The sequence below is a fragment of the Mus musculus genome, chromosome 7, assembly GCF_000001635.26.
Source record: "Mus musculus strain C57BL/6J chromosome 7, GRCm38.p6 C57BL/6J".
NCBI classification, from domain to species: domain Eukaryota; kingdom Metazoa; phylum Chordata; class Mammalia; order Rodentia; family Muridae; genus Mus; species Mus musculus.
In genome coordinates this window covers 114,740,855-114,885,033 of record NC_000073.6, presented here as the reverse complement: position 1 = coordinate 114,885,033, position 144,179 = coordinate 114,740,855, and the positions used below count along the sequence as shown (strand labels likewise).

Here is a 144,179-nt window from a genome sequence, read left to right as displayed (position 1 = left end):
AAAGGGATATACATTATAGACTTGTAAGACAGCCTGAGCCAGAAATGAGTATGATATTGCAGGGCAGGTTTCTAGCAACTTACTGGGAAAATCAGCAAATTCTCTGCCATGTTATGCTGTGTGGACCCTGTCTTCCAACAATCACATGCTAAAGCACACGCTGAAGCAAGCTTGAGAAAACAAATCTACAAGATTTCCTGCTAGGATAAAGGGGAAGGGCGTGGCTGCTGGGGGGGGGCACAACTGGTACTTCTCTGAGGACCAAGGTGGACATAAGAGAACTATCACAAAGAAGGTGGAAATATCCCTACAATTTACGCGCACACACCCCCCCACACACACACACACAGAGGAAACAGACATGGTGAGGGTCCTGAAATGGATACTCGTTCTTGTTATGTAGACACTCTTCACTCCATCATCACCTAGGTAACTAAAAAAGTGTAGGATCAGTTGCTTGGCAACAATGTCTACATCTTTACTCCTCTCCACACCCATGTGCCATGGACATCAGTCAAACTCGCTTTTTTTCTAGATGCCACTATGGCTTTCAAGCACACATCTCTCCTGTAGCCCCCAGCCTGGAACCAAGACAAGGAGACATTTTACCATACTGAGAAATCTGTACCTCTGCCTGGTGCTGTGGAAGAAGAGCATCAGAGACAAAGCGCTCAGTCCAGCCACCAGGGTCTTGGAGTCTAGGCCCAGCTCCATGCTGAACCAGCTGCTCTGGGTCTTGGGCTGGTTTCCTGACTCCCCTGAGTTTATTTTCCTTCACCAGCCAGATAAAGATTTTCCACAAACTTCTACAATACAGATTTTCTTTAATCTGAAAACTGGACGCTTGTAAAGCTTTCTGAGTCCACACACCAAGTTATCTCTGGGTCCATGGATGGGATGAGTCCTCTGAAGTATTCGAATGCAAGAGGGGAGACTGACCAGCAGAGCTGGCATCAAATAGACCCCGGAGTTCTCCAAAGTCGGGCTGAGACTTTGGCACCAGGAAACCCAGAGAGACAAATCTCTTCAGGAATGAAGGAGGTGAGAAGTCCTTATGGATTCTGGAGAGGGCTTGTGTGCCTGCCCTTAACCATGGTCCAGCCGTTTGTAGCTCGGAATCTTTCCCAGCAGTTCTTTCTCTCAGAGAAGGAAATTGGCAACCCAGGGAAATGAGTAGCTCTCAGCTTGGACTTGATTAGGGACCAATTTGGGCCTGTTAGCCAAGCTTCCAGCATCAGCTCAGCCAATCAGTGGCCCAGCCTGGCTGCTCTCTTCCAAGCTGGACACTTTTCTTCTAGCAGAACAGTCCTTTTTGCTCCTGAGGCAAAAGACCAGGGTAACTGTGGCCCATTAAAAGAGATGAGGAGAGATGTAATTCACTCAGTAAGATAATGGAATAGGCAGAGCTTCACCTTCAGCTTTAATTGAAAAAACAAAACCCCTCAACAAACAGTCTTGTGTCTTGTGTATAATAAGTATAGGAGTGTATAAACTCGCCCCAGCTATTGGGCTCTGATGACTATTAAAGTTCATGTCTGGCAGAGGCATTTTGGCCTCATTGGCCAAGTTACTCTGCCTCTGCCAAACCAAACAGCCTGGCAACCAGAAGTGAAGCCTGAGGGACAGAGCTCACGCTGTCCATTTCTCCAGTGTGCTGCGGGCTCCTTTCTCGGGGCTATCCGTGGATCAACACTGGCACCCAAAGATTTGCCATTTTGTTCCTTCCTTTGCTCTCTAAGATACTGGCCTGGCAAGAAGACCTGAGTTCAAGTTCCCAGAACACACATTAAAAATTCAGGCCTGACTGTGTACACCTGTAATCCCAATACTGTGGGGCCGAGAAAAGCAAACCTTGGGAATTTTCTGACCAGCCAACCAAGCTGAAGTGGTGAGCTTCAGGTTCAGTGAGAGATCCTGTCTTAAAACACTAAGGTACTGAGCAATGAGGGAAACAAGGATCTCTTCTCTGGCCTCCATGTGCATGTCTGTGCATGTCTATGAAAGCCTGTGCACACACATGGACATACAACACATATACACATTGAACTAATTTAAAAAATAAAGAGTAAGTAAAGAAGAAACTAGCTCCGACACTCACTTCCTTCTAGAAGTCCTCTTCCCCAGGATGACAAGGGCAGATCCTCCCGTAGGCACTGCCTCTTCTTAAGGCTGAGTTCTCAGGTGTGTTACTACCACCTGAAGCTCCTTCCTCTCTTCTCTGCTTCCCATTTTCAGTTTGTTTTCCATCTCATCTCTTGGCTGGGGTGAAGGTGCTTTCTCTGCCCAAGTAGCAGTAGCCTTTTCTCGTTCCCTGGTGCCAAGCACTCAGTAAGAGTGTGAGTCTAACTTCATTCTTCTGTGCATCATCAGGCTCTGTAACCCCTGAGTACTTACTTACAGAACTCCAGGTCAACCCAGCATACAGACGCTTGCACATCAGAGTTTATTGCAACACTATGCAAGGCGCTAAATTATGGCAGCCACCTAGGTGCCCAACAACTGAGAAGTGCATATGAAAAAGGAAAATTGTTATGCACTCACAAAGGAGCCCTTTTCAGACATGAGAGAAAAGCAACAATATAGTTCACAAGACAACAGCTACAACTGGAGACAATAATATTCAGTGAATTAAGTCAACCTCGAAAGGACTAATACGTGCTTTCTCTTGTTTATTGGCCATTTGTATTCATCTTTTGAGAGCTGTCCATTTCATGTCAGCTGACTCTAACACATCTTCCCCAGGCTGATTCCCTGCCCCTCTCCTCCTTCATGTCCCATGCCCTAAATCTTTCTGCTTTTCCACCATTATGGTTTGGTTACTGGTACACCTATTTGGATACCTCCTCCAATCACGGCTCAGACTGAGTACTGCAAGAGAAGGAACCACGTTTTCTCCCTGTGCTTTCCTCCTGCAGGGCGTGTGGAATGCATTAGGGGCAATGATGTCCTAGAAACTCCTAAACGCACACTTCACAGAACTGTAACTGAGCCACGCTGCCCTGGAACAAGGTAGTTCCAGCTCACTGAGGAGGGGTGGGGTTCCTGTGACATTTTGGAAAGGGCCTTAGCCTTCTCTGCTTTTTACTATGAGCCTCAAGTCAGTCTTGTAAATGAAGCAACTTCAAAAGTGTGAGCTGATGGGAAGGAGAAAAACAATCTTGGTTTCCACCCACATTTTCATTATTATTAATTCTCCATGTTTTCAGGCCCTATCTTCTCCCTCGGAGCTTGTATTGACCACAATGAAATTGATCTCAAATTTGTCTTGCCGAACTACTGTCAGGAGGTATGCATGTAAAAAGATGAGATAGGAATTGGGCTGAGACTTTAGAAACATAACAGAAAGTAATGTCCTCAAGCTATATATAGTGTAACTATAACCAGATATGGGATTTTTCTAGAACATTCTCCTTTGTATATAGTCAAGACAAGTGATACATTTAAGCTTGAAGATAAAGCTAATGGGAGGAAAAAGTAATGCTATGTCCACACAAGCAGAGCCACCTATTCACAGCTTTAAACGACACCGTCCTAAGGATAAGAAGAGTCTTCCATGTAGCATGGAAGCAGGTGTCCATTTATCTTCCAGCAGATTAACTGACAGACAGGGAAAAAGGGGGAATCAGTTCCTGTGTTTAGAAAGTCCATCATCTACTGAGAGCATAAAACCAGTAGGACTATAATTACCTTATAAACCCAAGTGCAAAGCCAACCAACTGTAATGCACCCTAGGACCTGATTGAATCCGATTTCCATAAACTCTCAAGATCTCTATTTAGCCTAAGATTCCCAGCCAGTGACGCATGTGCTGCAATCAATATCTAAAACAATAAAATCTCCCCTAACCGGAAAAGAACTCAAAGAAGCCCCTTGGGGTCTTGGTTAAAAGGTCTGGCTTATGTAATAAACACTTGCTGCTTTAACTGGGCACCTAAGAATACGGAGAGAAAGATCAGGTAAGCTGTAACCCTGGTAGTTACCAAGAGAATTCAGGTCAGCAGAAATCCCAGAATTGGAAGGAGCTATAGTCTTAGAAATTTCCAAAGTATGTTCTTTCAAATATTTCTGGATATTGTACCTAGACATCATTACTTTGTAAATGTCTTTACAGTAAAACTTTTAGTATGTTGTTTTCAGTGTGAGTCTCAGAAGAGGGATCAGCCTGGTGTCTTAGCTGTTTCTCATTTATTTGAGGAGAACCATTTATCTTTTCTACCAAACACCACTCGGCTCACACTCTGTAGAACAAACACCATTAGAGATTTAGGTGATGGGGTTACTATGAACTTTCTAAAGAGCTGACTGCTCTGTTGTGAGAGTACCAGCATCTGGAACAGAAGCTGGAAGATAAGGTACTCTGAGCATAAATGTTATGGGTGGAACTGAGACAGCTCTCCTGAGCTCTCTTCATAGCCTTTGACCTATACAGACATCCTGCAACTGAGGGACAGGGAGCTTAATGTTACCAGGATCCAATTAGAGTTCAGCTCAGAGGACAGGCATTTCCCTGATCAACTCAGATAGCCCATGTCTGCATCTCAAGAGTTGAATAGACTATGCTTCTTCAAGGACAGTCACATTATCTTACAATGGCAAAAATCTGTGGGTCCGATCTAATAATTCAAGGTGGCTAACAAGCTCCTAACTACCCCATTGTCACCATTCCATGGTATAGCAATTTCATCTGAGAGCAGCTAGTGTTTCAAGCTGCTCCTATTTTACACACTGTTTTGGCAGGTGTGCTTATACCAATTTATATCTCCAAATAGTCTCCATGAACAAAATCCTGTAACATTGTGCTGTTCCTGGACATACCCTATTAAAGTGCCTCAAAATTATAGAAATTATTTTATCGTCTACATTAATTTCCTCTTGAAACATCGAAATATATCAACTCAAAATTAAGCATCAGAATTCTGCAGTTGCATCTAAATGTGTTAATAATCACAGGTAAACAAACTCAAGGCTGAAATTGTCCACAAAGAATAGAGGGCAGCTTGCTGGAGGCTCACAAACACAATGCAGTATAATTATAAGCTGAGACACTTAACCTCGAGAACACACGGAAAATTTACAAAGATCAATTGCTCATAAAAAAAAGAAGAAAAAGAAATAAAGAAAAAAGTTGCTAATCAAATGAGAGAGTTATCTAGTAAATGGTTAGAAAATTGATGGGAATTCCTTTGATAACACCATTTTGATTTGATTAGTTGTACTATTTTTATATCTTTAGTAAACAGAGTTTGATTAAACCACTGAGCTCTTTTACTGCAGAAATATTACAAACTCATTAGTGGCTAAGAAAAAAGTATAGAAGGAAGATTCAAAACTCATTTTTAAAATCTCGCCTCCTTGTTTCTGCTTGTCTTGTAGCAGTCATTAAAGTAAGCTTCCCTATCAGTGCAGCTGGGGGATTTAAGTAACGCAGGTTGCTGGAGACTCCTGAGGGACTGAGGGACCAGTGGGGTTGGTCTCTTTGACAGCCTCTCCTTTTGGCTGTGAGATGGCTGATACCTGGGAAATCACACACACACACACACACACACACACACACACACACACACACACACACACAAAAAAAAACACTGCACCAGTTCTGAGTCTCCTACTTAAAGAATTTAAGAATGGACTCGAATGGAATCTTGAGTATGCTTTTATTAGAATTTTTAAAAAAACAAATCCCAGGGTGGGCAAGCTGCTATTTTGGCAGCTTCCCAGAGGAGAATGGAGAAGAAATGGGGAAAGACCATACCATTTGAGTTATAGATGTAAAGTCTGTCACCTAGATAGAAAAGGGGGTCATAGGAAAAGTAAGGAAACGCAAATGCTTCAGAGGAAGCATACTCATGTCTGGCCAGCACCCAAAAGAAAGAGACAGGGAAAAGGAAACTTTGCATCTGACTCCAAAAGGTAGTAGGTATAACTCAGCTGAACTTCAACAGCTGCTTGGCTTGTAAGGACCTCACTGGGGAGGAGAGAGTTCTGGAAAGTCACAGTTAGTATTTCACTAGAGGAATAATTATTTGTCCTATTTCTTTAGCATGGCTTAAGGTGAAACAGTTCCTTTACGGGTGGTCCCTAGGCCAGGCAATGGACCCAGTACACCTGGAATGTTAGCTTTTCACTCAGGTCAGAGATTCTATTCTCCTGACTAGACGCGAATGGGCCTTGATTGCGGCTCTCACAAGATGACCATTTGTCCTGTCTTCTCCCTGTAGCTGCCAGTGTCTGAAATGCCTCTTCTTACAAGGACACTCATCATGCTGAATTAGATTTCAAGATCTGTCTCCAATTGCACTCATATTCTATAGTATAATGGTGGGAAATTCAACATGGGAATTGGGGGATGAGGACATAACTGGATGCTAAATCTCTGCCTCCATTTTGAAAGAGTGTTGCTTCCTTAACATAATTACTCTGAAACATTCACAGGATGCAGGTCTGTCACCAACGTCAAATCACTAGTGAGCCTGCTGACTTTCAGCTCCTAAGATTTCTCCATCTCTCACATAGAGATTCTCAGAGCAGCTTTCTCTCTGACCTCTGCTGACATCTAGCAGCCTGTGTGATCTTCCACAGAATAGTCTTACAGCTGCCTCTTGCTTAAAATACCTACTGCTTATTTAAGTATCCACAAGTTCTAAAATGTTGTCAGTTATACTTATGTGGATTTAATGAAAGGAAAGAATCAAAATATGCAAGTATGCACTTGCAAGAAGTTCTATTATAACATCATTTACAAAAGAGAAGACAAAATCACCTATATCCAACATTACCTCAATACAGGATGGGTGAACAGCCATGTGTTAAAAAAGCCACAGAAAGGCTAAGGCCAGGGGATATTTATTACAATGAAAAAGAAAAGAGTCTTGTATATATATTTGATTTCTTTTTTAAGAAAAATGTATAATATTTTGTTTATAAATTATTTTTAAGTGTGTGTGTGTGTGTGTGTGTGTGTGTGTGAAGGTACCTTTGGGAGTCAGGAGAAGAAGTCAGATCTCCTGGAACTAGAGTTACAGGCTGTTGTGAGAATCCTCACTTGGGTGCTGGGAACTAAAGTCTGGTCCCAAGAGCAGCAAGTGTTGTTAACTGCTGGGCTGTCTCTCCAGCCCTCTTCATTTTTAAGGTCTGAAAACCCCACAAAGTAAAACCTTGCACATCTCTCCATTATCTGCAACCCTCGCTCCTTACCCTCTCCCCATAGTGTAAGCTTAGACTCCTTACACATTTAATACTTATTACTCCTGTTTGTGAAAGACATTCTTATGTGGCCATAGGTGTAAAATACATATGTCACAAATCATAAAGAAATTCACTTAAAAACAATTGCTTGATATACATATAATTTTACTATCAATTAAAGATGGCAATAAATCCATATCCTAATGAGATGGGTGTGCTTTGTTTATTTTATAGAGAGATTAAGCCAGGGCTTAATATTTGATATCACAAAATTTAGATCATTTCTAATGCTTTTTAAGGGTGTTAGATATTTTGATCTTATAATCAATGCTAAGGACACTTCTGTGCAGAAATGTGTGGTTCAAAATGGCCAAAGGGTGGTGAGTTCCATTCAAAATCACCAGAAATTCTGCCCAAATCCCAAGCCAAAGCCCCCTGAATGACATTTTTAAAAAATGAAATTCAAATCAGCAATTCAATCAGCACCTTTAAAATTAAAGCAGTTAAATATAATGCAGCCACAATGCATACTAATTTAATAATTATATTCTAAGGAATAATGGCAGAAAAATATTAAAAGACTTTGTTTTCTGCATTTAGACCATTATGGTTTTACTAGAAAACTTTGTATGTAGAGTGAAGGCTTCTCAGTGTATAAAATGCATGAGTCTCAAGTCTGAGCTGAGGTGTTTGGGGCAGCTCTCATTGACATTGGATGCTGTGACAACCAGCTCAGTGCTAAGTGTATATGCTGTGTTCTTAGACCCAAGGCACAACATTACACAGGCGATCACTGTTAGAAACACCTTGGATTCGTTACACATTTGATTTTGAATTAACGTTTGGTCATTGAGCATTCAGAGACCTTTTGCTATTGCCAAATATTTTTAACACTTGCATTCAAGTGTGTGACAGCCCCATATGAGACATAGCCCACAGTATAAGGACCTGGGATCTAAGCTGCCATCATCTACCTCCTGGGCTAACGAGATGTCACTAAGTGCATGTTTAATTCAACTGGCATGTTGTAGCAAAACTTCCTACTAAAGAATAAATGAGTATTCTGGAGAAAGCAACTTATCCCCCTGCCTGCTGCTTACAGATTACAGGGCAGCATCAGCCCATGGACTACGTACTATGCATTATTACATAGCAGAGTATTTTTTCATTGATTCAGATAATGTATTCAGTACATAATGCTGTGTCTCCTAATTGAAGTGTATGATTCGGTAGCATCTAATATATAAAACTCTTGTCTAGACACTGCATGCAGGTACCTATTTTTCCATACCCGTAAGGCTCCTCTCGTCCTTCATGTCAGAGATAAGTATTATCTTGACTTCATCACTACAGATTAGTTTCCCTGTTCTTGAACTAAAAATAAGTGAAACAGTCCATGTATGCTATCATATGCAAGGTTAAGCATGCAATAGTCATCATACGGTTCCCCCTGCCCCATGCACACACCACTTCGTTTTTTCTCATGGCTCCTAACTTTACATGTAGTCCCTCCACAATTCTATCTTTGCATTCTGATCTTTCACCTATGAGTGTGTCAAGCACTCCTCAGCAACTACTTCAGCAGCTCTATGCTTACCTTCTTCAGGCACCCAACTCCAGGTTGCCCTTTAGTCTTTTTTTCCCCATTTTTTATTAGGTATTTAGCTCATTTACATTTCCAATGCTATACCAAAAGTCCCCCATACGATTCAATCCTCCTTCCTTAACTCAATTTTTTCCTGACAACCCCTACCCTTGCCTAAGGCTAGACCAATTTGTCCATTCTTGTCTCCAGTTATTCTTTCTGCTGAGACTGTTTCGCTTGAGATCAGGAGTCACACATGCTCCCCCCCCCCCCTGCCCCAGTGCTGACCACTACACCTTCCATAGGAACTCAACTCTTTCTTCAACAAAGGAATACCAAGAACAGTATCCTGCTTAGTGCCTGGCCCACCTTAGGCTATAGGCATGGTATTCTCTTCCCTTTCCCATGGCATCATGAAGTGTGAATACTGCACAGTGTGTTCTCTGCCCAAGCCATGCCCACATTGTAGAGAAGGCCCAGAAGTCATATCAGTCTACACAGTGACTCTTGAAATGTATGTGCTAGAAATGAGGGTTGCTCCCACACTGCTTCACAATGGACTGTGACATGTGTTTCTTTACAGCACTTCCAGGAAGGACTCCCGTGGAGACCATTAAAGAAAGTGTGAACAAAGATGAGGAGAAGGGGGAAATAAGGATCAGGAAAAGAAAAAAGAAAAAAATGTAAACACTGACTATCTCAGGGCGGTGAGACGCTCGCTGTAAGACCGTCTTTCTGGACTTTAATTTCTAAATTCTCTATATGTAATATGCTTTGTGTTCATGATAATACAGTGTTAACTCTAAGAAAAAGTTAGTTCTGCATGGTCTGCAATGACACATGAGGAATTAATTGAAATGCATTCTATCATCGATGGACAGGGCAGTTCCCACAGCCTAGGCCATGGAGCCTTTCCCTAGACAGCCTGAGGAGAAGCGAAAGGAACACAAATGAAAATAACCATAGGTCATTCCACTTCCCAGACCATGGCCTAACCAGAAAGCATGTGCCCAAATAATCATGAGATCCCCCCACTGCCTGGCAAAGCTCTGACCAGGCAGAACCTCAGAAACTTGATAGGTCCCAGAGACGAAAGTTCCAAATCCCTGCAAAGAGTTGAGAGCTGTTGGCCTGGCCACTGCTCTGGGTGGTCTTGTTGCCCACTTGCACTCCCCTCCTTAAGTACACCGATCTTCTTGTCACCCATTTCCATCCTTTGTCACCTCCATGCAGCAGCTTCCTGTCTCAACAGTTACCCTTGAAACTGGCTCCCACACCTGTGGGACACCTCTGATCTGAGTTGCTCACTAGGGTCTGCATCAGGACCATGCCCTCCCTGCCCCTGAACACTTTACATCCACTGATGATATGATTCAGTGACAATAAAGGGGCTTAAGGGCAGAGGCGTTCTAATCAGAGTGCCCTGTTCAAAGTCAGCTCTAACCCTAGCTGTGTGATGTTGACCTAACCCTTGGACATATCTGTACCTATGCTCACTACTCTGCAAGGTGGTGATATTGCGCAACCATTGCCACCTCAGAGGCCAGCAAGGAGGATCAAGGTCTCACCTGAGGATGAGGAGGCCTCTCTGCTTTGTTTTTATGAACAAAAAGTAAGGAGCTTCTAAAACTCCCTCATTGGCTGACTTTGAGATTATAGTTAAAAAAAAAAAAAAAAAAAAAAAAAAAAACTCCCTCAGATCTTGGTCCCCCACCACCCCACCTAGGAATTGTTCATTAATTTTTCGTTCTAAAGACAGCAGAACAATTTGCATCTTTTTTTCCCAGAGAAATTCCAGAGGGACAGTGAGAGACAAAGTGAGAGAGGGGCAGAGAAAGAACAGTGGCAGAGAAAAGAGAGAGAGAGAGAGAGAGAGAGAGAGTGGGGACACACAACAGATTGGAGCTGCCAGGCTGGCAGCAGGAACGAAGCCTCGGAAAACATGCTCACTTGCCAGCTGGGTTTCGCCAGCGAGGTTGGTTTTTTGAGTGGTTTTTTTTTTTTTTTTTTTTAATTTTCTTTTTCATTTGTGTTCACACTTCCCCCTCTTGTGGCTCATAAGAAAATCACAGGTACTGTTTTGCTCTCAAAACTTAGGGATGCGCCTGGCTAAATGGAGCTAAGCAAAGGTAACTAGGTCAAACTCTACTTGAATTACAGAATAGAGGTGGCGGGGGGGGGGGGGGACCAGGCTATGTTATATACATGACCCAGCCCCCAGATCTTTCTCCAAATGTCATGTGAGCAGAGGGAACCTCTAAGTCTCATCTTCAAAATGAAAGAACAGCTCCAAGAGACTCAAAAAGCCACAACCTCCAAGGAAGACCCCCCAAGAGGCTTAAAGAGCTACTGCGATAGAGTCATTTAGGGACAAGCCAGCAGAGAGACAGATGATATGTACAAGCAATACCCAAAAGAGAACTGATCCTTTATTGCTATACTTAAACCATGCTGAAGCCAGCTTATACCAGTTGGTTACACTGTCATGGATACCCAAAGTGCCCTTTCTTCAAAGGGTTGAATAAATGTTACTTTTCATCATGCCTTCTGGCATGTCTTCCCCAAGCCCTTACCTCTAGAGGATATATGCTGTCCTTTCCCTCTCTGACATCCCTTATCTCGTTTCCTAAAGCAGCCCCAGCCTGCTCTGCTTTCTGTTTGCAATTATGTTTGCTGTGGCCCCACCCTCCCCTAGGGATGAAAGGGAAAAATCTGGGCTTCCTGCAACTCCAGGGATCCAGCCCCCTGTAAGGAATGTGTGCAGTAGCATTTCATAAGTGTGAGTCATCCACACATACAGCTCGATCCCATAACAGACAGAAGAGGAGAGGTTGTGTCTAAAGCCAGGGCAATCTCATAAATAAATAAATAAATAAATAAATAAATAAATAAATACCATCTTTCCCTGAGCACTCTGCAATGGCAGGCATCTATGCTAAATCATAGCCCACCTGTACTTCAGTGATCCCTGCAATTTATCTTTAAATGTTTCAAAATGAGGACTGATGGACATAGGAAGGAAGGGAGGAAGGGAGGAAGGAAGAAAGGAAGGAAGGAAGGCAGGAAGGAAGGAAGGAAGGAAGGAAGGAAGGAAGGAAGGAAGGAAAGGAGGGAGGGAGGGAGGGAGGGAGGGAGGGAGGGAGGGAGGGAGGGAGGGAGGAGGAAGGAAGGAAGGAAGGAAGGAAGGAAGGAAGGAAGGAAGGAAGGAAGGAAGGAAGGAAGGAAGGAAGGAGAGAAAAAGGAAAGGAAGGAGAGAAAAAGGAAAGGAAGGAAAGAAAAAGGAAAGGAAGGGAAGAAAAAGGAAGGAAGCAAGGAAGGAGGAAGAAGGGAAAAACAAGAGAAGTTTGGGAAGATGAAAAACAGGAAGGAGAGGGAGGAAGAAGGAGAGGAGGCCTAATGGACAGTAACAATTCAGCTGCAGGATCCATGGCTATCCATACCCACTGGACTTTTCTTTATATCTTTATCAGTTTTTCACTATTTCAAAGACAAAAAAGTTAAGATAAATCCAAAATCAGCTGTATTTAAGACAGCTTACAACAAAAATACAAGTCCAAATGAGCTTTTCATTCCAGAGCACAAGTGGGCTTTAGGGCTTCTAAACAAAACATAAGTGAGTATACGTTCTGTGAGTGCGTGTTTTTCTAGGAAGATAATAGTTACAGCTTTTATCAAAACATTGCAGATTTGTAAGTCCTGTATCCTCCGAAGTGTTAAAAATAGCGACTCACAGAGAGACAAAAGACTTGCTATTAGGGAGTCAACAGTTGTAGAAGGATAGATTGAACCAGTCAAATGTCAGAGACAAGAAATGGCTTGGAAAGGATTCAGCCTCGACATTTCCCACCCCATCCGCATAGGAAAGGCAAGCCTAAAGAGAGCTCGGTGAGATTGACTTCAGCAATGTAACATATCACTGATTCCTAAATAACTAGGACCGCAGTGATTTTCTTATGTCATGGGGCCTCCCTGTCTCCTGCAAAAGCCGTTCTGAAAACCATTTCCAGACAACAATGGCCATCTTGTCAGCTCTCGTAGACAAGGGCATGCATCTTTATTTGAAACCAGATGAACGCATTCTCACAGGGCTGATTGCAGAGGAAGCTTTGTAGGGCAGGTTTGAGGCGCATCACGGGACCACAGATATTCTCAGCTGTAAGATAGAGGGAGCGGGCCACTAACTAAGATTGATGGACAGTGCCAGCCCTGGCAGAGCAAACACAATGCTGGGATGGCCAAGTGGGGGAAGAAAATTAGTTTGCAAGATTAGAACATATTAACACAAGTCAGACAACTGTCATGTCACAGCTCCTCACCGTAATGCTGATTGGCAGGCAAGCATTTCTGATTCTGATGGTCATGGAGGCGAAGCGTCTGCAATCTGTCTCGCATGACATTCCACTAGCTGGCAAGTAACCGCTGATAGAGAAGTCAGCTTTTCTTAGAAATCTGTCCCCTTGAGTCTTGTTTGTCAGAACCCCAGGCCAAAGGTACTTGGTGAGGTGGGACAAAGCAGAGTAGATATCCTAGCTATCAACAGCATCAGCTGCCAAAAATAAGGAGGCTTTCTGAACTTTGTTCAATAAGTGCTATCGGACAACTCATAGACCTGGTACTGGGCTGGTAAGGGCAGAAAGATACAAGAGACAAGGCCCCAGCCCCAAGGAGGGTCTTACATCACCAGAGAACCCTGACCTACATATATGGTCAAGTTCAGTAATGAAGCAAAGCAGGCCAGTGTTAGTAGTGGACCCATGATTGAACCTCATCTGGTTAACTCCAATAAATGCCACCATCTTGTCTCCATCACTCCTCTCTGAACTCCAGATAAACATATTTATTGTCATTAATATTAAGCTAGAGAAGTTGGAAAGCAGTCATGATGCGCTGAGACCCAAGTTCTAAGTGGCACTATGTGGTTGCTTTGTACTGTATATTTTCAAAAAAGGTCTTTTATTTGTATTTTGTTTGGATTTCTTTTACAAGACAGTGGGGTTTTTTTTTTTTGTGCGTGTAGCTCCGACCATGGCCCAGACACATAACCAAAATATAGGTTGGATATGTAACCAAAACAAATACTACACAGTCCCTCTGACCTATACCTGACCATGATGTCATTATGGTTTTGGTTTCATAAACACTACTTCTGAGCTTCAGTGCCTTGAGTTCTTTGGGGCAAGGGCTTACACTTCTCAGCAGCTAATGAAGGACTCTAACTTGGTCTTATATGCGTGGTAGTCTATAACTTTCTTGCCTGAACTATAACACTTTGTTCTTCAAGCGCCTTCATTTCAGTATGAGGCCAACAGTCACACACACTGGCGTTCATCCTTTGATCTAGAATGCACACACATCATTATATAAACACTTACCAAGACTGCCCAGTGCCTCTATAGTTCCTTGGCTTAAACCAATCAGAAGACATTGCTGAACTTCAAGGGCATTAAAAACTGAAAAGAAAAGGGCTAGAAGGTGAGAAAATGCCTGTGTCACTGCGTAGTCTCACAATGCATGGAGTTTGACTAAAAGAGCCTTGTTAGAATGTGTGTTATATGTGCCTCTCTCAGACACCAGCCTTCCCTCTTCCAGAATTTTCCCTCAGAAATAACCATCATTCTGATGGTTAAGACACAATCTCTTCTTGACCTAATCATGTTAGCCATGGGCTGTTACTCTAGACACTGTGTTACTCAGTATTGGAAGTTCCTATTAATGGAAAAAAATCACACTGCATGCATATTATGACTTTACTTTTTTTGTTCAGCATTATTAAAATTTATTCATTTTTCTGCACAATTGCAATGCATTTTTCAGTGTTTTCATAAATTTCTACTGAAGGTCTACAGTGATGAACTATGTGCCCACACCTACTGATAAACAACTATAATACCCTACCTACTACTAAATGAATGACTATATTGATCACACTCAGTTGGGTGAAGGACTACAGTGGCCATGAAAGGCTACAATACGCACACCATTGTATGGACACTGGATTGTGCTCAGGTTTGAACAACACAGAGCTATTATGTGCTGTTTACATTCTTGTTTATGTCTCATAATGAACTTGAGCAAAACTTTCTCTACAGAACGTCAGTAGAAACAGAATATGTGAGGTGTAAGTTGGCACAATGGGCAAAGACACTGGTAAATGTGTGGATATTAGCAAATTTTTATTATACAAAATAGCAATCTCTAATAGATTATAAAACAAGCAAGAATATGGATTGAAAACAGTAATGATTCTCTAGTAAGAAGTGAGTGAAGATATATTCTAGGGGTCCTGTAATTTTCAGAAAGGTGGCAAATTTATTGTTTAATTTCAGGGCTCTATTAGTTAACCATACATCATATGTTTCTAGAGTAATTACAAAATAGAAATAACTAAGATAAAAGTACAAGGCAAAAATACTCAAGTAGAAAACAGGCAAGAACTAAGAGAAAATAAGAAAAGACAAGACACTCAAAATTACAAAATAAGATAAGGGATGGCTACAATATACACGTAAATCAACTGGGTCCATTTAAAGACAAATATCATCAAATTATGTATGTGTGTATTAATTAAAGTGTCTTATCCTGACCCCCACATTCCCCTCCCCATACCCTCTTCCTCTGCCTCCTTTGACTATTTTATTTCCCCTTCTAAGTGAGATTCAACCATCCTCATTTGGGTCTTCCTTCTTATATAGCTTCTTTGGGTTGTGGAGTGTGTCATGGGTAGTCTGTACTTTGTGGTCAATAACCACTTATCAGTGAGTACATACCGTGCATGACCTTTTGGGTCTGAATTACTTCACTCAGGATAATATTTTCTAGCTTCATCCACTTGCCTGCAAGACTTTGTCTTTGTTTTTAGTAGCTGACTAGTATTCCATTGTGTAAATGTACCATATTTTCTGTCTCCATTCTTCCATCGAGGGACATCTGGATTGTTTGCAGCTTCTGGATATTACAAATAAAGCTGCTATGAACATAGTGGAGCACTTGTGTCTGTGGTGTGGTGGAGCATCTCTTGGGTATATGCCCAGGAGAGGTATAGCTGGGTCTTCAGGTAGAACTATTTCCAGTTTTCTGAGAAACTGCCAGATTGATTTCCAGAGAGGTTGTACAAGTTTGAAATCCCATGAGCAATAGAGGAGTATTCGCCTTTCTCCACATTGTCATCAGCACATGCTGTCATGTTTTTTATCTTAGCCATCCTGATGGGTGTGAGGTAGAATCTCAGGGTCATTTTGGTTTGCATTTCTCTGATGGCTAAGGATGTTGAACATTTCTTTAAGTGCTTCTTGGCCATTTGAGATTCCTCTGTTTAGTTCCGTAGCCCAATTTTTAATTGCAGTATTTGGTTTGAAGGACTCTAACTTCTTGAATTCTGTATATATTTTGGATATTAGCCCTCTGTCTGATGTAGGGTTAATGAAGTTATTTTCCCAATCTGTAGGCTGCCATTTTGTCCTATTGTCAATGTCCTTTGCCTTACAGAAGCTTTTCAGTTTCATGAGGTCCCATTTGTTGATTATTGATCTTAAAGCCTGAGTCAGTGGTGTTCTGTTTAGGAAATTGTCTCCAATACCAATATGTTCAAGGCTATTTCTCATTTTCTCCTCTATTAGATTTAATGTATACAGTTATATGTTGAGGTCTTTGGTCCACTTAGATTTGAGTTTGTGCAGGGTGATAAATATGGATCTATTTATACTCTTCTGTATACAAACACCCAGTTTGACAAGCCTCATTTATTAAGGATGCTTTCTTTTGTTTCATTGTATGGTTTTGGCTTCTTTGTTAAAAGTGAAGTGTCTATAGGTGTGTGGGTTTTGGGTTGCCACTTATAAAATTTTCTACTGAATATAGTACAAAAAATTTTCTTTTAAAATAAAAAAAAAACACACTACCCCAAAACTATAATAGATGTTAATAGATGTTTAAATTGAAGTTAAAGATAGTAGATTTGTTGTTTAATTGGCCCCTTAATCATGAGAAAAAGAATTGGGCATTAATCTGCAGCTTTAGGCCTAAGCAGTTAGACGGAAGGATTGTTACCAACTAAGATGAAGATGAGCATAAGAACAAGATGGTCCCAGAGTCAGAAAAGCATCTCAATGAAAGGACTTCTATCTCATGAAAATCAACCATTCCTTAAGTTTGTGAAGAATTTCACAATGGAAAAAAAAAAACACCACTGAACATCTAAAGGTCATCATTGTGTGAGACCTCAAGGTTGATTAGCTATCCAAACTCACCGTGATGATTTGTAAAGTGCCGTGAGTCTGGAGAGTCAATAGTTTGCTCCTGAGTAATTAAAGGATAACATGGCTCAAGAGTGCAGAGCAGAATACCACCAAAGGCCGCTCCACGACTGTCCCACGTGGTGAGCAATGTTCCATGGTACTGTGTTCAGCGGTGGAGTGCCTGCTGAGTTTGTCTGAGGCACAGAGTCCAGTCTCCAGTACCATACAAACAAACAAGGAAAAGGCAATATACTCAGTGCCTTCTATACATGATGAGGTCCTCTTAGTTACTAGTAAAGACATTTCTCTAGGATTCTTCAAAAAAATGCAAAAGACATTAGAAATTACAATCAGCTAGAGACAGACAAAAGGCAGCACATCACTGCTAAGAAAGGACAAAAGGCCTACAGAAGAAGGGATATTGAATGTACTGCACGGTGAGTACCTAACAATTAAGAGACCACAGCCATTGTGTAGTAGAGACTACAAATAGTAATAGTGATGTCTCTGAAAGAGGCTCAGAGCCATGATAATCTATAACTGTGACTAATTGAACATTTAATAGGCTAGCTTAATATGTAATAAACAAAGATTTAATCAAAGTACCCAATGCAAAAGGATTATGGAGTATTCTGAATACCTGAGCACCTGGAAGGAGAAACCTGTGTTACCATACTGATGAAATAATGACTGCTAATGATATATACATATATACCTTTGAAGACAAAATTGCCGGCATACTGAGTGGAATATCATTGTTTCACAAGCAGTGACTGTTAATTAATTGGCATATTTTATTATAAGGAATTCAGATTCAAATGAATGCAAAAATGTAAAAATTGCAGATTACCCTGTACTTATCTGTATGAATAGCAAATGTCGCATTTTCTGTATCAATTTGAAGTTAGCATTGTAGATACTTAGGGTAAACCTTACTTTTAAATAGCATTCTAGAAACCGATGTTATCAGAAAGGCTTCCATAGTATATAGGCTACTCTTTATCGTATCAGACCCCATGACCATTTCAAAAGGGCTAGGCTGGGGTTACAGTACTGTCCTGAAAAATCTGAAATTAAAATATAATATGGATCTGCCTTAAGTTACCTGAGCTAATTCACCGGTCCAGGTGGAACAATAAATAGTGTGAGGCTTAAATGATTAATTTCTTGATGTCATAGCAACTCCCATCTCCACAGCACTACCTCTTCTGCATGCTGAAGAGAGAGACACTCCCCCAAGTCACTTTTTAAAATCTGCTATTTTAGAAGCTTTCACTTCTGCCATCTTGATTTTCAGATTCCTGAGCCTAATGATGCTCAACATGAGCAAGTTCATGGTCTGTTCTAGTAAAGGAGCATCTCTCTTAGAAGGAGTAGCCTCATTCCAGCCCTGGATTAGCACCACGAAGATGGCCGCTGTGTGTTGTACTGTGTGTTGAAAGACAATCTAGCAGCCAGAGTTTCCAGATGATATCTGTTTGTTTATATTCAGTGAATGTCTGTCTTCTGACATCACTGGGGTGCCTACTTAGGTTTGGCCAAAACTTAAATAAGGACTGGGGCTGCACACACCTTAAGCACTTGGAAACTCAGGCTATTGACAACCCCTTGCAAATGAAAACTTATTTTTCTCCTAGGGAGTCTCCCTGGGGAAACAAAGTACTCTTAAGGGCAGGCCACATATCCAGCAGTAGATGGCCAACAAAACAGACTCTGTGGCATCTTTAGAGGTTCCTTTTCTCATGCCATGTCTGGGCTTTTCTTTTCCTTTTTAAAATTTTATCTTATTTTTATTTTATTTCTATATTTTTCCTCTTTTTGCCCTACATGTCATATATATATATATATATATATATATATATATATATATATATATATATGAAAGCCATTATATATTCTTTTAATTTTTCTTTTTTATAAGAATAATTATCTATTCACTTTACATCCTGATCACTGTCCTCCCCCCCACCCTCCTCCCACAACCCACACCCTCCACCTGCCCCTGCTCCTTCTCCTCTGAGAGGGTGATTATAGTTTCTTCTCCCTCTAATCCTCCCAGCCCATCCTCCATCCATACACACACACACACACACACACACACACACACACACACACACGTATATATATATATGGCTTTCAGGTTAGTGTTTTTATGGGACTCCTGATCTGTTTTTTTGTTATTGTTGTTTGTTTGTTTGTTTGTGGGGTTCTTCTGTTGTTGTTGTTGGTGGTGGTGGTGGTGGTGTGTGTGTCTTTTCTTGGGCTCTTTCCTTCTACTTGTTTTGTACTATTCCAATCTATTAGTTCTGTTTTATCAAATCATATTGTTTCATATCACATCATACCATATCATATTATATCATGACCCCTTAGATGCCTGCTTGTTTTCTAATGAGAGACAGAAAGGAGGTAGATCTGCATTGTCTCCAACTAAAGCTGGATTATCTTGAACTTCTCCTTTACAGTTTATACATCGAGTTGTCTTAGTTAGGGTTTCTATTGCTGTGATGAGACACCATGACCACAGCAATTCTTATAAAGGAAAACATTTAATTGGGCCTGGCTTACAGTTTCAGAGGTTTACTCCATTATTGTCATGGTGGGATGCATAGTAGACAGACTTGGAGCTGGAGAAGAAGCAGAGAGTTCAGCACTGGATCTGCGGGCAGAAGGAAGTGAACTGGCTTCAGCTCCTGAGACCTCAAAGCCCACCTCCTAGTCATATACCTCCTCGAACAAACCTATATCCTGCAATATGCCACTCCCTGTGGTCCTATTTTTATTCAAACCATTTTTATCCAAATCACCACACTAGCTTAGAACACAGATGAATGCTGCCCTTTGTTCCAATAAAATAATGGGGGAAACGTACCTTTTATCAATGCAAGCACATCCAAGCACAGTCTCATGAATGATACTCAAGTAACATATTCTAAAATGCCATGTTTGTATCACTCAGATATCATTCAGGATTCTCTAGAAGCATAGAAAGATGGAACCATTACTCTCTCTCTCTCTCTCTCTCTCTTTCTCTCTTTCTCTGGTGTGTGTGTGTGTATGTGTGTGTGTGTGTGTGTGTGTGTGTGTGTGTGTGTGTGTGTGTGTATGTGTGTGTGTGTAAATCAATTCATTAAATTGACTCTGACCTGAATCAATCCAACAACAGATGTCAGTAGACTAGAGAGGCTGAGAACCTGGTGATAGCTCAGTCCACAAGGCTGGCTGCCTCAGTACTTCCGAACTCATGCTGAAGCCCTGGAGGATTCTCAGGGAGCTCCTGGGAATAGTTTCCGTCTATGTGGGAAGGCCGGAGAAGCTGGTTCTGATGTGACTGAAGGATAGTGGCAGCAGTGGCAATGACAGTGGGCAGGCAAAGCCATCAGCTCTTCCCTCAAGCTCCATTACATCTGGGATGCCACTGAACAGTGCCATTCACTCTGGGGGAGGGCCTTGCCTTCTTAGGTAAGCATTGCTAAATCCACAGACCTGCTCAGAGGCACACATCCTAGTTGAGTCTAGACCTAAGCAAGTAGACGATCACTATAGTATCATTTCTGTTGTCACACTTACAGTCATAGCTGAGGAAAGACATCAAGAAATATCCCTAATAGTGATACCATATAGATCTTTCCTTGATCCCATCTCATTGAGCATCATATTTGACTGGAACCTCAATGAAGCTTATTTGATGAATTGTCAACATGCAGGTTTTTATCATGTTTGGATATGAATAAGTAAAATCGTGATGTTTCTCTTTTCTTCTAAAGAATTTGCTACATTTCTTTCTTTCTTTCACTTCTTTCTTTCTTCCTTTATTTATTTATGTGTGTATGCATATGTGCACAGGTATGCACTTGTGGTGGTCAGAGGACAACTTTCAGGAGTTGTTTTCCCCTTTCGTTATATGAAACTGAAGTCATCAGGATTGATGGCCAGTGCCTTTTCCTGCTGAGCCATCTCACCGGTCCTTCCTTCTGCTCTTTACATAAATGGCATAGAACTGCCTGTATACAGCCTGTAAGACATCAAACAAAACGTTAAAGTACCATTAATGACACTGAGAAACCATGGTCTCAATAACTTCTTCATCCTATCTTGAGTTAGCATGGAATATGGCGTCCCTTGTTAATTGTATATAGATGTAAGTTTTTTTTTATCTTTTATTGCAAACCAAAATGGCATTTTTCATATCTACTCAGTCCTTTTCAAAAGAGAAAAAAAAGGGAAAGAAAAAGAAAGAAATCCATAAAAATAAAACTAGCTTTTGAGTAATTTATTTTTCTTTCTATATAAAAGTCACTTTGTGACTCAGTTCCTATATTCTTGTTGAATATACTCTACTGCTGACAATGGTGCAAGCCTGAGTTCTCTGTGGGTCTATGGTCCAATGCACACTTACAGAACCTTCTAGCTTAGCAGAACAAAAGTTACTTCAATTCCATTTTCAAAGAATGTCATGTACTTTTAAGTTTCAAGTTGATTTTATAATTGCTGAGATATATTGCTAAAATATAAGGATACAGAATAAAAATAACATACTCCTGAAAAGTCCTGGTCATATCAAAGTCACAATTTTTAATGAATTATAAACAAACATAAAACAGAAAGTGTAGGCAAAACCATGAGTTGATTCTTGGAATTAGCTAATAAATTTGCAAGCTTCTGACAAATTTGAACAGGGAAGACGTTTTTAAAATGCTCAAAAAATACAAATTACTAATGGGTTATAATCCAGATTGAGTAGGATTTAAGAATATTAAATATTAAGTGGTTATTCTGAATTTGTGAATTTTCTGGCAATAACCAATTGAATAATTTATGAAATTCAATTCTACATAAGATGACCCAATCCAATAAATCCTAAGTACTTTGAATTGGTACTTTAAAACAAATCTCCAAAAGAATACGGCATGGACTTATTGATGAGTTTCAGGAATAAAATGTACATAACTTTGATGAAAACTACATCACTTTGATTCCATACCCTAAGTACAGAGGTCTATTGAATTCAAAGAACATACATATAAACTTTTGACTGCATTCGTTCCATGTCATTTAAAAACTGTTGTCTTGTATTTTCTTTCTTTCTACATTTATTTTGTGTGCATATGTATACAGGATGTGTGTGGGTATGGATGTGCATAAGTGTGCATTCATCTGTGTAAATAAAGATGTAGCTGTGCCATGACATCCTTGTGCAGTTCAGGGGACAACTTCAGAACGCTCCACCTTTTTAGCCGGGTCTCTTTGTTGTCAGCAAACTTCCCATGATTCTCTTCTCTCTGTCTCCCTGTAGCCGTGCTGGATTATAGAAGCTCACACTACATGTACAGATTTTGCATATGTTCGTTCTGAGTGTTTGAATTCAGCAACACTTTTCTCCACTGAGCCACCTTCCTGCCCCACATTAGTTTAATCTTAGTTTTCCTAATCCACAGACACTCTTGCTCCTTCCTGCTCAACAACAACCATTCACTCCCACTCATACTCAGAGCCTTGTCATGTTCTCACTTTTCATTCCTTCTTATGTCTCATACTTCCCTTCAAGACTATATTTCTTCTATTTCAAATACACTCTTCATGATTTTCTTCAGCAAGATTGTTTGATATGTCTCCTAGTCATCCTTCAAGTACTATTTTCCCTTACTCTAAAAAATATTTCTCTTGATGGTGGGCAGAAAAATCCTCATACCAAGGACACCCATACTCTAATGCCTGGAATCTATCAATTATATGCCAAAAGGGCATTCATAAGTTATAATTAGGGTTAGTGACCTTTATATTTGGAGACTCTCCTACAGTGTCCAGGTAGAGCCAACCTAATCATAAAGCCATTGAGAACAGAGAACTTTCTCTGTCCCTAGTGAAAGACATGCTACAGGACAGGAAGAAGAGAGTTGAAGAAAATCTGAAAACCCATCAGCATGAAAAGAATTTCTGCTGCTGTGTCTGAGATTCAGAGGCCTAAGTCTAAGAACCAGAGAGAGGCCCCTAGGAAATAAGGGCTGTGCCAAGATGCCAACCAGCAAAGAGAAAAACAAACAAAACAAAACAAAACAAAAAACTATAGCTCCATAGACCAAGGTTGTCCTAAAGACTTCAACGAGTTTGTTAATGGAGTCTTCCCAGTATGGTGAAGTACTCACAACAGTATATAACCCCAGCTCCAGTATATCTGACGCCTTCTGCTGGCCTCCCCGGGGAACCTGTACATATGTGGCAAATGCTTACAAAGACACACACACACACAAAGACACACACACACACACACACACACACTTTTTTTTTTAAGGATCTAAAATTGCATTCTTGTCTTTCTAAGGTAACAATAAATTGCAATGACAACTGGAGCTTTGGGTGGGCATGTATCTAGCCCACCTCAACCAAAGGCATCTGAAAGATCTTAGTCATCTGAACTATCCCAACCTGATTCAGGGCTCCGTGTTTACATCTTTATAAATTCCCCTATGGACCCAAAGAAGCAAGTGGGATTAGATGACTCTAAAGAAACAATTGGTAGTGAACTTGCATCTAGGGGCCAGTGGACCAAGACATAACAGGATTTTCTTTCTTTTTCTTTTTCTTTTTCTTTTTCTTTTTTTTTTTCCTACACAAAGGACAGAGCAATTGCTAAGCCTGGTCCTGAAAACAAGGTCTTTGTTTTGTGTGGTTACCACATGGTCTCGTCCTCTCTCTTTGGAATTTGACAAGCAAATTGGCATTTGTGTTTCTGAGACTGTCATAGAATAGTGATTGTTAATTATACCCTTGATGTCCTGCCTCATTCTGCCATGGATGTATTATGCTAAATGTGTTTAGTGAGCAAAAGATCTTAAATTTGATTTCAAGTTGCCTATCTCAGCATGCCAGTCAGACCCGCCCCAGGTCAGAGAGTTCTTGAGGGGGCTGCCTGGAGTTATTCTGCTCCATAATCCCTGGTTCTAACACAGAGGAGGAAGTATCCAGAGGGTCCAGCAGATGTCAGTATGAAATTTGTGAACCTCTTTGGGTTGCATATTAACATATCAGATTACATCATCCACTGCCCTAGAAAAGATACTGTCTGAGTGTTAGCTTCGGAAACAGTTTGCATGAGACTTTGTCCCTCTAACTGGTAAAAGCTCTGACCTTACATCTCAACCCCAAAGCTGGATAAGAGATGCAGTTTCCATGTTAAAGGAACTTCGGAGAATGAGATGTGTGAATAAAGTGTCTCTCACTAAAAACTAGATCTACTGATGCCCACTGTCTGGCTTCCTCTGTACAGCCCCACTGAGTTGATTCTCAGCACCTTTGGTCTAACCTGGAATACTGTCACTTGACAGCTATAGACAAACACCCATAGCCAGGGTTTTAAGTTATTTGGTGCTTTGTAATTAGCAAGTGACATTGCCACACCAGCCATAGGTATGTCAATATCAATATGCCTTTAGTTTTTTAAATTAATTTTAGGATTCTCTGATATTAAGAAAATGACAAGTGTTATATATTAAGAATATAACAAGTGTCTATATGTCTGCTAATTAGATTTAATAACTAGCACCATTTTACTATGGGTGATGATAGTCTTTTATTTTATTATTAATTAAAATGGTCTAATATACTCCTTCCTAGTCCCAGCCTCCTCTTACCATGGTGTAGATATTACCTTTAAGTTAATGTGTATCGCCCTTGTAATTGTTTTCTGGAACTGACATAATAAAGCACTGTAAGATGGCTATCTTCAGGAACAGGGATGTATCATCCTACATTTCTGGAGGCTAGGCCCTCAAGGCGATGGCAATCCCACAGAAAGAACAACAGTGTCAACTAACCTGGAACTCTGGGAAATCCCAGAGACTGAGCTACCAACCAAAGAGCATATACAGGCTGGTCTGATGCCCTCTGGACATATGTAGCAGAGTCTGCCATGTCTGGCCTCAGCGGGAGAGATCAAACTTAAAATCATGCAGAGACTTGAGTCACCAGTGTTGGGGGAGAAGGGATACAGGGGGCTGCCCTCCAGGGGCAAAGGGGAGAGGGTATGGGGGAGGAACTCTGCAAAGGGGAACAGGGAGTGGGGGCAACATTTGGGATATAAATAAATAAATAAAATTGTAAAAGAATTTGAGATAAAGGTATCTGGCAGGGCTGTGGTGGTTAATATTGTCAACTTAACAGGATCTAAAATCACCTAGGAGACAAGCCTCTGGGATGTATGTGAGTGAGGGATGGTATACATTGGGCTGAGGTGCGAAGACCTACCCTAAATGTCCAGTAGCACCATTCATGGGGGTAGGAGCCTGAAATTGAGCACAAAAGTGAAGTGAACCAAGCACACTCCCTGCTCTCTCCTTCCTGACTCCAGCCACAATGTGACAGGCTATCTCAAACTCTTTGTAGTCATGATGGACTGCACCCTCAAATTGCCAGTCAAAATAAATCCTCCCTTCCTTAAGTTGCTCTTCTCATATAGCTTGCCACATAAGCAAAGACAATCAATAATAAAAGGGCATCCTAAGGAGGCCAGGGCCAGCTTGCAGTTTGCCATCCAAGCTCCTGGTACTTCCTTGGCTGGGTCAGCAAAAGTCCGACAATATGATATCCTTTACAGGTGAGCCTAAACGTCCTCATTCTATAAAGTGCCTATCATATTTGACTAGAGGCCCAGCTAACTGTGACAGGACTTCATATTAATTACTTACAGTTGCAGTGACCTTAAACTCACATTCTAAGGAATTTCATCATACGAATCTCAGGGGGATAAAAGCCAACCCACACCACCATCTGAGTATTATTGCTTTCATATTATAAACTTTTCTAATAACTGTGCTCTAAGATTTAATGCATTTCCAACTTTGGCATAAATAGCATTATACTGTGCCTATTTTTCAAATCCTTCTCTTGTTTTTTTTAACCAAAAATATATTTTGAAGAAATGCTCCTATTTCCAGGACAGTTACAGCATTTCATCATGTGAATTTGTCACCGTCAATCTGTTCTCTCTACTGAAATATAAAATAACTACACAGTTCAAAATGGCACCCAACCAGGAATAGTAAAAGCATGTATCTTTGGCATAGCTCACAGGAGCTCTCTGATTTTGGCCCTTGCTAAGACTGTGTGGCTCTAACCACTTTTCACAACCTTGCAGTGTTTCATACTTATTAAGGATGTTTCAGGCAGCAAGAAGAAAGCTACTTCACAACTGCAAGATACTGTGAAACAAGGAAAAGGTTTTAACAGGTGAATAGGTTTAAGGGTGCTGTTTTGAAAGCGTCTCTTGAATGTTAGCTGAATGCCCCAAGGTAAAGGGATAAACCTTTAGGGAGTGGGTGAAAGACCCATTTCCTTGACCTCTAAGAGGATCTTTAAGGAGGAAATTGATCTCACTCTTTTTTGTTTGTTTCTCCTAAGTAGATAGGTTTATTTTATTTTATTTTTTTGCAGATCACAATTTGTTCATACTGGATTGGTATGTTAACTTTTCCAATGTAGAGGAAACTAGAGTGGAGATTTGGAAGTAACATTTAATAATAGCTTTCTCATGACCCGAAGGATCATTCCACATAGTTGGGAGGCTGTGGCTGCCTGTCTGACCCTCTCTCTTTCTTCACTCACTAAATATAAAAAATGCCTGCCTAGTAAAGGCCCATGCCTCATTTATTTGAATATATTAAGCATCCCTATGTGCATTGCCAGACTGTTCAGTGTCTTTTCACATGGTTTTAAGATGTTAACACTATGAGGGTGTTACTTTTTAACTTTTTATTGATTCTTTGTGAATTTCACACTATTCCAGTCTACAAGGCTTCCAGACCTTCTTAAAGGCGTGCCCCTTGACCTCGCTGCTCATCTGCAGTCTGTGCTGCTCAATGTTTTTTGGTCATGGTGCCCAAGAGCTGGGGAAATGAAGTAAATCTCAATCAGAGAGTCAGAAAATATAGCATGTCTGGGGAGAGTTACATTAATCCACCGCAGAGGTAAGAGGTCCAAGGACTCTGCAAGGTCATCTAAGATATAGATAAAGGAAGGGCATGCTTACAGAGAAATCACAAGGTCTCTGGTCACAGAGCTCCCAGGATAGATGAGCATACAAGGTTTCCTGGGAAGTTATCTCAGACAAAGAGATGTCATTGCCATTACCCAGTACCACCTCTTAGGTGGTGCTGTGACATCCAGGTCTGAGCTCCTGCTTTACTGAACCCTAGCAACTGGGCCTTAGAACATCAGTGCAAATCCCACTCCCTGAAGAGCCCAGGAGAAAGCTCCATGGTACTCCTAGACACTGGATGTTCATGGAAATGCTGGGGAACAAGATAGAAGGCTAAAAGGGATGCTGTAACCGAATCTTTGCCTGATGCTCTGACCATTAAAATAACTTGTCCGTGCCCAGTGTAGGGAACAAGGAAAATCTTGTGTGAATGTGTGGCTTTGACATGGGCATGACCACATCAAGGACCCCAATGCCCTAGATCCATGTGAGTGATGAAGCCTTCCATGAATGAGGCCCAGATGAATGGCAAAACTTCCCTCTGGTCTGTGCGTGAGTGATGAGAATGTGTGCTTTCTTTCCCTGGCGGTTTACAGTCTCAAGATTACTCCCTATAGAGACTGCTTCTAAGGAAATTAGTTAAACCTGCCTCCTTATTCAGCTATAAATAATAACCCTGCCTTCTTAATTATCTATATGCAATGATCCCACCCTCTTGTTCAGCTGTATGCAACAACTCACCTCCCTGTTCAACTGTGTATAATAAACACACTGAGTTTCTTCTCCATCAGAAAGCCAGTATACCCAATCCCAGCATGTCTTAGTACACACGCCTGTCCTTTATCCATGCCCTTGGTGCTGACATATAGGTAGACTCCTGGAGATATGCAAGGACACCCAGCTGAGGAAATGGTTCAGGCAGTAGAGCTAAATCCCCAAAGCCCTGTGAGAAATGACAGGTGTGCAACTGAGCACCAATAATGCTAGTGCTGTAGAGGCAGAGACCGGAGGATCCTGCAGACCTGCTGCCCAGCCAGTCAAGCTGAATTGGTGAAGGATAGTGATAGAGGAAGACAACCAATCTTAGTACCTGGCCTCCATGAACATATGTATATGTGTGTCCTCCACACATATACCAGACATTCAAACAAGAAAACAAATAAAAATAGCTTATTCACATTTTGGAAATCCTCTCAAAAGCCCTTCAAACAAAAGTGTCAAATAGAAATGAAGTTGTAAGTTAGCTGTTTGTGTGATGTGTCCTCCAGACATACCATATAAATGGATCTCCCCAGGTGGACTCTGAAATGCTTCAGAGGAATAGGTAAGTTCATTACTAAGTCTTAGCATGTTAAGATCTAAGGAATAAAAAGTTTCGAACACCCACCCCACTCCCCCACCCCCAGCCACTGAAATTCTCAAGGGATACGTGGATTCAGAGAAAGCCCAGTTGGGAGCAGTGAGTGGAGTTTATGTTCCAGAAGCTGCTCTTTATTCAACCTTCCCTGAAGGCGGATACCTAAAGAATCTCACCCACCAACAAGGCAACTCCCAGCTGTGACCTGTAATCGCCAAGCCTTGCCCTACAGTAAGGAATGTGGTTGTTTTATTTAATGGTGGATTCTGCCTACACTGAGACCTCTCAAGCTAGAAAGGAGAGAGGCCATGATACTGGAAGAAAATGCCAAGCTACTGTTTCCATAAAGGGATGAGAATCTTGTTTCTGCATAATGACAGAATTTAAAAACAAGCACACAGAAATTTATGGATTTTTCTATGGACTTCCAGTTGTACTCTGAAGTTCTCCTTTGAAGGTTTTAAATCAAACGAGTCTCCCCTACCTCTGTAAATATGTGTGTGTGTGTGTGTGTGTGTGTGTGTGTGTGTGTTTGTGTGTATTCACATAAAAAATATCCTCATTTCTGTTTCCATCAATCATGTAGAGCCTCCCAAACTCTGTAAAATATCTGAATAAAAGTCACTATGAGGGAAATAATAAGATTATGAACATAGAAATTTCCACTGTTCCCTACATAGAGATCCTGAGAAAGAAAATTAATATATCTGTTACCAAGGCTTCAGTGCCTTGAAGATAGAATCAATAGTGTGCACCATCCACCTTGACTTGTCTTTGTTCTTTTGACCAAAGTCGGAGTAGAGAGAAGCTATTTAGAGATTTTTCTGGCATTAATCAGGAGTCATCAAGGGTTTCTGCTTTCATTAAGTTATATTCACTCCAATCCCATTATTTCTCTCGGAAATAATTTTCATGCCTACTTCAGTAATTTCAACAAAAATAAAGATTGTAAATAAGTAACTATGTATTAATTAACTTAGAATGTAAACTATTTTCTTAATGAAGATATGTAAATAGATATAGGGATAGGGATAGGTATGGGTATGGGTATGGATAGTTATAGATCCAATTAAGTGTAGGTGTGCCTAGGACAGTGATCATCAGCTTTGGTCCAATCCTGTCTACCATTACTAGTTGGGTGTTCTTGGTAGTTTCTCTGATACTATGTGCTTATTTGTAAAAGGGGGTCAGTGAGCATTCCTGAGAGCTTCTCTAGAATTTAATGATGTAGAGACTGCACAAAGGCTGATGCAGAACTGATGCCAGTCATAGCAGCTGTCATGGGGTTTCTTTTGCTGAGACGAAGCACCATGACCAAAGCAATCTGGGGAGGAAAGGGTTATTTGGTTATACTTCCACATCATAGTCCATCAGTGAAGTCAGGACAGGAACTCAAACAGGCAGGAATCTGGAGGTAGGATGTGATGTAGAAGCCATGGAGGGGTAGCTGCTTACTGACTTGCTCACCATGCCTTGCTCAGCCTGCTTTCTTGTAGAACCTAGGGCCTCCGGCACATAAACGGCACCTCTCATAAAGGGCTGGGCCCTCCTACATGTGAGACCAGGAAACCTGAACAGATGAGAATGGGCTATGTGTATTGAGAACTTGTTCTTAGACACTATTCTAGTCACTTTCCAGTCGTTGAAACATGCAGCTATGGCTACAACTCTATGACTCAGGTAATATTTTCTTACAGATGAGGGAAGCAAAGCACAGAGAGACCTGCATCATGCCCAAAGACACATGTAGAACCAGGATTCAAACTAACAGCATGCAGCTTTAACCCCTCTGCTTTACAGCTGATGAATCCCCTCACACTAGCTCACCACCTCCCAGTCTACATCCGAGATAATCCTCACAATTACTCAAACTTCTTTTCCTTCCCTGAGCCATCAGCAGCCCCTCACGGTGTATCTGCTAAAGGACCGTGGCTCCAGAAAGACCTTTCTGGAAAGTGCTTGTTACTAAGTTCCTGCTCTCTATGTAATTGGCCTCTGAAGTCACATAGACATGGGTTCAATCATAATCAGCATTAACTGGTTTTTCATGTTGCTTCTTAGCATCTCCAAGTATCAATCGCCTCAGCTGACATGAAGGCTATAATTGGATCTGTGGTCACACAGCCTCAAAGCACTAGCAGCATGCAGAAAATGGATGGATCAGGTGCTTTTGTTGTTACTGGAACCCCAACAACTAACAAGAAGAGAAAGGATTTATTTGGCCCCTGGTTTGAGAGTAGAGCGTATCAGGCAGGAAAGGCATGATAGCAGCACTCTCAGGAAGCTGATCACAGTGAGTCAAAGTACAGAGAGATAAATGCTGGCCTGCAGTTTCCCTTCCCCTCCCCTCTTCCTCCTTCTCCCTTCCCCTCCCTCTCATCTGTGCACAGTGCCTGCCTGTTCTTTTTGTTCAGTCTGGAACCCCAGGCCATAGGTTGCTCTGCCAGCATTCAAGATTTGTATTCGCTCCTCAGTTAAACATCTCTGGAAAACATCCTCATAGATACACCCAGAGGTGTGTTTTCTAAGTGATTTTAAAACCATTCAAGTAGACAGAGAAGTTAAAACACCACAGTGGGATTAACATTAATCCAAATCTTTGGGACAAAAAATTAAACAGACCAATTAAGCTAACAGCTGCCTCCTTTCTCTTCTTTTCAGTCTCAGATTAACGTTTCTTTCTGCCTGGAGTCTCTGTTATGACTTCCAGCCTAGGGCTCCCCAGGGGCCCAGAAGTTGATCAACCAAGCTAGTAGTCTATGGCTCAAAGTGAGTTTAAAATTGCTGAGGCTTTGAGGGTCTCACCAGTTAGGGTTCAGTCATGTCATCTTGCCTGAGGGTTGTTGGGGAAAGGGTGTCATTTCTCCACATCCTGTGGTTTTGAACTCTAAAGTCTACCCAGATCCTGACTTCATTCTCTCATTCCTATTTTAAACTTTGTCACTCAAAAGATCACCTTTCTGAATAGCATTGACCTTTAAAGACACATTAAATCTTATTCTGAGTTTTCCATTCAATATCCAACTTCCTTTTTTATTTTACCTCCTTCTTTGAGTTACTAATAAAGCTTCCTTAATGTATAACACCATCTCTCCATACTATGAATGTATGTTGCACAAAGGCATTGCTGCAGGCACAGTAATTATTTTGAGGTTTAATACAGTCAGGACAAAGCATGACAAAGCTATGGGTTCTCTGAGGGCAGGATCTCTCACAAAGTATCTCTCAGTGGAACATGTGCATGATATTTTTTGTATCATGGTACCTTTGAATAGGCTTTGCTTGCTCAGTCATAAAATTCCCTTTCTCACTCAAAACCACAACTGATATTGAAAATTAGACCCATATACCCCCCCCCCAGCTTTCATTATCCAGGCAGAAAGCCAGTAAGACAGAAATGTTCTTTTTCTAACCTGTACACTTATGGCTCTGCTCTATCATAACTGGCAACTGTCTAGGTAGACCCAGAGGGGTAGGGAATGGAGTGAAAGGAGATACATCTTTGATGCTTGATGCTTCATTCTGATTAGAGGAGTTGTCTGGTAAATGAGGGCTGAGTGATTTTGATACAACCAGGTCTGTTCTCCATTGACTTCCATCCTGCTCTCTCCTCAGGGATTTGATTCCTGAATAGTCCATCATCTGGCTCTCAAAGCAGAGGACAAGACAACAGGAGACACCAGTGGGAGGTCAGAATATAAGAAGAGAGAACTCAGAGGCAACTGTTCTGCTGCCTCTCTGCCCGTGAGACTCAGTATCTGTCATTCCCACAGTTGCTCCCTTGACCTAGGGCAACTCGGTTATCTCAGATAACTTTGGTCCCCAAGGTTTCTAAGAGCAGTCTACTGTGGATCCCTGGATGGCTCAACAGTCTCCTGTGGTCCCCTGAACTAATAACTCCCCAAGTAGTCTTTTACTAGACTTCGTTGTTTGAACTGGGTTAAATTCCGTATCCACAACTCTGCCTGATATGACACACAATCACAGTGCTGCGTTGAAGATTTTCAACATCCTATCACTCTTTTTCTTGGATCTCAGTTTTTATGTCTTACTGAGCAACCAGCCTGCCAAGTGAGCAGAACTTTGACCTGCAACCCAGCAAGTCTTCCATCTGTGTGTTTAAGACACAATCACTTTCTCCTGCCAACACAGGCTTCAGTTTCCTCAACAACTAAATGCAAAGTTCAGCCAACCCAGTGGTGCTCCAAGTGGGGGCCACAGTCTCCAGGGGTTCCCAAGATCCTGTTAGGAATTCTCAAAAGTCAAGGCTACTTTCATAACTCTAAGGACTTACTTATTTACCTTGTATTTGCCACTTGATGACGTTACTAATGGGACATAGTCATGGTAGATAACACCGTGCATTCCAGGTTCAAGACCGAGGTACCAATGGCACTCCTATTGAATTCTGCCACACCCTCCAAAGTCTGGGTAAAAATTTCACTCAGGAATAGTCTTAATGCAGTCCCTGGAAATGTTAATTTTATTAAATACTGAGCCTTTGCCCTGTCCTGTTTCAGTTTCTGGTACTCTTATTGACAAAAATGAGAACCAGACTCTAAGTATTTCCACTTTATTCTGAGATATAAAGGGAGTCACCCCCAAGGAGAAGGCAGACACATGGTTGAATTGTGATCTGGACACTTTCCCACTATTTCTACTCAGAAAATTAACTGACAGGCAAACTATGGCTGCTAACACTGAGACATCTGGAAGACATTTTTCGAAAAGAATGAACCAAGTGTGGCTGTTCTAAAAAAGAGAACTGATAATATTTGTTCTAAGTAATATGATTTGTGCTTTCAAGCATGGTAACTTCCCAGTATTTAAAGGCTGTTCTGATGAGACCAGCCATGATATTAAAAAGTCATGTGTTGCTATATGGTGAAAGGTATTAACATCCAAATAACCATCTAATATAATTTAGTGGGATCCATCAAAAGGCTTCTTCCTGGGGCCGAAGAGATGGCTCAGTGGTTAAGAGTCCTTGTTCTTCTGGCACAGAACCTGGATCCAGTACACTTACATGGTGGCTAATAGCCATCTATAACTACAGTTCTGGAACATCTATTCTCCATGGGCACTGCACACACATGGTACACAGACATGCACGGAGGCAAAAGAGCCATACATATAAAATAGATTTTAAAAATCTCTAAAAATAAAAAACCTTTATCCTTAGTGTGCAAGCTTTGGACAGAGACTCAGAGCCATTTACTTGGTGTCTGAGCTCAATTGTCTCAGCCATAAAGACAGGTGTTTTTTTTGTTTGTTTGTTTTGTTTTTGTTTTTTATTCCCTCATCTGTAAAGTGACCTTGCCTGGCTAGAAAAGAACTAAATAAATAATATATGGGTAAATATTAATGTATTCATAAATTAATGTAGAAGTTTCAAAGCCAGTGTTTGGACCTGGTGAATGGCATGCAAGTGTCTCACTACTCACTAGTGTCATTCTAGGGTCTATGGAACAACAGTGGCTCTGGGAATAGAAGTTGTCACAGTCATATTCCAACGTAACTTACAAGCTACTGACCTCAGCCAAGTGATCCAGTAATATGATCACGTATAATAATATATCCACGAACAGTGATGAATGGCCATATGATTGTTGTGTGGAATAAAAGACACGTTAGGTGCTTGGCCCAGGACCTGAAGCATTCTATCAACTCCTTTATATTAGTAGTTGGGTGTTTGAGAAATCTTTCTTGAACTTTATAAAATCATTATCATGGGGCAGGTGATATGGCTCAGAGGATAAGGGAACTTACCACCAAACCTGAGGACCTGAGTTGGAGCCCCGGGATCCACAAGTTATCCTTTCACACACACACACACACACACACACACACACACACACACACACACACACACACCATGTTACAACACAATGATATCATAATTTTCAGGTCTCAAAAATGCAGTGACATTGAAAGGGTAGCTTTTTAAGGAGGTGGGGAGACTTGTTCCTGTGGTGTGAATACTGTCACCATGGTCAGTTTCAATCTGAGTGTGAGGACCCTGGACACAGAGCTGGTAAGAAATTCTCAGTCTCAGGCCACTTAGGTACCACTTCCTCCCCCGCAGCCTCCTGGGAGGACTTGTGCACCGTGTCTCTGTTCAGGACTCTCCTGCGCAGGAGTGGGCTTCCTAGGGCAGAAGTGCGTTTGGGTGTACTCACAAACACATTTTAAACATCCCTATAAAAACAAGACAACTCTCTCTGGGCTTTAAACAGATGGAGAAGTGCCTGCGGCATAAAACCATGAGAGGCAAAAACTGAGTATAAAGACACAATTCAAGCAGAAAATAAAAAATGGACATATTTCCATGATTCCATTTATTAAAGAAAAACATTTTCTTACAGTATATCTTTCAAACTGCAAAATTCAATTTAAATTTCTCAAAAGAGTAAAACTAACTTTTAAAAAATGCTGGGCAGTTAAAATGCCCTGGTTCAAAGTTGGGCTTTTTTGTTTTGTTTTGTCTTGTTTTTTAAACAGGCAAGAATATATGCTGAGAAGAGAGGGAGCAGTATGAAGGGGAGTCACCTGTGACAACCTGTCATGTTAGCCTTGACACAATTCAACTTCTGCACCTAGTCACAGAAGTGGGGGGGTAGGGGTCCCCGAGGACCAGCTACTCACTGATAAAGATTCCCTTTCTATTTCATGTAAAAAATAAATTACATATAAATAAGGAGCTGAAGAGAGCTAGCGTGGTAAGTGCACACAGTGTGCCTTCTCTCTCATGCTCACTACACAAAACTCTCCTCCATATTGCTACACAGTAAGAAGGAATCCACCAGCCGAGGCTGGACCAGCTGCTGGAAGTCAGAGTCCTGAAGGCCTTCCGGGCAGACCCCGGCCAACCGACGCAGGGCAGCCTGGGGAGAGAAGAAAAGAGAAGACACTGTCAGACGGGGGCCCCCCACGTGGGTATCTGTTTCCTTTAGCTGCCCCAAGAGATGCATTTGAGAAATGTGATACACTAACCAAGCAATTGGATCTGATGACCTGACACTTGTCCCATGATACTTTTTTAAATTACTCTGGCAAACTATTTTAAAGATCTGTGTTTAAGGATCTAGTCACATAGTGATGTGTGCAAGTTCAAAATGTGTCCCTCCCAGAGACTGGGACTTCCAGAAGCATCCAGCTCAAGTTGCTGCTCTTAGTGCTGTGGGTATCTTACAGAAACCAGGTTACTCACTCACTCAGACATGCAGCAAGTCCCTCACAGAGCACTGGAAGATGGGAAGAAAAGAGAAAGGAAGTGGAAAACATGGAGTTAAAGTAGATAAGGATGCTGTGACTGAGAAATCCAAGTCAAAAGAGGGAGAGCTGGAGAGGGGTGGAGGCAGGACAAGGAGACAGTTCATCTGATCACCCCACTGAGCACTGGGCTCACTTCTACACATCCTGAGGAGATGTCCCTCCTGTTCTTTCCCAATCAGAAGTATTCATCTATTGTCACCACCCCAGCAAAACCATCCTTGGTTACCCTAACAAAGGAACAATCAGTGTTCCTCTTCCTAGGCACCTTTCCAAGCCTTGTTCTCAAGTCAGTCGTCCTTGGATCTCCTTCTTGGATGCTCAGGTATTAAATGAAGACAGTTGCCTACTGACAGGTACTTTGCTATGGAAAAAAAAATCAATCTGATTGCTAAAGGCAATCTGTGCTATCACTTTCCTCAACACGAGAGATAATAATTGAAATTGTCCTCCCTCCACCTGAAGTCAGCCTTCAGACCTGTGCTTTGAGAGAATGGAAAAAAGAGAGTGGCTAGAAGCAAGGTGGTCTGTTCAAAAGGCCCAAGCTTCCAGAGATTTTCAAGCATCTATTCTATGAGTGATACAGATTATATCAAAAGACAAGCAGGGATACTAAGGTTATGCACTGTGTATTTCCTGCTTTTGTAGCACAGAGGGATCTTGGGAAACATCATCAGATGGGGACTTAGATCTGAGCCTCCAGGGCTGAACAACAGAGTTGTAAAGACGATGTTTGTTTTGGGGTGTGGGTCAAAATAGTGCTGCCAGGCAGAGTTGTACAAAACCTGGAAAGAGCAAGGGGCCTTCAGGGCTAGTACTAGGGCAGAGCCACACTAAGAAGGTCAGTAAGTGAACAGTGGGTGGAGTAACTAGTGGAGAACCATGGAAATTTCCATATGTCTGATAAAAAACATCACGAGTCAAACTCTCATATGAGAACGTACCCAGCATCCACACGGGGGATGGGTTAGATAGGGACCCTCTCAGCATCCACCCATTTGTCCACAAGAACAAGTGTAGTCCCTTTACAGTTGAGAGTTCTTAGATTGAAGACAGCAGTCAAGACATCTATGTACTCTCTCAAGAAGCAGTAAAAATGCCAGTAGTGATAGCAAGAAGCCCTCACAATGGTAGCAGCCTATGTATCCCAAGAGCTCCCTGCGTCCTTAACTTTAGCTTTCAAGCCCTTCAGTCTGGCAGTTGCTGCTGCCCAGAGCACGGAAGATCAGGGAGTTGGGGCCAATGATGATGTGCTTGTCAGCTATGAATGTCTCCTTGTTTTACTTGATAGAAAAATAGACCCAAGAAGGCCTGTGAACGTGGAGAAGCAAGGCTTGCTTTCTTCCTTCCTTCCTTCCTTCCTTTCTTTCTCTTTCTTTCTTTCTTTCTTTCTTTCTTTCTTTCTTTCTTTCTTTCTTTCAACTAATCCCTCTCAAAACAACATCTTCATTGGTTGTCAATGTTGAAACAAACTGGATCTAGCTGATATCTGACATTGCTCTTCAACAGAAAACACAGAAATCTGCAGATCTCATAAAAGATGTTGAAGGTGTCTCCAAATAGTATTTACTACCATGAACAAGCACATTTTAATATGCTATGTGCATAAGTATAGAATAGTTGTTTTAACATAATTGGTGCCCTTTTAAAGCTCTACATTAATTTTCTATGCATTTAAAAATTACTCAGAAGATGGGGCCAATGAATTCAGAGTGGATGGGGGGTTAGAAGGGGTTAATGGGGGTGAGTCTGCTTGAAATACACTATATACACATGTGAAAATGTCAAGAAAGGATTTGTAGAAGAGGTTAAAAATTTTCCCCAGACTTCCAAAGGCACAAAAAGATAAGAGTGTCCAGAAGGTCCAAGAATAAAAGCAGGAAATTTTTTTCCCAACTGTCTCCACAACTATCTCCACAACCTACAAGAGGAAGTGGCACATAAATTCCCTCAGCAAATATTTGCTAGATAAGAGTTATAGCACTTTGATCTACTCAACAACACAGCTCACCAAGGTACAGCGAGGTCAGGCCCACTGATGGCAATACCAGCTGCTTCTACAACTGCACAGTGCCCATGTGGAACTCCCAGAAATGAGCTGAGCTCAGTGAAGAATGGGGCAAGAGGAAGGCTTTGCAATGACTCAGCCTGAAGGAACCCTCCACCCACTGCTTCTCCCATGTGTACATTGAGGGCCAAAGATCTGGCGTTCTCTCCTGAAAGCTGACAGCTTCTCCACAAGCCCAAACTTCGGTCTGTTCTGCCACTCTGCTCAGTGGTTCATCACAGCCCATAGGAAGATAAGTGTGAACAGAGCATGTGCTGCCCATCTGCTAGAGCAGGTTAGCTCAAGGTGAACCCCTAGTACCCAGAAGTGTGATGAGCCTAGGTGGGGTTCAAGGAGGAGATCTTAGCATCTGGTGGAGTAAGCCTCACTACCTGTCATGCCCTCTGTAGTCATGTCCACACCAGAGGGCCTGGCAGAGGTTTCCTCCTGGGAGTAAAAGGAGAAACCTTTCTCATAATTGTTCACGTTGGACAGACAGCTGTCCACTTCCTGGCCCCTGTGTTCTGGGGACTCCATGATATCAACACTACCACCTAGCAGCCCTCCAGCACATGTCTCTGGTTCAATCTGCTGTTGGGAGCCCCTAGAACCTAAAGGGTCACTGGGATTGTGGCGGTTGGATGGATAACAGCTTCTCAATCCTCATTTTGCATATGGGTCTCAACATACTAATAGGAATGAGCATCAATCAGCATTGCCATTTGGATATGAGAAGGAAAAGCATGGGGAGGCATCAAGGCTTATATCCAACTGTGACAGAACCAGCTGCCCTGGCCTTAGTCTACCTTCCTTAAAACCCTGAGGTAAGCTGAAGGCAGGCTGAGAACTCACCAGGCAGGCCACCAGGACAGCATCACTACTGTTCCTCTCAGAGGGGGACCGGCAGAGCTCAATCAGGCGAGACATACCTGTACAAGACACAAGCAGATCACAACTGGGTTAGACAAGCCTGGCCAGGTGGGATGGAGGTGCTGGCCAGCTTCACCCATCGGACATGTTAACGCATCGTACATGCTAGCGCCTGTCTGCAGAGAAGAAGCTGAACCACCTGGAGGAATATTTCCAGGAGACTTTCTACTTCCTGCTCAAGGGCAATAAAAGTACAGTGTTGAAGTCAAGCCCACAAGTGCGAGAGCAACAGCCTGGGCTGATGGTCGCCAAACACTGCAGGCATGTTGCCTGTTTTCTCTGAGCAAGGCCTTTGGAGTACACACTTGCTGATTTACAAGTGCAATGTTTACCATTCAAGCCTGTGCACTGAGGTCTCCAACTGACATCTCCCACCTACATCGCCTCAATTGGCTATGTCAGTGAGAAAATATATCTTAGCTAAAAGTAGAGAAAAAGATAAACCCCGTTAACATTTCCGAGAGGTTTACTGAGAAAATGTTGCCACAAGCCACAAAGAAGATATGTGACCTTGCTAAAACATCCATCAACCCACACAGATACGCAGGGCCTGTTTCTTCTACCAGATGTGCTTTGAGCATCAGTCTCCCGATTCTCACGTGCAGACCATTCTCCTGTCACCATTCAGGGAAGGTATTGTGCACCTGTAGGGCAGTGGTTCTCATCCCTCCTAATGTTGTGACTTTTAATACAGTTCCTTGTGTTGTGGTGACCTCCAACCATAAAATTATTTGTTGCTACTTGGTAACTGTAATTTTGCTGTTGTGTAACATAAATATCTGTCATGTAGAGGTGTCTGATAAGTGATCCACGGTTGAGAACCACTGTTCTAGAGCTTATTATAGGATGGAGGTTCTGGTGATATTCAGGCAAATAGGAGGCTAATAACAATAAATAGAATAAATAGATATTCTGAGCATAAATAAGTGAATGGTGACTAGATAAATAATGGAGTCAATGAATTACTGAGAGGATAAACGTATGAATGCAGAATGAATGAAAACAGTCGATAAAAGAATAAATGGTTAAGCGAAGGAAATACTCAGGTTCTGAGCAACAGGAGCCTGCAGGTGAGCTGCTCTTCTGGCCAACTTTTATCTCTCATTACAATTTAGACCAAGGGCTATGCCCAGGGTTTCTACCCTAGCATCTCCCAGCACACAAAGCATGGGGCTGACCCCAGTTAGTCCTAATACGCTGCCCTCTGACAGCACCATGAGATCACTACTTTCATCCCAAGCTTCCCATTCCACTCCAGCCACAGCCAGCGCCACTCACAGCTGAGCCGAACGGCCTCCTGGGCCACATCTGGGTCTCGGCAGAGGCGGGCCAGGGTCACTGCAGCTTTCTGCTGTACTCTTTCACAGGCTGCCACTTCAGCAGGTGTCCCAGACCTTGGCTTCTCAGACAGCATGCCCATGATGAGCTGGACACCTGGGCAAGAAGCAAGGACAGTTTGGACAGTTTAGTCTTACTCCCAGGGTAGAGCTTCCCTAGTGGAGCTAGCTAGACAGGTGGAGGACTCGAGCAAAGGCTTGGGGTAGGGGAGTCTCAAACAGAGGTGCCAGTTAGATATGGGCACCTCTTTCCTTTCCTACTTCATAGAGATGTGGGATTCTAGGCACCAAGTCACCAACCTGGAAAGAAACATCTAAAAAGACACCCCCACTTTTTAAAACAACATTATTGACTTTATGGTATGTCTCACACTGTTATATGTACAGGAAACAAACAGTCCCCTCAAACATCCCAACAGTCTCATGGACATGACCATGGTAATTCTACTTTAAGGTCCAGAATGAGTAAGCCTCATGTCCAAAGCATGGGGATGCTGTGTGAAACTCAGATAGGGCTGCATCTGAGACAGGTCAAAGGTACTGAATCCTATAGCAGGAGGTGTCCCATAGCAGGAGGGTTTAGGCTGGAGAACCACTACAGCAGTTGCATTCCAGGTGGGAGTGCCAGCCAGAGGCTCTGTTTAGTCACTTAGGGTCCTCCTGTCTCCTCCCCAAGCAAGATCTGTCTCCTGATTGGTCTATAAAGCATATAAAGCGCGCGCGCGTGCGCTTACACACACACACACACATACACCATCAGCCTGCCTTTGCCCACTCTTTCTGTGGGGAACGCCCCTTTCCCTCTTCAAATATCTTCCATTGTACAGGTTTTCAGCGGAAGCCTGTCTTCTGTGTGAGCTGCCCCCACCCCCAGCATCCTAGTCCCAACCAGCTGGCTGAGAACTTCAACTAAACGTGATCTAAAGATAGGTTTACTTCACAGTGTTGCTTCAAGAATTATGTTGTCTGTGAGCTGTTGATTTCCATAATAATCTAGACTTCTGGTTTGTAACATTTACCTGCTGAATTGGCAGTAGTGACCCCACATATATCTCTATATGGCCAGAAGCTTATTGTTGTTGTTTGTTTCTGATTTTGTTTTGTATTATGATAGGGGTGTGCTGGGTATCTCAGGCTCCCTTGGAGCTGACTATGTAGCTGAGGTTGGCCTGGAACTCAAAACCCTCCTACTGAATTCTGAGATTATAAGCACATGCCTACACACCTGTCTTAAATTTACTATTATTAATGAGATTGACCGAATACTTGTCCACTTTGTCCATTTTCATTATGTGCCTGGATCCTGCAGGCATCTATGTTTACCACCTGTGACTTAGTAATGGGTGTTCAAAGTCAGACTATCTAACAGGGTTTCCCCTTCTAGAGACCTGGAGTCTCCTGGCTTCTAGTGGCCTCTGAGTACATCACTATCATTCGGATTCCTCAATTCCTGCCTTCCTCAAACTCTCTGCATGAAATCCTGGGAGGCTCACACTGTTTCCTAAAAGAAAAGGTAAACCTGGTGCAGGGCTCATCCTGGGTATAGACACTCTCCTGACACCACTCTTCATGGCCATCCTCACACACTCCTGTGAGCAAACATTGCTATTCCCACTTTTTAGAGGGAAGAGAGAGAGCCCATACTGTTTGTAGATAACAGAGCCAGGATTTGTGCCCACCAGGTGTGGCTCCAGAGTTAACACTCTGCTACCCTCCATCCTCACTCGGTGACTGTACTGTTTTAGATGGCCTATCTTATACATCAACACTTCAGTCCAGGCAGGCCCTCCTTTTGGTCAGGGAAAGCCTTTAGGAGAAATGTGGGGCTTCATTAAACTCCACGTCCTCAATGTCCAGCACAATGCCAGGCACACAGTAGGTTTCTGCCCCTGTGGACTCACTGAGTTAGTCAACAGTACTTTGTAAGCCACAAAGCACTCTCCAGATGGCAGCTATCCCAAGCTCAAAGGCTCAGGCAAGTGGCAGCCTGCTGTCACTGGCCACTTGAGCCAAGACTCCAAGTGCCTAAGGAGAGTACAAGTGACACCACGCAGCCTCTCCTCTTGGCCTCAGCTGGCTCAGCACAGTTTCTCATTATTAGCTCAATCACATGAAATTAACACAAAATGGTGTGTTTCAATTAGTCTTGGGGACCGGGGAAGTGTATGTTTGTTAAGACAGCAGGGCAGCCTGGGGGAAGGGACTTTCAGGAGAGCAGAGGTACCCAGCCTCCCAGCTCACTCTCTCATTAGTGCCTCTGGCCTCCGACTGCTTGCTAATTGCTCCCTTATTCCTCCATCACAGGAAGCCCTGGCCAGCCTAGCTCTGTTCCCAGCTGCAAGGCAGCCACCTTGTCTTTTGACAGAGACTGCTTACAACAGCCTTCAGGCTGACAAGCCCAGCTCCACCTCCCCTTGACCAGGAACACACAAGGTGGAACAGAGAAGGCCAGTTGGAAGTAAGGTCCTCTGGGAGAGGGGTAGAGGCGGCTGTCCTTCCCTCCCCCTCCCCCTCCCCCTACCTCCTTCCCACACGTTAGCTTTCCATGGAGGCCAAAGGCAATAAGGCAGTTAAATAGCAGTGTTACCCCACTTTGGGACAACCTTACCTCCCTCGCTGCTTTATTGTCCCCAGACCACTATCCCTACCTGGCATTGTCTTCTATGTTTTATATCTCCCACTAGAATTTAAGCCTGTGAAGGCAAATAAGCGTTTCACTTTTGACCAGGTTATACACAAAATTCTCAATCTCTCTCTCTCTCTCTCTCTCTCTCTCTCTCTCTCTCTGTGTGTGTGTGTGTGTGTGTGTGTGTGTATGCTCATACAGACATATAAACATATGTGCACTTATATATGTACACATGGGATTTATACAAGCCCACAGGCATATACCCTGATAATCCATGCAGCGTTCCCAGACATACCGTTCTCCTGAATGATGTCAGAGCCACACTGCTCCAGCACAGACATGTTTGCCAAGATGGTCACAATCTGGAAAACAGAATTGAGAAATTATAAAACAAACACGCATGGTCCCCATGACACTCTCTGTGGGTAGGTTATATGGGGACTGCAGAGCTTCTGTCAGCCTGGATCCTTACTATACATCTGCCTAGCCCTTCCATGGTATTGTCTTCTATTACCTTACATCATGGGCTGCTGCCACCCAGATGTAAGCCCCAGTGATGCCCACTAGTCAGTGGGTGGCTCTAGGGTAATCATCTGGGGTTCCAGTAAAAAGCAGACTCACAACGAATGAAGTTAAGATCCAGTTGTTTGAATTCAGAGACCCTCAGCCTCACCCCTACGATTCTAGACCCCTTTCTCTCTTCTGTTCTGGCTTTGTCTCCTGATTCTTTGATCTTTGATTGGGTTCCCCCATGTCAATTTCCTTTCTTGACAATGACCTTCTACCTGAAATGAATTAAGGCTGAGCTCCAGCCAGAAGGCAAGCTGATGAGAAAGTTCAGTTTAGCTACACTTTAGAAACCTCTAGTCTACCATCCTTACTTACAGATCGCCATTAACCCTCACAGTGACACTGTCATTAATGATAGAACACTAACATTCCATGGACATCCACCCTCAGTTACTGTCTCTTGGGCTATAACACTTTCCAGTCCTTACAGCGGGATAAAAGGGTCGCAGTGAACTCATAGCATACATAAATAAATATTTAAAAACTGGATTAAGGAATTTTCAACAAGAGACCCAAACTGTAAATGGTGCCAAAAATTAGATAGATAGAGAGATAGTCAAGGTTAGGAGTGTGGTGCTATAAGCAGAAATGGCCCCTGACACCGTACCTAAAAGAAACCATACAGTGGCAAATATGCCTGTCTCTGCAGATGCAGCCAGCATGTACTGATGGTGATTGAAATTAATAGGAAGATCTAAAGGATTTCTCCCCAGTGGGAGCCCACTCCCCAGAGAGCTTTTTCATAAGCTGGTAAGATAGTCTAACCAGGAGCCATGCTCTGCCTCTGAGCTGGCAAGTGATAGCCTGCAGAGGACAGCACGGGAGGCTTCAGTCCCGAGGATGGATGGTAGAGCAGCATTTGCCAGGAAAGAGCATTAGATGGATTTTAACTGGTTTAATTTTAGCTTATCACTCTCCTTAATTAAACATCTGAAAGCTCTCTTAAACAGGAAAAAAAGTGTTGTCATGCCAATAGGATATCTATCCCTCGGCCTTCTCAAGACACATGCTGGCTGTGGAGGCCATATCTCTGAGCATCATCCTCTTCCACTCAGACCTGGTCAGGGACTACATGGTTAAGTAAGAATTAGAGAGAGACATTGCGGGAGGGCAGGGAAGCCCCTCAAAAACTTTATTCTGAAGTCATCTGCCATGCCCAGTGTTTTATTAGAGGAGTGGTAGGTATATATTGGAAGTTCTTTTTCTCCCCTCAGAGGAAGAAATTAGAGAGAAGAGATGGGATATAGATGTAGCCCTCAAATGGAAGATTCCCCAAGAGCCATAAAGTACAGTCATAGGAGAGACATGCAGGGCCAAGTCTGTCAGATTACAGTGCATTCCAGTGTCTCTGGGTTGCTGATAACAGCAGAAACAGCCTGTTCCCACCACACAGGGGCTCCCAGGCCCCACCCGTCACTAGACAGGCATTTCCGTATACAGACTCTTGTTTCACCCTTACATTCATGGAGAAAGGAAGGAAGAGACGGAAAGAGGAAAAGAGGAAGGAAAATAAAACCTTTGTCTGCAGCAACGGGTTCATTATATGGCAATCATTAGCTGAGTCACAGGCACCAGGTAGGTCTTTGTGTTGGACTAATTTAGATCCTGTTAATGAAAATTACTTCCTCCTTACAGAGCCTGTACCCCATGTGGTTTTCTGAGGTGCAGATAAAGTAGTCAATTAAACACAATTTGAATAAATGCCAATTATACCCTGCTTGGAGTCTCCCATTTGAAACACACTTGTATGCACTGTGATGGAGAGGGAAAAGAAGCCAATGTTTTCACCTAGCAGTTAGCTTCCCAATTGGAGTTTTAAGGACAACTGGTTCACCTGGCTGGAAGTGACTTAGCAACGCTGTGAGGACATAGAATGCAGGAGCCAGGTTCAAGGTTTCTCTTGGCCCAGGGTTATTCAATTAGTGTAAAATTAAGGCCTGATTTCCTGACACTTCTGTAGTTACCTGATGAACACAGACACTGGCCTCAAGAAACACCTTGGATAAGATGTAGTGTAGGATCAGGTCCTGGCTCCATCTCTTGTTATCCACATGACTCTAGCAATACTACCCAGCCTTCTGTGCTTGGTTAATAAAAGGGTATATATTTCTTATTGCTGCTACAACAGATTGCTGAAATTTTTAGTAGCTTAAAACAAAGCAATTTTATTATCTTGCAAGGCTAGAGGTCTGAGGTCCTCATATGTCTCTGTCCCTCTCTCTCTCTGTTTCTCTCTCTGTGTGTCTCTCTCTCTCTGTTTCTCTCTCTCTGCCTCTCTGCCTCTCTCTCTCTCTCTCTCTCTCTCTCTCTCTCTCTCTCTCTTTCTCTCTCTCTCTCCCTCTCTCTCTCTCTCACACACACACAGAGAGAGAATAAGCCTAAGTTTCTCTCCATGGAAAAACCAAATGAACTGTAATCTGTGTGGCATGGACTTGCCCCACCCCCACCCCTTTCTCTTTCACATGTACACTGTGAGACTGGAGAAATGGTTTAGTGCTGCTATGGCTTTGACTCCAGCATTCAAGTAACAAGTTGAGGAAGCCCCAGGTTAAAGGAGAGACCTTGCCTCAAAAGAAAAAGATGGGAAGCTGTAGAGGATGTCTGACATCCTCTTCTAGACTCTGCGATTAGACATAGATACATGCATCTGCACCCACTTGTCCAGACCCACCCCCACCTCTTTAAATAAATGAACAAATAAACCAATAAATAAATAATCATGTTTTAAAGGATTTGCATTTCTATATATCCTAGAGAACCTTCAATTTGAGGTCTGCATCTTTAATGGAACTTTTCTATCTAACTCTTTCTACTCAGCTCACAAACATTCATTATCCTAAAGCGAGAGAAAAAGAATTTTTCAATAATGAAACCTGAGCCATTTTCTCTGACCCTGTTCCTCTTCCCTCCTCACATAAAATCATGCTATTACTTTAGACCCACCTGGACAACACTCCTTGGTTAAGAGCCTTAATTAATCACTGTGCAAAACCCCTTTTGCTATGTACAGGAAGTTATTCATCGATCTGGGTGATAGGAATGGATATCTCTGTGCAGCATCACTTGGTATACCATGGGAGGTCAACTATAAGTCATAAAACTACCATAAGCATTCAGTGTGTCTTGCCAATCACCCAGAACACTTGTTAAATTAAACAAACATAAGACACTTCTAAGAGGCAAGAACTGAAAGGACCCAGACCTTGAATGATTTGTTAAAGGAGAACTAGCAATGTGACAGTCACATTAAGGGTCTGAACATTGATGTGACCAAGAGGTACTGAGAATGAGAGATCCTCTCCATGGAATAAAAGGTCTCATATTTGGAGGGTTCTATGGTGGTTCAAGTGAGAATAGTCCACATTCCTATATTTGAAAACTTGGTACCAGTTGGTGGAACTGTTTGATAAGGAATAGAATGTGTGGCTTTGATGGAGAAGGTATGTCACTGGGGTGGGCTTTACAGTTTCAAAAGTCCATGCTATTCCCATTCAGGTCTCTACCTCATTCTTGTGGGTTAAGATGGGAGATTTCAGCTACTGCTCCAGCACTATGCCTGCCTGCCTGTCTGCTGCCATGTTCCTTGCCATGAGAGTCATGGACTCCATCCCCCCCAAACTATAAGCCCTGAATAAACTCTTTCTTCTATAAGTTGCCTTGGTCATAGTGATTTATCACAGCTATAGAAAAGTAACTAAAACAGAGCCTTCCTGTCTAGAAAACTAGTGGCTCCTCTGGCACTCTGAAATCAATTTTCATTCAGCTTACAAGGGCCTTAGAAAAACTGAAGTAGATAGCTAATTAACCTAGACCACCAGGGGATCTGCCATGTCACAGTTCAACAATAAATGCTCTGGTTTGGTAGAATGTAGGTTGGCTGAGTCTTCTGATAATAGCACACAGACAAAATGCTCATCTTGCACTCTTTTAGAGCAAGTAGTCAAGAGATACTTGCTCACAGGCAGACGTGAAGACATGGCCCAGGTTGTGTCACATCCCTAGCAGTCTCAGCAGTCACTCTGACCATTCTCTGACTCCACCAACATCCCTCCTCACCTGCTGTGCTGTAGGGTATCCCTAAAGATTACAACATGTAAAGTATGCCCAGAACACGCGGTTAGAGACAGGTACTCTCTGGCCTGACAGACCTTATGACACAGAACACCTGGATGCATCTATTGTTGAGTCATGGGTCCTTCTCTATGTCACCCAAGGATTCAGACACACACAAAAAACCAATATTCAAAAAACTGTAATTGACATTATTTTTAATCAGAAGCTTATCAACAATGTCAAGCATAGCTCTGAAATTCTCTTTCCCCCGTGCCCAGACTCTTTCCTTTTTTGTGATTTATGTGCTCATGTATGCATGCATGTGGAAGCCAGAGATTAATCATTCTCCAGCTGAGTATGTTGAGTGGGCTGGACTGAACCTAGAGCTTGCCAACTGAGCTAGGATGACTAACCAGCGAGTTCCATGGACCCACATGTCTCCTTTCAGCACCAGTACCGGAGGTATTTGTTTCTATGCTCAGCTCTTTTATGGGTTCTAGAGATTTGAATCAGGTTCTCATACTTGGGTAAAGAGCATTTTACCAACTGAAACTTCCCAGCTCCAGCTTATAGTACTTTTCAACTGTATACACACACACTCTCTCTCTCTCTCTCTCTCTCTCTCCCTCTCTCTCTCTCTCTCTCTCTCACACACACACACACACACACACACACACACACATTTACTTTGCATGTGTTCACACACAACCTGATGCTACACATGTCATCCATTACTTCACACCATACAACATTCGTCACTGCATTAGCTGTATTTCTGGGACCTCCCTTCCTGCCCTAAATTAGACATCTCCATCTAGACCCATCTCAATATATTCTATTCCAGTTATCTGCTCCAGTCACTACTCAGTACCCACTTTGGTTCTAAATGCTTTATGAACACCATCCCCATTTAATCAAATAAGGGCCAGAGGAGAGAAGAAATGTTGCTCTCTTCATTATACAGATTTCTTCATTAAGAAATTGGCCCAAGGACATACAGCTAGGAGATGACAGACACAGGATTTGAACTAAAGTGTACCTAGACCCAAGACATGTTGTTTCTACTTATATTTACATACATGGCAGAGATTTATAAACTATGGGGGGTTTTTGAGACACGAGCTGCTATTACAACCCCCAGTAATTGGCATTTCTGATTAATGGAGTCCTGATAAGTGGTGTCAGTACAGAAGTCCCAGAGATGGTACAAAATGTGGTGATTCTAAAATGCCAAGCAACTATGAATTTCTATGGGAAGTGTAGGCAGCACACTGTCTCTTTGAAAGCAATTCACAATAAGGCTCATCATGTTTGTGTTGTAAGTACCCTCCACTTCAGGGGTCAGTGACACTGGTTGTGCAGGGCCTTAGAGGTGTACTTCCCACCCTGTCCTGTCTACAGTTAGATCACTGCACAGCATAGCCTGTGCACAGCACCCTATGGGTGAGAAATCCCAGGGCTTTGGAAACTAATAAGTGAGCAGGGTCTTCTTTTTAGGAATTATAGGCAAGCATTCCACTAACTGAGCTACATCCCCAAGCTAGGATAATTTTCTTGATTCCTGATATCCAGATGTAGCCTGTACTATCTTCTTCTAGATTAGCAGAAGTAGGGTGGAAGACCCCAGACCCACGGCTATGTTTATAGCTGCCCATACCCCAAGAGTGAGCATAGAATGGGCTTTGCCAGTAAGGCTTTGGCTTGACTAATTAAGTGGACTTGGCCTGCCTAGATGATAGAGGAGTCCTCACTGTCCAAACAGAGGTGCGCTAAGTACATAGCCAAGACCAGGAGGCTTTGCACAGCATTGGCGTCACTGGCATGCTCATTACTGGAAGCTTCACTGGGCATTTAATTTCTTAAGTATTTCAGGGGGCGGTGAGCACTTCAGAGCCCAATTCATCTTCTTTGTCTTCATTACAGAGAGCCCTCTGATCACCTTAATCCTCCCTCTGCCACAGCAAAGAGCCATTTGTTTCTTTAATGGGTATGCTCTCACTAGCAAAGTGGCTTCTCAGAGCCAGGGCAGAAGGTGAAGCCATCCTGAGGACAGTGGGAGATGTGCCTGGCTTATACAGGGGGAAAAACTCCTGAATCAGATGCAGGGAAGTGTTCATCTGCCTCCGACTTGCCCACATTCTCACTGTTTCGAGGTGTCCTTCTCCTAAGTGTTGGTAAGACTTCATGGGGGGGAGGGAGCCTTCCAATCCTCATAGTCAGGTTAGGGACTCTGCAGAGTCATGTGACATTCACCCAGGAAGCAACACCCCATTCTCCACACGAGGAGACTGCAGTCTACAGGTTCTCACCAAGTGCTGTATACAGTGGGCCATCCATTCATTTTCCAGCATCCTTGTGACAGAGTCTACACCAACAGTCTACAGTCCCTAGTTTATTTTATCCCTGCCTTGACTCTGAAATTATGTATACACATTTTACAAATGAAGAGAGAATTACCCAAGGTAACATGAGTGTTAACAGCAAGGATCTGCTGAACATGTATCTCCTGTCTCCAAAAGGCTTGTTCTTATGGTCACTACTGGATCTCACTTGACATGATCAGAGTAAGCCTTGGGAATGCACTTGATGGTGAAGGCAGCTGAAATCATGCCACGTAGGAGAGAGGCTCAACAAGTAGAGGCATCTAGCTAAAGAAAGTGTGTGTGTGTGTGTGTGTGTGTGTGTGTGTGTGTGTGTGTGTGTGTGTGTGTTTATGACCAATAAAGAACAAAACCTCTAGTCCTATGCTGCCCATGTCTAACACCTATGACTACAATAGACATTGGGCATCACCTTTCAGAAGCCAATCAATCAGGCAAATAGCTAGGCCTGTGGGAATATGATCTCTACCTGTTCCCACCCTGACTATTCGTACGCTTGTCCAGCTCTAAGAAGTAAACTACAAAATCTGAGCCTTCCTGGTCTCTTACCTGGTCCCGAGTATAAGGGGTGTCCACTCTCTGCTTGTCACCACAGGCTTCCAGGAGGACACGGATTGCATTCAACTGTAGAAGCATCTCACAGGCCATTTTGTCGAAGAAGGTGATATTGGCGAGGGCCGCAGAGGCCAGCAGGAAGACTTCCCCTGACGAGGCCTCTTGGCACAGTTCTGGATAGTGAACAGAAAGAAACAGTTCAAGGCCAAGTGTTTGCACATGATCTCACTCCGTCCCCACAATAGCTCTGGGAGACCATTTGGGTGGGAGTCTTGGAACTATTTTTAGAGATGAACAAATTAGTTACTATAGAGGGAACTATATCATCTACATAGTTAGCAGAGCTGGGATGGGAGCCCTTGTATGTGGCTCCTGCTCACCCAAGGTGTTTATTGAGTGAATCCTAGGTGCCTAGTTATAAGATGGTAGGATGAACCAAACAAGTCACATTCCTTCCCTTGTGATATGTATTCTCTTCTAGCAGACAAGAGAAAGAGAACCTTTGAGAGTTCATATGAATAATTGACAATTTTGATAAACATGAAGAGAAAAGAGACAAATGCTACAGTGAAGAATAAGTGGGGACCCATGGGCCACATAGGAGATGTCTCTAAGAACATGACTGTAAAGCTGAAACCTTAAGAGTGGAAAAGGAGTCAGTCATGAAACTGTCTGGAGGAAGAACATGTTCTAGATTAGAGAAGTAGTATATGCAGAGGCCATGTGGCAGGAAGGGATATATCCTTTCTCTAGTTCCCATCTCTCCAGTTATGTGCCCTAAGATGTTAAGTTTGCATGAAGGAAGAGGCCAGACTTAATGCAGAGACTCTGCCTTCCAGACACCTCTGTATCATCTCCTTTGGGGTCAGATGGCAAAGGTCACCTGGCTTCAGACGATACTACACAAGCTTCTGGGTGCCGACTCTCTCGTCAATCCTAGCAGTAACAACTCAGCACTAAACGAGTGTCCCCGCCTGCCATATGTAATTGTGCTAAGTGCCCATCATCCCGCCATCACCTAACTCAGTGCCTTGGCCTCCACAGAACATGCAATGGATGGCCACCTCAAGAGGCACTGTCCGTGCTTCTGCTTGCCCCAATGGTCCTAACTTCCACGTCTCAGGTCCAACCAGTTAGGATGTGTCAGATTAAGTTCTGTGCCACTTGCAACAAATTTGTCACTTCTACAAAGACAGAAGAAGGAAGGCAACACTCCAGAAAACAGACCAGGAGAGGAAGAAAGGACAGAGACAGAGCTGAGCAAGACACTGCAGTAGGCACTTCTTGGCATCTTCATGGATGTAGCTGTGGAATTCCCCTAAAGTGGGATGGGCAGGAGTGTCAGTTAAACACCTACAGTCTTCCTTGTGCTGTGCCAGTGCATTTGGATCCATCTTTAAAGAAAAGAGGGAGATGTGCAGACATGGAAACTGAATCTCACATGAGCAGCCACAGATATTATTTCTTGAGCATTTACTCTGGCCCATCTGATCTTCACAGTAATCCATTTTTACTGTGACATTATCAATTAAATACCTGATATTGTGACCTGCTGAGATCTTACACCCAGTAAGGAACAGTGATCACAAAACCCTCATTCTTTCTGTACTTCATGATGTCTATTGTTTCAGCTCCTTGACTTATTCCCAGTGATGCCCTCATAGCCATAGGTTTCAGTCCTATTAGGGAGGCAATGTCTACCTCCAAGGTATTGCATTCCCTGTAGAACAGTCCAGATGTGACCATCAAATATCTAGAACTCATGATCCAGGACTAGGATCACAGATGTTAGCCAAGTAACATCCTCATAGTGAATGCTCCCCTCATCCCCTGACCGGGGAAAAAATCATTGAGGGCATCTGACTCTGTCCAAGCTTACGTCTCTATATCCAGGTTTTGGTATGGGACCACTCTACTGCTAGATTTGTCCCCAGGGGCAAAGAGTACCCCTCACCCTCATGCACTTGCCATTGATACTGACACGTTGATTATTAGCACAGCCATCTAAGTGCCTTTTAATTTTGCTGCACATTTATTTGAACTACGGTCCTAGTCACCTGGGATGTGTTAGGAAGATTAAACTGAGGATATCAGTGACTCACTTATAAATGTTTCCAGGGAATGGCAAGAAATTGGAGGGCTATTTCCCACCAAAGAACAGAGCCCTGGCATCCTGCCCAGAAGATATATCCCATCTGCTGACTCTGTGAGTGGGCTGAACAGTGCATCTTCCTGGGGATGGGTTAAATAAGAAGGCCTTTCTTCTCTGGGGATAATTCAGTCTGGGAAAGAAACAGGAACGGGTATCTAACAACAGTGGAAGGTTGTTTGGAGCATGCATGCTTTGGATTGTTTATTATTTGGAAAGTTTCTCCACAGTTTGGCATTTAGTTCTTATATTAAAATATGTCCCTGTCCCTAAAGACATTGCAGATGTAGCTGCTGTGTCACATGTGCATCTGTAGGTGGCAGAGAGGAGTAAGGCTATGTCTACTCTCAGTGTTCTGACCTACAAACATCTGAATGATTAGCAGTCTAATACTCCCGTGGAGATGGGGGGAAGTGAGCTGGAGAAGACCACAAGGGTGGGGAACAAGTGGAGACTAAAAGAACCCCACCTGGGACTGCAGGCCTGGGCAGGATGGTGCCCAAGACTGGTACCATGGGGCCTGGATATGGTGCTAGCCTAAAATGACACCAGTCCAGTGCCATGTAGTTCTGAGGGGAAGACCATGCCCAAAATGACCCCTGTTTGGTGCCATAATGGGCTAGCCGGCCATAGCACTCCTGAGATGACCCAAGACACTCAGAGACCCTGGGTGCCACTAAGAGAAGCAAGAAAGTGGTGGAGAAATGGAAAAGAAAGAGAAACAGAAGGATGTGGGCACAATGAAGAGAGGCAGAACTGGAGACTCGAGGGTAGTGAGGAACAGCCTGATGGAAGTAGCTAGTGAGGCTGCCAGGGACCATGGTTGGGTCCTGGCCTGTGATGCCATTGAGGGGGCACGTCTGCAGCAGCAGGGGGCTGTTAGTACCAAAGGTCAAGCAGAAGTCCGAGCCGTGGTCTGGGCTGCCACCAGAGGATGTACTGATGCCTGAGGGCTGTGCAGAACTGGCCCCGCCCCTCATCTGGGCATCATGGAAGGCCTGACCTAGAGTCATGAGAGCAGGAGAGCTGACCCCATCTCTGTCTAGGATCAGTACACAGGGGAGTGGGCCCCTGCACATAGTGGGAGTTGTGAGTGAGCCAGCGCCCAACACCAGAGGGTATGAACATGTGAAAACTGGCCCTGTCAATCATCTTTCATGCAGTGGCATGGATGAGGGAGAGATACCCTCCTTCCCTACCCCCTTACCACCTGTGACAGGTGGGAGACTGACCCTGGGGTCATGAGATCAGGAGAGTCCTGCCACCCCCCCTCCACCTGCTGCAGCATGCAGGAAACAGGCCCTGCACCTCATCTGGGCAGCACAGTAGATCTGATCCTGATGGCAGGGGTGCAGGTGAGCTAGCCCCAAGAGTGTAAGCATGGGAGAGTTGGCTCTGCCACTTGTCTTCCCTGTGGCAGTATGGGCAAGGGAGAAATGCCTCCCTTCCCCTTACCCCTTAGCAGCTACAGCAGGCAGGAGAGCTGGCTCTGGGGGGTATAAGAGCAGGAGAGGGGCCCTGCACCTTGTCTGATATGCAGTGGCACAGACAAATGACAAACACCCTCTTCCCCACCCTCCTTCCTTGCCACCTATAGCAGGTGGGAGATCTGGCCCTGGGATCATGAGAGTGGGAAATTGGCCCTGTTCCTAACCAACTGCAACATTAAAGAGAGCGGACCCTGTACATAGCACAAGCAGCAGGGTAGAGCTGGCCCTGATTGCAGGGGTTGCTGCTGGGTGATTCCCGAGAGTGGGAGAGCAGGAATGCTCCCATGCTGACCAGCTCAGATACCTCTCAGGCCCAGATCCAGGGCTTTGAATTGGCCCACCCCAACATCTACCCCATCAATGAACTGCTGGTGTTCACAAAAGGTCCAGCCCTACAAATCCAAAACTACAGGATCTCCATGACACAGGTCAACAACAGGATATCCAAGAGGAGACCCAGTGAGGTTCCAGTATTGATAGTGTAGCAGAAGCCAGAGACCTCGTACCAGACGGATGAGTCACTGTACTGAACATTTGCAAGCAAAGAGGTGTGGACAAAAGGGTACACTGTGGGACACACTGATACACTGCAGCTTCCACAACAAGATGTTTTATTCTGTTAGTGGGGAGGTTGCAAGGGTGGAGGGTGGGTACAAGAGGAAGGGGAGATGAGGGGGATTGGGGTGCATGATGTGAAGTTCACAAAGAACTAATAAAATTTGAAAAATAAAACAGAAAATATGTTGGCCTTCCCTACCAGGCAGTAATCAACTGTGGTTCAGCCGTGTCTGTCCGTATTTAGTCTGTGCACGTGCTCATCAACTTAATGCAGGTTGCAGACATCTTTTCCCATCTGTCTCCCTTCAAATCATTTCTTTCCTGCCAGACCCTGGTGGGAGTCTGAGCGTGAGAGCCCCCAGCATGGTGGATCCTAACACTGTTCTCGAGTCTCTCACCTTTTCTGAAACTCCACAGGCTTTGTGGTCACCTGAGCTCCCTTTAGCCAGGGTTCTCTATGGACTGCACTTCTTCTTGACTTTGAATCAATGTATATATTGGCATACCAGTTCCTCTAAACCTGGCCCATGGGAGACTCAGGCCCTGTGACCAGGATGGACCATAAAGTCCACCTAACTGATAATTGCCAAATGCAAAGTTCTTTCTCAACAGTACAAACCTAGAACCAGAAGGCCTCTTTGGAGATGTGGGTTACAATCCCTCAGTGTATATCAGAAGAAAGTTATCAAGTGAGATTTGCAAGAAGCCCTGGTAAAGTGAGTAGTAGAATCTCACATAAGTCTATGCAGGGTTGCTGGCCAGTAGCTGTTTATTGATGGATAGTAGAAAGCCAGAACCCAAGCCTGGCTGTTCCAACTCCTGTCTCAGCATCCTACACTGTGTGTAACTCCAGGCAACAGCAGATATTCCCAGCTCTGGTGAGATGGTCAGTAAAAAGGTATGAATGGAAGTAGAAACTCAGAGCTCACCAGGAAAGTTTCCTGAGCATTGCTATCCTGATAAATCCTAGATTTTGCAGTCTGGCAAAGGAAAGGTGAGAGAAAGAGAATATTCTAGATAGCTGACTATGATTCTCTTGCCAAACTTGCATAGGTCAAATAGGGAGACCAAAGAGAATCAATGTGTTCATGACCCTATGATGCAAAGCCAAAAGGTGGGATTTCCTGCATCTCTTGTGCCAAGCTAGTTCTCTCTGGGAAGTCACTTAGCAAGTTAGTACTGCTACTGTCATTAGGTGCCATGACTGAAATTTTAGGAATAAAGCCTAAATTTGAGTCCCTACTTGTCCCTGATTCCCGGGCTCTGAACTCCCTCTGAAAGGCCATGTGGTCCCTAAGTTTTCAAGCTGGGACTAAAGATATGCTGGCATTTCATTAAGAGGCTCTTGATCACAGGGTGCCCTAAAGCTGCCTGTGACCCATCAATAATGAGCTTTCAGCTAGTTTGGCTATCAGATTGTGAGTTTGAGCAAAGCAGGTGGGAAGGCCCTCCTGGTCCTTCTTGAAGACAATCATGCTTAGGCCCTATCACCTAGGTAACCCACCCAACCCAGGGTAACTCACTGATAAGGGCTGTCACAATCTCCTCCATGTTCTCCAGGAAGCTAGTGAGGTGCTGGGTGAAGGACAGATGTGGGGAGGTAACCTGGGCTACCACGGCTGCAGCCTCAGCTCTAGTGGCCTCCGAGTGGCTCTCATCAGTCAAGATGTCAGCCAAGCACAGGATACCGTCCACCTGCAGATGGAGAGAAAGAAGTTCCTAGTGTGCCTTGAAAGGGAGCATGTCACTGCCTGTGACAGTCATGAGTAAGAACCAAGTCCTCTTACCCTTCTGAGACGAGCTCACACCCCTTGTGGAGTCAGAGAAGAGCCCCTTCCCAAATGACCCAAAGTTGCCTCTGCTTTGAACCCAGGAAAGATAAGTGATCCCCTGTAGGTTTCCTAGATAGACAGCAAGCCAAGTGGCTAGAGGCTGACCTTGGCTAGGCATCACTGCAAACTGCAGTAGAAACAATGGTTTTTCAGTGATCTTCTGACCTTGAGCGTCAAGCCAGGCTCCATCTTTTATGCTGTGTGACTTCACATCCCTGACACTACTCCTTCAGACACCAGCAGGGTGTCAGGAGTTCACCAGATGGTAAAATCAGTTGATGCCTTATCCAGAAGACAAGTTCAGGAAGTGTGGGCTCCCTCCCCACATCTTCACCTTTGACAGCATGCTATGCTCCCTACCTTCCTTCCCCTGCTCTGGTCTTCCACTGGGATTCCTGTAGAAAGAGGACACTGCCTCCACGGAAGCCATGCTCTCCCTGCCCAATCAGAGAGGTTCAGGTCTTGTGGGAAACATATGCCAGAAAAAGGCTTGTTTCCCAGCCCGACCACAGCCAGACCTGCTCTTGACACAGTAACAGGAGAGACACATCTAGAGTACCTATAGTGTGCCAGGTGCCTCACTTAGTAGAATGTATATGTCACTGTATCACTGCGTCGAACATTCCCATGTCACAGAAAGGAAAACTTAGAAAAGATTATTCACCTGCCCTGGATTTTAACTTTCAAACTCATGGATTTGGGACTGGATGAATGGTCTGCTCTTCAACACCTAGATTCTGAAAAGAACTTCCTCCTGAGAGGTCACACCTGAGCTAAAAAACAACCCTCCATCGGGAGTCAGTGGGTGGGCTTTAGAGGAAGGGGGCAGGAACTTGCCACAGTGCACCTGCACTTCCTCCAGAAGCTAAGATGCTAGGCGGCTGAGGGCCAGCACTGGAGGTGAGGTAGAGGCAAGGCATGAATGAGGAGATGCCCTGACTGATATCCACCTCCCCCCCCCCCCCCGCCTGACTCCCACCACCTGCTACTGACTTCAGCCTCCTGCCTCTGCATCCCTACTTCTTGCCACTAGCTCTAGTGGCCCCCAGAGCTTGCCTTTCATTTGATTAATCACCTCCACCTCCAGTCCTGCACCTCCTCTTAAATGGCTCTTGGGATCTGAGAGGTCCATTAGCTGTGAAAGCCATTGGCAATTTCAGACTCAAAGGAGACAAATGTGAAAACAAGAGCCCAGGGAGCAGTCCACAGTAAAACCCACCTGGATGTGCTCAGTAAAAGGAACAAACAGTAGCCTGCCCGCCCCTGGCAGGACTGGACTCAGGCCAGGTATTTTATTAATAGGCCCTTGGAGAGGTCTGTTTTGAGCCCACAGGGCAGCTGCAGGCCTGGAACAGGAAGCAGCTCTATTGCCAACATAAGAAGCCTCTCAACTGACTGGCTCACATCCCCTTTCCTCCTTTGAGCATCAATCAAGAGTGTTGCTAAGAATCTCTGTGGTCTCTAATGGGAAAATATCGCCATCGATCCGGTGCCCTCAAACTTGTCTTGACTGTAGTTACTGCTGCTACCCTGGTCTCTGACTCAGTTGAAACAGCAGTCAGACTCAAACAGGTATGTTGGCCTGATGCACAGCAAATCTGAGCTGGTGGTCCCAGGACCCAGGGAAACCCAAGGTCCAAATATGAACCCCTCTGCCCAGGTCAGAAGTAAGTTCTTAACCTGATAAGTAAAAACCAAGTGCCAAGCCTCGTGCTTCACAAACACTGACCCAGGAGGGGGGTGTGAGACAGTGCCCCTATGGTGGAGGAACTGATTCTCATCACAGATTACAATCATGCAGGGTGATTTCCCAAAGGATGCTCTACTACCTCTGGAAGGTTCCCTTGATTTAACACTCCCACACTCTGGCTCCCATGATCAACTACTTCTGCTATCTTCATCATATTTTAGTACCAAAAGAACATTGTTTCTCCAAGTGGGACTGTGGCTGCATCAAATTAACAGTGGATTTCTTAGAAGAGAACCTCTGAGCTATCCTACCAGATTTATGGACAGGCCAGGAATCTGCTTGGTAAAAGGTCAACAGAACTTTTATACTGCTCCAGCATTAGCAATACACAATGGTGTGATGCTCTGATCCTCTGTGTGCCTGAACCCCTGTTCTGCAAACAGAGGGACCACACCTAGTTTACTTTGAGTTGCCTGATACCTGACATGTACTGGGCTTTCAGGAGATAGGGAACAAATGCCAGAAAGTAACATTGTAGATTAATACAAGTAGAAAGGTGGCATTGTATACAGGGGGAGGCTGAGAGCAAAAGCCCGTCAAGGACAGCATTGGAGCAGAAGCCAGCTCAACATCAGTTCCCCAGATCCTTGACCCCAGGTGATGTGGACCCTGATGCTCTTGTGGTGCCTGGATTTCCCAGAGGACCTGTGGGGCCCTGGATACTGAAATGATGAACTGCCCATTGTCTCGTCTTCTTCTGGTATGCCGAGTATGCTTCAGATTGCCTCTGACTGACTACTAATTATGAAATACAGCATTCCTTCAACACAAATCACGTAATAGATAACACTTATTCTTATATACAATACCTATGTAGCATGCATATCATATATACTCATAGGATATATCATCCATGTAAGAGAATAGAATATAGAAATATATGCGTATTTGTTTACATTTAAATACATTGAATATATAAGTGTGTAAGGGGTAAGATGGGTTAGAAAAGATTCCAATAGTAAAATGGACACCTGTGGGAAGATCTCTGTATGTTGAATATTCACAAATTCTAAATCTTAAAAATGGCATTAAGCTAAGACTTCTTCATCTCATCTCTCTGATCACCTACCACTGAAAAGGCCTCACCCTAGGTTCTGTGCTATTGACGCCCTTGTTTTTATTAGATCTCTGTCTAATAAACTAAGCTATATGGCTTTTATAACAGACATAAATGGTGCTACCATCAACAAAGACACTTTTTCCCTCCCACAGACATCCCTGCGGTTACCAAACTCCTTCCTGTAACTGTGTGTGTCTGTGGCCCATTTCTTTTTGCAGCTGTATGTTATTCCGATGTGTACACCTATTGCAATTCATGCATGCATTTTCCTGACAATGTCACTTGAGAGTCTTTGGTGGGTTTGCGATCCAGGACAGTGCTGTTACAAATATTCTTCTAAATATCTTCTGCAGATATGTGCCAGTTTCCTTGGGAGTCTTAACATTGAAATTAAGGCATAGCATTTGCACATCTCTACTAATACTACTAATTTACTTTGTCACATGGTTGTAGCAAGTTATACTTACAGACATTATAGAAAGATACTTAACATTATATTCTTCTGTAATTTTATAGTATGCTTATAATTTTTAATATTTTGCTGGTTTGAATGAGCAATATCCCCAATAGACACTTGGTCTCTAGTTAGTGGTGCTGTCTAGGGGTAGTTATGGAAATTTCAGGAGATATGGTCTTGCTGGAGAAATTACACCACTGGGGGAAGGCTTTGAAGGTTTATTGTCTTTCCCACTTCCTTCTCTCTCTACGTCCTGTGTGCAGATAAAGCCTGAGCAGCCAGCCTCCTGTCCTGGGCGCCTGCTGCCGTGCTTCCCACAAATATAGACTCTCCCTATAGAACCGTGAGCCAAAATAATTTTTTCTATAAGTTTCTTTAGTCATGGTTTTAATCACAGCAACAAAAAAGTAATTAATAAAGAGGGACCATAAAACCGTTGCATTATAACTTGTGTGAATGAAGACCAATGAAGCCGAGTCTTGTCTGTTGCATTGCTTTAGGTGGTTTGCACAGACTTTGTAAGCTTGGGGAGCCTGTTCATACAGCTTGCTTGTTTTTCTATTTGGTGGCGTTTTTAGGAGCTAACTTTCCTTGTTTCTGATGCTGCTGACCCCCACCCCCAGCCTGCCACACAAATTGGTCACTCCACACACCATCAGCTCCAAAGCTCCAATCCAGCCAGCTCACTACAACCCGTCACCAAGGGTTTCCTATCCTGCGTTATGAGATTTTTAGCCCTCATGCCAATTCCTAGAATATCAGAAAGTACAGACATTGGGGCCAGACCTATTAGTCTGAATCCTGCCTGCCTCTCACAACCTGAACAATTGTCTTACCCCTTTGAGCCTTTGTCCTAAAATTTAGGGTCATAATGCCAGTGCTGATGACTTTCATTTTTCTTATAAGAAGAGAATTTGAAACATCAACTTGAACGGGATACTGCAGTTATTCAATGAGAGACTGCATGGGCAGTGCCTGTCACATGGTGATGCCATCATTCCATCCTCAGCCAATCTGTGGCTTAGCTCTCTCTCCTGATGCCTGGAGGTCCTCTCCTCAATTCTGTGTGACTCAGAGACTCGCCCCCGAGGTCCCTTTCTGTAGTCTCCTCTGAGTGAGAGCTCAGGTCCCTGGGTAATGTGCCAGTCAGCTTTCCTTCATTGTGACAAAGTACTGGAGAAAATCGCCTCACTGGGGGACAAGTTTGTCTGTGCTCCTGGTTTCCGTGGTTTTGTGGCCCTGAAGGCCTCTTTGCTTCAGGCTCGTGGCAGCGCAGTGAATCATGGGAGCATGCTACAGAGGAGGCCTGCTCACCTCAGGGCAGCCAGCTGGAAGAGGAAGAGGAAAGACCAGGGTTCCGGTGTCCTGCTGAAGGGCAACACCAACGTCCTAGCTTCCTTCCATTAATCCTTACCTCCGGCTGGTTCTACTAGCTCCCAGTAGCACCCCGAACTGGCAGAAACAAGAAACAAGCGATGTTGAGAGAGAGGTGGGGGAGAACCCTGAGCGCACAGAGGACTGGTTCACTCTCATTTGCCCTTCCGCAATCCTTACTCCTGCTGCTGAGACCTCTCTCCATTTTGGCTTCCTCTCCCAGGACTCCAGCATGGTTCATTTCAGAAGCTTGTGTCCTCCTAGGCTCATAGCATCTCTCTTCGTTCTCTCTTAGCCCCTTCCCCTTGACAGCTAGTTACCAGCTTCTGCTGCTACTCTGTGCCATACTGGAAACCAGAGTCAAATCCACATGGCCTTGATGTCTTACTCTGGTGACACTCAGAGCTAAATCTTGCCCCTTTTCCTGCAGGATGGACATCTATATTTCCAAACCCCTACTGGATCATTTTATGTTTATTTCCAAAAATAATTGGTATGGATGGTCCATGAGCGCCTCACACCTAATTTACTTAAAGCTGAAGTGTTGTCCTCATTTCACTCTCACCTCCTGTTTCAGACCCAGGTAAGGTCACCTACTTCCCCAGACAGAGGCCATTTCTGTCCTTGCAGCTGCCATACCACTGTGATCTGATCACAGTTGCAGCGTGCATCCTTGGTATGGTCTGTCTAGGTTACATTCATATTGCCCTCAGGGTAAACCCTGCACTGAATTCTCTCCAGGTCCTTGATGCCCAGCAGAGAATTCAACAGACAGACTCCAGTGTAGGAGGAACGATGAGGAAACAGAGAATCAAGGTGATTGGTCCGCCCACACAGGACAGCAGGCTAACTCTGGTCCTTGTTTCTGATCTCCAGGCCTATGCCTCCCTCTATGGAGCCTTTGAGAAAAAATGGGAGGAGCTGGAATAAATGGCCAGGTCAAAGGAGGTCACTCAGCTCAGCTCCTATGAAAGGCTGAGGAGCAGTCCTGCCTGAGGCCAGCTCCTTCAAACACTAGTCCAATTTCAGGACTGTCTCCAGCCCCTAATTGCCCGCTTCCCATTGCTAGCCATAAAGTTGGTGCCAAGAGAGTACTCTAATCAAAGCACTTACACATTCCTAAGGAAATGGCTGCTGAAAGCACTTACAGATAATTAGCTCTTACATGGAGTGGGGTGGGCCTGGTGGGTGGGTGGGTGGGTGCATATGTGAAGCTGAGGTTGGCCTGGGTGGGACCTGGACAGCAGGGACCTGGAGTCTGGACTCCTGGGCAGAGGTTCTCACTGAGGGTAGAAGGAATGTGCAACTCAGGCATCGGGGGCACCCAAGTGTAGGAAACAATGTCAGGTTTATGAGTAACATTCTCCCATTGATTGCCAAAAATTAAAAGGTCAGAGGTGGCCATTATACAATACTGAAGGAACACAGGCTATAGATGAAGGCCCATCATATATCGTTGGTGCTGGTCAGCCATCTTGATTTTGTGTTGGAGCACTTGTTTTGCTTTTGCTTTGTGTTTAGTGTTTAGTTTTCAGTGAATGTCAGAGGTGCTCGCTAGTGGCTTATAATAAAGAATTGTGTAAAAGTGATGAAAACTGGACCATGAGAAAAAGTACCAAGAGTTTCAGAGTCTCTTCCCTCCTTCTCTCCTTGCCTCCCTCCCTCCCTCCCCTTCCTTCTTCTCCTTCCACACTTCTGGCTGAGAACACACCAGCTTCAATCTTAAAAATCTTCCTGCGTAAGCCTCCCAAGAGCTGCAATGCCAGGCATGCACCACCACACCCAGCTCCTAAGACTGCTAACTATCTCCTTCATGATTCTGGCTACCTAGGTATCTAAGACCTACAGGAAAACTCAAAACAAATGAGAATTCCAAGAATAGTTAAGTTCCTCTAGAATATAATCAGTTAAAAAGAAATTTGAATCCTGGTTGGAGAAAAACAAGAAGACAAACAGAAGCCAAGGACAAGGTAGAGTAACATGTGGGTCAGAAGCAGAAAGCAAAATATGAAGCAGGATGGGACAAGGTTTAGGACAAAGCTGTGGCAATGCCTGAGGTCCAAGGCCCCCCTTATAAAATGGTGGACTTATGGCAGAGGTGGACTTATGGCAGAGATGTCAACTCAATACAAATCCACAGAAACTAAACAAGCCTCCAAAAGGTAAGAGCATCCTCCCTCCTCGAAGCCAACATATCCAGGCTCCACTCCACCTCTGCTGTTATTTCAAACACAAGTGGATAAACGCAAATACCAAGTCACAACAGAACATGGACGCGTGGATAGCAGGGGTCATGTGGCCCCTCTGAGGAAAAAACCAATAGGGCAGAGAGAGGAAGATGCACAGGCAAAGAAAGTTGAAAGGGATACCTGCAGTGGAGAGCAATCGTGGCTTGAATCACTTGGGAGTATGACTAGAAAATAAGCTCTGTGTTCGCAGAGAATTTTCCTTAAAGCACATTTCAAATAGATGGGCGGGAGTGGCTGTTCCTTCACCGGTGTTACTAGCCTTGTGCTATATGAAAATGCTACATTTTCAACAAACTTCCATGGAGGCCCAGCTGGGACCTGGGCTGTAGCCAAAGGGCTTAGGTCAGTGATTATAAGATGATAAGTGCCATTGTCTGGGGAAATATTAAAAATTATAATGCTAGTTGGGCATGGTGACTCAGGCCTTTAATCCCAGCACTTGGGAGGCAGAGGGAGGTGGATCTCTAAGTTTGAGATCTACAAAGTGAGTTCTAGAACAGCCAGGGCTACACAAGGAAACCTTATCTCAGTAAATGTATATACATATACATATATATATATATATGTATATATTCAATTTAACCAACTGAATTATTATTTTAATGGCCTATCTTTTTTGAAAAGTTCTTCATGTAAGTCTAATGGACACCTTGGGTTGAATACCAGAGTTCTGGGATGATTGTAGTACAAGAGAGTTGACACAGCCTTCAGATTTTGGAGAGTGCCTGCTTTCTAACTTGACTTCCTCAAGATGCATCATACACAGCAACAAACTAGTCAATGATGCATTAGCCTTCCTTTGAATTTGGCAACAAGACAATGGGATCCATCACCTGCATCTCCATCTAACACTGTGCTCGCCAATGCAGTCACACGAGAAAAGAAATACTGGTTGCAAGGAAGCAAGCCTGCTGTTCTTTATGCTGTTCTTTATGTTCTTTACAGGAGGTTTAGATGTGCAGAAAAATGTGAAACACTCAGCACTCTACTAAAATGTATAAGCAGATTTAGCACAACCACAAAATATCAAGGATATTTTCTGTGTATTAGCAGGATGATTTCCAAAGTGGTCATTTAAAGTACCACTTACATTACCATAAACCATAGCTATGAAAAAAGATTTAAAAGATGTATGAGGGGTCAATCCTTAAAGTCTACACTAAGGAGTAAGGTGCGTTATGTTCATTGATCAGATTGTTTTAATTGTTTGAGATGTCAAACATATAGAAATATAACGAACTCTTAATTAAAGTATTGGCAGGTATTTTGTAGACTCCAACAAGCTGGTTATAAAATGAATATAGAAATCTAAAGATTTGCCAATATCGTCTTAAAGAACAGAGAGTACTTGTACAATTCAATATTGAGGGTTTTTTTTTTTTTTGGACTGGGGTACTCAGTGTTATATTGGTAAAAGGATGGTCCAAAAAGACTAACAGGACAGACTATATCCATCACTTTGTTTACACAAAAGAATCACTTCATGTGAAGAAAGTCTCAATAAGGAATTTTCTAGACCAGATTGGCCTGTGGGACATGTCTGTGGGAATTTGCCTTGATTGGTAGATGATTTAGGATTAACTGTTAACTGCCCATTTTAGGTGGCACCAATCCCTAGGCAGGGTCTTCTGAGCAATATAACAAAGGAGGAAACCAGCTGAGGGCAGGCAAGCAAGGATCCATGCATTCAATACTCTCTTTCCTTGACTGATTATATGATGTCACCAACTGCTTAGAGCTCCTGCCCTGGGACAGCCCAACCCCCAGTGACAGACTGTAATCTAAAATCACCAACTCAAACACTTTCTCCCCTAAGCTGCTTTCTGTCAAGATATTTTATCACAAGAACAGAAACAAAACAAGGACAGTGTCAAACAAAATACAGGAGAATGTCCTGAGCATTCTGGAGAAAGCAAGGATTTCTTAAATAGACAGAAGCAGCACTCACTATAAAAAGGAAGATCAATAAATAGGACCTTAACAAAATCAAGACTTTCTATTTATCAAATGACAACATTAAGAGAAAGATAAAGCAAACCACAGGCTGACAACATTTATTCTCGCCATCTCTATCTGAAAAGGGATTTGTGTCTAGAATACATTTTAAAATTTATAAATCAATAAGTCAAGACAAACGATCCGATGTTTTTAAATGAGAAAACATCTCAGACTGTCGTTTCAAAAAAAAAAAAAAAAACACAAGACAACCAAATGGACAGCAAGGATATGAAACAGTTCTCTGAATCGTTACTCATCAGAGAAACAAACTTCAAAATCATCATAAAAGATGAATTTGTGCCTGAGTAAGTCAGAGGCAGGAGACTGTCTCGTAAATCTACAAACATGTTCATCTGTGCTTCTGAACTGATCTAAGAAGAGGCCCCAGCCCAGCTCTGAAAATTGAACACGCTCATCATCTCCACAGGTCTTTCTGTCCGTCTGTCTCCCTTTCCCCGTAAGCCTCATCTTTTTTCTCACAGCCCTTCCCTCTCTGTGGGCAATCAACAGGCCCGCCATCACTTGCTCTACACGGTCAGTACCAGAATGTCCAAGGAAGGGCACGCTTCTGGTTCAGTTCCATCCCAATCTGCACTGATGCTCACAGATGTTCACAGTCTCCCATTTCCTTTTGCTGCCAGAAGCCCTGTGTCCCCTGCTCCCAGTGACGCTTCTCCACTCAAAAGCCAAAGGGTAGCCCAGCATCACATTGCTGTGTGTGCCAGAAGCATCACCTCCGCCCCCAGTCAATTCCCCTTTGTAATGTCCCCTAAGGTACAGCCTCTCTTCACCACAGAACTAGCATCATCTTCACAGAGAATTTTCCGTGTTTCCTGAGTCCTTTGGAAGAAATGCACACTAAGTAACATTTTATCCACAGACCAGAGTCTTCTCAGCCCTGGTTGCCCCCACACAGAGAAGGAAGGGAGCGTTCCAAAGCAGGGCACCGGGTCAAAAGGCTGCAAGTTCTGCTCCAATGGCTTCTCGGGAAGCATCCGCGCACACCCAGGGGACAGACACACCCAGGGGACAGGTACCAGAGTTCCCAGCCGAGAGAGCTCAGCACCATCTCGTTTTCCTACTTCACATTGTGTCTTACAAAATCCATTCATACTCCACATGCTACCAGAAAACTTACTAAATGCTATTGGGAAACATCCTCTGGTTCCTTAGAGAGCCACTAGCCACGAGAGAACAGGCATCCGTGCTAATGCCAGCGTGGCAGCCTCTACCCAGGAAGCATCCCCAGCCTTGACTGCTTGCTCTTTATCTCATCTGTCTCACACTGGCTATGCATCCTGGACCACCAGTTCCTCTGTCTGCTTGGAGATGCAATGATTCGAGTCTGAAGAGGGAGAGAGAAAGGAGAATCTGGCACAATGCATGAGGCCCTAGAGTGTAATGGGACTTAGCTCATATCCCACAGAAATATATTCAAATATGTTAGCCATTCTTTCCTTGCTGAAGGACCCGCCCCACTCCTCCATCTGCTGCCTTCACTTCACACAGGACCCTGAAACTGCTGGCAGAGGCTATACCTCACGTCAGCCCCATGGCTGGTGGTAGGAGTGTGTGTGTGTTTGTGTGTGTGTGTGTGTGTGTGTGTGTGTGTGTGTGTGTGTGTCTGAGTCTGTGTCTGTGTGTCTGTGTGTGTGTGTCTGTGTGTGTGTCTGTATGTGTGTCTGTGTCTGTGCAAAGAAATGCAAGCCATTTCCTTGGCAAGCCAAAGGGTGACAGCATCTCCAGCCCCCCACCCCCCACGCCAAAGGGTGATGAGTGGCAGGGAGCATGCTCAGTCATGACCTGGGAGACAGGAGTGTTCTGCCCAACAAACATTGCGCAGAGTCAGAGGCCAAGCCTGATGCCTGGGCTGAATCCCCTCTACCCACAGGATGGAAGGAAAGATGACTAGCTGTCCTTTGACCTCCACATGAGCACCGTGGCACGTGTGCATGGTCACTCTATAACACATGATTAATTAATTAACTGTAAAAGATACATAGCTGATCCTTTGGGGAAGCCTCAGGATTAGGGGCTAGGGGTACAGTAGATTGCAAGATCTGTCTGCATCTTTCACCTAGAGGATCATATTCCTGTAAGAAACGTTGGTTGTCTTGAATTTTAACCATTCCCCCTCCCTCCTTGTATGTCTCAGGATATATTTTCTGGTCCTAACTGCTGATGGTGGGGCCCGTAGCCCAGTAGCCACAGCACTTCCAGGAAAATGCTGCCTCGCGGCCTGGCAGGGCTGCCAGTAGAGCTCTTGTCCACCAGGGGCCGCTGTTGCACAGCACATGGTGTCCCACAGAGCCCCAGTGTGAATCACTTAGGTATCCAGACTGCCTTGCAGCTCCAAAGCTTCAAATTCAGGTTGGAACCGATTGGCAGGAAAGCTGCAGCTCCCAGCTGGCACTCTGGTCAGTACTGGCCCACCATGTCAGTGATATCCTAGTAAAAGCAGAGGGAAAGTACACGGGATGGGAATGGGGGTGGGGTGGGGGTTTGATTCCACCCTTTCAAGCCTTAATCCTCTCTGCTCCTACCCAGGAGACAGACTGAAGTTAGACTGTAAGGGAAAGGAATGAGTCACACTCTTCAGAGAAGACTGGGTCAAGGTTTTCCCCTTCTCTGCCATGCTCCAGTCAGAGCTGACTGTGGCTCTGAGACGCTGGGTTCAGTCCCAGCCTGTTCCCAGGGCAGCTGAATTCATTGTCAGTTACAGGGTGGAAGCAAGACTTGAGTCCCAGAGAGGAGAGGGCAGGATCTGGGGGGTCTGTTTTCAGAGTAGCCCGTCTCTTAATCAAGAGCTTCTCCTGAGAAAAGAAGGGTCTGTGGGTCAAATCATCCAGAGGCCCCTCTCCCCACACAGCCTCACGTAACTATCAGGACTGGATCTAGCAAAGTAAGTCGCTGGCTGCCTTGTGCTGGCTGCCTTGTGCTAGGGCCGCACACTGTGGCCACTACTGCTGCTTTTGAATCGTGGAGGGGAGAAGGGATCTAAGTGGACGAGAGAGGACAGAGAGGACAAGCACGGGGCTCCCACTTTGGCCCTGTGCTTCCTGTTGTCTACCTTTGTCAGTCTTACTTGAACTTTTGTAAATCGGAATGGAGGTAGCCACCACTCCCTGCCTCACTTGAATAACAACTGTGAGATTCAAAAGGGCAACAGGATGGGAGAAACTGCTTAATTTCTTTTAAATGTACTATTTCTGACTCATGACCACCGAGCAGAGCACAGTGGGGAGAGACTTCTAGTAAGCAGGCAATGGAGCCCTCCCCACCGCTACCACCACCGAGCCCACTTCCTCCTGCCCAGGGTCTTTGCCTAGACCTCCCTGTCTCTATTTTCCATGCACCCCAGAGCGTGAAAGGTGAGCTGGCGTGTGATGTAAGCCGCAGTTTCCCTTCCCACGTCCACCCACACCTCAGAGACTTTTTCCTTGGACTTGAAATTAAGCTCTTCTGCTCTCCCCTGATCATCCTTAATTTCTTTATCGATTTTCATTAAACTCTCCCTTTGGCTCCAGGACAAAGTAAACTAACTCCTTATTTCCCCACAAAAGGGGGGGGGGTGATTGGGTAGAAACAAAAGAATGTTCTTCGGGAAGTGAGACTTTCTCTTGTCTAAGGCTAAAGGGAAATTTCTAGAACTGTCTTGAGAGCTGGCTAAAGTTGGCTGAGCACTGGGCTTGGAAAGTTCCTAACCTCTTACAGTCGTAGACCTGTGCCTTTCTGTTCTGCAGGTACCCAGCTCCTCATCTGAACCATATGTTCAGTTAGCACTAGTCCTGATCCTTGGTCCCATTCTTTGAGCCAGCAGTACCTGGCCCTTACTTTAGTCACACCTGGAACTCTTCTGTGGCTGTTGCAAAATCCTTGGCCCCCAGTCTCTTTGGGGGACAATGCAGAGTCTCTCTTGACCACCATGTAAGACAAACAAGATAGACATAGGCAGCATATGTCCCATGCACAGATTCCAACTGGAGACTCAGCGTATTGCTACCCTCCACCAGGAGAGGTAACCATTTCATTGCACAGAAGATGCCAAAAGTCAGAGGGAAGTAACTATCTCCTTGGGACTCTTTCTTCCTCCACAAACCATGCAGTTCTTAACAATGCCAGTCTGTGGTGTCAGGAGAGCAGCTCTGATCTGTCAACCTTGGGAGTTGGGAGTGTCTGCTCTCACTCCATTCTGGGATCTGGGTCTCCCAAATGTGGTCCTGAGAACACTACCATCTCTCTGGGCTCCCCTAATTCACTGAGCATGGAGCTCCTTAGAGACACAAAGTACCACAGATCAATGACCAGCCACAGTGTCCTTTGCATCTCCTATGAATGCTTTCCCCTGCACCTCTGTATACCCACTAGAACTAAATCTCCACTGGCTTTTTGGTTCTCTTTCACCAGGAATCCAGGAATTCTAGAAGTAGGGAGCCTCCTTCAAGTCACAAGCCAGCCTCCACTCTAGCTGTACTTTTGGGCTCTCCACACTTGGCCTTTGGAGCAAGCTGCTTGCCTTCTACCCTGAGCCTAACACAGGAGCAGTTAGTAAGACATGACTATCTGCCAAGGACCAGGAAAAGCATGGCTGACTTCTAGAAGTGTACTGATCCTGGTACCAAAACAGAGGGAGCCTATGGCTGAAGTAAACTAGATTTCTACAGGGAAGACTCCACAGGCCTTTCTAGAGAGACCTTCCCTAAACCAACACCTTGAGCCTAGCTCCAAGGGAACAATCCCTTTGTAGTCCCTATTTCAGAAGGGCTACATCACTTCCTCCTATAAACAGTAACCTCCCAGAGTCCAGTCTCTTCCAAAGCCCTTACCAATAATACTGCCCTGCCCACAATCATGAAAACTGTAATTCAGTCCCACTGTGCACTAAGTGCCATGCATACAATAGTCCCATGAGATTTCAGTGTTTTTAAATCAGGAAAATGTCCAAGAGGCTCAGGAAGTTATCCCAAGTAACTTGCAAGTTCTTCAAACTTAATAAGCATAGAGAATCAAGTTTAGATTCAACAGCCTGCCTCTCAACCTCTTCAGGGCTCAGCTGCACTGGAGAGATGGCTTCCCAACAGACACATGATGAAAGGATGAGTCTGAAGAGTGAGTGTTGGATAGTATGAAGGGCCAAGTGAATGGGATTAGAAGTGGGAGACTGACAGCCAGAAGGAAGAGGCAGAGTGTGTGACTTGGAGTGGCTGCCTGAAGGAGACTAGGACTTTATCAACCCTTAGCAATCTGACCTGGAAAAGAGGAATGCCCACCATTTCTTTTCCTTTGGGGGCAGGGGCCAGGGAACCTGGTTTAAGTCACAGGAACTTTTTCAGTGTTCTCATGAAGCAAGCAAGGGCAGGGATGCTGAGTGGCTTTGGAGCCAAGGCTTGAATCCTGCCTCTAATACTTGCTAATGAGGTGATTTTTGACAAATCACAAAGGCTGTGATTCTGACTCCTCATCTAGAAGAAGAAGGTGTTTACAGTGCTCAGCCCATAAGTCACTGGTGTGACATTGAGTGGCATGTATGCACTGGAGTAGCACAGGCCCCAGCACACACTGAGACTCATTGATTAGCATCCTTTTCCCTCATCTTCAGAAAGCAACATGTGATATTCAGCCAACCCAGTCCTGGAAATGATGAGCTAGAGTTCTAGCTTTTTTGAGCAGCATCAGATGGGGACAATGAACTGCCTCCAGCCATTGCAGCTGTAGCTTTCAGCTGTAAGCATGAAAGTGCTGCTATGTTTCCAACTTGGTTTCCTCCTGCTGCCTCCAAAGCTCACAAAAGCCAAGCATCTGACTGCCTTCGAAGGTCTGGTTATCTCAGTCCCGTTACTGACTTCTCTATGCTCCCTACCAAGCCAGAATGAAAGAAGATGAGAAGCAAATCTCATCTGGCCATTTAGTCACTATTTGGGAAAGATTTACAGGAGCCAGGGTGATGGTGGATTACGTAGCCCATAAGCTCAGCTATTCCCTTCATTGAGTTTGTCTGTCTTGTCACCATGCAAGCAAGTGCACACACAACACACTATGCATCCACATTTAGACAGCACACTGGGAAGGAGAGAAATGACATCTGGTTTAATCTTGGGATCTAAGATTTGATTTGAACTCTCCCACAACCTTAGCTGTATGTCCTTAAGCAAGTAGCCTCCCTCCTCTAAGCCCATTTGCTCACTGAGTAGCAGAACCCAGGCATGGACACCATTAACCTCAACCCATTACCTCCAATCTCAGGCTCTCAGCACACCACTAAGTGCAAATGCTTCTAACCAAGTGGGAAGGAAGCACTCTTGCTCTGTGGCCTTACACAAATGGCTTCCCCATTCAGAGATACACCCTTGAGCTCTAAAAGACACAAACTCACTATTCATCCAACACCTCAACCAAGAGCACTTCCTACTCTTCTGCTTGCTCATGGGAATGGATTTGGAAAGAGGCGGTGTCCCTCAGCTCCATATGCAGACCCAGATGCCCAGCCTGGGCAGGGGTTAAGAGTAGCTGGTGTTGAATATATTGCCCCAGATTGGGCTGACACAGAAGCACCTATGCCCCCCAGAGCATCAGATTCTTTCTTTGACCCCACACTTCCTATGATACATTGGTCCAGCAAGCCCTTGGGATGGTTCTCGTTCTCCTACGCAGGCTGTGCAGTCCTTCATGGAATGGAGATCAAGGGCAACACCACCTTGTGAATCCAGAGTGAAAGCCGGTGCCCTCATCTGGCTTACGAAGACACCTGTGATAGTCCTGATTGTCAGTTTGATTGGATAGGCTGGCATCTAGGAAGTTAGTAAAGCATAGGTCTGGGTGTGTCTGTCACGTGGAGTTGATGGGGAAGATCTCAGTGTGGGTAGTGCCATCCCAGGGGTTAAGACTCAGAGGGAATGAAAGCAAAAGCCAAAAGGTCTGTCTGTCTGTCTGTCTGTCTGTCTCTGTTTCTCTATCACCCTCTATCTCTGTGTATGTCTCTCTTTCTTTCCATGGTTACCATAACATAATAAATAATAAAGTAACCAAGCTTATCCATCTCCTCTACCACTGTGAACCACTATGATCCATTGCCTGAGCACAAACCCAGTGTAATGGATCCCATCTATCTTGGGCTGAACTGTGAACCAAAGTAAGTCCTTTCCCTTAAGCTGAAGCTCTCAGGTATTTTGTTACGATGGAAAGCTGACTAATGATGGACCCAGTGGCATTTTGCGCTTGCCACTTTCATCCACCAATGACCTGGATACACTTCCTCTGGCATCCTGCTGTGAAATGACCAGCCATCACAAACTTTCAAACCATTCTCTATCAGCACCTTGTTTGTCTCACACACTGGGCTCTCTTGGTCATTCACCCCACCTAGAAAATGCTTAGTGTCCCCTTCTGTTGCCAGCTATTTGATCATACTGTGAACTATGGGGTTATGTTACTTACTAAAAAAAAAAAAAAAAAAATCCAAACCAGTTTCTAGTTGGGGTGTGGCTCAACCCTTAGCACACACCTTTAATCCACAATGACGGTAAAGCTAGTTTGTAGAGAAAAGAAGCACCAACATTTTAAAGTGATGTCTAATTGAGTGGCAGATAAAGTGACGAATCAGAAAGATTTGTCAGAATAGGATACACCCAACTCTCACAAGATGATAGAGGAAAGGCAAGCTGCTCAAGAGAGCAGTGCAGGCAGAGGGAAAAAAAGGGGGGAGAGAGGGGCAGTTTTGCAGGTACAGTTATAGAGACAGACTGTAGAGAAAGAACAAGCTAGATGCAGGTGAAGAAAGGAGGAGTCATAGAATAATAAGGAGTCAGACATTAGCCTGATTGGCAAAGTTAGTCTGAAACCAAGCAAAGCAAAAAAATCAGAGGCAGAGAGAAGCCAGCTTGAATCAGTCAGCTTGGAGAGGACTTTGAGCCAAAACAGCTGAGTTGAATCAGCCAGCCAGAGACTGGAAAGAGCAAGAAAGGGTGAGCTTATTCAGCAGCAAGTCTCAGAGGTTGAAAACATTCTAGGCCTAGATTAGATTGTGTGGAGGCTGGAAGCTTCCAGGACTAGGCCTAGGTTAGCAGACAGAGGTAACAAGCTTCAGAGATGACAATTACACCCTGTCATTCCTGGTTAGATCTCAGAGTCACATTCCACTTCAGACTTCACAGTCAACATCCCTAATAGTCCCTTCCGAAAAGTGCCTGGTAGAAGCGCATTAGGATAGACCTGCTATAGGAAGAGGACCAGATGGCTACACCAGGCTCCTAACCCAGCTGGCTCAGAGTCAGCTGTCTTTACCTTCTCCAGCTGATGGACACCCTCTTCTACACAGCAGATAGAGGCCAGTGTGCGGAGTGCCTGGGGGTACAAGCACCGGAAGCTGTCCTGCCGGCAGACCTTGAAGAGGGCTACAACCCCACCTTCCTGTGGAGAAGAAAGAATGATCTTACCTCATGATCTTCTCTAGATTGTCTCTGACAATAACAACCGACAGCCCTCATTTGGTAGACATGCTTTGGGTCACTCTTCTCACACATTTAAACAGTGACATCCCATTCCCGATTGTCCAAGTTGAAAGTAGGGTTTGGGGGCCCGCAACAGATGTTTTGGTAGAGTTGAGTATCAAGACCCTTCAGGTCAGCTCTCAGAAGAGCCAGCCTGAAGTCACCAGAACAGGTCCAGTAAACTGATGAAAGCAGATAAAAGGACAGAGTCTGGGATTCAGCACCCATTTCTAATCCATCAACCACGATGCTTCTCCTTGCTCTTTCCCCTGTCGTGGAAGGCAGGTAGAAAAGGAGTTTTATATCAAGTCCATTATTCACCATACAATGGGAAAATGCGCCACTAAGGGCAATACAGGGAAAGCAATTCCCCTACATCCACTTCACCCTTACCCCTGCTTGTAGACGCAAACAGCTGTTTTCAGGACATCCCTGCAGCTCTTGAGCATGGGTCTTTGTCTCTTGTTGGAACTGCTAATGGAATCTTTTTTCTCCCTTCTTGTGGAGACCACCCAGTAGTGCGCATCCCAGAGGAATATGGGCATAAGAAATATTCTGTAATCACGCCGTCCTCCTATGTACAAAGTGAGCACCAAGAGACCATACAGGGGCCATACCACAGTACTCACAGACCAATGTCAATGCTACAACACTACCTTGTGAATCCAGAGCAAAAGTTGGCACCTCTCTCTCTCTCTCTCTCTCTCTCTCTCTCTCTCTCTCTCTCTCTCTCCATTTTCTGAAGACTAGAAGACACTTAGAGGTGGCACTGAGTGAGCAGGGGATCTAAGCTCTCAGTCACTTTTAATTTTCCCATCACTCTTAAGTCTACCTATCCTGGCACCTGTTCCCAGAATTGAGCATAATATTATAGGAAGATGAATTCAGCAAAATACTATGCCCTGTCAGGTTTTTTATAATAGACTTACCATGTACCTGGCTCTGTTTCATATTCTGAGGATATAGCCATTCTGAGGACTGAAAGAAAAATGACTGAGCATCCTCGGGGGAAACAAGGGCCAGTATAGCCCAGCATGGCTGCACTGAAATAACCTTAGATCTCCCTCCCATCCACTCCAAACAGAAGCTCAGGGTCCTTACTTGTTCTAAGAGTTTTGCTTCTGACCACCATAGGGATCAAAATGAAGGGGTCCAATTCAGGGAGGTGGTTATTTACTAAGTCCTGATGTTTAATAACCAGCTAACACTGATTACAAACCTTCCTATCCCTGCTTCTTCCTGGGGTGGTTGCTTTGATGAGGATGAACACCATAGATTCAAAATATAGTAGTTTATTACATGCCAGACACGGTCCTGGTTCCAATCCATACTGAACTCGTGGTTTGGCAGGGAAGGGAGACAGCTCTAAAATCAGGAACAAAGTTGGGCAGAGATGCAATGAAAAGAAGGAATGGGGCAGGGTTCCCAGAGCAGAGCAGGAACCTCTCGATCTGGAAAATGGTTTGTAGAATGATGAAACAGAACCCCTCTAGATTCAAATACATGTTATTATTACAACAAAACTATGCCTAACATGAGAAAAGATAGCCACCCCTCTGATTCCTTGATCTGTAATCCTTTGTCCTGCTTTCTTATTTTCCCATAGGACATGTGTATGTTTCACATAAAGGCCCTGCCTAGACAGTCAATAAAGCACAATCAAGTTATAGAAACATAAACGTAACAGGAGTTTTAAGCTGTTTGCCTCTAGCCTTGCTGGTTATCAAGTCTCCCTCAAGATAGCATACATATAAATAGGTATTTATATTTTGGTGCTTTAACATTTAGTCTTCTAGGTTGTATAGATAAAATTTTATTAGATTTTTCAATTGGCAATTAATATATAAATACATTGGGAGAAGACAATGAGGAAGTAATGGTAAAAAATTCACGGCCGGAGAATTTCATAGACCCAGGGGTTAACCTACTACTACTATTTTGCTGCATAGAAACTATCTCTTAGGCTGCCTTCTAAATGTGTGTCTTCCTAACTAGTGGGAGCTCTTGGTTTTCATCAGAAAAATTTCTTTATATAGTGGACAAAGAAACTCACAACCTGTCAAAGTGCAAAGACTTGGCTTCTGTAGAGAGCTCAGCCTCAGTTGGGATCTACCCTACCCTTTCCCCAAGAATGGAGGGTCCACTGCACTCAGGGCCCACAGCAGCTATGGTTGTCTGCACAAGACCTATGCAAGGTCAAGCTAGTCGAGCTCCCACTCCTGGCTGATGATTGAGGGCGGTGGAGGATGGTTTCCAGGGGAGGGAGAGTCAGTGTTCCTTAAGGGTGTGGTTCCTGAGAGATACTCACTCCAATAGATGGCTCCATACTTAGAAGTATATGGGAGCACAAATAGTTTATTTTCAGAAACATTTAAAGAAAATAAAAGACTTGAAGTTGAGAGGGGGTTGTAGGTGTCTTGGAAAAGCTACGAGAGTAGATATAATCAAAATTATTGTGTTGCATTATGAAATTATCAAAGGATAAGTAAAATTATTGGGGTTTAGGAGGTTTGTTCTTGATTTTTGTTTGTTATGTTGTAGTTTTTCTTTCTTTTTTTCTTCTTTTTTTCTTTCGGACAACATTTAATTGGGGCTGGCTTACAGGTTCAGAGGTTCAGTCCATTATCATCAAGGCAGGAACATGAGCATCCCGGCAGGCATGGTGCAGGAGGAGCTGAGAGTTCTACATCTTCATCTGAAGGCTGCTTACAGAATACTGGCATCTAGGCAGCTAGGATCAGGGTCTTAAAGCCTGCCCACACAGTGACACACATACTAAAACAGGGACACACTTCCAAATAGTGCCACTCCCTGGTCTATGGATCCCAAATATTAAACAAGAAGCTGTAATGTTGACAATGCCTCAGAGACCCCAAGATACTTGAGAATCCAGAGCCATGGGAAACATGCTGAGTAAAGCTGCTATCAAGGTGTGGAACCTGCCAACTAGAGAGAATTGTGCTGCAGTGACAAAGCAGAAAGGACTTCGAGCTCTGCAGAGCCTTTGACCTCAGACATGAGTAGGCAGATCTTAGAGTTGGTGCAGCTTGACTTTGGTCTTGCTTTCGTCCAGTATTTCCTTCCATGTCATCTAGGATTTTGACAATTTTCTTCATTACTGTGGTCTTCCCAATAATAGCCTTTGTGAGCAGTGTGTATAGTCTCGCCATGTTGCAACTTCAGAGCTGGCCTAAGTTCCGTCAGTACTCAGCGGTGAGGTGAAAGCACAACACATCAAATCATTTAAACCTGCTCAAGTGCATGGAACCCGCAATGTCTGTATGTGTGTGTGTGTGTGTGTGTGTGTGTGTGTGTGTGTGTGTGTGTGTGTGTTTTCTTAAGGAACCCAAGACCAAAGCTCAGAAGACTGTGGCAGCCTCGTTTACCTCAGAAGACACTGAGGCCAGCAAATCTCTCTGAGCTCTGAATTTGCATTGGGTCCTCATTATGACTTTTCCCAAGCCTGTGAAAAATGCCCTCCCTGTCATTTTCAGTTAGAGAAAGAAAAAGTCCTAGACCCTGGCTAAGAGGATTCAGGTCTCAGGACCTGGCTCCACATCTGTTTAATTTGGGCTAAAATGCTATGTAACTGTTTCATAGGAAAAAGCAGCCGAGGTGATGTGTATGCAAAGGCCTGGAGCTAGCTCTCTGGACAGTGGCATGACAGTTAGGCTATAGAAGGCTTCCAGATCGGAAGGTGGGCGTATCCCTTCTTGAAAGGTATGTAAAAGTCCAGGGCATGTGAAAGGGGGAAGCAAGGAGGAGAGCTACCAAGGAGTTGAAATGAATTATCTCATGGACAGCCCTAGAGCCCCTGTCCGGGACCTGACAGCAGCACTTATTCTGGGGTAACACTGGGATCGCCTGAGCTAGCAGATCATGCTGTTGGCTTGGGCTTGTTTAATTTTATAGAAAGCTCTGGGCTCTAAGCCCAGATGCATAACAGTATGAATTATTCAGACAGCTTGGCTGAGCTGTTATGATGCTAGCAGAAGCCACTCCAGGGTGCGTAGGCTGTTGATGGAAGGAATCACAGAGGAACTGTGACACAGCAAGGTAGAGTTTTGTGTCCTCTGCTTGGGGGAGGGGATAGGGTCGCCACCATCATCATGAGACAACTGGGCTCATTCATGGGTATCTGGGTCGAGATATACAGAAAGGACAGGCCTCAGATTGCTCAAGAAGAAACATCTTAGACATAGGAGTGGCCCAGAGCTCACAGTGGACTCCAGAAGTGTCAAGATAATGACCATAAGGGACCTGTTATATGGGTTCCGAAGTTAATTCCTTACTGAGTCTCTGAGGCAGGATGTTTTCAGCACTGGACTCCCACATGGGCTTCTACTACTGGAACTAATCCTGCCAACTTCTAAACTGAAAAGATGGAAGGCAGCCCCACATCCCTTCCACACTTCTACCCTTAGCTTGCTTCATCTTAAGAACCAACTGTAAAGTTGAGGTGAAGATTAAGCTCAGAAAACCTGGTCAAAATTCCAATTCTGTATGGACTTCTGAACTCATAACTTCAGACAAGCTCTGACCTTCTGAAAACCTGCTTCTTCCCTTTAAAGATGTGTATTTTGGGGTCTGGGGAGATGGTTCAGTGGGTAAAGCCCTTGGTGCACAACTGTGAGAACCAGTGTTCAGATTCCCAGCACTCAGATAAGTGCCAGGTAGTCTTAGGAACCCTCCTACCATTCCAGCACACGGAGGTAAAAGACAAAGTCCCAGAACAAGCTGGCTAGCTAGATTAGCCAAATGAGTGAGTTCTGAGTTGAGAGAGCCTGCCTCCATGTGCAAGATGGAGGGCAGTCAAGGAAGACAGGCAACATCAACCTCGGGCCTTTGAATGCATGTACCTACATGTGGGCCTACACACATGCACACACATACATACCACATAATACACATGTACACACAAAGAATTTAGGAATTGTGACTCTTAACACATCTAAGGGTGGCTGTCTATCAGATGGGACACCAAATGGAAAAGCACAACAGTCTCTATGTCACTAATGGAAGAATAAAGACACGGGGAGTAGGACATGGGAGAAGACAGTGAGAAGGAAGAAAGAGAAAAACAGGAAAGACGAGAGGAGAGAAGAGGAGAGGGGAGGGGAGGGGAGGGGAGGGGAGGGGAGGGGAGGGGAGGGGAGGGGAGGGGAGGGGAGGGGAGGGGAGGGGAGGAGAGGAGAGGAGAGGAGAGGAGAGGAGAGGAGAGGAGAGGAGAGGAGAGGAGAGGAGAGGAGAGGAGAGGAGAGGAGAGGGGAAGGCCACACTGCTGGGAGAAAGTTCAGAATAGCCAGGGGCATATTGCCTTTAATTCTGTACTGCCTAGTTCAAATTTATTAGTTCCTATGACCCCACCTATGCAGTGGGAGTGGGCTCTGACTTCTACACAAGGCTTTGTATAAGTTTTAACAAGCACTCAGAACATTATCAGGCACCTAGTAAGTGCTATAGAAATGCTATATTGTTTTAATACTGATTCACTACTTCTATCTTCATCATCATCATCACCACCATCACTACCATCATCACCATCCCCACATCACCATCACAGTGACCAGTTCCAGCTTTAGAAAATTCAGGTTCCATGTCTTCCCAGCTCCTACCAATGTCTCCCAGTCCTGACTTTCACAAGGCTCACACTCAGGGAAAGTTCATCATTCATTGTGAAAAGCACCGGGAGCCAAGAAAGAAGAAATGATGATTGAGACAGATGGAGTTGTTGGAGCAGGGTCTTTGCCTTGTTAGCTATTAATCTTCTGAAATGCAGAAAACATGGGTAGGAAAATCTGGTTTTAAGCATGAGCTGGGCAAGGTGCTCCAATACTGTGAATCCTGGAATGTTTGTGTCTACCAGACCACTGAGGCTCATCTCAGCAGATGCGTGTGGATCCAACTCTTTAACTGTGCAAACAGTACCAACCTGAAGCCTCCACCAGAGGAACAACCAGGGCAGCATAGGGTTCTGTTGTTTTTATCATTAATATTCAACAAGACTCATGGCTTCCCTTAGATAGGCTATGGTAGGGTGTGGCTCAAAGCATCTGGACAAATATCTGAAACTTCTAGCCATGGCTGTTAAGTCCAGGCTACAGTGGGAGCCTGGAGTTGTGTGGGCAGCTAGGAAGAGAGTGGGAGAGGTCAGGAAATGGAGGAAGCAGTCACCAAATAAGGCAAACATCTCACCACGGCTGCCTGTTCAGATCGGAGTTTGACAAAATGAGAACTGCAGGCTTATTTTTCCACCAGCAAGACCAGACTCTGTGGTAGATTAGGGATGTGTCTTAAAATCCCACAGTTCACAAAGGTAGGGATGATGGTCCCAGAGCCTGGCCAGCCTCCAGCCACAAGCTCACAGCAGGGCTAGGATGAGAACTGCCTATGGTCCTTGCCCAGGTCTTTCCCATTGGGCATGCTTGGAATCAACATTTAACCCAGGGTGGGTCCCAGCCCTCTGAGGAGACTAACTAGCAGCAAGTTAAATACTACTTGTGGCTTGGATTCTAACTCACATCTGCTTTCTGGTGTTTTCATGACAGAGGAACACAGAGGTAGGGGGCAGGCAGTGGGCATTGTCTTCGTGAGCAGTACCAGCACACAGAAAGGAGGTTTTAAGTACCTGGGCCAGCCAAGATTTACCACTTAATTTTTAAGAGGAAAATGTTCTTTGTTCCAAGAGAAATTCAGATAAGTCTGTGTGAATTTAATCACCAAACTGGAGTTGAGAGTTTGAAGAATATCTTTGTTCTGCATATCATGTGACCTCTACAGGTCAAGTCCCTCCACCAGGTTGAATGATTGAGTCACAAAATCTGTTGGGGGAAGATAGCCCAAATACCTTCCCTACTTCCTTTGCCCCAATACTGCCATATGCATTCAAGTAAAATCTCAACTAAAGGGAACAGCAGCAATGAAATTCACCTTGGCTATGATGCGGCACAGAGGAGCCCCCTCCTGGGTCAGGCCGAACAGATTCCCTGTGGTAGACTCCGTGATGTAGATATTGTCTGAGGTATCGATTTTTCTCACAAGTGCCTAAGAAGAAAGAAAAGTCAGCCGGTTAATTCATTTCTACCTACTACCCTCTGCTCTTGTTTCTCAATGGAATTCCAGTGTGTCCTTGCTTCTAATAGCCTCTGAGGGATCTACAATCCTGTCCCACTTACTTGTGGGAGCAATAAGACCCTAGCTGTAGGTGAGATAAAGATGCAGAGATGAGGAATCATTACAAACCAATAGAGCATGGAGATCAAATGAGCTCTACTCTGGTTCCTAAAGACCTCTGCAAATACCAGTTGGTTTTGTTATAAATTCACAGTGAGAACAGAAACCACCATTGAAATAAGCAAGCATTAGTGTGACACCAAAGGAATGCCCACAGCTATGGTCAAAGAATTTTCTCATTTTGGATGGTTGTTAGACAGGGATGGACTCCAGCTGGTGATGGGTTCAAGGGCTGAGATGAGCATGCTCTAGTAGCATGACCCTGCCTGGGGGACATTTGCATTGGAATATAACTATGAGAAATAAAGACACCAGAATTCTACTGACAGGTAGGTAACTCTAAGAGTAATGAATGCTACACTCACCAAAGATGAAACACTACTGTGTGTGAAGAGGGCTGCACGTAGGACCACAAAATTAAAGAAGAGCCAGGAAAGCCATTAACAAATAAGATATGAAGATGATTCCTAGAAGAGTTTGGCTAATTTCTAGGGGAGAGAAGCCTTACAAATTGAAATCACTTCATAATCAGCCAATAGCTTTGGCACATGTGACTTATTGATTATCGGCTATTCTTACCTACTAAGGAATGCAGTTTTTCAAATTTCCTCTGGAAACTGTGGATATGGAGACCTGCCTTCCTAGGCCTCCCATGAGAAAACAAAATCTGCATAATATGGGTTCAACTCTCAGGTATCCTTTCAGTGGCTCTCTGTTTGTACATATGCACAGGTGTGCACAAGTGTATCTGTATATATGTGTCTATGCATGCCTGTGTGCACACATGTGTTTATGTGTTTATCCAGCTATGTATATGTGCATGTGTTTGTGCAAGCATGTATGTGCATGTGTGTGTATATATATACACATGTATATAAATATGTATATATACACATATATGTGGATTTGTGTGTGCATGCATGCATATGTATGTGTGTGTGCAAAAATCTGCATATGTGTATATGCATGTGTATGTCTGTATCTCTCCATCTACTATTTTGATACAAAGTCTCTCACTGAACCCAGAGATCACCAATTCAGTCAGGGAGCTCAAAGGGCTTTCTGTCTTCCCCTTCAGCTCTGGGATGCCAGACACACACCACGCCCCTGGCTTCTTTAACACGCGTGGATCTGGGATATTAAATTTAGATCTACATTCTTGTACAGAAATCAACTTGCAGATAGAGCCATTTCCTCAACCTGTTTTTATTTTGTTTTGAAACAGAGTCTTATGCAAGTCTGGCTGCCCTTGAATCTACAGTCCTCCTGCCTCTGTCTCTAAGGGCTGAGATTATAGATATGTATTGCAATACCTACACTATTTATTTAAATATTAAAATGGTTATCTTTTTAAATAACCCTGGTGTTGTGGAAAGAATTCTTGAACGAAGATGCAGGCTCTAGTCTCAGCTTGCCTTTAGCTCTCTATGCTAATCGAGAATGCATTTGGCTAAGAGCAGATTCTGAAACTAAAGTGCCTGAGTTCCATCCAATCTGGCCCTGCCACTTGTGGTGCTGTGCCCTGGCGCAGATGGTTTACTATAGCCTTTCTTTGCCTCGGTTTCTTTGCCTATTCAGTGTTGGAATAAACAGCATCTGTCTCTCATGGTGCTCTTATCCCAACCTCGTCAGCACGCACAGAAAGAACGTCTGCAGGTACCTACCACAGTGCAGTAAAACATCATTAGCAGTCACCATTTTTGGGCTTCGGAAAATGAGATAAACTTCTTAGGACTTGGTTTCACCACTTACTAATGATTAAAACGAAGAGATTTGGGATCTTCACACACAGCATATTAATCTTCTACACTGGATAGCCTTAGACTAAGTGTATATTTAAGCAAACTACATTAAAAATTAAAAAAATATATGCTTTAAGATATGGTAGGTACCTCCCACAAGGGAGTCAACAAAAGCTAGAATTGTTAACTAAGATTTGATTGGTCAGCATGGACCTCTGTAGTGAACATGCAGGTTATGCTCCTTCCCCCACTGCTTCCACGAGCAGCTACACATGGAATACACACTCAAATGGAGATGTAGATTTCATATATTGGGGTCCTGTACCTAAATGATAATTACCTAATGTTCCTGATGAGTGTTTGCACTTGAAGCAAATTAGCATTAAATTAAACAATTCAAACCCAATGTCTTCTGCAATCAACTGCTAATATTAGACCATTTAAGTCTGAGAATAATTTTATGTTAATGTCTATACACATATATACAGCAATTACACCCAGATTTATCTCAAGGACAAAGAAAAGGTGTAGGCATACTTTCCTACAGCATACATTTGGAAAACAGATCAGAAGCTCCTGAGGAAACCAGGAAGCTCTGAACGTTGTCAGTCTGGACAATGGCAGTCTTTAATTCAACTCTCCATCCACATTTGAGGATCCTGAAGTGCACACAACTGACCAAGGTCAAACACACGTAGTTAGTCCCTAGGAGCTGGACTTTGTCGCCGGTGTGATGGTTTACCCTTGTGGCCAGCTTTATTGGGTTTTACATCACCATGGAAACACATCTGTGAGTGCATCTAGGAGAGTGTTTCTAGAACGTTTTAACTGAAGAAGGAAGGCCCATCCTGAAAGCGGGTGGTACTATGCCATGAGCCAGGGTCCCAAAATGAATAAATAGAAGTGGGCTATATACCAGCACTGATCTCTGCTTCCTGACTGATACAACTAGCTACCTTATGTTCCTGCTGCAGTGCCTTCCCTGTCATGATGGACAGCATCCCTCTGTCAACAGTAAACCAAAACAACCCTTCCCCTTTAAAGTTGCTTTTGTCAGATACTTTGTCACAACCACAAAGAAGTGACAAATATTCCCTAAGACTCTGCATTTCTACTCTGTAGGTCAATAGTCCCATTACTAATGTGCACATGACTTCCCTTAAACCAGAACAGCTAGGAAGCAAAGCCAGTATGCCATCCAGTCCTATCAACAGCACTCCCTGAATCCTGGTTTGCATCAGCATCTATCAGTCAGTGAAGTCATCAGAGCTCTATAAGAGGCAGAGAACTGACCCAGAGCCCTCTGCTGATACCAGGATCCTCCATAGTGATCCTGCAAAGCCACACATCCCCTGTGTGAGTTCTAGGTGAGGCTCAGCTCAGCATGTCTGTGATATGAAGGTTCCCCCAACTGATGCCTTCTCTTTTTCATTCCCTAAGTTTTCCTCCTATTCAGATCCTTTTCGTTGTCAGACTTGAACCCAGCTTTCCCAAGCCTCATCAGACTCCTTTCTTTATCCCCAGGAAAGGCCTACCTATCTTAGTAACTGATACACACTAACTTCTAAAAGTCGATTTTTCGAGGGATTGTTTGACCTAATTTTTGTTTTTTAGGAAATCGGGGAGATATTTCAAAAAAAAAAATACGTCATTCTAGACCATAAGAAAAGTGGTCAAAGATTGTAAAACAAAAACAAACAAACAAACAAACAAAAAAACCAAGATAGGCTTAGCGGGGTGAATGACAAATACTTTCTTAAAAGACAGGCTGTGTAGACATGAAACAACAACAACAAAATAATACTGTTTTTAAAACCAGGAGAAAAGGGCTCTGAGGAGCAAGGATGTGTGAAGTCTACCAACTCTAAACAAGACACTAGAAAGAACAGCATGTGTCTATTGCGCCTCAATCAAAAAGAACCACTAAAAGCCAGTGAAATCTGTCAGGAGTTAAACAGAATTGGCTATAAAGAATTTCCAAGAAGAAACCAGAAAAATATTGTGAGACGTTTCCTGAAGCTTTAAATGGAAAGTGTGCAGTTGGACAAGGTGGGCCAAGGAGTATCACTAGGCTCCAGCAGCTCTGTCAGGACAAAGTGGAATAAAGATAGACCCTGACCTATTCCTCCCAAAGAAGGTGGCACTCTGCTAACTCCCCCCTTGAATTCTGATGCCTCACTTGACCAGTGGAGGCCAGTGCCTGGAAGGAGTGATATTCCAGGACTCCCAAGACTAGGTCATAAGAAGCCTTGAGCCTTCCACCCAGGCTTCTTGGGATAGTTCTTTCTGAGCCCTGGGATGGCATATAAGAAGTTCGAGAACCCTGGAAAAGCTTCTGGAAGAATCACTGTCTATACTCTCCATTTAGAAGATACTTAACAACCTACATACATGGGACAGAAGCTACCTGGAGGTCATCAAACTATCTTCCAACTACATAGCATCTTAATGAAAAATGAGGAACATGAGGTTCACTCAGCTAAGCCCCACCCAGATCACTTAACCCTTACAGTCATGAAAACTATCATTGGGTTTGCTTTTATGCTTTAACAAGTTTATAAAAACATAGATAAATGCCATAAAGAGCAGCATGGATGCTCCAAAGAGTAGATGGATAAATGTCCAGATCGAATTTGTAGGAATTGGGATGAGAAACTGCTCATGTACTAAGGAACAGACTGGCGAAATCATGACTTGGGGCCAGGGTGTGGAGGGATAGCACAGAAAGACTGGACACAATGGACAGAACCTGGAAAAGTATCAAGTGAATTCAGAGTTGTTTCTCAGAGGTGAAATATCTCTTCACTGACAATACCCCATTTAGGAAAGTAAGTGTAGATCAGATGTGAGGACCAGAGGCTTTTGGAAGACCCCAAAGTGGGTGATTTCATTTCTTTCAAGAAGAAAAACTATCCCTAAGTCTAGACAAAAATGTAAAACAAAGGAAAATACAATAATAATACAATAATACAAAAGGATGTGCCAGAAAACTACAGTATATGAGAAAAGCTGCCCAGATCCAGAGGCCATATAGAGCCTGTATGAAAAGGAGAGTTTGGTAGAGTCTCTTTGGAAGTGCTCATGTATCAGTGGAAGAGAGAGAAGCAGGGACCCAGATCACTACGGAAACACAATGATGTAGTCCAAATAAATACTACTCAAGTCTGAACTCTTCAGAGGTCTGGAAAGATGGTTCTGAGAGCAGTGGCTAGCTCCAGAGGTAGTCCTCATGGTCCAAAGGTGCCAGGGATCTGCCCAAGAGTGGAAACCAGGAAGAAATCTTCCAGAGGATCCAGGAGAGCCAAGTCCAAAACAACCTTCTAGTGGGAAGTAGGGACAGCAACATCGTGATACAACATTATTTGTGTCTATGATTTTGCATATTTTTAATTTGACAGCTAAAATTTCTCAGCATAGTACTATGTAATTTTCCATAGACTATATGTATTGACATAAAAATAAAATCCCTGTATCACTCAGATATACTCATTGTTATTTAAATATCAAAACAGCTTAATATCACCATCCACTTAAATATATGTGAAAAATATTTCTTTGACATTTTTATAACTTCTCATCATTAAATTTATATCCCCACTGTACTTTCCTCTCAAAATTTTCCTTAATGTATTAAACTTAAATTTTAAGTTATATGATTGATCACCCCTGTGATACTTATCACTGATATTTGACATTTTATTTTATATACCTTTACTATAAGGTTCTAAATGTCACAGACAAAAAAACCCAAGCTCTTTACCATCAGAACAATTGGTAAACATGGAAAAAATTTAGTAACTATAAATTTTACAAACTAAAATTTTATTGTAAGCATATCTTGATGGAATAGGTATTTGAAATACATTATTATATATAATCAATAGAATTAGTCCAGCTGCTAGTAATTAATTTTATGATTTTAAGTGTTAAATAGATACCATATTTCTAGTATAAATACTTTGACAAAAAAGACTTTAATTGCTTTTTAAATAGTGCACATCAAATCTGAGAAAAATAAAAAACCAAGCCCATTGCATTCAGAATAATCTGCATCATTTAGGTCTTTGGCTCTTCTGTGGTACTTTTCTTTCCAGCTAATGTCACAGACTAGGGATGAACATGAAAAATGGCTTTGTACTTAAGTACATACTTAAAACAGCCATTTTAAAGACTTGATATACCCTACCACTCTTCTCTTCATTATGATCCAAGAACCATACACTACTCCAGAATGAAATAGATAGGAAAGATAAAATAACTAGAGATTCTCACAACTTCCCTACCCCCAATTATACATTCTACCATCTATCTGAATTCAGAAACCCCCACACTGGAGAAAACAGACAATTTATAATGCTCTTCTCAACACAAAAGTGTAAAATCCTTTGGAACTAATCGTGGTGGCCCAAGGGCTTTTTTGTTCCTGGATAAAGGCTTCTCCTTGACTTGATTCCCCAGCCCCAGGATTTTGGGGGCAGGGGATCTGGGATGTGTGATAAGCATATACCTTCCTCTAAGAAGTTACAGAAGTGCTAGCAAAACCCACATGCATTCCTGGGAAAGAAAAAATGAAAATTGAAGATCTACAAATAGTTTTACTTAAAATGCTGTAATGCTGTGCTAATACATGTCTTCTGGGACTCTGTCAGGAAACGGAGAAAAGCAGTGCATCTAACGTGGTTCAAAGATCAGCAGCTCAGGTCACCTAAAAGAGTCCTGCCAATGCAACCTGAGTGCTGGTAGCTCATCATACAGAGAGAGCAAAGCAAGAGGGTTACTCAGTATTGCAGTGCCAAAGAATGCACACCAGTGTACTTGCAAATTCCTGACTTTTCAAGATGGAGAAAAATGTCCAAATGTCCTTCTGTGAGAGAAGGGACAATTTTCTCCCATATATGGTAAATACGGTAGCATAATTAATCTTCAGTGGCTCGCTTCTCTTCGCAGGTATATGTTCATGCGTGCTTGTGACTATGGACAACTAAAATAAATACTCTGGCTGGCATCCTGCCCAGGCCTCATCCAAGACTGTATTCTCTTTTTTCTCAACTGTAATGTACATTTAAGGACTCTGGAAGCCCTGGGGATGGAATCTAAAGACTGTGCCTTCAGGACTAAGAACTGACCTATTTCCATCTTCTTGGTGTGGAAAGCAGTAGTGAGATAATGCTGGGTCTGAGGTACTAACTTTCTGGGCACTTCAGTTCAGTTTGGGATGAATCTGTACCAGTCACTTTCCTGAACACCCCCTCCCCCACCTCCATCCCCACCCCTCTGCCATTACTGTGGAGACAGCCTAGACTGTAGCCATGAAGGAAACCAGACTGTCTGTACTGGCTAACATTGGTACTCAATTGGACAGGCTCTAGAATCACATAGGAGAAACATACCTCTGGGCATGCCTGTGATTTCTAGATTAAGTCAACTGAGCTAAGAAAACTCATCTTAACTGTGAGCGGCACCATTCTATGGGCTGGGATCCCAGAATAAATACAAAGGAGACCGAGAGCTGAGCACTGGCATTTGTCATTCTGCATCCTCACTGCAGATGTGAGATGACCTCACTCCTCACTGCAGATGTGAGATGACCTCACTCCTCACTGCAGATGTGAGATGATCTCACTCCTTACTGCAGATGTGAGCTTACCTCACTCAAATCTCTACTGCCCTGACTTGAACTCAAGTGCAAACATAAAGTCAAAACAAACTTCTTCCCTCCAATTGCTCCTAACAGATTTCTTGGTGCAATGAGTAATGAATACATCCCTTACAAACAAACTGGAAGAAACCCCCCCTGTCTGGGATAAGCAATAGAAGTGAAGTTTGTTATCCATTTGCTTTGTTCTCCTAGGGAGCTAGAAGATAAGATAGAAGAAACGTCTGGAAATGCTACTTCTCTGGCAAGTGTACTTGGGCTGTCTCTGCCTTGCTATTTAATCTCACGGCAGCCTTGTTTTACCTGCTCTGGACAACACGCTGAGCAAAATCTGAAAGTTGCAAACAGAATTAGAAGGAAATGTTAGGCCGATTGTCAGGAAATCTATAGATGATTTCATGGTCATGACATCATGAACTGCCTCTCAGGCACCTAGAAGCAGACTGATTGCTGACAATGGACTCACTAAGAAGTTGGGTTATCCTTTGGGGCCGTGGCTTCAGGAAGATGAAGGATGCCCCACAGACAGCTGGCTTCCCTCTGCTCCATCTCCCACCAGCCTGAACAATACCCTCCTTACCAAGTAGTTAAAATAATATCAGTACACAATTATGAAATTGGGACACTTCTGTAGCAAAAAATTACTGTGTTCTTTTAAGGCAGAGCATACTTACAGTCAATATACAATCCAGAAAGTGTTGCCAAGTACCTTGTGTCATTTCATCTATCCCAACCCACCCCACTGTAGTAGCAAGGAAAGCTAGGGTTAGAAAGATTAAGAGACTTGCCCAAATATGCAAAATGACTTAGTAGAAGTCAGGATTTAAACTCTTGGTTCCAAACCATACGCCTCGTCTACTACCTCCACCCTATGATGCCCACATTCATAGACTTGCAACCTGTTGAGAGAGAAGGACATTCAGCTCAATTTCAGTTTACTGTCTCTGTCCTCCAGTCATTGCTGGCCCACCTTAGCCATGGGGCTTTCCTGGGACAGCCCTTCCCATTGCTGGGAAGCCCCACTGCTCCACATGCTATATCCTGGAGGTTATATCCAATGACCCTCGTACACTTCTCTTGTATACTCCAAAGCATTTTGTTGGATTTTAATGTCCCTTTCTAGATTGAGCATCTCCTGAACCCTCCAAATTAAAAAACAAAACAAAACAGAAAACAAAAAACCAAAACAAAACCCTCCATCCCTTTGCTCTTGGAGCTTCCTCTGAGTGTACGTGATGAATAATTGTCATTGCTAACTTGACTAGATTTGGAATCACCTAGGAGATACACTTCTAAGCATGCCTGTGAGGATGTTTTCAGGAGGCTTTAACAAAGATGGAAGGCCTACTCTGACTGTGGGCGGTACCATTCAGCATGCTGGAATCCCAGGATGAATAGAAAGGGAGGAAGGAAGAGGTCTACTGAGGATTGGCAGTCTCTGCTCTCTACTTCCCTCTTCTCGGATGTGAGGTGTTCCTGCCGCTGTGAACTCTACCATGACTTCCTGTCACATGGACTGGTCCTCTCTCAAACCATAAGGTTTTAAGTCTTCTTCAGACTTCAATATTTCTGTTCGTCATTCACTAGATTTTCTTCCTAACATGGACAGACATGTTTTAATGCTTCAGTTTGTGTCATGAACCCTAAAGGGAACACTCTTGCTCCTCTGTGTCACTGATAACACTTGTTCACTAGGAATGCCAATCTCAGAGCACCCGTGCCTGAGAGCCCCGATGTCCTTAGGGTCCCAAAGCACAAATGCAACCTTGAGACCCTCCTTTCCATTTGTCTCTGATTCTAAGGATAGGAAGTCTTTGAGGACCCTCCTGTGACTGAGATAGGAATACTTAGGACCAGCTGCACTGTCTCAGAAGTAGGAACAGGGGCTGAGGGAGGACTTGCAGGAGAATCAGGCCATAAGAGCTGGGCCCTGTGCAAAATGGGATGCACCCAGGAAAGGATGAGAAGAATCTCTGAGCTCATCAGAGAAGCCGATTTTGGAGAAAATCAGACTTTTATTATTTATGGGAAGCTTTTATTTGGTGGTGGGAAAGAATGGTAAGTATGTGACACAGTATTCCTGAACTATAAATAACATGTAAATAGCTCTTATAATGAAAACCTTATGGAGCCTGCTGTATTGGGAGGCATCAAGAATAAAAAAGTCAGGAGAGGGAAATAATGTGTGTTTAACCCAGCCTGTCCACCTGCTCTTTACTTCTTCTTACTTTCATTCCTGGGTAAGTGTCACCTCTCAGATCACACAGTGGGTGGGGAGGAGAGACGTTAAGGACCTCGATGTAGACTCTGTTGTGGACCAGTTTATGGTACATCTGTTGTCAGACATCAGACTGCACCACACCCTCTTTCTGGAGTCAAGTATGAGCCTGCCTAGAAGCAGAGGATGACCTTTCTAGTGTTCTCTGTGGCCAGGACTTCAAAAATTGGCTTATCCCCTGACAGTAGCATATGTTCTTCAAGATCAGCAGGACCCCTGTGTGCACTGCGAATAGAAGCTCAACAGAGAAGATTCAGGGAACTGAGAACAGTGATGAAAGATACTCCAGGCTCTGCCACCACCTTGCCCTGTGACTCTGGCTAGATCTCTCTCCTCTCTGAACTCTAGTTCTCACATCTGGAAACTCTGACTGAATCTTGACAGTCTCCACGTAGATGCTGAAGAGGGTTCTTCTCAAGAAAGGCCACTTCACATTTTCTCCCAGTCTGGCTGAATCACTCGGTGTCCCCTCCCTCCATGCTGATCCCACAGTGTCCTCTGTCTCCCAGTGCACACTGACCTGCACTTCCCGTGTGAGGGCCAGCTCCAGTAGCTGACCAAAGTGCTCGCCCAGCAGGCTCAGGGTCTCACTCACGCAGGCCTTCATTGACTTCAGAACATGCTCATTTTCCACCTGGAGGCACCTGGGAGGGAGATCCAGAGGGTGAGCCACCAGAAACTGTGCTCGGTTGGACCATGTCTGTAACTAGGGCAAACCTGGCTTGCTCAAAGCATGCTGTGTGGGAAGAACAGACTAGAGGGAAGACACTGGTCCCAAGAGAATCAGGGATAGAATCTGCCAGCCTGATTGTTCCCTGGCCTTTTGGTACATAGAGAAGTGCTAGACTTGTCACATTGTCCTGTTATTGGAAAGTACAATCACTAGAGAGTGGCAAAGTCAGTGGGTTCTCCCTGGGATAGTGGGTTATCAATAAGGTCAAGTAATCTGGTCTCAGTGGTGCCTGGGGTGGAGGGGCAGTTACCTTTGGAGAAGGTAGTGCTCTCTCTATAGAGCTTGTAAGAACTGCTGCCCATGCATAAACAAGACTCAAACAATAGCAATACCAATGGACACGTTAATATGGAAAAGGTAAAGTTTGATGATCCTGCCTCAGGCAAAGACCCACACACAATGACTGACTATGAGAGAAGAGTTAGCCTTGCTTCTTATTGGCTGGTCAATCCAAAGTGGTCAGCCTTGAAACTATATACACTCACCATCAAAATAGAAAAAATAGATTCGGAAAGTTGTGTGTGTGTGTGTGTGTGTGTGTGTGTGTGTGTGTGTATCATATGTATACATATATACACAGCTATGTATGTATATAATAATAAAATGATCAAAAGAAAAAGAACTACTAGTTGACACTGGGGGCATGAGAGGGCATTGAGGGAGAAAAGTAATATGGTTCTATTTCAGTTTAAAGCTTATTTTTAACAAGAAAAACAAAGAATTGCTGCCACAATATGAAAAAAATAAAGCTGCTTCCAAAGTTTTTCTTCACAGACAAGAAAAGCAGAGAGGATTAGCTGAAGTCCATCCCATGATCCGAGAATACTCTACCCAGAAAGGAAAAAGACTCTCTGGCTTCCCACAGATAACAGATTCCAGGTTTGAGGCATGAAGGGTGAAGGAACACGTCAGCTCACACTCAGGATATATGTCAATATGAGACTGGGTGTGTATGTGTGCATCTGAGTGTGAGCTCATGGATGTTTATGCTGTGAGAAAGTGGGGAGGGGCTGTGGGTGGATTTTTGTGGTGATATGAGTGTGTGTTTATGTGGCTGTGTGAGAGAGAGAGGGTGTCTATGAAGAGCTCTGTCTCTGTGCATGTGTGGATGTGTGAGTTCAGCTTTCACCTTACCTGGCTCTTGCCTTCAGATTGTAGTCCAAACCTGAAGGAAACCTTTCCCCATTATTGGCTTACCTCAAACAACTTTCCTCAAACACCTAAGGCTCTCTTGTACCTTTCCCTAGCCTCTGATCATGTGACAAAAACCTCGTGGGTATCTTTCATTATTTCATTTTACTTTTTGGTTTTATTAGACAGTCCTTGCTGGCCTGGAACTCTTTATTCAAACTATGCTGGACTTGTAACGATCCTCCTGCCTCTGCCTTCTAAGTGCTGCAATTACAGACATGCATCACTAATACTGACTTCAAGATAAACTTTTGAGGTTCCTGAGAATGCCCGGATAAAGAAACTCCAGCCTATCACCACCTAGTGCAACCACTGACACCTAGAGAAGAGACTAGTCCATTCCAGAGCCAGAAGGTTGGCTGGCCAAGCAGAGAGCACAGGGTGCACTTACCTCTCCGTGACCGCAGAGAGCTCAGAGCATTTCTCCATGAGCAGCTTCTCCGCCTGTAGTAAAAAATGATCAGCGTGATTCCACTGAGGACCGGCTGCTGCACACCTGGGCACTCTGGGGCATGAAGGTGGAGGGGAAGACAGCCACAAAAATGAGAGCACATGGGTAGGTAGCCAAGGAGGTCAAGGTCAACTGCTTTGAGAGACTGAGAAAAGCTGGCATGCAATTAGTTATACTGAGGGATCTGGGAAGCCTCAGGAAGAAGAGCTATTTAAGCTGTGTTTAATGATTAGACACTCACTGCCTGCACAACAAAGGAAGGAAAAGTTTAAGGTGAGAGATGAGAAGAAGAAAGAGAGAAAAATCACGATGAGGAGGGCAGATGTTCAGTGGTTCACTTTTGAGCTGGGAAGATTCTAATGCACTCTGGAATCAGGAAAGCTGGATCCGAACCTTCCTTTCATCAGCCTCTGCTTAGCTTGGGGCAAACGGCTCAGCCTCAAGGGTCTATCTCCTCAGCCATGATACTGTAATACTAATCTGTTCAGCCAGCTGCTTGGCATGTTTTACATGTTATTTATTTTGCAGTCATCATCCCTGAATAAATGCTGCTACACTTACCCATAAGCACTAAGACATAGAGGAGTCAAGTAACTTGCCAAAGTGTCACAGTGTAGATGGACAATTGAAGCCAGGCTGTCTGTACTCTGTTTTATACACACACACACACACACACACACACACACACACACACACACTTACCCACTACACTATCAGGCTGCTTACAGTGGGTGTACAGGTTAAATGAGATATTTATTTAAAAAAAGGAAATGCCCACTACAATGCCTTGCACATGTATATATTCATTAAATGTCCTCCCCAGCCTTCTCTACTTTGTTATAAGACAAGGGAGGCTACTGGCCAGGAAAGGTTCAGAGTCCAGAATTCAGGAAGGCATTCCCACACCCAGCACCTACTAGCACTATCCCAGCATGGCTGACCTGGCCCATTTCCTGTGAGGCTGTCCTGCTGATGGTGCTGTACTCGCTGACCATGGAGCGTGCATGGCACGTCAGACGCACACTCATGCTGTGCACACGGGCCCAGCGGTCCTGGGCCAGCTTCTGCCCGATCCTTCGAAGCTCGGTGCTGATGACCCAGCCCCGTTTCAAGAGCAGCTGTAGAGGATCTCCTGGACCAGGACCACCTGCTAGGATAAGGTCACCTTGCGTGTCTTCCTCCAGGCTGATGGGCTTTGCCTGCAAGACGCACATGCACTCACACTCGGTCATGAGCTTCAGATCCTCCATCCAGCGCTGAACCGAGTCTACCTGCATGAAGTGTAGCCTGCAACCAGGGAACAGTGGCAGAGTGATTGCCGGCACCCCACCTTTTCCAGACAGTTCCCACCCCAGGCCACCAATGTTCACAGAGCATCTAGTTTAAACTCAGCATTATCTTTCCAATCCTCTCCATTATTTCTCATGATCACCATCGAACAACTAATAAGATGGAGGCACAATGCTTTGAGGGCAGGTGACCAGACCGATGAATGGCATGACTCCTGACAGAAGGTATCAAATAAAAGTGGCATAAAGAGAACTGTAGCAGACCTACATGGGCATACTGTGTGTATTTTCTTAAAATAATGCCTTCCAGAAAATTGGTAGCAATGAAAACAGTTTTCAAAAGAAGGGAGGAAAAAAAAGCAATATACAGAGTACAAACAAAAAAAGAAGATAACGACACACAAATAATAATCTAGAGAAAATATATGTTCAAGGGAAAGGTAGAAAGCCTAAGGGTTTTTTGGGGACGATGGCATCAAAGCCTTTCCCTTCTGTCTTTCAACTTTCCTCTAACTTCCAGTTTGTCTATAGTGCAAATATAAGCTTATAATGAACAGAGTAACTCCATTTACTCAGTGATTTCAGACATTAATGAGACACTGAACACATTATGAGTTCAGTGTACTTAGTATCATGTATGTGTCAGTATTGTGGGGAAGCTGACACTGGGTTTCCACTGGCAAGGAGCTACTTGGCATCTTAAAGAAAGAAGATGTGTGAGGAATGAGGAGATGAAGGAGCCCCCACAATCATCTTCCAGCATGACAGGACAGCTGGTTACAACCTTAATCTGCCATGTATGAACTACGAATAAGCTGGGCACCACCGGGACTCATGGCTAACTGCTCTACTGTGAATGCAAATGTGACTACTGCCCACTTCATGCCTCTGCTGCGATGCCTACCCAATGAACCGAACCCTCTCAAATCATAAGCCAAAATAAACTCTTCCACATGTTACTTTTCTCAGGTATTTGGTCACAGCAATTATTTGGATGTACCTAATGCATCTCCCAGGCAGAAAGACAAAGCTTTGGCACTAAGCTGTATTAATCCAGTTCCCTCCCTGTGCTGACAAATGAAGCACAGAGTCATAGCAACTGGAGCTGCTGTCCGCACACGATGCTGATGATGGAACTTAGGCTGTTGAGGAGAAACTCCAGGATCACTAGGGTCCAAGCGTCATTTCTGATGCCTGTTAGCTACAGAACTCCTTCTGAAATGAGAACTCGTGAGAATCTCTAAGCAGATTTTAATCAGCAACCTCCCAGCGAGTGAAGGTCCTCTGGGGATTGAGAGCAGGATGAGGCAGACCTTTCAGACAAAGATAAGGAAAGGCTCTCAGAGCTGTAGAGCAGGGTACTGTTGTTGGGACACATGGGGGCAGAGGAGGCATGCTTGAGATAGGCCAGGGCCAGTTTTCCGTATACGCCTTGAGAATGAGCGTGAGCAAGAACACTGGATTTTCTGAGTGGAGACACACTCACCCCTGGCCAGCCAGGGTGTGCTAGCCATCTCTCTGTGACTGCGACAAAGCACTCCAGGTGATTTATAAGGAGGCAAGAACTGGTTCTGTTGATGAATTCAGAGCTTTCAGCCCATGGTTACTTTGTTCCATAGCTTTGATGACTGTGGTGAGGTATATAAGTTCTTTCAAGGCCCATGCCACCAGCAATCTCACTAAGGCCCTGCCTCTTGCTCCTCTTCTCAACAGCACAACCGGCTGGAAGCAAAGTGATCAACAAAGGGACCTTTGGAGAACTTATAGAAACCAAATCATAACAAGTATCAGGGCTCCCAGTGCAGCCTCCAAGGGGGAGCCAGGAAGGAGAGGAGATTAGAGCCATGAATGTTGCAGGCCTAGACCCATCATGGAAAGCCTATAGACCCAATGCTTGAGCAAAGTCCTCACTTCCGACCCGCACAGGAGGCACACTCAGTCCTTGCTATTTAAAATCTATAAGGATGAGAAAGACAGTGAGATTTTAGAAGCCGTGCAAATTAAAGTCTCAATCGATTGCTCATTCTTCCGCCAAACGTAGATTGACAAAATTATTGATTTCTCTGGCGTATGCGTGTTTGTGCCTGTGTGTGTCTGTGGTTATGAATTCATCTAAGTTGCCCTCCTGTGTCTATGTGTGGGTTTATCTCCCAACCTGCACAAGTGCTGAGATGTGTGTGTGTGTGTGTGTGTGTGTGTGTGTGTGTCTGTGTATGTTTGTATGTGTGTGTCTTTACCAGTCTCCAGTCTCATGTCACATGAACTTTATTTAAAATAAAGGAGGTGGAGCTTGAGCATGGGCTCAGTGACTCAGTTCCAAAGAAAATACTAGAGAAGGAAAGAGACAAGTGATTCTGTGGTGAAGACTGACACCATATGACCTGGTGACCATGGTCAGCAACATGAATGTTAGATCCTGTTGATAGCCCACATCCTGTATGTTAAGGGGAACACATCAGCACTGTGGGATTCTTTCTTTAAAATACATGACTTAATCTCATGATGAAAAAGAATCAGACAAATACTAATTATGGGTTTGTGCTGCCTAGTTTTATGTCATCTTGACACAGCTAAAGTGCTTTTAGAACAGAGGCACTCAGTTGAGAAAACGCTCCCCTTAGATTGGAATTTGGGGAACCTGTGGTGCATTTTCTTGATTGCTGGTGTGGTAGAGCTCAGCCCACTGTGGGTGGTACTACTTCAGGGTAGGTGGTCCAGAGGGTAAAAAACAAAACAACATCTGAACAAGCAATGAGGAACAAGCCAGTAAGCAACCCTCCTCTATGGCCTCTGCTTCAGCTCCTGCCTTCCGATTCCTGTGTCAAGTTTCTCTGGACTCTCTTTAATGATGCAATATGAAAGTGTGAGCTAAAAGAAATCCTTTTCTCCCAAATTGCTTTTTTTTCCCCAAGACAGGGTTTCTCTGTGTAGCCCTGGCTATCCTAGAACACACTCTGTAGACCAGGTTGGCCTCAAACTCGGAAATCCACCTGCCTCTGCTTCCCAAGTGCTGGGATTAGAAGCATACACCACCACTGCCCAGCTGGTGGTGGTGTTTTGCCATAGCAAAAGAAACCCTAGCTAAGATGGGATCACACTACAAAACAATGTGGCTCTGCTCCTTAAAACTGTCAAAGTCCAAAGTTTGGAGCAGAAACTGAATGAAAGACCATCCAGTGACTGTCCTACCTGAGGATCCATTCCATATCCAGTTACCAAACCCAGACATTATTGTGCCAACAAGTACTTGCTGACAGGAGCCTGATATAGCTGTCTCCTGAAAGGCTCTACCAGTGCTTGACAAATAAGAAGTGGATGCTCACAGCCATCCATTGTCCTGAGCATAGGGTCTCCAATGAAGGATCTAGAGAGAGGACCCAAGGAGCTGAAAGGGTTTGTAGCCCCATAGGAGGAAGAACAATATGAACCAACCAGTACCCCAAGAGCTCCCTGGGACTAAACCACCAACCAAAGAGTACACAAGGAGGGACTCATGCCTCCAGTTGCATATGTAGCAGAGGATGGCCTTGTGGGACATCAATGACAGGAGAGGCCCTTGGTCTTGTGAAGGCTTGATGCCCCAGTGTTGGGGAATCCCAGGATAGGGGAGCGAGAGTGGGTGGGCTAGTGAGCAGGAGTAAGGGGGATGGGATAGGGGGGGTTTCAGAGAGTAAATGGGGAAAGGGGATAAAATTTGAAATGTAAATAAAGAAAATATCTAATTAAAAACATGACAACTTCAAAAAAAAAAACTGTCAAAGAAAAATGGGAGGAACCTTCATAGGCCAGATGAGACCTAGGAGATACGCTGAGTACACGGAGATGATGTTCTGGAAAGAATTCTGAAGCAGAACAGTGGCATGTGTGGGCAAACTGGGGAACTCTAGGTATCATCTGAAGCTCAGTTACATAGCAATGGATCTATGACAGCTCCTTAGTGTGACAAATACAACTTGTGAATGATCAGGGAACCTGGGCATGGAGCCAGGAGAAACACATCCTATTGTCTCTGCAACCTTCTCTACATCTAAAGCTGTCTTCTTATGGACATTGTTTTTAAAAACAATGACATTTCTCACCAGAATGAAGTTCACTCTCTTGCTTCTTCCTCAATCAAAAGCCTGAGCTGAGCTGGTTGGCCCACCGTAATGTAATGAGTCCCTCTGGAGGAAGGTTGGTGGGACCTGGCTAAGGAGGCAGGAGTGGGGCTTCTTCAGAGAACCTTGGAGTGGAAGGAAAGGGGGACACTGCTTGGGTTGTGGGACAAACCCACTGACTTTGTTGTCCAGTGGGGGCCTCCTGATTTACCCTTAAAGCTTACTGCAGCTGAATCTCAGGTGGCTTCTTGGGCATGTACCTTCTGATCCCTCTGAAGCCATGTCTTAAGGACCTTCAGATTAGGTCACAATGCCCCATCTCCCTCCTCAATCATAAAAAATAAACAGCACTAGTGTTATGGTTTGTATATGCTCAGCCCAGGGAGTGGCACTATTAGAAGGTATGGCCTTGTTGGAAAAGGTGTGGCCTTGTTGGAGTAGGTGTGTTACTGTGGGGGTGGGCTTTAAGACCTTCATCCTAGCTGCCTGGAAGCCAGTATTCTGCTAGCTGCCTTCAAATGAAGATGTAGAACTCTTAGCTCCTCCTGCACCATACCTGCCTGGATGCTGCCATGTTCCAGCCTTGATAATGGACTGAACCTCTGAACCTGTAAGCAGCCCCAATTAAATGTTGTTTTTATAAGAGTTGCCTTATAAAAGATCATGGTGTCTGTTTACAGCAGTAAAATCCTAAGACAGTTAGCCAGAGTTTCCTGGGTTGGTAGCCTATTGTCATCCATCTGAGGTTAACAAGGCTTACACAATGATGAGTGGCATGTGAGGATAGACAGAGACTGCACAGAAAACTTCCTGGTCATTTTCCTTTTCATGAGATTGTTACTGAAATTTAACACATGTACACAAAAGTACAAGATTGAGCTTGATACATTTTCATATGGTCAACATACACACATAACCACATTTTTTAAAAAGGGACAAAACAATCTGTCATGTGATGATGTCAGTACTTAGGAAGCAGAGACATCAGGATTGCTTCAAGTTCAAGGACATCCCAAACTGTATTGTGAGTTCCAGGCCAACTTGAGTGACAGAGTTAGAAATTCATGGTCATCGTGACCTACGTACAAAGCCAAATGAGACTACAAAAAGTAAATAATGAAGATTTATGAAGCTAATTGAGAAGGAGGGAAGACAAGGGGAGATCTGTGGAGAGGCCCCTTATACATCTAGAAGAAAGTACAAGTTATTGATAAAGAATAGAAATTTATGCAAATATTAGATATTTTTGGACCAACATCTTATTATAAAGTAGTCACAATGAAATACTCAAGGAAATGAGGTGATAATCAAAGATTTTACATTCAGCCATAAAGACTCAAATAGATAAGGAGGAATCCTGGGCTCCTGTAGGAAAAGTGTTCTTGGAGAACAACCTTTCAACAATGGTTAAGAAAGAGGGTCACAGAAATGGCTCAGTGCTTAAGAGCATTGGCTTCCCTTCCAGGGGACCCAGAATCGATTCTCTGGCTGTACATGGCAGCTCACAACCATCTGTAACTCCAGTTTCAGGAATCTGATGCCCCCCTTGAACTCCATGGACACTGTGCATGCATGTGGTGCACATACATGCAGTCAGGCAAACACTCATCCATATAAAATAAATACGTATTTTTAAAAAATGTTTGAGGAAGGGCTGAGGTGTTCTCCTGCTGCAGAATGTTTGCCTATCATGGCCAAGGCCTTGTGTTCCAGTCTCAGCAATGAAGCAGACAATTAGGAAGATAAAATCATGACGACATTAACACTGGTTAATAAATGAGAGAAGAGTCAACAGCTAGACCCTGATCTGTGACTGCAGTGGTAGAACCGATGGAGGAAGGAACTTGGAAGCCAATGTTGGGCTCTGATAGAGGCAGCCGTCTAACAGACCTTCCCTTTCTGCTTTTCAAGATGTTCAGTCTCTCGCTGCCCTGCATGGAACTTCATTCCAAGCATGCAGATGTGTGTCCCACGTGTCCTCACAGAGTCCATCTGGACATTCACTCTTCTACTGAACCATCATTTACTTAGTGCCTGGGATGCGCCAAGAAATGGGATACATGAGACAGGAAGTGGTATAAGCCAGCAAACAAAACAACCGACATTAATCCCCTTATGGAGAAGGCACGTGATAGGCAGAAAGTAAATGATAAAAACGGAATAAATGAGAACCGTGTAGTGCTCTGAGAACTGATCATTTCTACTGAAAAGATAGGCAGAATCGGGGCATCAAAAATCTATGAGGCACAAAGTCATTGCCATTTTAAATGAGTGGTCATGGTACAGTTTCCTGAGACTGTAAGTCACGAGCACACTCTCTCAGGAGGCAAGATTAGCCATGATAAAATATGGAAACTGAGTGCTCACCACAGAGGACAGGACCCAGGCAAAGGCCCTGGGAGGGAACTAATAGGGAGACAGCATGGCTACAATGGAGTGTATGGGAGAAAAAGTAGAAGGTGAGCTCAGGGTTGGCTAGTACATGGCTTCTGGGGTTCTAGAAACTCCTTGAGGTTTGTTCTGTGTAATAGAATGCTTCTTGGATTCTCCTAGGACTATCATCACAAGTATTATTTGGGACCATCCAGCCCATATACCTCTCTACAACCAAAATGGTCCAGATTCTATCACATTTATTCATTTTCTCTCTGTGTCTCTGTCTGTTCTCTCTCTCCTCTCTCTCTCTCTCTCTCTCTCTCTCTCTCTCTCTCTCTCTCTCTCTCTCTCTCTCTCTCTCTCTCCCTTCCTCTGTCCCTCCTTTCTCATCAAAACAAGTCGTAGATTAATTTAGAATGTCCTGACCTCTATGATGCAAAACTATACACTGTTTACTAGACAGCCAACTTAAGCATAATAATTTATGCAATGAGTTATAAATAATTGACATTGTGGTCGGGGTTTTAACTTCCAACCCTTCTGCTTCAGGCACTGGTGATGCCCAAGCTAAGTGTTGTTGTTTCCCCCCTCCCCCCTCCCCTCCCCCCTCCCCCCTCCCCGTTTTCCTCCATGTTGGTCTGCCTCTGCTCTTCCTGTCAGTCCCATGCTGTGTGGCACCAGCATGAGTCTCTCCAGGCACTGGGCAGACAAGTCTTGAATTCTGCATCCATACCTAGTCAACATGTGAGCTGAAGGCCTTCACCTCTCTGAAATGCTAAATAGCTCAGTGATTCCCCACCCACCAGGAGAGCATCTGCACACTACTAGAAACATCAGAGCTTTTCTTCACCTCAGAAGACTGTACAAACTCTTTATTCACCCATTATGTGGTAAATGACCCCTCTGCTCTTCTCTCGCCTGTCTCCATGCACTGACTATCTTCCCCAAGCTAAGTTTTAACCCCAAGATTAACCAAAGCCTACCAAGTTTATTATTAATCCTGTCCATTAATATTTGCCTTCTATGCCCCATAACATTTTCTTTTCATTAAACTGCTTGTCATAATGTGGTAAACTGACAAAGGGAAGTGATACCCTCCAGCAACCCAGGTGCAAAGGTCTAAGGGCGATTTATAATGCATTGCAAGGAGGCAATCGCTCTGTAGTCTGCAGTACTCTCAAGAAATAGGAGACTTGGAGGGCGTCTGACTTTTTTTCTTTTCTTTCTTTTGAAATCTAACATAGCTTCAAGCAAAACAGTTTCTACGAGAAGCTACTTACTGGGTACTATGATAATTAATAACAAATATCAATCAATTTGACAGGATGCAGACTCCCATAAGAAAAAATATTGGGTTTGTTTGTGAGAAATTTTCTAGAACAGCTTAAGTGAGATGGGAAGACTTAACGCTAACTGAGGGCAGCACCATTCTAGGAACTGGAGTCCCAGAGTCAATAAAAAGGCGAAGGCGAGCTGACTACCAACAATTCTCTTTCTGCTTCCTGATTCCAGACACAATGTGATGTCTGCCTTACACTGCAGCAAATGTCACATAATCAGGTGTCTCCAACTCTGTTGCCATGGCTTCCAGACCATGGTGTGTACCCTCAAACCTATCTCTTCCTCAGTTGCTCTTGCCGGGCATTATATCCCAATGATTAGAAATGTGGCCATTACAAACACCTTCTGGATACCCAGTACATGCAATCTTCTACCTGTACTCGTAGAAGCCCTTATCCCACTGAGGGAGACTCCTACAGTGTGATGGTAACGGGGCTAAAACTTGGGCCCAGGCCATGAGGCTCACTATTCTGTTTTTGGATGCTAAGGGACGTGAATCAGGTACCTGTTTCTAGCATAATGAGCTAGCATACATCTTTGACAGTTGTTTCCTCTCTAATGGCTCAGAGTCCTCCGTTGTTAACTCTGATATTCTAGGTGCCTTTAGCTTGAGAGAAGTCATTGATACTCCCTGACTTTCATTAATTCCTTCATGAAATTACCTTTGAAATTTATTTATTTATTGATTGATTGATTACATATATCAGTGTTCACATGCACAAATGTGGAACTCAGAAGACACCTCCTTCCCACATGTGAGTCCCAATGATCAAACTCAGGTCTTTAAGCTTGGCAGCAGGCACCTTTGCCCACTGAACCAGCCTATGGCTTGCCTTACATCCTCTGTGAAAGTATGTGTATGTTGGCTCTATATGTCTGAGAGCAACAGGAGGGAGACCCAACTAAGAGCCCCTGCCTATGCCAACCACCCATCTTAACGGCTACATCACATGATGCTTCTACTCTGAGCCTCAGTCTCTCACCTTCTTCCCCATTTCCAATTCCTGTCCCCAAGTCCTTCCAATCTCTCAATCCCAACCTCTTACCTACACCTTCTCCTCACAGGCTGACTTGTCTCATCTGAAGGAGCCTTCTGGATGAGTTTATGTCTCATATGCCTCACATGTCTGCCTGCATGCTCTGTAGGACTGTCTGTCACTCACTAATCTCAACTGTTTAAATCCTTGTAAATGATCTATCCACTAGATCCCAGATCCTTACAATGTGAGTCACAACTTCATAAGGGATTACATCACAAAACGGTTCCTAAATGCATGATGATCAAAAATTAACTCCAAACCAAAAGTGTAGTGGTTCTGAGGTATGCCTCAGACATACTCAGACAGCACTAGGTCCTGTTAGACCAGGAGACATTACTGCAGAGTTGGTTCTGAACACACCTAGGCACACTTTGCACTGTGGGTTTCTTCACACCACCCAACTGCAGAACAGTGCCTGAGACACCTCAGCTCAGACATGAGACTCCTGTCACAGTTAGATAATCGTAGTGCTTCTACTGCACACATGGAATTTTGCTCTTGGGAAGACTTGATGGTTCAACTGTAGAAAACAAAGACTCTTAATAGTTTCCTATCATCATTCTCTGCATGTAAATACAAAATTAGCATATCCTTGAATTATATTAGAATGCTTGACTTTAAAATTGCTACTCCAGTTGCTAATTTGAGCTTCATAAGAAAATCATTAATTTTGGTTTGGGATTAGGATGAAATTATCTAACTGTTTCTGAAATGGCACATGCATACTTCTGTTATTTTGTACTGCGTATTTACATGAACAGCATTCTCAGTAATGACAATGATAAAATTATTTAATTATAAGGTCAGAATACTAATCAACTCTAAAAACAGAAGTTTCCCTGTGTTTTGCAAGGTCAGACACTCAGCTATGATTTAATTTTTATGCAGAAAGAAACAGCGTACCCAATCTCCTTCGCATACAGATATGTCTTTCTACTTGATCAAATTGTATGTCTATAAAAACAGTTGCTTGAAGATAAATGTATTACTAATTATATAAACTAATAAAAGTTTAATTGTCTATATGCCTACTTTATATGCCCATATACTTGGGGTCAAGTAAACATTTCTTTGCGTAAAATGGGTCATGGTAGATAAACATTCATAAATCCTGCTATACCCTGAGCAGATCCAGCCTGTGTGTGCTCACCTCTTTATGTGCACCCAGATGCTGGGCCTAGCACACTGAAGCTGCTCCCTGTATATATGAACTAAGTTTAAGTACCTTGTGAATGAGAATGGCAAACCCTTGTAGCTGTCAGTCTGTCTGTGTCATAGGGTTCTGTGAATCCAGGGAGGAAACAAAAGGCCATAGTAATCTAGCAGCATGTATGAAGGCAGGTCCTGTGCCAATGATGCTATGGCACTCCCCATTATCATTACATCAGGTCCCCCCCCACCATAACCCTGGAAGGGGTTCTCTAAGGATTTCTTACAGATTTGGAGACTGAAGCGTATGAGGCTGAGTAGCCCATCACACAGCTCAGAAGCTGCAATGTTAGGTGCTGAACCCAACACTTCGGATTCTAGAGCCCTGTTCTTAAATGCTACCTACATTAAAGGATCTTATGAATGGCTGCTCTCTGTTCCAATGCAGAACAGGGCAGGGTCCTCAAGTTAAAAACTACAAATGCATCTACACACAGAAGAACTCAAGTTAAGCTGCCCCTGGGCTGAGGCTCCACTTCTGGACAGCGCCGTGGAGCTCCACGTGAACATTAAATGGGGATAAACTACTCTTCCCGGCTCTGTTCTCTTCCCTGCCTCAAGGAAGGTTTACTTTTACCTACATGGCCCACACAGGAATCTTCACAGATCTAGCATGCCAGTGGCCATCCTAAGACCACGGTGTCATTCTATGAAAGGCAAGAAAGAAAGTAGGTGCTGTCTCTAGAGGCACCAGTCACTCTACCACCTGGTAGGCTTCTGACCATCCCTTACCCTCTACCCAATGAATGGATCCCATTTCATCCACCATGCAAGCCTCAGGCTCTGGCACAAGTTCCCTGACCCCAGTTATGGGAAGACTTGAAGAGCAGAAAAATCTTCTTTGAGTGGCATAGCTGGCTCTGTCCTCTGACAGGTCCCCAGATACAACTATGAGAAGTCATCCATCCTACCAAGTCCCCTAGCCAGGATGTGCCAGATCCAAGCTACAGTCAGATGTTTTCTATACACTCTTAGCCTTATACCAGCAGAGGCTCCAAAGCTGAGCAAGAGAAACTCTCAGCCCTAACAAAGCTCATTCATGCCTCAAACAGGCAAAGTAACACCAGTAAATCAAATCTGGAAATGACCCTAAAGGTAGCCAATGTGTTAAGCTCCAGCAAGAAGCCAATTGGGACCCTAAGCCCCTGTCTACACAGTCTCCTTTCATCCTGCCCACAGCAGTATGAGAGAAGGACTATTACTACTTCCAGATGAAGAAACTTCTGCCAGGGGAAAACACACGGTTAGTACACTGCAGAGCTGTCACTCAAACCCAGGCCTCCAGGGCCCAAAGTCTTAACTTCACTAAATACCAGGCTGCCATCAAGATGCTGTGAAACAGTAGCCCATGACCATGGAAGATGGAGCCTGACCTCGCCTGGGAATATTTACACAGAGGAAATAGCATTTACCCTGTTCTCAGAGGAGAGGAGCTGGCCAAAATGACAAGGGTCGGAAGATTTCTATGCAGAGGGAGACGTGATGTTCAAAGGCCAAGAGGGCCAAATTAGTAACATAGCAGGGGCTGCACTGACTGATTCAGAGCCCTGTGACGAGGCAAGGAAGGGGTCTGAAGAGACAGACTGGCCCCAGATCAAAGACCTTGAATGCAGTAAGTTGAGGAATCCGATTTAGCCTTGGGCACATTTGGAGCCACTGATGGCGTTTTTGGGGGCAGAGGAGTGACATGTGGTGAAATGAGTCAGGAGGAGGAGGAGAGAAGTGGGGTTAAATACCAGTCAGGAGGCTGCCTGAGAGACAGTGTAGAGGGAAGAGAGAAAACAGAGCCTGAACAACAAGTTTCTGGGGATGGACAAAAGCGACTGGCATGAAGCAAGGGAAAAGATCAAAATTGATCCCTGGATGTTGGGTCTCAGTAGCTGAAGCTCCCCTGCTTGGGACAGGAAACACAGCCAAGCAAGAGCTGGTTTTCATTGTGTTTGGTTTCAGTGTGTGGAGGTAGTATAATACGTAGAGGTCACGGGCCACCGCAGAGTCGGGGAACTAAGCACTGCAGAGATGTACATCTGAGAGTCCTCAGGGTCATCAGGGAAGAGACCAGGCAAGGTGACACATCCCCTCCCCCAGATGCAGCCCCATGACCAACTCGTCCATGCCCAGCCTTGGTCACTGTGCCACCAAAGAATGTGCTTCTCTCCTCAATTTCAGAGTCTAAGGGCTGTGGCTCATTACGATTTGGACTATGTTAGCACTAAACATCCCATAATTGCAGAGCTTGCCTGACGCTCTGTCATTAGTTTTCTGGATCTCTGAGCCCCACCTCTCTGTTGGATTTGCTGACTGACCCCAACATAAAATGTCTAGTTAACCAGGACAGCTCAAGCTACTCGGTTGGGGGCTCCTGCTGCCCTTGCCCACCCTAACTGCTCGTGGTTCAACTGTCCTCAGCCATGAACTTTAAGCTGCCGTCTCACTGTGCATGAAATCTGTCCTCTGCAAGTACAGACAACTGATCCGATTACTCACACAGAGGAGAACTGAAAATTGAGGTCAAGGCAGAGGGCCTGGCAATGAGTCACTTTTCTTCATGGTGGAAAATCACCAGTCAGGAGCCTGTAGGGGTCTCTGCTCAAAGAGCCAGGCGAACAGAGCTGGGACTGGGGCTCTGTGTTTGCCATATCCATGATGAACAGGAACCTGGACCTGATGCTATGAAGGTCATTCCTATGCCTGAGAGCAGGTGAGGGGGTCCTCCCAGGATTGGGGTTCCTAGGGGTTCTGCCATGTTCCTGAAGATATCCTATTTCCCATGTTGTTCCTCTACGTCTCAGACAGAGGCTTTCCTAGACATCTAGAATGAGGTGACTAAGCCCCCAAATCTGGATCTTCTGGAGTCTCACAGACTGTAAACACAGCTCCAGATGCAACCACAATCTTCTCCACACACCAGACTCCCCGGTGATGCTGTTAAGGCTGGAATTACTCAGGGTTGGGTTGGAGGAAGTTAAAGGACTTATCTTAAGGAACTGCAGAACCAAGAAACTCACTCCTAACACATTTCTCCAGGACTTCTCTAGGCCAGAGGGAATAGATTACCCACCCAACCAGTGAAAGATTACCAACTACAAAGCACCTTTTATTATATCATCCTTCAAGGTAGTTTGGTGATCGGAGTTGTCCATTCTACCTTATAGATATAGAAATGGGGGTTTAGAGGCATCGTGAAATTTGTCTAAGACCCCAACAACAACAACTGTCGTAATAAACATCCTGGTCAGTGTGCTAAGTGCTTGACCCAATCTCAATTGCTCCCTGTAATCCTCAAAGCCGGCCCTTGAAACTACCATCACTGAAACTGATGTGGCCAATGTCACGCAGAGAAATGAGAACAAATCTCAGAAACTATAAGTCTTGATCTTCCTTATGCTGTACCCTTGGGTGGGGTCCAGCAATTCAGCTGATGATTCAACCCCTAGGACCTGAGGTCAGCTCCTTCCACTACGCAAAACTGCTCACATGTTGCAAAGTGATGTCTTTGTAAAGCTTAGGACCATCTATAGCCCGTGGTGTGCTAGTTACTTCTCAAACCCTTCCCTTGGTTTTTCCTGAGAAGCAGTGGAGTGTGTTAGACTTCAGGGCTGGGTGGTCCTGAAGTCTACATATCTCTGATGATTCTGTAGTGGAGCAGGGAATATGGGGGATTGTGTCAACAGTAATACTGAGAAAGACTTTCCATCAGAATTCTGAGAGCCTTGGGGACTCCCCACTTCTTCACTGTCCTCACCCCCATCTTGGATTTCTCCCTTCATTCTCTGAAGTCCAGCACTGGGGGAAAATTTCTAGGGCTTATCCTTTCCATAGCTAAGGGAATGCTCTTCCCATCTCGGCAGACCTGTACCCAGCCTCCAGCTCCTGGCACCAGTCCCTCACTTCTAGCTTATCCTTCTGGTCCTGTGTATCGTGTTCTCCAAAATTTCTGGAGTTAATAGTTAGTGGAATGCTTACACTTATTCTCTGCTTGGCTCATTTTAATTTTTTCATATTTCAAGTTAAATTTTCAGTTCAAAGCCTTCCAAGACTAGAATTTGGATTCCCTCTTTCTCTCTTTCCTGTCTACTGTGCAAAGTGGGTTCTCTGTAAATAAATGCTCTTCTACATAAAAAGCACTAAGAAATAGTGTGTGAAATGAACCATGCTGGGCAAGGTATTCTAGGATTCTGCAGGAGATACCTATCATAGTTTAAATGAAAATGTCCACCCCCATAGGCTCAGATGTTTGAATATTATCTCAAGTAGGTGACTGTTTGTGGAGGCTTAAAATGTATAGCCTTGTTGGAGGAGGTATACCACTGGAGGCAGGATTTAAGGTTTCAAAGCTCTGAACAATTCCAAGTTCACTCTCTTTTTTTAACTGCTTGAGGTTCACGATGTGTGTGAGGGATCAGCTCTCAGCTTCCAGCTCCAGCCACCATGTCTGCTACATACTGTCACTGTCTCTGGTATGCTGGGCCCCATCCCTCTGATGGAATCATAACCCCCAAATAAACCCTTCCTTTTATAAGTTGCCTTGGCCACATTGTTTTGTTACAGCAACAGGAAAGTAACTGAGACAATACCAGGGAATGAGCACCATGCAGGCGAACCCTTTAATTATGCAGACATGTTCCTTCCACCCCAAGTGTGTGCTACACCCATCATATGGGAGTCAGCAGAGCGTTATGAAGAAAAGGGGTGCTTGACTAGAACTAAGGGATCCCTGTAAGTTTCCTATCAGTATAACACACTCTCAAGTCAGTGGGATTTGAAAAAGATAGCTCCAGACAGAAGGAGTAACCTGTGCCAAGAAGGAGAGGCATGGGATCATAGTCTATGGAGGTGGTGAGTTGCCAAGTGTAGCCAGAGGGTAGAGGTGAGTTTGAAAATGACTGGGTAGAATTCAGAAGCCTGCTGGAATGCTTTTGTCTGTGGCTTTATCAGCTCTATACGCCAGCAAATCAGGGCAAAACATTCTTCCTTAGCATGCATCCACTCACACCAAGGAGTGCTATACAACTAAACAGAGCCCACCCCACCCCCAGAGGCTAAAAGGACTATAAAACTAGTGCACTCTACAGTTTCATCCCAGCTACAAGGCAGATGCTAAGCCCCACTGAACATATCATAGGAGAGACTGAGCAGGCCTCCTGCTATTCAATAACTGCTTTCCCAGTTTGTGGCACTAAAGATCATTTTGTTCAAAAAGGGACAAAACCATCTAAAACTCAGCCCAGAACGTTAAATCTAGGAGAAGCTCTGGGGAGTTTGCACCATCTTCCATTTCTTGGATGAAAACAATTGAACCTTGGAGAAAGTTTGCCCAGAGATACACAGCAAGTTGGTGGTAGGCTTGCCTCTGGCTCGCAACCCATGCTCCCTGATGCATTGTGCTCTCCCCAGGAGATTTGATGAGCAAATTATAGACTTTCTCTTTTCCAATGAACTTAAAAGCAAAAGCTAAAACTATTTCTGAATCATTCTTCTTTAGATGGAAAAAAAAGGTCTCTCTCAACTCTGACTCTTTCAATCAATTAAACCTCTGGCTTCCACTTCAAGGTCTCAAGACAAATAACTTATCCTTTCCTTCCAAACAGCATTTTTTCTGAAAGAAGAAAAGAAAGAGAGGAGGAAGGGATGGAAAGAGGCAAGAATATGGGAAGGAAGGGAGAAAATGAGAGAAAAAAGGAAGGAAAGAGGGTAGGAGGAAGGGAGGGAAGGAAAAAAACCTAGAATGCTAAAGGCCAAAGAAAAGTCCAAGGGAAAAGAACCAAGTCCCGTTGCTAAGCTATGCATGTTAAATTTCTCTTACATGAAGCTCCCTGGAGAAGGGCTTGTTCATTCATTACACGTCTCAGGGGATTCTGGATGGGAGAACATACACACAAGAGTATGGTTGTGTGTGCTCACATAAATAAGTACAGATGCTGACCAAGAACTGGTGGCTTTCTTTATCACTCTTCACCTTATTGCCTTGAGACAGGGCAATGACCTGAACTAGAAGGCTGCTGTTTGGATAGGCTGGACAGCCCAGAATGTGCCTGACTTCACTCCCCACCAACACACACCCCAATGCTGGGCTTACAGGCACTATGTGGCTATACCTGGAATTTTATATGGGTGATGAGAATTCTACCTAAGGTCCTCATGCTTGCAGACAAAGCACTCATACCCACTTAGCCATCCCCTCAGGCCACTAAACAGTTAATAAACACTTATTCATCCAATAACCACTTACAGAGCTCCTATAGTATACACTGTAATCATTGGCAGGAGAACCAATATAAATAAGATACCCATTTAGCCCTGCGTGCTGAAGACACTCATGATTGGATAAGGTGTCATATCCCCCATCAACTAAACTCTAAATCTCACTTAAGTAAATGAAGAAAAAGAATGTAAGTATTTCTCTATAACAGATCCCTACCATAGACAATTGCTGGAGGTGGGGTGGGGAAATGAGTTTATGAAATATAAGCCAGGGAAGAATTGATTCCTCAAAAGTAGGGGAGGCACCCGGAAATGAACCAGTTCTGAGCCTCAGTTGCCCAGGCTTGCATTGGAAGAATGAGCTTAGAGGGAACATGAAGCCACAGCATTCAATACTTCTGTAGCCCCAGTTCCCAGAAGAGTACAGGAATTTATATTCAACCTCATCTTAAAAATAACTACTGAATCACTCCTGTCTGCCTTTTCAAGGTCACACACCATGTTGTTGTGGATTTCTCATGGGAAACAGGAGAAGGGAGGGAACTTAATGCTAGCTTTGATTGGTCTGCCTTTTGGCTTAAACAACAGGAAAACATACAATTATCCCATTGACAATTACAGTCTTCACTCTTCACCACAGTCACAGAAAACGACCCTCAACGGCAGAACAGCAGCCACAGAGCAGAGTGCACATATGTAAGCCATTACTGACTCAGAGACAGGCTGACCTACAGTGGCCCCCACCGGGTCTCCATAGTAAGCTGGACAGCCAGAGAGGACCACTCATCACTAGTACAGAACACCCCGAGCCTTGGTCATCTCAAACTTCTGGTTAAACAGAATTCTCAAAACAAAGAGATTCATGCTCAGTGAAAGGTCCCAAGAGCTGCAAATCAAACTCAATCAGACGAAAGGGAAGTCACTGAATAGAGTGTGAGTTTCTTGTTGGCAGGGACCATATCCAACAAGGTCATTACTAGTCCTCAGCTACACTGTACCATACAAGGTCTGTGATTTACATTCAATAAATACGTGTACAGTAATTTCACAGGAGGCCAATAAACACAGGACTGCTTACGTGGCTGAGTATGTGATGTATTGACCCAAGAAAACTGGAAAAACAGACTGGCTTGAGTCTGACCAGCACTAAAAACATCCTGGTTCTTCTACTCAGAGGATGCTCTGGCATCCTCTCAAGCCTCAGTTTCCCCATGGGATAAAGACTTATCTGTGTTTCCAGTCTTTTTCTTTACAGAAAGATTTGTTACTGAGCTGATGGAAACATCACATTCTGGTGTCTTTAGCTGTGAAACCATCTGTGCATGTCCTCAGAGCCCCTCCTATCACTGCCTTTATTCAGAGAGAAGCTGGACAAAATGGATTTCCTAGAATGGGATGGTTACTGCTGCTGGCCAGCTTGTCTGGTTCTCAACCTTCCTCACGCTGTAACATTCAGTTCCTCGTGTTGTGGGGACCACCAACAGCTACATTATTTTATTGCTACTCCATAACTGTAATTTTTCTGCTGTTTTGAATCTGATATGCAGAGTATCTTATAGGCAACCCCAAGATGGATGGACTGCAACCCACAGGTTGAGAACCACTGGTAGAGTGTCCTAGGAGACCAACCTCTCCCCATGGCTATGGGCAAATTTCTAGATGGAATTGATTGATCTAGGAAGACACACCAAAAACATAAGCAGTAGTATCCTGTGGGTTTGAAGGAAACAGAGAAAGCAAGCTGAGTATCATTATTTATCTCACTTGTTCTCAACCTGTGGGTCACAGCCCTTCCAGGGCAAAACTACCATTCTACAGGGGTTAAAGACCATTGAAAACACAGATTTACATTACAATTCATAAGAGTAACAAAATTACAGTTACAAAGAAGTAATGGAAATAACATCATGGTTGGGGGGGAGCACAACCCAAGGAACTGTATTAAAGGGTCTTGGAACTGCAAGGTTGAAGACCACTGCTCTGGTCCTATCTGCTTCCTAGCTATGGACACAATATGATCAACTACTTCATGTTCCTGCTAACCTGTCTTCCCCTTCCACGGTCAGCACCCTCAAACTGTGACCCAAAATAAACCCTTTCTTCTTTAAGCTGGTTTTTATTGTTGTTTGTTTGTTTGTTGTCTCAGTAATGAGGAAGTAACTGATGCAAAGCATGGTTCTCTCAACAGGCATCACTCTTGAAACAGAAGAGGTCACAGGGCTGTACTGAGGCAGCATGGGCAGTGAGCTCTTACATGCTGAACACACAAGGAAGACAGAACATCTCCCTGGCTGGTCAGAATGGAAAGACTCCAGTCAGAGAGTGGCTGGTGGCTTCTGAAAATCCTTGCTTTGAGTTTACTCTTTCCCCTGAACTTCACTTTGCCTGCTGTGAAGTAGCGGAGCGGTCCCAGCCTACTGGCGTCTGTATTACTCTCCAGTGACAGAGCAAGGTGGAACCTAAAGTCCTAGTCACCTCGACCCATGAACCCGCTCTGATTCCAAAGCTCCCTGTGAGGTGAGATGAGCTGCCACCACAGAGCCAGCATCGAGATCCTGTTTAAGCATGCTCCCTCACACAAACACTGACCTCCACGGGGCTTCCCAACATCTATCCTGAACTTTGACCGCCACCTCAAAGGCTGCTTCATGGAGATAATAGTGATTGCATAGCCACGGTGAAAGCTCCAGGAGCAGCAACATCCTGTGTATGTAAGCCAATGAGGTGAGGGGGCGTGGATAAGGCCAGCCCTTGATCCAGCTATGAGGACTATAGTGCAGTTCACCACTAGAGAGGCCTCTGCGGCAAGTAATAGTAGTCTCTGCTACTGTCTCCCAACAATATAGTATCCAACTGAACAAACTAAACACTTCTAATATTCTGTAAGCATGAACTAGCTTTCTCTATGAGCAAAGTACAGCCTAGAACATGCATGATGGGTCCAGGCCCAGTGTTTTGTTTCACTTTGTTTCGTTATCTCCCAGTATTTTCTTATCTTTCTGTTTTAGTTTTTGTGTTTCTATTTCAAGATAGAGTTTCTTTTTGTAATCCTGGCTGTCCTGGAACTCGCTCTGTAGACCAGGCTGGCCGCAAACCCAGAGATCCACCTGCCTCAGGCTCCCAAGTGCTGGGATTAAAAGCATGTACCACCACGCCCAGTTATCACCCAGTACGTTCAATTAGCTTTGCAATGCTAGGTTAATAATATGCAAAAGCAAACACGCCTCTCTGTCTCTTGGACTGAATTACTACCCCATCAAAAATACAACACTCTAACCTCTTGCACAGCTCACAGCTCTTATGCCCAGTCCGAATGCCTGGAGTTCCCAAGGTGCCTGCTGGATAAGGCAAGCTAGATTCCTATATCCATGTTCATGCAATCTAACTTCTGCTTCCCCTTAAAACCTCTGAGAGCACTGGAAGCTGCAGAAAGGAAAAGAAAGGTCAGGGTGTAACCAAAGAGACATAAAGGCTAGCAAGATTTGACCTGACCATTCCTTTTATTCTATTCCTCATCTGAAGGAAATAACCAATTGAAGAGTTCCTGTGTGCCAGCAGGCTTTACCTTGCATCCTGTGTGTGTGTGTGTGTGTGTGTGTGTGTGTGTGTGTGTGTGTGTGTGTGTGTGTGAGACAGATAGACAGACACACAGAGAAAGAGATACAGAGACACACAGAGAAAGAATTTATATTTAAAAAAAACCCCGCTGATATAAGTATAAATTGTTCACGGTTCACAGATAAAGAAACTGAAGTTCGGTTATGGCCAAGAGCAGAATTAAGCTAGGGCAGTCTGGCCTCCTCTTCACTGTCCCAACCACTTCTCCAGCCCTGGAACAGGCTTTGTCTGAGCAGCTCAGGACCACATTGCCAGAAGTGCTGGTGTTTCACAACCCAATTTAATGTCACACAGGGCCAGGATGGGCAGATCAGCAGCAAGTAGACTGTACCCTCCCTACCAGGGCTTTACCAACTGTTTCAGGTTTAAATTCTGTCACCCACTAATGGGGGAGAAGGTCAGAAGAGAGGATCCCAGAAGAATTCTCTAACAATACCTAGACAGAGTAATCCTGGCATTAGCAGACATTTGTTAAATAGTAGTCTCTTACTTAGCTCTGATATGTTGCGTGTATTTATTTGCCTAGCCCTATACCAACCCTGCATGGTATGTATGGTCATTATATCCATCTTAAACATGAAGGGACTGGAGGACAGATGGGGCTCCAGAATTTTCACCAGCCACATGGTGAATAAGAAGTTAAAGCCAGGTAGCCACATACCATAGATGGCCATACTTGATCATCTTAGGAAAGCTCTACCACCAGCTACCTGAAGCCGAAGCAGCCACATCTCTCAGGCAGTCTGACAGCTATGTCTTACCAAGTCTGAGTTTCACCATATGGACTACAAACAAAGATATGACTTTTTATCATTTGCCTCTGGATGTACAGAAAACTTTAAGTTACACTTCTAATGGTGTTCTGTGTCCTAGGGAACATGCAAGAACTGTGTGTCAACTCCCTATACCTCTTCTAATGATGGCTTTAGGAGAGCCAAAGAGAGAGGGATTGACTCCACCCCACTAGAGAGTTTTAGCAAACAATTCATTCCTTTTCTTTTCTTCTCTTCTCTTTTCTTTTCTTTTCTTTTCTTTTCTTTTCTTTTCTTTTCTTTTCTTTTTTGAGACAGAGTTTCCCTGTGTAGCCTTGGCTGCCCTGGAATTCACTCTGTAGACCAGGCTGGACTTGCACTCAGAGATCCTCCTGCCTCTGCCTCCCAAGGGATCAAAAGTGTACACAGCCACCACCTGGATTGTCCTTTTATTTTAAAGAGTCACGTTATCTTCTGTGTACCCACATATCAACCATTATCTATTAATACATCTATCTATACAACACACACACACACACACATCTATTCAAAAATCAAATGAGCAGCATGGAAATGAATGTGAAGTAAGTCAGCTTCCCTGGCAGCTCTGGTGAAAAGTTCCAGATACAGAAAAGGTGAGATACAAGTGAAACAAAACAAAACATGACAAACTAGAACACACAGGACTCAACAGAATTATGTTTTCTTTAAGCAGTCTATCAAAATGTCTCAAAAAATCAGAAGAGAAGCAGTATTTTAATGATGGCTGGCTGATGAAGCTAAAGACAAAGTCCCTATGATGGTGTAGTGTATAAAGGATCCAAGGCTAGCCCAGCTATCAGAAGTCTGAAACATCAGGTCACACAGCTCCTCTAAAGACCAAGCCTATGTATGTCAGAGTCACCAACTGTCCCAGTGCCTGAGCCTAAAGAATGTCTAGACACTTAGGGACTTTATGTCAATCGGGGCAGTCACAGAAACAGCTCATCAGACACAGATCTGGCACCCTGAACTTCCACTCCTGCCCTGGTTCAGGCCTCCATGGCCTGCCAAATCAAACACACACTGGCAGCTCTGTGTGAACTTTCCAGCGGGTGCAGGCACTTCTGTGGCCCCATGTCTCTCCTCCAGTCTAAATACACTCAAACCTTCTGTCTTCATACACTGCCTAACCACCTCCCTACCTTAGCCCACACCAGTCCATTCAAAGCAACTAGTACCTCCCAAGGACCAGGTCTCCTAACAGTTCTCTTCTGGGTAGGCTGACGTGCGTGACTTACCTCTGCTCTTGCAGAGGAACGGAATCCAGGTGGCGGCCTCCAGGCAGTGCCATCATGTTAATCCCAATCTGCAGCAATGCCTGCCCACAGCGGTCCGGACCCTGAAAAGACAGGCCAGGATGGGTCTGTTAAGTGAGGAAGTACAGTGTCTTCACTTCTCAAATCTGGGCTTAAGAAGCCAAAGTAGGTGAGAGAGAAGGTCTCCCGGACCTCCTCCTCTTCTGAGCTGATTCACACTCTGGTGTCCTCACACAGGTAAGGCGGGACTCAGATGTGACCTTCTTTCCAAATCCCTGGCTTACAGTAACCCCCTATGATCTTTCCCTTTGTCCTATTGTCAAATATTTACCCTTTTGGTGTGCGACTGACATTGGGACACACAGGCCAGCAAATATTGTACAGGACATACACATACTTAAAAAGCCGCCAATGTATTCCATTTTAAATGATGTCATTTCACTTGAACGGCAAGCACAAAGCCCAGGATGTGACCTCAAGCCCAGTTCAGGCCATTGAGTCATGACAGAGTAAATCTTAGGAAAGGTTTTCTTCCTCTAAGCAGAACCACCGGGTGAGAGAGACAGTCTCCTATTAGACTCAGAAGATAACTCACTTCTACCTCAATAAGAGCATTATCCAGTCATAAAGGACCTAAGTGCAGAACAGAGCTGATGTGCAGAGAAACAGTGTCTGGATTCCAGATCACAGACACCCTGTAGTCTGGCCCACCTCTACACTTCCTACATCTAAGATCATATCTATTCTTGTCGGTTAAGTCAGTGGACATAAAGGTCTCTGCTCTGCTCTGTTCAGCCAATAGCGTACCAGTGGAAAGATGTGAATGGTTTAGAGACTTCCAGTTCTGGAGCTGAGAGTGCACTTGGCTTTCTTGATCCTCACAGTGACATGTTACAGGGTTGGTCCTCCTCCCTCATAAAACTAACTGCCCAGCTGTTGATCTCCTCTGACATCTCCCTTACAGTAAATTTTCTCCATATTCCCTTTTCACTTTCTCCCTGTAAAGTAGGCCTCTAATGCAAGCAGAGAGTGGATGACTACTGTTTTAATAGCAATCCTATTACCCTGGTAGATATATCTTACCAGGCAGGCCATAATTGTAGCTCATGGATGCACAATTGTGTTGGAACATTGATGATCTTTTCCCTCCCTTAGCAGCTTAAACAACACCTTCCAATGCTATGAAAGCAAACCAGCAGGAAAAAAATTCCAGCTCAGATCCAACATGTTTCCTCAATGTCTTACAACCCAAAAGGATGGTGTCTTCAACAGTATGGTTTTACCATCTAGTTCTGGTGGGTAATTAAGAGCATTGGCAATTGCTCTTATAGTGTTCTGCATCAAGAAGGCTCTAGAAGGTCCTAGAACACCGAGAATACAAAGGAAATACCCAGTTTCCCTGGGTAAAATCTAATTGTGATGAGATGACAGTGTGAGAGCATTCTATCTTACTTCTATCTTTATCATGAAAAAAAGAGGAAGAACAAACAAATATATTGGAGAGGGAATTGTGGGGCAGTGGACTGTGCCACCAGACAGAAGAACTGGTGAGGTCATAGCAAAGTTCAGAACCCCGATAAAACTCATGATTGAAAACAGCAGGTGCTCAGACTAGCTCCTGATCAGATTCCTATCCTGGAACACATGACCATTGGCATTCCACTAAGAAGACCATGACACCCCACTAAGAAGACTATGACAACCAGTCACATAGCATAGAACTAAGCCAGAGCCCCCAGGCTCATCACAGACCCTCAGGCTCCTATTTCCAAACCCTCAAGGTCCCCAGCAGTGTCTAGGTGGTAATCACCATTCTCAAGTCCTCGTAGTTCCCAGAAGCATCTGGGTGCCCAGGAGTTTGAGAACCACAGCCTCAGTCCCAGTGCCCATCATTTCTCACCTGGAGAAACACGGGCTGGAACCCTTATCTAAGACTGGGCTTTGCCTCCTCTGAGCAGCGTGTTGTTGTCACAGGAGCTTGATACCCCAGAGGGAAGGCAAAACGCAGACCCACAGGGGATTAAAGCCTATGGTAGGTTAGAAGACTGGAAGGAAGATGGTTGACAAGCATCAAGGTCCTTTACGATGTAAACTGAAGGATTCTGCAAGCCAAGGAAACGGAGGCCATAGAACACTAGAGAAAGCCCTGGATCTGATTTCATTGAATCCGAGGAACCCAAAGGAAGGACAGTAGTTAGGAGCAGAAACCCAGTTGCAGATAAATGTTTGAGTTTCTCTGGCAAGGTTCCAGAAATATGGCTTGGAGACTGCAACATTCTGGCAGCCATTTCTAATCCATTATCTGTGTGTCTTCAGACAGGAGTAGTGGGTGTTTCATTCACAGCTGCTCGGCAGTGTCTTATACTTTCAGTCATGGTGTTCTCCTGGGTACTGTGTATCCCACATCATGAGTGTCTACTCATGAGGACTTGAAGGCTTGAGCTTCTCTGACTTAGTTAAACTCAAGAGATCAATTTAAGTGGCTTAGTTCTGTTCCCAGTTCCCATTAGAGGCAGCTTTTGCTCATCTCCACTTGGCGAAGGTGACTGGTATCCTACAGGAAGTTGAGACTATTTACAGAAAAGCATTCCACTAAAACCAGCAGCAAAGGGTGTTTCTGCTCTTGTCTAATGGGACAATCTGGGGACAGTTCCTAACACAGCTGGTATTGTTTCATCTGGTGAGTTCTATACAACTGACCACATGGAAGAGACAGTAAATACTGTGGAAACAGTTCCAGAAGCAGTGTCAGGAGGCTGCTTGGAGGAGGAGAACTATCAGATATGCTCTGGTTCTTTCTCTAAGACTTCAGAGTGCACAGGCTACAAGTGATAGAACCATCTTTACAATCCACTCTTTCTGTCTTTAGCTCTTTAGAGCTAAAACGTCTCTTAGAGAATATGACTTCATTCAGGAACTAAATAGGACTTTTCTAGTGCCTCCATATCTGTTGCCATCTGCAGAACAGGAACCTTGTAATATTGTAGGCATTAAGATAACCCATGGACAAACATCATTCCTTTGGTCTTTAACATATGCCCCTTCTTCCTACATCTGAGGAATAACCCTACCACTATGAATTTCCATGAGACAGTATACAAACAAAAGACTAGGCATTTGTATCATGAAGCTTTCATAGCAGTAACAAATACCAATCAGCCACTGGAGATGTTTGAGTAAGGAAGTGGAATGGTAAGAATGGAGCTTCAGAGCCATGAATGGACTCCAAGAGGGAAGAACAGCATTGAGGGCTTGATTTAGAAGATGATGAAAGCTTCCAGAGAGAACACAAGAGCCCTGCGAACACGGGAGAAAAAGAAAGAATAGAGAAAAGCTTTTCAGGTAACAATGAATCTCCTTCAACATCTGAACTTGGAACCTCAGATCTGGGGTAAGAATGTGGATACTCATTGGAATTAGACCTGAGTCACTAGCTGGGATGCCGGGCATCCTGCAGCAATCAGATACTTCAAGGACTCTCATTCCCAGGGGAGGTGCAAGAAACCAAGCAAGCTGCCACCTGGTCCTGCCTAACAGACTGAGTCTCATGAAATATAGAAAGCTCTGTCTCCCTGGAGAAAGCCGTGGTGACTCCTCACAGCTGCCAGGCCGCAGGGGCCAAGAAACAGGCAGAACAGACCTCAGGACTCACAAAATAAGTCTTACCCCCTCTAGGCCTCCACAGCCCTGTGTGACAAAGAACAGCTTCTGAAAAGCACACACAGGGTCCCAATCCTCCTAGTGATGAACTGAATTTATCTACCTTTGAGAATTTACCTAAAAGGCCACAAAAATTCTATCAATGAAACTGTATCTCAAACTAGTCAGGACAGAGACTGTGGTGACCAGGAATAAACAATCCTGTCTTCCTAGGAGACCTTAAATCACACTCTTAGGATATTAGAACTTATGGGAAGCCAGGGGACAAGTCCCTCGACACAGTAATAACAGCAATAACCATGAAGAGAGGAGAGTGAGGCACACTTAATGGCTGTAAGACACTGTTCTAAACAGTGTACACTTAGTCTTTAGAAGAGTTCCCTGAGTTAAGTTATTATGTCATCCCTGATTTTCAGGTAAGTGACAGAAAAAGGGAAGAGGCAGAACAGACCTCAGGATTCACAAAACAAGTCTTGCCCCCTCTAGGCCTCCACAGCCCTGTGTGATATACATATGGAGAGACAGCTTCACAGGGAGGAAGATCAAGATTGCTAAAGATGTGCTTCAGACATGTACACATGTGCCATAAACTGCTTGTTATCCTCTAGAAAATCCCAATAAGTCTTTGCCTAGGAGAGAGCTGTAGGAAGACCAAACTAGGCCTCGGTGTCTGCAGGAGAAAATCAATGGAGATTTGGTGACCAGTTATACATCTGATATATCCATTCCTGCTTTTATTATTTGCTATGGTTATCAAGGACAGGGAAGCATCGTAGTAAGGAAAATAAATGCAAGGGTCCCAATTGTATACTGTCCTTTGGAGTGAGATAGATCAGATAAATTAGCTCAGGGATGTGTTTGCATCTCTAGAGAGAAAGAGAAAAGCATAGTGTACTTGCTGGTCTGATGTTAACTTGACACAAGCTAGTCATCAGAGAGGAGGGAGCCCCAGTTGAGAAAATGCCTCCATAAGAGCTAGCTATAATGCAGTTTCTTAATTAGTGATCAATGGGGGATGGTCCAGCCTGTTATGAGTGATGCCATCCCTGGGCTAGTGGTCTTAGGGTCTATTAAAAGAATCAGGCCGAGTAAGCCGCAGGGAGCAAGACAGTGAGCAGCATCCCTATATGGCCTCGTATTAACTCCTGTCTCCAGATCCCTGCCCTCACTGCTTTTGATAATGAACTATTGTACAGAACTGTGGGTAAAATAGACTCCTCCCCAAGTTGGTTTTGGTCATAATATTTCATCATACCAAGAGTAATTTTAAGACAAATGTCATTGCTGGCAAGATGTCCCTACTGGAACCCATGTTTCCCAATGCCTGGTTTATAAACCACCCATTCTCTAAATAGCATCGCCCATCCAAGCAAACCACCATGTGGCCTCCACCAAATGTCTTGTTTAGAATCAGGAAACCCATGGCTGCCTCTATAGTGTGTCTTAAAATACAGCCTCCCCGGGGCCCAGCAAACACAGAAGTGGATGCTCACAGTCAGCTAATGGATGGATCATAGGGCTCCCAATGGAGGAGCTAGAGAAAGTAGCCAAGGAGCTAAAGGGATCTGCAACCCTATAGGTGGAACAACATTATGAGCTAACCAGTACCCCGGAGCTCTTGACTCTAGCTGCATATATATCAAAAGATGGCCTAGTCGGCCATCACTGGAAAGAGAGGCCCATTGGACTTGCAAACTTTATATGCCCCAGTACAGGGGAATACCAGGACCAAAAAGGGGGAGTGGGTGGGCAGGGGAGTGGGGGTGGGTGGATATGGGGGACTTTTGGTATAGCATTGGAAATGTAAATGAGTTAAATACCTAATAAAAAATGGAAAAAAAAATACAGCCTCCCTGGTTCCAGTTGTTTAGAATCAGGAAACCCATGGCTGCCTCTATTGTGTGTCTTGAAATACACAGCCTCCCTGGCTCCAGGGCAATGACTACTCGGCTTCCCTGTGCTTTGGAAACTGCACAGGAGCCTGTTGTTCCTGGCACTTAATTAAACTGAGGATTCTTGACAAAGGCTATACCTGAGGACTGATGGCCTGAACTCTGAGACCTGAGGTGGAATTTTCCCTGCAAAGGGGCTTGCCTGGGCTTTTGAGCCTCACCTACCAGAGCTCTGTGGACTAAGAATATACATTAAGGAGTTAGACTTCCAAGTTCACATCAGGTTATATTTTTCTATATTATATAAGAATATATAATTAGTAAAATGAGAATTCTGTATATACCAGTGATATATATAGTGGGTACTTGTTATAAAGATTGTGCCATGTCACTTTTGGCAAAAGCACATAAATGCAGAAAGAAGCAAGAGGCCATTCTAGCAACTCAACTCTAAGTATTCAAAGGCCTTTTCATCTTCAAACTTTAAATGATTACTTCTTACTTTCTAACTTTCCCTGATATAAATATTATCCAACTGCTCAAATGCTGCTTATCTTTGATTTGCAGAAGAGAGAGACCTTCCCCACTGGGCTCAGATCCCAGGGTGCTAAAATTAGCCATCACCATGTTCTAAGCTAATGACTTACTGGTTGTAACTGCCACGAATGGACATAACTCTCAGATAAAGGCCATTAGAGAAAATTGAATAGCTCCAATGTGGTGAAAATTTGGATGCATCTTATTTCATAAATCACATTCAGAGGTCACACTGGGCGAGCTATTTCTCTTCCTGAGTCATGCTGAAGGCCCAAGTTGAAGGGGTCTATATACTCTTGAGAGGGAGGACGTAGGAAGGAAAATTTACAACATCTTATATTTTCATGGATGCATTGTTTCTTTCTTCTTAGTCCATGAAAGGATGATAGCACAACACCAACAACAAGGACAAGTCTCCGACTCCTCTCCTTCCTGACCCTCTGCACTGGAGTGGCCTTGGTAGCATAGAACACAGAAACCACAGAAATCTGTGACTGCTTCCACTTCAGCCCCTCTGATCTTTGGATTTTTTTTTTTCATCTGTAAAATCAGACTGGAACTCTTTCTGTGTCGTAAGATTATCCTAAGAGCATAGTGCCTATATGATACTTCAAAAGCTAATAACAATCTAAGAATCTATTCTGGCCCCAAAAGCCAATTAAAGAGAAACTACATGAGAAGTTTCATGGCATTCGTCTTTGTTCCCAATTTCTTACCCAGACGTCAAAGATCTGCTCTCTTACCCCAAAAGGCTAAAGGTCAGACTCTATTAAATGTATTGGAAAGAATCAAAAGGAAATTTGAATATAAAGAAAAATTAGCACTTAGAAATTGCTATTGTTTGAAAATTCAAGTTCCCATCAGGATGCATAAAAATCTAATAGCCAATGTGTTAGCACTGGGAGGTAGAGACCAGGGAGATAAATAATCATGAGAGTGAATCCCTGAAAATGGATGAATATTATATAAAGGGCTCACAAACATGTCTTTGCTATCTTGATCTTTCCATCTTCTGCCACATGGGGACCAGCCTTTTCTCCCCTCTGGAGGATACAGCATTCAGGGATCATCTTGAAAGAGAAGAAGTACCTCTCTAGATGCAAAGCTGTGGGGGTTCTTGATACTAGATTTTCTAGCCTCGCATTGTAAGACAATACATTTCTACACATTATAATTACAGTCTTGGGATTTGGGGATAGTAGCATAGGACAGAAAGCATGCTTTGAATGAACACAAACACTAAGATATTTCTGTGATTAGCAGCTTTAGCCCTAAAGAAACAACTACCATCCCAGCTCACACACTGTGTGACCAAAGGATTATGGGATATTCAACAGAGAAGTAAATCTGACTCAGAACCTTGGCTCAGTCACAATGGTAAAGTGTTCTCACTAGCTTCTTAGTGAAAAAAAGTCATAGACAAGATGTAACCAACTCTGAGGCATGACACATTCTGAGTTTATGAACAGAATAAGCCAGAGTATGAGCAAACACAATCACTCTCAACACGCTATTGACATTGCTCCAATGTGCATAGCTAAAGAAGCCTTTAAGGGGACCCTTAAAAAAATCCCCTTTTAAGGGGATGTAAGATAACACTGTCTGCATCTGCCTACTCAAGTTAACTATATAATCCTCAAACATGAAGGCCAGAGCTCTATAGAATGCTGCATTAACAAGACTTATCACTATTTCTAGAACACCTCATGTCATAGCAACACTTGAGCAGTGCCGACAGCGGAGTAGGAGCTCAGTCAGCATGAGGGAGGGCTTGAGTAAAGTCCTATCCACTCTGAGACTTTGAATCTGTCTCCAAGATGGCCGACTCTGCTCTCACACATCCGTGTATAATAACAGCCAATATTATTACAGCCATGCAATTCTAGGATGCGTTTTGTCATACTCTAACCAATGGTAGTTTGTCATAGTTTAACTGGAGCCATTTTTACTTTTTATGAAGCAATGGGGTGTTTTTCATTTTATTATATCTTAAATGCAGTGAATTGTTATATCTGGCACTTAACTATGTGCCAGGAAGTTTTCTAAGTGATTTGAATAAATAAGCACATTTCCTCCCCCCAAGCATCTAAAACAATCAGTGCCGCTGTTATCCCTACTTTAGAGAGGTAGAAAGGAAAAGAGAAAATCCTTAACTCAATAGCTTACATGGTTAAAAAGTTGAGTGGGGATAAAACACCACTTTCTCTGCCAATCCTCGACAGCTTATCATTGTTTTTCAGCAGCTAAGTTTTAGTTGGCAACAGAGCCCCCTCCCCCTCTCTCTTTCTATTTGTTTATTTTAGAATCCCTTTCTTACACAGAAAACTAACATTATGTTTTTAATTCCTGTAAAATGATAGATCAGATAGTGTAAATAGTTCTCCATGAAAATTGCTTTCTTTAAGTATTGAGATATTTATAGGCATCAGTTACTACTCTTGTATCTGTGACAAAATATCTGACAAAGCAGCTTAAGGAATTGAAAGGTTGATCTTGGCTCATGCATGTTTGTGAAGCCATCATGGTAGGAGGTCACAGCTACAGGAGGACAAGGTTCATGTGTCCTCAATCAGGAAGCAGAGTGATGAACACAAGCCCTCAGATAGCATTCTCCTTCTTTCCCTTTTTATTTAGGCCCAGACCCTAGACCAAAGCATGCTGCTACCAACATTCAGGATGAGTCTTGGCTCCTCAATTAAACCACTTTGGAAATGTATCATAGACAAGTGTCTTCCAGAATCTTTTGAATCCAATGAAGCTGACAATGAAGATGAATCACTTTGTGGCCTTAAAACATGTCACTGATCTGGCAAGAATAAATAAATAAATAAATAAATAAATAAATAAATAAATAAATAAATAAATCTGGAGAGATCAAAATAGGATGAGGTATCAAAGAGAGTTTTCCATTGACAGCATCTGTGAGATGCAGCAGCCATCAAGCATGTGTTTCTTTTGGGGGCCGGCAAGGGAGGCAGGGACTAAAGCCTTGGGATCCCCCAAGAGGAAGAATCAAATACAAGTCCATAAAAGAAGCAGCTCAATGCATAGGAAAATGAGAAATGAACCTTCTCTGCAAAATGTCAACCGTAAAAGCTGAGAATTAATCACCGTGGCATGACCCCCATAGAAGTTGTGGGTTGGCTTTGCATCGCCTGTTAGGGAATTGATGACAGAGCTCAATTAGAAAATTTCATTCCAAGAAACAAAATAGAGTTCTTGGAAACAGATTCAGGAAACAAAGGCTACAAATTATAGTCATGCAGCTCCAAGAAAGAAGCAAAAAGAATAAAAAGATGTAATAGTATGTCAAATGATAGAACAAAGGAATTGTCCAAAATGCAGCTAAGAGGACAAACTTTTAAAAATGAGAAAACTAAGGCTAAGGGCAAAAAGTGGCATAGTCTGGTGAGCATTTCATCACTGTTCCATGGAAGGTAAGAGAGCACATGTATGAAGCAGCATTCAAAGAGAGTAGCATTCAAATCCAGAAATAACAATGAGTATCAAGCAAAATAAACACGAAAGGTGCGTGCATCTTTGAAAATTAAAAAGACTAGAGAACGCCAAAGACAAAACGGATTTTGGAAGTACCCAAAGGTAAGCAAATGACGCTACACAATGGTTAGCATGCTGAACGCATCCAGAGAAAAACAGGAATTAAGTGAACAGAACTGTTAAGCATCCCTGGGTGTGTACACCTGCACACACACATATACCACACATATCCATACTACACACCACACACACACACACATACCATATACATACTGCACACATACCACACATACACACCACTCACACACATATCACACATATACCACATATACCATACATATACTGCACACATACCACACATACACACACACCACACATACACACACATATCACACATATACCACACATACCATACATAAACTGCACACATACCACACACCCCACACACACACACACACACACACACACATACCACACACATACCACACACACAAACACACACCACACACACTCATACTGCACACATACCACACACACAAACACACACACACCACACACATACACACACACACACCACACATACATACTACACCCACACCATACACATACTGCACACATACCACACACACATACACCACACACACGCACACACCACAATATATTTTTTAAAAAAGAACAGCACAAGAATGAAGATATATAAACCAGTCTTATATATATAACAGAAAATAAAATAAAATGTGCTAAATTAGACAACAAAATCCAGCATCGATGGGAAGAATAATACAATCTGCCTATTACAATGAGACTCATCACATTAAGAAAGTAGAAAAGTCATGACTACCACCAACAGACAGAAATAAATGGATAAAATCCAATAGTAACTTTGATCAAACGAGGCCCAAAAGGGGCTTTCCTTAGACTGGCCGATTGATCAGTGGCCTCTTTGGTAAAACAGTATCATAAATACTATGCTTAACCCATTGAAAACAAGTCCCATGAGAGCAGATGCCCAATTTCACTACTTGGATTCATTATTACATTAGAAATCTGATCTAGGATAGAAAGAAAGCTGTATGTGAGAAATGTCAGGATCAAGACTGTCACTATGTAGCACACAGCCACAGAGAAAGTGGAGGTTAAAACTCACCTCTGCTTTGTTCACCAACTCACACAACCACACATTATGTAAACCTGATTCCCTGGTCAAACCAAGAATCAATGCATCTGTGTCCACCCAGATACTGTACCTGTAGCTCTTTCTATTTCTTCTGAAAATATAGGATGAGATTGCTACTCATTGTCCATGTATAAAACCCAACAGTATCTACAAATAAATTGTCCCCAAATCATAAAGAAGCTTAGAAAGTTGCCTACAAATATACATAATTCAGGTATAGTCCCAATCAACAGCATATTGGGGGAGAGGAGGAAGAAAGGAGGGAGAGGGAGAGGGAGAGAGGCAGAGAAGGAAAGACCTTCAACAAGAGAAATAAAATACATAAGGAAAATTAAAATGACTTTCTGTGCAAGCCCTTAATTGGGAAAATTATAAAACACTGGTAAAAGATATTACGAAAGGCCAAGGCAAATCAGGAGATCATTCAGCATGCAAATGCTGAGAAGTGCCAATCCACCACTAAAAGATCTGTTGTATAGATTCAGAGGAATTCCAGATAAACCCCAACAGGATTCTTCCTCAGAATCTGACAATAGGAATCTGAAATGCATAGCCAAGATATATAGAAAATAGGGGTCTTTTCCTATTGGTAAGATTTTTTTTAAGTAGTAAATACAAAGGAGTTTTGATCCCAGGATGAATTTAGGAAGTTGAATAATAGTCTCAAGATTTACCCAAGGAATATTAAAGCTTGATTAATAGCCGTGATAAGGAGACAGAGGGTGATGGATTCAGAACTCACACATCTCCCAATCACAAGCAGAAAGTGAATGGAGCTGGGGAGGCAGACAGCTGCACTGTTGCTCCTGCTGCCCTCATTGCTGAATCCACCTTTGCTCCAGAGCAATGGGGCAGCTAGCCTGGGTCAGAGAAACAGGCAGAGTATGCTTTTGGAGCCTCGTCTACAGTGATAAGGAATGAGCCCCAGCTCCAGCACCAAGAGTATGACAAGTCTTCTAGACTATTCTTAAAGAAGTGGCTTTTTGGTCTTTGAGACTTCGGGGAAACAAATAAGCAGGTCTGTACAGTCCCCAGAGAACAAGCCTTAGGCTAGACTAAGCAAAGGACCTAAGCCCCACCCCTGCACACACACACACACACACACACACACACACACACACACACACACACACACACACGTTCCAAGTGCCTGCTGGAGGCTATGGGTCTTCCTGTGCTATTCTCTCTCTGAAAGGGAAGGTTTTTCTTGCCGTGGTACCAGGCAACTTGACAGCAAAAGCTAGTGAGACATTGCACCTCACTGTGATTGAAAACTGTGAATGCACTTGGTCCCACCCAGGGGCGGGACTTTCTAGTCGACCATCTCTGAGAGCAGTCTCATGCCCATCTTAGTCAAGGTCAAGAGAGAGACACAGTACAGCATCCTCTCTGCTTCAGGCCCCAGTTTTGTGCTAAAGATGAAGATGGATGAATCGCCCCTTTATAGGATTTCCTCTTTCATTGGCAGAGATATGCAGGTGCATAATTAAGTAAACCACACTAATTTCAGTATCATGAGTTCAGTGAGATGCTTACCTTTTTCTTGCCATGAGTGTGGGCACTCTATATGCAGACATCCTGGCAGGACTGTACATACTCTAAAGAAATGTGTGTGCTCTTCCCTTTGGCTGTCAGACTATTGAACAACTGCCTCCAAGAAGTGGGAGATTGCCCGAGAGCTGAGAAGGAAGCGCTGAAGCCTGATGCTGGCCAGGAGAGGTTGTCCCCAGGAAGAACTTAAACAACTCTGACAGCTTGTCACAACTTTGCAGGAGAGACTGGAGCTGAGACAAAGAAAATGGACAGGACCACACTTTGACCAGGACTAGTTAGTTATGCTACCAGTTTCCTTCTATTTAAATGTAAAGCTTCAGTCAGGACCCTGAAGATGGGCTTGGGGAGGTCACTGGTTCTTTGTTCGTACCTCTTCCCACTGTGACCACACTGGGCTATCTTTCTCAGCTTTGCAGTGTTATTTTAACTGAAGCCTATTGAGGATAGATGGTAGTGTAGATTGTTAGTGCTGCTATGGCCCAGACTCCAGTCTTAACAACCTCCATAAGATATAATGGCTTAGGGCCATGTATGCCTCTTCTCCAGGCCTCCAATTTCCCCTATGTAAGAGAGGCTGAGCCTGATGAGGGCTTCCTCAGACCTAATATCTCTACAGTCTAATGTCCTCCGACATGGGAAGCTTGTGAAAACCACTCACGACCAGAGACTAGACCCCAGTCCTACTCTCCCCAGAATCCAGGCCACTTTATGTTCTCTGTTCAAAGGTGGCTTCAAGTGACAAAAGACATCGAGGGTTTGTGCCAGTGATGAATGTTCATTTCTCCCACTGACCTCGTTAGCCACTTGGGTCCCTGTACTGTACCTCTAAGGACCATCCCAACAGCATTCCTGCTACCTATACCCCAGGGGTCCTTGTTCAAGGGGACAGTCTTGCTGGCTTCCAGCCCCAGCCTAACCTGCTTGAGCTAATGTCAGTTTCAATCTCTTCAAACACAATGTTCACACAACCTTCCATACTTCTATCAGCCCCATATCCCCATGCGGATCTAAGTTCGCATCCTCCTCACAGCTGTCAGACCCTGGCCCCAGCTCTCCTCAGATCTATTATAATATCACCATCATGCACTCCCTGTGCATCATGTTCCAGCCTCAAGAACACTGCCCTATTGCCCTTGGGACTGAACTGCCCACCTAATCAACCAGTACTTGGTATAAACATGACCAGGACTTGAAGCTAAATCTGGCCCACACAGCAGGGCTACTGTAAGACTGCAGTATTGGCTCCATTTATGCTAGATTTGCTGAGAATTCGTGGCTTCCATGACCTCCTATAACACACTTTATTTCCCTGTTAGGACCAACGTCCCACAAAGTTATGCCCATGACAGCCAGCATCTGGCATGGTATTCCATGTGTTAGAAACCACCAGGCCTGGGGCTGGAGAGATGGCTCAGCCATTGAGAACACTTGTTGCTCCTCTTAGAGGACATCAGTTTGGTTCCCAGCATCTACATCAGGCAGCTAACACCAATCTGTCACTCCAGCTCCAAAGGATTTGACAGCTCTGGTGTCTTCCAGCACCTGTACTACAAGCTCCTACCAACATGCAGACACATATTTGCACATAATTAAAATGAATTAAAATTAGAAAACCCATGAGGCCTGGTGGAGAGATCCTATGGGATAGAAAGAATGGATGCTTAGTGAAGACCATGCTCTGTCCCTGGAGTTTCCAAAAGGAGTTCCTGAGTCTTCTCTCTTTTCTAGCTCCCTCTTCCACAATCTATTCGTAGCAGCCAAAGCAGGGCAGCACCCTGCTTCACCCTTCCGATAGCACTACCACTCAGACTGCTGAACCAATAACATGCAAGAAACTTCTGAATCTGGCTGTCACGCCTCACCTCCTTTGGACTCTTTCCTCACTTCACGCTGTCCCTACTGACCTTCCTCACAAACGCCTCGGGGCCTTCACCCTTGCATTTCCGCTCCGAAATGTTCACATAGCCTGCACCTTTCCCTCCTCCAGGCCTCTGCCTGATCTTAACCAAAAAGCTGAGACAATACTGGCCTCTGCTTAAATGTCTGTTCATCCAAACCTTCCCCACTCTTACATTTCTACATTGCACTGAGAACTGGGTTTGCATCCTGCACATGACCTGCTAGCTGTCCTCCCAAACCAAAAAGCAAGTCCTGGAAGGACTTGATACTGGATTTTGCCCTCTCTTGCTTCTCCAGTGTCTAGAGCAATGCACAGACCATAGCAGATACTAAGTAGATGCTTAAATAGATTGAGTGAGTAAACGAGTCTGTAACTTAGACCCTTGGCACCCTGGGCATTGTTCCAAGATGTTGCTATCTGATGGGGCTGCTATTGTCCTCTCCTGCTCAGTTCCAACCCTGTTTGAGACACCAGATGGACAGCATGCATTTGGAGAGCTTTGTAAATGACAGTTTTCAGAAAACTGAAATGACAGCATCTATAGAGGCCAGGCTGGGGTTACCACTGCCTGGCTTTTAAATGCTGTGTTTTAAAGCTAGCTCTCCCTGAGTCTTTAGCCTCTCTACAAATTCCACAAGACTGAAGATCAATCAATGATAAAAAGATGAAAATAAAGATCCCAGAGGGGGCTGTTTCTTACTCTTGGGGGCCAGTTCCTTAAACTTATCATGGAAAGGAGATAAGGAAAGTGAAGAGCAAGACAGGACTCGGGCATGGGAAGCAAGGAAAGAGCTGGCCAGCAGGAAAAGAGACAGAGACAGAGAAAAAACCTGCCACATTAATCAACAGTTCATAGGCAGCATGGTGCCCCCACCCCGATATCTCCTTACCTGAGCCTCTGGGCTGAGAGGACAATATTCTAAAATAATGTAAGAGAGAAGAGGACTCTCTCAGCTTTGAGTGTTGCATGTAAATCCAACATCCATTCTTGTTTGTGGATGGCTGGGTAGGTGGCAGATGGGTGGGTGGGGAAGTGACCAAAAGAAGAGGAAACAGATTGATGAATGACAGGAGAGTGAGGCATGCAGAAATGAGTGAGCCAGAGGGACCACATGGGCTATTCTAATGCTTGACTTCTTTGTGGGAGTGGGGGTGGGGTTGGGGGTTGATGGCTGGGTCTGTAAGCTCTGTTCTCTGTATTCCCATTGGGTTTACAGAGAGTTGCATGCTGGCAGCTGCTGACCCTCATAATCATTCAGGAGACTCATTCGGGCTGCCCGAGGGAGCCTCCCTCCCATGGTAATGACCTTTCATGTCACTCCTATGTTGTATGTGCTCAACAAACCAGAGGTGGGGAAAACAGAGGTCCAGAGCTCAGGAATACCACTGGAGGTCAGCTGCCTGCTCCAGGGCGCTCCTTGAGATTATACAGGAATTTGATCACTACCTCCACAAATCACCTGGGTGATAGTCTAAGTCACTGGTCCAAAAGGTGGTACATGTTCCAAGATAAATGTTTTAATCTTCATCTTCAAATAAAATATTCACTCAACTTTTTCTTCTGTTAAAGAGTATCAACAACTGTCTGCTTGCTCCCTAACACTCCATTCATCCACTTACTCAGCCATCTATCCATTCACTCAGCATGTCCCTGTGTCATGTGTCAGTAATGTCTACCAACCAGGAAAAGGCAATGTACAAAAGTGGAATGTCCCTGATAGAACAGAGTACCATAATTTTTTTTAAAAGTATTCATTATTACAGGAAAACAGAAATCCCTACTGGTGAGGCCTACTGAAGGATGTACAATGTGTCTTAAAACTGAACTGAGGGGTAAGAGGAAACTGCTCAGGTGATGAGAAAAGGAAGAATATTCTAGGCAGAAGAGCAATCCTTGCAGATGAGGGCGGGGCCAGGCAGGTGAGACCTGTTGGGTTGACATGGGAATTTGCTCTTTATCTCAAGGTCAGTTGGAAGTAGAGAAATGACAAGGCCAGAATTGATCTGAAGTCTTTGCTCTGCAAAGATGAACTGGAGGGCAGCCAGTATGGACATGATTGAATTGCTTGGGTAAGAATGGTACCTTGAACTAGGGGATGCTGGTGAAGATGGAGAGAGATGATGGACTTGAGCAATACACACTAACACAACAGGTATGGGGGTGATGAGGATGGTGGCTTCATCTCTCTGACTTGTGCAGCTGTGGGGATTGAAAGGTCATTCAGTGAGATCTGAAACACCTGGTAACTGTCACATGTGCCTAAGACTGACAGTGCAGGGTGGAAATGACAGGAATTCCATTCTGAATATGTTGTGTTTGACAGGCCTTGAAGACTTCAACCTGGGAGAGCCCTTGTCTGCATCTGTGCTGCGTTCTGCATTCATCAATTACTGTGCAGTACTGACTCTGCCTTGACCCCATCCTGGCTCAGCTCAGACTCCTGTAATCATTCCCTGTGCAACTAAAACAAGCCCCTTCTTTCCCCTTCCAACTTCTCTTCACATATAAATCTTTTGAGATATCATCTCCTGAAAGAGGCCCTTGCTGAACTACCCCCACCCTAACACACCCTCTCCCTGTTAGATCAGGCTTGCATAGTTATTACTTCTAAAAACAAACAAACAAACAAACAAAAAAACTACTTAGCAATATGCTGTGTTGGTTCACTGTGTAAGAAAATAGACATGCACATCCTAGCTCTGCCAAAAGAGCATATACACCAATAACAAGGGCCTCCAATTGGGTTTCTAAATGCCATTCCCCCATAAAAGAAGCCTGGGCTCTTCAAATGAATGGCTAATTCCAAGGCTGGAATAAGAAAGGATCAAAATGAACCCTAACATCTTGCTGCATCAGATAATAAGGAAACACTGAGAGAATCATGGAAAAAAATTGAAAAGAAACAGAAGCCAGCTTATAACAGCTTCCCATGACTGAATCTGAGATCATGTGACCATGAAACTAAAATAAATACAACACTTGGCTCATCCAGTGAACTAAGAGTATATGAGACCCTAGTGACAGAAGAAAGGGAGGAATGACAAGAAGGAGAAAATGAGTAATCTTATAGTAGAATAATAATAAATAAATATAAAAGAAATAATGAATTCAAAATTATGACTGATAAACAAATGTAAGTTTGATGGCAAATATAGTATGGCTATATTCTCAAATTATCTCTCCACAAGTCACTCATTAACTGAAGAAAACAGCAATTTCACTGTGGAAATGATAAACATCACTTGAAGTAAGCAACAACAGCCTGGGGAAGCAGGAGCCAGAGAAGTCCCTTTCTGGGGCTTGCTGAAATGAAGACTCTAGAGAACACATTTGCCTGCCCAAAGCATGCAGCCTGACTCGAGCCATGCAGAACCCCAAACGCCCAAATTAGAGGATACTCGATGTAGTGACCACCTGCACTATTCAAAACCAAAAGGTCAAGAAAAAGAAAGCAGAGGAGACTAATGAGACATGATAGCTAGCAGTGTCCTCAGACTAGATCCGGGAGGAAGATGGTATAGCCACAAAGACGATGTCAGGGCTGTGATCTTTATTGTCAACTGCACTGAAACTGAAATTAGCCATGAGACACACTTCTGGGCGTGCCTTTGAAGATGTTTCCAGAAAGACTTAGCTGAAGCATGGAGACCACCCTGACTACGAAGGGGGAGGTAGGGAGCCAGATAAACACAAGCACAGTACTTCTCTGCCACGACGTTCATGTCTTCACCAATAAGCCACACCCCCTCAAATCACAAGCCAAAACATCCCTCCTGTTCCTTCAGTTGCTCTTGTCAGGAAGGCCACAGCACTGAGAAAGGCGACTAACACGACACAGACTGTACTGAGGCAGGAGCCTGCCTTTCTCTAAATACACGCAAGGATTTATGGATGAAGAGGGATTGTGCCTCTAATTTATTCTGAGGTTAATAAGAAATATGAAATTTTTTAATGTGTTCAGACATTTAAATAAAAGATATATTATGGTAACATATTTATAACCATGAGATAAAAATTATACAAGCAATAAAAGTGAGTATATAGGTGAGAGGGATTTATTTTTATGTTATTAAAAAAAAAAGAAAAACAGAATGGTGTAAAAGAAAAAAAAAGGTATGTCATGCAATCAACTGCAAACCGTGGATAAAAAGGGATTTCTTAACTAGGATTTCAGCCTTTCTACACACAATCGTTGAAAATGTTCAGTGCCTTGCCTATAAATACTATCTGGATCACTGAGCATAGCATCAAGGCCCAATACCCTTTCCAAGCTCCCTGCAATGTCTCCTGTCTCATCTCCATCATTAATGAGCACTCCCCAGTCAGTCACTAAAGTCCCCCAAGCTTGCCACTAAGAAATGCTTAGTGGAGTCTGGGGAGATGGTTTAGAGGATAACCACTTGCCCATCCAGGCATGAGCTCTGGAGTTTGGATCTCCAGCACATGAAAGCCAGATGGGGACTGCAGCCCAGTAGTAATCAGTACTCAGGTGGCAGAGACAGGATCCCTAGGTCAAGCTTACTGGCTAGACTAGCCAAATGGGTAAGTGCACACACACACACACACACACACACACACACACACACACAGCCTAGCACCTTAGCACATGTTGGTCTCTCTACTAAAATATCCTCCTCTTCACTTACTAAAACTTACTAGTTTCAGGGTGCACAGCACAGATGTCATCTCTGAAAAGGCCTCTCCAATGTGCACAGTTGGAAAGGACCCAGCCTGCATGGACCATACCCACAGATGGGCCTCGGTGTGCAGGTCTGTCTTGTCACATGGTCAGATGGTGACTTGGTGATTGGGTGCTCTTTTGTCCCTCTATCTCATGTTTTACCTGGATCCTAACATAACAAGGGTCTCACCATGTCAGACATGAAATAGTGACTCCGTATTAACTGAACTTCTAGATTTGTCTCTGAGTTCTTCATTATCCTCAAAACACACAGAGGGGCAAGGGAAAAGGAGCTTGTCCTAGAAGGAAAGGGAACTGCAGGGAAGGTAAGAACATAGCAAGCTCAGAGGCCGAGGAGAACTGGCATCCACCTCTCTTCCAGTCCAGCATTCTTTCATGAAAGTGGATGGGACAGGAAGCAGGGAAGCTGTATTTCAGGGTTTGTTTATTCTATGAGGGATACTAGGTTTCTAAGAGCCTTCCTGTTTCCATTATCACTGCTATAATAAGACACATCTACTTTACAGGTCAGCAAACTGAGACTGGACATCAAATCTTTCTGCCTGCAAGGCTTATGTGATTGTCTTCTCACATCTCCAATGTATGCTACCCATCTCTGACTCCATTAGGATAGATGGCCAGGATGAAATGTTCTATTCCACAATCGTATCTGTTAAACCAGCAGGGCATGCAGGCCCACAACGCAGCTCACACTCTCAGACCACAGGCCGCACTTCACAGGGTTTCCAAACCCAGATATTTGGTTTGTAAGACTAGCCTTCCATTTTTCCAATGCAAACTGAACACTATACACAATTACTCAGCCAAACCGCTGACGCCTACAGACACTGCATCATGCCTGGCAGAGTCCTGTCTGCCCAAAGACAACCTCGGGGGATCTGGGACACCCCAGAGCTTGGCACTGGGGGTACTTAGAGCTGAAGAAGGGGAGCTTGGACTGCCTAGATCATAGAGCTTTGGTGGAGGCTACATTGCAAGAGCAGAGATTATTCCAGGGAAGAATAAAACCATAGAAGCCCAATGTCCCCCACCCCATGTTGCTGGGTGGGAGATCCTCACCTGGCCTCTGAGGCCTTCTCTCACCATGCACCCTTGTGTCCCACCATTGAGGCTGGGAAGGCCAGTGATGCTGCTCAGCCACAATGCTGGTGATATTCACTTCCCGGTACCAGACAGACAAGTCCTCAGTATCTCCCCTAGTTTACCTGAAGGGGTAGTTTTTCCTACTTCTCGGGCTTCCAAAAGGGGGTAGTTCTCTGCCCCACTCAGTGGCCAGTAGCCATCTACTACAGCCTCCAGAGTTGCAGACCTGGCAAGGAATGGTGGCTGGCTCTACCCTTGGGCTTATTTGATTTTGCTATACTTCTGTTTCCTTGTGTCTAAAATGCAAGTATCCATTTCAAAAGGTGAAGAAGAGGTTTCACAAAACAAAAGATTCAAATAAAGCCAGAAAACTAGAAATTGCAAGTGGCCTTCCCACTTGAACACTCTGGCATCCTGAATGATGCTCTCTTGCTGTTTTTAAGCCTGCTTCCCAGGTCGAGTTTCAGTGTTGGGAAACCAACAGAGCCTAACCAGAACAAATCCTCAGCAGAGGTAGAGCCTCCTCTTTGAGGTTACATTCGTCTAAAAAGGACCAAAGCCACTAAGCCTTACCCAGGAGCAGGCCCAGGGCATTTCCGCTTTCTCCTTCTGTGGTGAAATTCTTATACAGTTAGCCTTGAATATGAGCAATGGCCACCAACACGGTTGGCTTAGCATGCCTGGAGAATCAGTCACCCACACAGGGCCTGAAAGGCCACCATCAGGCACTCTAACTACTGCTCTGTGCAAGCATAGCCCTGGCCATGGGGTCTTTCCCAAACACAGCAGCCTCTACAGGTAAAACAAATCTCTCAGCAGAGATTGGGGCTTTCACCAGCTTTGTGCTAGCCTCAGCACTGCTCTGGTAGAGCTAACAAGACAGACCTGGGATCCCGTCAGTAGAAAGAGATGGCACTGAACACCATCCTGTGGCCTCCAGACTAAGGGGAGGAGGCAAGATAACCCTTCATGGACCCCTGCACAGCCTGAACTCCCACATTCTTCATTACAACCTCTGTCTCCACAAAGCCTCGATCATGCCGAGAAAAGCAGGGCTCAGACCCAAGAGACACAGTCCTCCCAGCAGAGCCCTGGGCAAGGCAGGGTCACATGGGGAAGGGGCAGTCATGGGGCCATGGCCAGGTTCAGGGCAAGGATCAAATCCCTTAGGGGATCCACACACTAGGGCTTTTGAGACACAGAGGGGCTGACAGCTGAAGCCCTCAGAGCAAGGGTGCTGATCAATGCCCCAATTCATTCTAGACAATCGCCATTGTCTGAACCAGCACAGAGATTGCCATTATCTCCACCAGCCACTAAGGAGAAAAGCCCAAGACATGGTTACCAATCAGAGCTCAGGAATAGAAGTCACAATTGAGACATGTGAATTAAAAATTAGATGAAATATTTCCAACTTGGGATGTCTCAAAAAAAGGAAAAAAGCCCAAGCAATATGGCTTCATTCTTCAGAGACTAACAGAAGGCTTGATTGCTGCTTATTCTTTTTTTTTAATTCTCATTTCATCTATAAAATATAAGGGAGTTTACAATTAAAGAAATGCAATCTACAAAGTTATTAAAGTAGAAATCAAACTCAAGTGATGACTCTTCTTAACTTGGTAGAATGGAGCAGCGTGAAGTACCAGGAAACCAGACTTCAAAGGGAAAATACCTCCTTCTCTCGACAGTAAGCCTGCTAATCTCCTCACAGCCAGCCCAGGATTGGGTCTAGGACTGGACCAAAGGAAAGACACACTAGTGGATCAATTGAACCTGGGTCATTTCCCGTTTCAACAGACTAGGAAGACAGCCTTTAGACCACCTCACAAACACTGTCATCCCTAACTTCCCAACCAAAGAAGCACAATGAACATGGACACATCACAGGAACCCATGGATAGGAGGATTCCTAGGGCAGAAGAGATTTAGAAGTCATAATGAGATCATAACCGTAAAGGTGAGTACCAGCCCCTGGCATTTGGAGGCATTCAGTGTTCCATGCACTGTTATTAGTGTCCCAAGTGATCTCCACATAACTGATGAAGGTGAGGGAGGGGTGTTGAAAAGTCTGTCCCTCAGCAGTTAATTAGGGCGAGGTGACTGAAGCCCCGAAACAGTGGGTCCAGTCCCACTCAGTATACCACCTCCAGCCGTTGCCCTCCCCCCAACCCTCAATTGGAAAGTATTCCCCTTCTGAGACCAGGTTTCTGAAACCATTTTTCAGAGATGACCAATGAAGGGTACAAGAAGCAAAAGGGGGTGGGGTTAGAGGTGATGCCAGGGTCAATTCCAGGCTGTGTGGGTTTGCATATGCATTTACCACATGAGTGCATATTTCATACATGCCATTTGTCATGGGTGTACAATCTGTGTGGAGTGTGGCTGCACTGTGTGTGTGTGTATATGAACAAGTGTCCCCTGTCCCCATGCCTCTCTGGTTATGAAAGTGGAGTTCTACCCCTGGACCTGTGAAGTAGTATCAGTCAAAATCCCATTCACTCTGATATTGGACTAGAGCTTTGAGCTCCAGTGTGGCCCAAAGCCCTGAGAAACCAAAGCTTCGTGACCTACAAGCAAGACACCCCAGGTGAGGACAACAGCTGGGGACAAGTCAGGTCACCCCAGAAAGTGGAAGTTCAGATATCTATTGCTCTCTATCACTACCGTCTACCTGTTACCTGTCTCTCCGTTTCAACCTTCATCCTGCAGGGTTCTGGCAGGTTCTATCCCTGGAGGCCCCTTCATTTCCACTGTCATAACTAGACCCACCTGTGTGCCACACCTGTGGGCATGCTTCAGGGGACACACACACACGTGTGCACATGGTAGAAAACTCCACACGATGACATCCCATACTCCCTCCCACTGACACTCACTCCTACTCACAAACTCTTACACTGACACAATCACACCTGCTATCCTAGAAGTCACAACCATGCTTGCAGCTCCAGCCCCAGCCCCTGGATCCAGCCAAAGGAGCTAGCCATCCCCTCTGCTTACTTACTCTGATTTTACAAGACAAAAAGCAGTGTGTGCAGAGTCCAGCGATGGGTGGCAGCTCACAGCAGCTGGAACTCCAGAAGCTAGGAGCAAAGTGGCCGCGGGGGCGCTGGGGACTGCACTGCCGTCGGCCCCCCCGCTGCTTCCCCCACCCCCAAACCCAGGCTCTTCCCTGGCGGCGGCGCGCACCGAGCCAAACGCCTGTCCCGCGCCAGGCACAGTGGCCTGCAAGGCTCCGCCGGGACGCGAGGGCTATTTCGGAGCCCCTGGCCACGGTGGAGACCGCGCGCTGTCATCTGTGGGAGCTCTGGAATGAGAACGTGGTCGGGTCTAATTAGAGACCCAGCTCACCCCTGGGCTGGGCCATCACCCGGAGGCTCCAGAGCCGGCCAGGCGAGGGCGCCCACATGTGTCCTACATGCCAACATCTGGAGTGGGAAAGGGACTATGCTGCCACGATAGGTTTTCTGGAGCTGAAAGAAAACAAGGAGAGATTTGGGCCCAATTTATATCCCTGAGGAGGGGACGGCCTCGCTGAACAGCCCCAGGAATGAGACTGGGTTTGTCCGCTGCAGGTGCTTCCCTTTGGAAACTCAGTTACCCACTTAAGTCACCCTCCAAATCACAGACTTGCCAAAAATGACAGGGGGTGTTGATGAGAAACCCCGCCACCTCAACCTCACCCCTGGGCTCTGTGTCAGATGGCTAAGTCCACAGAAGTCTGGTCCAGGCCCCAAAGCTCTGGAATGCTACATTTTTAGACCAAAAGGAAGCTACTGGCTCATTCCATTCGATGCCTTCCACTCTGCCATGAATCCCCAGGGTCTGAAAAGTCTCTACCTTGGTAGATTGCCAAGAAAAGACAGTTCACCACCACCCGGGGCCCTGGCAGGAGCTTTGCTTACATTACATGTGCAGGGAGAGGAGGCTCAGTACCACCTCTGTGGTACAATGTCCTGAGCTCTTGATGCTAAACCTCCCTATTCCTTGCTCCAGGCTCTGGCTGGCACTGCTACTGCCTGGCCTTGGGCATACCACAGCTTTGACAGCAAATCATTCACTGTGGCTCTCTGGGAGCTTGTGGCTGCAGGTGGCCCAGTCATTCCCAGGAAAAGCCAAGTTTCACTTTCAGCCTGCTTCCATACAGATGTCATGGCTTTTGTTGTGCAAAAGGACTTCAGTCCACTATCTGTGGGTCTGTCTCTCTCCCTGGAACAGGGCTGGGCCTCTAGGCAACACTGACTGGGTGCTGACATTACTTCACACCTTCCTCAAGTCGGCAGGTTGCTGAATCATCTCTCCATGTGCTGCTGGTAGGTGAAGGGATACACAAATAACCTGTCCTCTGTCCTTCCTCCACTACCTACTTTCCAGCTGTATCTAAATCAAGTCACCCAACTACTCTGAGCTTTACTTTTTCCATACATATAATGGGATCATAACCATGTCTGCCTGCTCAAAAGGCGTGTGAAAGCTCGGTAAATGACCAGGAAGGTTAATAAGGTTTGTAGCATGTTAGAAGTGAGGCTTGAATCTTAAACAGCATCCCTGTTAGCAAGAGGCCTCAAAGGTCTTTTATTTCTGAAATTGGGTCTAATCTTGTACTTATATTTGAGAGTAAGGTTTGCTACATGTACTCTTGAGGAATTTGTGGTTGAAGCTTCAACCCAACACACACACACATGCACATTACATACACATACACAAACACACATACACAAACACATATATACACACACAGACTCACATGCACATGTGTATACACACATGTACACCCATAAATACACGCATACATTCACACACCCCAAAACACATAATGCACACATAGATACACCCACATACACATATACAAATGCATAACATGCATACATGCATGTACATGTACACAGGAATACACATAAGTATACACATATACATAACATATATTATACACATGCATATAGATACACAGACACATGCCTGCACATATGAATACTCACACATGTATGCACACAAATATACATACACACACTCACACCCTTCCCAGATACCTACAACACAGCACAGCCTCCTGGACTCCTGTGCTCCCCACAAGCCCCAGTTGCCTGGGCCCTCTCCGGTGGAGTCTCCATCCCCTGGGGGCCGCCTCATGGTTATAGTCTGGGCTGTAATGATTCAGGTATTCTTACAGAGTCCCCTGTGAGCATCTTCATTCTCTCCACCCATCCTTCTGGGCCATGGACCTGAGAAGGCCTGAGATTCAAAGCAAAGGCTAATGAGCAGAACTTCAAGGCTGCTCAGAACTAAGACTGCCCCAGGAGCTCAGAGTTAAAGTATCCTCCTTTGTACCTCCTCCCCTACCCTCTGTCTGCTTGGCTCCCAAGTGCTGCCCTGCTTAATTCTTAATGGAAATTCCATCCCCTTTGCAGGCTTTAGCTGGCTCGGGGATCCCAGGCATGAGCCAACTGCAGGCTCCACCCTAAGAGAAGGGGGCCTGCTTGGCCATATAAGCACATATAAATGTTCACATACACATGAGCAGAGACATTCACAGAGCCAGAGTCTTCCCCAGACACAGCCACACACTGAAGGAAAGCAGGGCTTTAGTTACTAAGTTTACACATAGTACTCAAGACCTTTGCCTTAACCACCCTACCAGCACCAAGTTCAGTATCATTCCCATTTTACACACACACAAAAAACCGAGGCAGGGGACTCAGTAGCTCACGTGAGGCATGCAGTGACCAGCCTTACACATGAGCATCAGGAGCTGTGCAGACAGGAACATACTCATTGCACTCTGCCACCACAGTGACTGCAGCTGTCATTTCCATTACACAGGCAGGGAATACTGCAGGTCAAGTGGCTCAGATCAGACATCATAGTTGGTGATAGAAAGGGCGTGGTGGCTTCAAAGTGAAATACCTCTCAAAGGGTCATGTTTTTGCACAGACAGGTGTTCTCCAGCCTTGGTACTGTTTTGGAAGGCTCTGGAGCTGTCGGGGGTGGGCCCTAGCCTGAGAAGTAAGTTGTTCGAGGAACGGACACATGGGTTAGAGCCTAGCCCCACATTTAGCTAGTGTGATCACTCTGGCTCTCTGCTTCCTGGTTCAGAGTTGTGGTGTGAGGAAGCTCCACTCCTCCTGCTCCTCAGTGCCTCCCCCACCATGGTAGACTGTACCCCCAAACCATGAGTCCAAATATTTCTTCTCTTAAGCCGCTTCTTGCCAGATTTTTGGTGACAATGACCAGGAAAAGTAACTAAAATAAAGTCACAGAGATGTTCATGGGAACCCACAAGGATGCACAGGAGACTCACATACCCTAAATATAATCACAGATACCTTAGGCCACCTAATCAATTAGGGACCTGGGACTCTTATCCAGAGCTGCATCAGGCAAATGGCTATTCCAGCCTAACTCCAGGTCTTTGTCTTCCCAAAGGGGCTATCCTCCATCCACCAGTTTACATGGTGCTTACATGTTACTTCTAAAAGCAGAATGGATTCCCAAATGGATGGAAGACTTGAGGTTTACCATCTGCTCAGCCAGGTCCATAGCCAACACCTAGGCTTGATCTGGGTCCAGCTTGCCCTACATTTTTTGCCTTTTTTCTAAGAGAAGGCCCAGCACTACCACACCCTTCTGATTCATCCACATGCCAAGGAGCCCTGGGAGAATATAGGTGAGCCCTGGGCTGCTCCGAATCCCCACAGTGTGAGCTCTGCACACTTAGATGAGGCTGGAGGGCGCCCACAGGAGCTCACAACATGGCTGTGATGGTTTGTATATCCTTGGACCAGGGAGTGGCACCATCTGAAGGTGTGGCCTTGTTGGAATAGGTGTGACCTGGTTGGAATGGGTGTGTCACTGTGGGTGTGGGTATAAGATCCTCACCCTAGTTGCCTGGAAGTCAGTCTTCCACTAGCAGCCTTTGGATGAAGACATAGAACTCTCAGCTCCTCCTGCGCCATGCCTGCCTGGGTACTGCCATGCTCCCACCTTGATGATAATGTACTGAACCTCTGAACCTGTAAGCCAGCCCCAATTAAATGTTGTTTTTTATAAGACTTGCCTTGATCATGGTGTCTGTTCACAACAGTAAAACCCTAACTAAGACAGAGGCAATGGAATATCACCATCATTCAACACAGAGCCATGCTCCAGCGAGATGGTAAAAAGGAGGGAGGGCTCAGCAATGATTCAGGGAAACCATCAAAAGCCTGAAGAGCTGAGAGCAGGCATGCGCAGAAGTCAGGATCAGTCGTCTTCAGGAACGAACGTGGGTGCTGCCTGAAGTTTCCCTGCTTTGCTAGCAGCATCTACAAACTGGGCAGGAGATGTGCGTTCTCCCAAGCAACCACCAAAAGATCATGCCCAGCGAGGCCCGAGGATGACTTTGCATGGCAGCCTGGATTGAGGGGCTTATAACCCTCAATATCCTTTGTCTAGTTACTCTGACCAAATATCTTAGAAAGCATCTCAAGGGAGAGTTGGTCATCTTGGCTCACAGTTCAAAGGGATAAAGTTTATTATGATGCAGGATATTTGGTTTCAGACCCCTGGACAAGGGGTTCATATTTTACATACCAAAGCAGACCTGACCTCCAAGTTCTCCCAGTATCCCTCAGTCCCAACTGGCATACCCTGTCCCTAACCCTGAACTTTCCAGCTCAGTGGCTGGGCTTCCCTTCCCCCAGAGACTCTTCCCTATATAATCCAGACATTTTGATCTCTCTCTCTCTCTCTCTCTCTCTCTCTCTCTCTCTCTCTGTGTGTGTGTGTGTGTGTGTGTGTGTGTGTGTGCACTCTTTCTATCTCTTTACCCTCCCCTCTCTTTGCCTCCTCATGACAATAAACCTACCCATGTATACCTTAATCTGGCTTAAATTGGCTTGTTTCACTGGTAAAGAAATAATTTATCACAGAAGGTACAGTAGAGGACTCTGTTCTTTTTGGTGGGAGCTTACAGCATGGCAGAAGCTGGTCCAGGGTGGCAGCAGTGAGCAGTTGGTACTCCTTACCTCCTCACATCTGGGCAAGAGAGCTGACACAGGTGGGACCAGGTTATAAAACCGCAAGGCCCACCCCGTGTAACCTACTTCCTCCAAAAAACAGTAACACCAGCTGAGGCCAAGTATTCAAATACATGAGGCTTGTGGGGGGTGGGGGGGGGA

General features: G+C 44.3%; 1 protein-coding gene and 1 non-coding gene across 8 annotated transcripts; one reads left to right on the top strand and one right to left on the bottom strand.

Annotated features, from left to right (window-relative positions):
• Positions 1–34,653: 34,653 nt before the first annotated feature.
• Positions 34,654–141,346, bottom strand: Insc (INSC spindle orientation adaptor protein). Of its 7 annotated transcripts, none has more exons than XM_006507659.4 (13): positions 141,058–141,344; positions 116,002–116,102; positions 93,737–94,082; positions 92,736–92,788; positions 90,941–91,064; positions 80,442–80,555; positions 73,306–73,431; positions 55,829–56,000; positions 50,103–50,281; positions 42,845–42,911; positions 39,862–40,017; positions 38,506–38,582; positions 34,654–35,218 (listed from the first exon to the last, which is right to left on the bottom strand). In XM_006507659.4, the coding sequence occupies exons 1-13, from the start codon at positions 141,151–141,153 to the stop codon at positions 35,090–35,092; spliced, it is 1,740 nt and encodes a 579-aa protein (XP_006507722.1). In that variant the 5' UTR covers positions 141,154–141,344; the 3' UTR covers positions 34,654–35,089. The 7 variants fall into 7 exon arrangements, with proteins under 7 accessions (XP_006507722.1, NP_776128.2, XP_006507727.1 ...); NM_173767.4 differs by lacking the exon at positions 141,058–141,344 and adding an exon at positions 139,028–139,268; XM_006507664.1 differs by lacking the exon at positions 141,058–141,344 and adding an exon at positions 131,128–131,308.
• Positions 52,520–52,651, top strand: Gm24982. The gene has a single exon (XR_003947169.1). It is a non-coding gene; the product is annotated as a small nucleolar RNA SNORA17 (small nucleolar RNA).
• Positions 141,347–144,179: the final 2,833 nt, after the last annotated feature.

Coding starts and splice junctions, on each gene's coding strand:
- Insc (XM_006507659.4), bottom strand. CDS start 141,153: ATGAGGCGGCCCCCAGGGGATGGAGACTCCACCGGAGAGGGCCCAGGC. Junction 116,103..141,057: donor CCAGGAGGCTGTGCTGTGTT/GTAGGTATCTGG, acceptor CTGTCTTTTCAG/GGTCCGGACCGCTGTGGGCA. Junction 40,018..42,844: donor TGACATCATTCAGGAGAACG/GTATGTCTGGGA, acceptor CTTCTTGCCCAG/GTGTCCAGCTCATCATGGGC.